Raw genomic sequence first — 131708 nt, forward strand, 5'->3', positions numbered from 1 at the left:
TTAAAAAGTCAGGAAACAACAGATGCTGGAGAGGATGTGGAGAAATAAGAACGCTTTTATACTGTTGGTGGGAGTTTAAATTAGTTCATCCATTGTGGAAGACAGTGTGATTATTCCTCAAGGATCTGGTACCAGAAATATCATTTGACCCAGCAATACCGTTACTGGGTATATACCCAAAGAATTATAAATCATTGCACTATAAAGACACATGCACATGTATGTTTATTTTGGCACCATTTGCAATAGCAAAGACTTGGAACCAACCCAAATGCCCATCAATGATAGACTGGATAAAGAAAATGTGGCACATATACACCATGGAATACTATGTAGTCATAAAAAAGGATGAGTTCATGTCCTTTGCAGGGACATGGATGAAGCTGGAAACCATCATTCTCAGCAAACTAACACAAGAACAGAAAACCAAACACTGCATATTCTCATTCATAAGTGGGAGTTAAACAATGAGAATACATGGACACAGAGAGGGGAACATCACATGCTGGGGCCTGTTCAGTGGGGCGGGGTGGGGGCTGTGGGGGACTAGGAGAGAGATAGCATTAGGAGAAATACCTAATGTAGATGAGGGGTTGATGAGTACAGCAAACCACCATGGCACATATACCTATGTAACAAACCTGCATGTTCTGCACATCTACCCCAGAACTTCAAGTATAATAATAATAATAAATTTAAAAATAAATAAATAAAAAGCAAGCTGCAGGCAGGGTGCGGTGGCTCACGCCTGTAATCCCAGCACTTTTGGAGGCCGAGGTGGGCAGATCACTTGAGGTCAGGAGTTTGAGACCAGCCTGACCAATATGGTGAAGCCTTGTCTTCACTAAAAAATCAAAAATTAGCCAGGCATGGTGGCATCCACCTGTAATCCCAGCTACTGGAGAGGCTGAGGCAGGAGAATCACTTGAACCTGGGAGGTGGAGGTTGCAGTGAGCTAAGATCACATCACTGCACTCCATTCTGGGCAGTAGAGTGAGACTCCATCTCAAAAAAAAGATAATAAAATAAAATAAATAAAATACAAACTGCCATGGAGACTCCTTTCCCAAAATTTTGGTTCACAGCCTTCACTGGATTATCTTTTAGGACAAAGTAAAACTGGCAACTTTGTAATGCTATCTCATGGCTAGGTTTCCAAGCGATTGGATCGTCATCTATGTGTATGTATACGTGTCTAGATATTTATTTGTACACTTATGGTTATATGTTGTGTTTACCAAAATTGGCTTATAAGTAAAATACTGCTCCTACATTAAGTAAATAAGTCTAAGCAACTTTCAAGTTCACGTGACTTAAAGTATTACTTTACTAAACAAGCTAGCTTTAAAATTGTTGGCAGAATAAAAATAGAAAGGCCTTCAAAATTGTCAGCATACATTTTATCTGAATTTTCTGTTTGTCTTTGCTAGATATTTTTAAGTATCAGTGTTAATTCAAGCTGGGAGCTGCTTGGGGCAAGCCTGCCTCGGATTCTATTCAAAGGCTCACTGAGATAAGTGCATATCTGGTTGCTTTCTTTGGAAAGGCTAATTAGAAACTCTAAAGAATGCAATTGTTTGTCTCCCACCTGTGATCTGAAAGCCCCCAAGTCCCCTCCTGCCTTTCTGGATCAAACCAATGTTTATTTTACATATGTTGATTGATATCTTATGTCTCCCTTGTTAAAAGTAAAAAATTAAGTACAGTGAATGGGATATAGGTTTTAGGTAAGCTTTTTGTGTAAATTAAAATCTTAAAGTTATTTTTAATGCTCATTTAATATCTGGGTCATTTCAAGAAAGGGTGATATGTGATATGGGGAAATATGTTTCTAAAATTGTGGAATTGTTCTTATCCATAAATGCCTGTACCTAATAGTTCAGGATTTCCTGCTTCGCAGGGTTTCACTAAGGTTTTAGATTACTAAGGATAAAATTCTAGTTAACATGTAATTCTGTATACAAAATGTGCCAGAAAGAGTTATGTTGTTAGTGGTAAAAAGAATAATTTTGTCTAATTCAGAATTTATCTAAAAGTTAGTTCAAATTACAGATTTGAAAAGGTGTAGATTTGAACAGTGTAGTCAGGAATCATTCAGTAGGGGAGAAAGATGTGGAAAAAGTTTAAATAATAAAATATTTAAAACCTGATAGAGAATGGGAGACATTTGACTAATTAACATTTTCATAGTTAAAGCTGTTAGTCTTGATTAAAGAAAAATAAGTATTGTGAAGAAATGCATAGGCAGTTTGACAATTCTTTTTTTAATATAGCTAAGCATGAAGATGGTTTCAGTGTAAAGCCAAATGTCACATACATGTTTGCATTACTTCACACTATGTTTATTGTTTGCATAGAATGTATAATGATATTGATGAACTTAAGGATATTGAATTGTGTATCAGGAATAAAATATTTCTTATGTGGGTTTTTGGGAGTCCCTGGGTAACACTGTAGCCTCCAGGGTAAACTGAGTAGGAAAATTTAGGGTTGATTTTCTGTTTATTTGTTTTTGCTTCTAGTTTTCATTTGTTTGCTGTTCATTCTCCTCTGCTTTACTTGTGTATCCATATATATAAAACTATGTTTGTTTGTTTGTGTTTTTGTTTTTGTTTTTTAGTTCCTAGTGGAAGGCTTTTATTTAGTTCTATGTTCCTATGCATTTCTAGCAAGTTATTATTTGTTCCATTTATCTGGAATTCCTAAGCTACCTTTGTCAGGCCACAGGAATTAATGGAGCACACCAGCTTTTTATCCTTATAAATTAACGTTTTAGATTTTAGGCTTCCTAATACTTTAAGGGTGTTGAATATACTTTCATAAATAGAATTTGAGTCATATTGCTCCTCTCTGCCTAACTTATCCAACATTTATAAATTATTTGTGAATATTCTTAATTCATGGCAATGTGTTTATTTGCGTACAATCAAGCAGGGTCACCAGGGCTGCTCAAGGAGAACCCAGAAACCTGGCATGCCAGCAAAGGGTAAGAATTTCTTACCAGTCAGTCCCTGGCCTCTTTCTCTCTGTGCAAACTGGTTATATATAAAGTAAAAGTCACTGTATTAAAAGTTTTAAATTACTTGGTTTAATAATAAGAACTTAAATATTTTGTCAGAAAAGTGAAAAATGTAATGCCTTTTATTTAGTTCATGTGACTTGAGTAATCTTCGGGAAACAAAGACAATTTTCAAGATTATTGGTAAAATACAAATGTCTTCAAAATGTAAAAATGTGTAAAAATGTGGTCTAAATTATGTTCAAATACTAGGTTTGCTAAATGCTTTAAGGTCATAAATTTTGAAAATTCTTAACTTGCCTGCTTTCCAGCTAGGTAAGGCTTGGGGACATTTGGAGTTGGCCATGCCTCTAGCTATGCTGGAAACAGTCAAACCTTATCAGAACATAACTTACCAGGTTTTACATTAAAGTTAAATTGCTAAAAGTCACCATTATAACAGGCAATTAAAACTACTAGAAACAGTTTTACATGCAAGATGTGTAAAAACAGTAGAATGTGGGGTTTTTTGTTGTTGTTAAAGGTTATAAAAGATTTTTCCTTCTTTAGAAAATTTCTGAGTCATCATTTTGGCAAAATAAATAATTTATGGTAATCTGGAATTCCAATAGCAAACTTAGGTTTCAAAATTATCTTTCCTCATGCCTGACTTTTTGGATGGATAAGAAGGCCCCTGAAAACATCCAGAAAGGAGATAAACAGGATTATTTGATATGTTTAAGTATATGGGATTGCCAAAATTATGTTCACTCTTCTTTAGGTTATATTTTTGTGAATAATACTAATATGTATTCCAAAATTGTATGGGATTTCTAAAATTCTAATGTCTAAGTATATACTACCAATCACAATTGTAGTTATTCTGTTAAATTATTGTAAATCACAGAAATAACCAGATTTCCTTGTATAAAGCTACTAACCCAGGTAAAACAAAAAAATTAATTAAATATCAATAAAATACTTTTCATGTTAAATCGGCTAATACTGAAATTGTTTAAAATAGTTTACATTTTAAATTGTTTAAAATTGTTTAAAACATTTTATAAAGAGATTTCATTCGATTATTATCTTCAATTCATGTGTTCTGGTTGTATAAAAGCTTTCCCATGCAAGAGGGCTGATGTTATAACAGTAGATTGTTGCAGGAACTCAGGGACCCTGAATGGAGGGACCAGCTAGAGCTGCGGCAGAGGAACATAAATTGTGAAGATTTCATTTTAATATGGAAATTTACCAGTTCCCAAATAATACTTTTTAAATTTCTTATGCCTGTCTTTAATCTCTTAATCCTGTTATCTTCGTAAGCTGAGGATGTACATCACCTCCGGACCACTGTGACAATTGTGTTAACTGTACAAATTGATTGTAAAACATGTGTGTTTGAACAATATGAAATCAGTGCACCTTGAAAAAGTAAAGAATAACAGCAAATTTTAGGGAACAAGGGAAGACAACCATAAGGTCTGACTGCCTGTGAGATTGGGCAAAAAGAGCCATATTTTTCTTCTTGCAGAGAGCCTATAAACAGAAGTGCCAGTAGGAGAGATATCGCTAAATTCTTTTCCTAGCAAGGAATATTAATATTAATACCCTGGGAAAGGAATACATTCCTGGGAGGAGGTCTATAAACAGCTACTCTGGGAGTGTCTGTCTTATGTGGTTGAGATAAGGACTGAGCTACACCCTGCTCTCCTGCAGTACCCTCAGGCTTATTAGGGTGGGGAAAAACTCCACCTTGGTAAATTCATGGTCAGACCAGTTCTCTGCTCTTGAACTCTGTTTTCTGTTAAAATGTTTATCAAGACAATACATGCATAGCTGAACACAGACCCTTATCAGCAGTTCTGTTTTGCCTTTTGTCCTGTTCCCTCAGAAGCATGTGATCTTTGTTCTGCTTTTTGCCCCTTGAAGCACGTGACCTTTGTACCTACTCCCTGTTTTACACCCCCTCCCCTTTTGAAACCCTTAATAAAAACTTGCTGGTCTGAGACTCAGGTGGGCATCACTGTCCTACCAATATGTGATGTCACCCCTGGTGGCCCAGCTGTAAAATTCCTCTCTTTGTACTCTTTCTCTTTATTTCTCAGTTGGCCGACACTTATGGAAAATAGAACTTATGTTGAAATATTGGGGGCAAGTTCCCCCGATAGTAGATTATTATGCTACAGTATATTTTCACCAGGTTAAAAAGGCTTTTTATGGTTTGGATCTTCTGAGAACACTGGAGAAAGACTGTTCTTGCCATCCACAGTACAGCACAACTTTGGGACTTTGGGCTTTGGGTTCATGGTCTCGAAACTGAGAAGGGTCCCCCCACACTTTTGGAACTGTGCACCCATTGGAACCCTTGAAGTAAAGCTAACCAGGGAAATTTCTCCCAAGAAGAAGATGGCTTCTTGAAGTGAACAGCTTTTCCCAAGTTCACAGGGTAAGATTTCTACTATCATGAAACTCTTATCTTTGAATATTCTTTTTCTTGCTTATGCCTCTACAAACAATAGAAGGGGCAAAGGAGTCTGTAACGTGCACTTATGGGATATACTTTTGTTTGTGAAGGAGTTTGCAGCCAGCCTCATACATGAATAATCTTATACTTTGATAGATAAAAGATGAAGGCCCAACATAGGTAAGAAACTTTAATGGTATGTGTGTTGTCTCATAATCAGTCAAAAACAAAACATTGGTTCAATCCTCTTAACCCACATCATGGGCTAAAGAGAACAGTGCCAGCAGGTGTTCACTATTCTAAAAGGACATCATTTGTTAGGTCCTTTTTCATGATTTAAAAAAAAAGCAATGATTAGAAATCATGAGGGATACATGTATCGTGAGGGATACTCAATAGCAAATTCTACTGTAAAGGCTATAGTTACACAATAGACTTTAAATTCTCTTGTGAAAGTTATGCTAAATAATAGAATTGGCTTAACAGAGAAGTATCTGTGCAGCTGCTGGCACTTGTGACCTGCGGGGGAGGAGTGGGCGGGGGGAGAATACATCAAATGAAGATTATAGAAATTCAGTGGTAGGGGACTGATGAAGAAACTGCTTAGTCAAATGAGTAAACTCTTTATCTAGCTCATTCTTTGCTCTATTTGACTTTTGGAGGTTTGGTTTATGGGGACCTTGGGTAAGGAGGATACTCCAAACTCTTGGTATTATCCTCCCAATAGGCATAATAGTTGTCTCCCTGGTGTGTTGTATTCTCTCGATTTTAAATGCTTGCATGCAGCCATTTCCAGAATGTCATATAGTCTCTCTTCAACTGAAATAACAAGAACTGAAAGAAATGTGCAATCATGAGGACACCGTAACCTGTAGGTGACGTGCTGAGACCAGAAGCCCAAAATGATGGTAACTGAGAGTGGCACTACGGCCCTAAGTTTTGGTCACGTTCTCACCTAAGTGAGCCAGAAAGGGGGAAATTTTTAAACAAAATTCTAGGAGGCCATTGTTTTGGACTGAACTCATGCACTAGGCCCCCAACAAACCAAACCAAAATGGAGTCACTCATGCTAAGACTTTAAGGAAACACATAGATTCTAGAACAGACCAGGTTTTGATTTTTTTTTTTCCTGAAAATCTCTATAACAAACATTTCTGACAGCGTAGGTAGCTACCCCTTGAAGTTCCCATTAAATCTTTTAACTAAATTCATTTCCTCCTGCCTGGAGACCATCAAGCTTCAGATAATCATGCAACAAAAGACCCATCCAGTTCCAGGTGAAGACAACACCCCTGCCCCCCGCCCCCCGCCAGCCATCAAGAAGCTACCCTGACTCCACTAGATAGAGCAGGGCTGGTTCTGTGATTCCCAATAGGTAGGGACCATATCCCAAGACGGCGTGAAGCAATTACAGAAAAAAAACCATGGGTCCCTCTGCCTCCCATGAAGATTTATGGGGATCACATCTCTCAGTGGGGAGATGAGGCAGGAAAACAGGGCCTAGAGGCAGGGAACATAAGGCCAATTCATACTTCAGCTATAACAGGACATATACTCTCCATAGAGCCTATGCCATAATTGTCTTAGTAACTTTACTTCATCCTCTCCATTTACATAGGGCATACTGGAAGGAACCAATGGAATCCTTTAGGGGGTAAACTCCCAAAAATTCTGTAATGGGGCATTTTGAGCTCCTATGTTTGGGCCACTCCCACACTGTGGAGTGTACTTTCATTTTCAATAAAATCTTTCATTTCTTCCTTGCTTTGTTTGTGCGTTTTGTTCAAGATGCCAAGAACCTGGACACCCTCTACCGTTAACAGAAGAGTTAGTTTACTTGTAATCCAGGTAGTTTGTCTAAATTACCCAGCTTGTTATTACCGGAAGAGAAAATGCTAGAGTGATCTTTTTTAAATCATAGTCTGATCATGTCACTTCTCAGTTTAAATCTTTTCAGTGCTTCTTAGAATAAAATCTAAATTATGTTTACGGTTCAAATCCCTGTGTGATCTGGCCTCTAACTTCTTCAACCTCATTTACTTTATTTTAGTTTTTCCTGGTGCAGGGAGCTTTTTCTTTCCAGAGCAAGCCAAACTTTCACCTCCCTCTACCTTGAATACTTACCCCTGGCTCATTCCATGGCTTCTTCTAACTCATCTTATAGTTCTCATGAAAGATGACTTCCTTGGAAAGGTTAAGGAAAGACCTGTCCTAACTAAACTAGCTTGTCCAACTCCAGCTTATTGTACTTTACTTCCTTGATAACGCTTACCAAAATCTTTAATTACTTGGTTATTTTTGTTATTTTTATCTATTTAATGTACACTTTGAGAACTGGGGCTGTTTCTCTAGTAGCCAGCACGATGCCTCACACAACACAAAGAAGTTACTCAATAAACAGAGGTACCATGAATGAAGGTTGTATAAGTGCTGAGAATATATGTTTGAAATAGAATTAATGATGATTTTGGTCTTCCCTGTGGTAGTACCAGTAGTAGTAGTGGCTGTGGCAGTTAAAAATAGCAACAAGGCAGTGAAAAGCAGTCAGTCATACTGACTGAACTTGAATTGTACTGTCACCTGCTACTGTGTGACTTTGGACAAGTTAACTTTTCTGTGACTCAGTTTCCTCATCCTTAGACAAGTGATAATCAAGTCTTCATCCTTTATCCAAATCCTGGGGCTGAATATGTTTGGAAAGTCAGAATTATTTTTTCTATTTTAGAAAAGTAAAGTGATATATACCATACATTCTATAGCAATCCTAGTGGTGTCAAGGGCAGCTCCCATAATCAAATACATAAATATGTTTGCAATGAGACGTATACATATTAACCCTAAGTGGAATAACTAGACTATAAAGAGGCTTATGTCAGTTTGGCTGAGACTTTACTATGTAAACTTTAAAACCTGGATTTTCAGAGCTAATCCTTGAGAACTCAAATGCATGTAGAAACATAGAATTTTAGAATTGGGAATAATTCTAATGACCATTTTTATAACTTCTCCAATTTTAATGATAAAAAGAAAGCTAAGACCTAGAGGTATCAAATCATCCTCCCAAGGTTATATTGCTGGTTCCTAGCAGTGTTGGAGACTGACTTTCAGTTGAGTGTCCTGCTGCACTATGACTTAAAAAAATCAGAAGATCATTTTATTTCAGAGTTGAAAACTAGCACTAACCAATCTTTCTTGGGGTATCTTACTGTCTTTAAATTGTTAAATGTGAACTGACATTCCCATGATCAGTGAGTAATTTTTTTGATCAAACACATGTATGAACTTCTTAGTACATGGTGATCATGAGGAGAGGAAACCATGTTGCATCAAAGGTACCTACAATAGAGTGAAGATGACATATACAAAAAAAGATGAGCAACAAACGGGAGTTAGCATGTGATGCTTTGGAATGGGTACTAAATACTACAATATTATTTTGTATTGTAGAAAACATTATAAGCTCATAGGGAAGTTAGAGTTGGTATATAGGATTTTTTTTTTTTTTTAAAGACAGAGTCTCACTCTGTTGTCCAGGCTGGAGTGCAGTGGTGTGATCTCGGCTCACTGCAACTTCTGCCTTCCGGGTTCAAGCGATTCTCCTGTCTCAGCCTCCCGACTAGCTGGGACTACAGGCGCCCGCCACCACGCCCGGCTAATTTTTGTATTTTCAGTAGAGACAGGGTTTCACTATATTGGTCAGGCTAGTCTCAAACTCCTGACCTGGTGATCTGCCCACCTCGGCCTCCCAAAGTGCCGAGATTACAGGCGTGAACCACTGCACCTGGCCTGGTATATAGGATTATCTTTAGGGTTCTATGGACACTCCCCCTTTCAAAAGGAGAAAAGAGTTTCAGTTGTGTTACTCCTTATCTCATAAAACAAATCATCTTCTGATAAACATGACAATTGACTGACATGTATTTTAGCTGTTGAGAATTGAGTCATTAGTAGCATATCAAACACTAGTTCATCTTTATTCCATAAAAATACTAACATTGCCAGTAGAGAAAGTTAGTGTGTGCTTTTGTAAAGATAAGTGCACTTATTAATTTACTTTAAAAAGTTTCAGAGCCCACCATGCTACAGGCGAAGATTTTAAAGTTAAACCTGAAGTAGTATTTAATGGCACAGAGGTGGGATGGTAACCTCTTAAGTAGTAGGGGCAGAGTCATGGAATGATTGAAACACAAATGCCACAGAGAATGCCAAAATGTTATTCTCTTGGATCCTTTACAGGCAGAAAAATTCTCTGAAGGCAGAGTACCACAGACGTAGAGATGGGAAGTGTCTGCAGCAGCTGCTCATGGGAAGCTGTCGGCAAAAAGAAGGGCAGCGGAGTCATAGAATGACGCTGCAATTAGAGACGAAGAGTGGATGCAGATTTCTGTCTGAGGGACACATTTTTCCTCTTGAAATAATTGAAGTGACTTGCCACAGGCCTCTGGAAATGGATGATGTGCATATTTGCTGGCATGGAAGGCTAGTTTCGTAAGACATAAAAGTTCTCATTTTTCTAAGTGTAATGAAGATATATTTTCAGTTTCCCTAATGAGCTACAGGAATAAGAAACTGTGGAAAGGGAGCCTCATCATTTTACAAGCAATTTGGTGCATGCCATACACCTAATCTAAGTTTAACTTCTTTCTTTTCTTGATAGAATTCTATTTTGTTATTACAAGAAAAAAGCCATAAAAGCGTAAGTGGAAGGTAACCATCATGTACATTTTGGTGTACTTCCAGGTTTTCCTGTGCATATGTTTGTGATTTTTAAATAATGTTTCAAATACTAAGCAAAGAGTTTTGAGGCTTCTTTTCCATTCAGAAATATGTGGACCCCCTTCCATGTCTGTACATTTTTTGCATAATGGCTGAAAAAATAATAGAGCGTTTTCTAGAACCAGCCATGTGCTGAGTACTTGACACTCTCTTTTTAAAATTTAATCTTCCAGTAACCTTATAACATTGGTATTATTATTCTCACTTTATAGCTGAAGAAATCAAAGTCTAGCTGAAGTAATATGTCCAAGTACAGTTACACAGGAAGTAGGGGAAACAGAATTTAAATCCAGGCACTCTACGAGTTTATAACGCGAATTGTATTACTCAGTTTTTCTTTTGTATGTGCAACCCACAATAAGGTATATCTAAAAGTTTCACTTTTCATGAAACATAAATTGTTTCATGTTTCCTTCTTTACTGCTTTCCCTCTTTCCTTCCCTCCCTTTCTTTCTTCTTTCCTTTCTGTTATAAACAGGTCTTTGATGAGCATCTGTTTAGCAAAATCTTGGTTCATGGTCCCAAAGATTAAATGGCTGGGCATAGCAAGTGCTCACCAAATTCGGAACCTTTGCAGTTTAGCAGGCTCATGTGACAAGTTCTGGTCAGTGGGCTATGAACAGATATGATCTATGTCACTTGTGGATGAGACATGGAAGACTGGCTGGGTTCCCCATGAGCTCCCTTCCTGCCTGGGGAGTCTTGAGTGTTGAGAGGGCTGCATCACAAAGCATGAAGTTCCCATCAGTGTGAGCCCCTACATAGCTAAATGGCTCCTCATTTCACTTGAATCTGTAGCTTGAATGACAAAGCAAAAGCCTCTTCATGTGAAGTCACTGGGCTATTAGGTTTAAACTGTCACCACATGTCATGGTTATTTAGGGGTGTTATACAATACCTAGCAAAAAATTATATGCATTCATCCTCTGACTCAGTGTTCCATTTCCAGGAATCTTCCCCAGTCGGAAAGAAGGAAGGGAAGGAAGGGAGAAAACAAATAATGCTTGCACAGGACTATCAACTGCAGAGGAAATGGTTTCTGAATATTTGTTACCAGATACACACTAAGGACATTACTTCAGCTTTGTACTTTTTAGGCATCGTTCTTTCCTCTACTTGAAAAATGAAAATAACATCTATTGACTTTAGAGTTATGTTCCGGAAATACTTGTGTATTTACCTTGTCTTTTTGCTCCTCATGCATATTTGCATGCATCTTCCTGTTCAGAGAGTGATGGAAGCATTTTCCTATGTTTACACATTGATGTCTGGGTGGCAGCAGGGCTAGGGGTATAAGAAGCAGATAGTATCCTGAGTTATCTGTGGGAAAAGCAGGTTTTTTTCCTTAGGAATCAAGTTACCGTCCTTAAGAGGACACAAGAGATCGCAGAGGACTATGGGTTTGGCTTTTAATACAAAGTAAGATCCTTTTAGTTTTTATATACACAGCCTATAATATCTTAATTTCCTCAAGGGATTTGGCTTCATCTGCATTTTACACAGTGCAATTTTGCAAGATCCCCTTTCCTTTTTCCCTCTGGGTAAACAGGCAGGGCGAGGGCATTTCTTGCCAACCTTCTGAAAGATAAAGTGCTTTTTACGTTTTCTCCCCAGGTCTCACTAAGTGGAGCATCTGAGGAAATGAGAACCTGTAATGATGCCACCCTCAAATACACGACCGCCTCTGGGAACATTTTTCAGTGAACTACGTCTTTCGGAATGACACTCCCACCTCAGCGCCCACGCCTTGGCCTTGTACCGCGTTCAGAAGGCGACCTGTGACCGGCACACAGAATTGGAAAAGTCGCCGGTGTGATGAGAATGCCTAATGTGCCCGGAGCAGCCGTCTGCGGCAGAAGCCAGCCCTCACAAATCAAAACACCGCTCTGCTGTGCACGGTGACGTGGAAAGTTTTTGAAGAGGGAATCTCTGCCCTACGCAGTTAGCGGCTGGGGCGTGACCACATTGCATAATGAGCAGGCAGTGGCTGAGCTGCAGATGGTGCCTGCTGCTCTGTAGTCCACGCTACTGTTCCTCTTTTCCCGGGTAAAGCTGGCAGCTGAACTGGGAACCCCGGGGCAATCATCAAGATGCAGAATGTGAACGATAATGCTGCAACCATGACGCACTTGTAATAAATAGGCACCACACCATAAAGATATAGAAATGGGGGTGGATGGAAGAGGGGAATCTGTCTCCCTGGAAATGGCTGCAGAAAGAGCCAGCTGCAGAGAATGAGGCAAGGAAGATTCCTAAAGAGAAGCTTCATTGGTGGAGGAGCCTTGGATCATTTAATCACATTTCATTACACTGGAGATAAGTGTTAGGAAATGCTGTGTCTTTTTGCCCCTGCCGTATTTCTGGCGGTGCTAGTCATTTGCACATAGAGGAGGAAGCCACAGAGTTAGTGTTGGTTGACCTGTGGGGTCCTGGGGCCACTCCAAGTTTTGAAGCCCAACAGATGGGAGCATGACCCATGGAGGTAAGGAAAGCAGAAATGAGGAATTAGTAATGAGCATCATTTTGAACATGTCATCCTTAAACTTGTAGTGAGACATTCCAGTGGAGAGGTATGTCAAAGGTATGAAATTAAAGAGAGCAGGGCTGAAAGTTCCAACCCCCTACTCATGGCTTCAACTTTCTGGTGATAGCTCCCAGCCTGGAGCTACCTAGGGGCTCCCGCCAGGAGTCATCTTATCAGCATCCAAAAGAAATTCTTATCACTCTAGAGATTCTGTGCCAGGAACCGGGAACAATATACCATCAGGCACCAGACTCAACATACAGTTGTGCATCACGGAGGAGGTGCCTTCTGAGAAAAGACCATTTTCTCACTGTGCAAACATCACAGTGAACTTACACAAACCTAGATGGTAGAGCCTACTACGTACGTAGGCTAGACGGTATATCATATTGCTCCCAGGCTACACGCATGTCACCGTACTGAATACTATAGGCAACTGTAACACATGGTAAGCATTGTGTATCTAAACATAGAAAAGTTACCATAAAAATATAATATAAAAGTTTTTAACAAGGTACACCACATAGGGCACTTACCATGAATGGAGCTTGCAGGACGGGAAGTGGCTCTAGATGAGTCAGTGAGCGAGTGGTGAGTGAACGTGAAGACTTAGGATGCCTGGGGTGCTACACTACACTACTGTGGACTTTATCAACACTGTACACTTAGGCGACACTCAATTCATGTAAACTCTTCTTTAATAGTAAATTAACCTTAGCTTACTGTAACTTTTTAACTTTATGCATGTTTTAACGTTTTTAACTTTCTGACTTTTTGTAATAAAACAGCTTAAAACAAACACATTGTACAGGTATATAAAAATATTTTTTATATTCTTTTCCATAACTTTTTTCTATTTTTAGATTTTTTTTAAAAAAATTGTGTTAAAAACTAAGATGTAAACACACATACTGCCCTAGGCCTACACAGGGTCAGGATCATCAATATCATTATCTTCCACCTACACATCTTGTCCCACTGCAAGGTCTTCAGGTGGCAATAACACTCATGGAGGTCCAGAATACACTCTAAAATAATGATAGAAAGTATGGCACAAAGAGTCTTCAAAAAGTTCATGGAAAGTGTGTATTATGAAAAAAATTGTGAATGGATTTCAAATATTTTACAATAAACTACTAACTTGTTATAACATGTCTGAACAGGACCTAGTTTGAAAAGTGCCCCTATCAGGGCGATATGAATTTTGCTAAAATTAAAGTGAGAACAAATATCAAATTTATGGTAAAGCTTGGACGGAAGAGTGATAAAATCATTGATGCTTTATGCAAAGTTTGTGAGGACAATGCCCCAAAGAAATCATCTGTTTACAAATGGATAACTTGTTTTAAGATGGGATGAGACGATGTGGAAGATGAGGCTTGCAGTGGCAGACCATCCACATCAATTTTTGACCAAAAAAAACCATCTTGTTCATGTCCTCATTGAAGAGGACTGATGATTAACAGCAGAACAATAATCAACACCATAGATATCTCAACTTGTTCATCTTACAGAATGACTGAAAAATTACAGTCGAGCACATTTTTCACTCCCTGAGTGCCAAAACTGTTGCATCCAGATTAGCTGCAGACAAGAGCAGGGCTTTCAACGGAAACTTTAAACAAGTGGGATCAAGATCCTGAAGCATTTCTTCAAACAATTGTGGCAGGAGATGAAGCACATCTTTACCAGTACAATCCTGAGACAAAGCACAGTCAAAGCAATGGCTCCCAAGAGGTGGAAGTGGTCCAGTCACAGCAAAAGCAGACCACTCAAGAGCAAAGGTCACGGCAACAGTTTCTTGGGATGCTCAAGGCATTTTGCTTGTTGACTTTCTGGAGGGCCACAGAACAGTAACATCTACTTATTATTAATGTTTTCAGAAAGTTAGCCAAAACTTTAGCAGAAAAATGTCTGGGAAAACATCATCAGAGTCCTTCACCATGACAATGCTCTTGCTCATTCCTGTCATCAAGGTCATTTTGTGAGAGTTTCCATGGTAAATCATTAGGCATTCACCTCACAGTATGTATATATGTATTTATTTTTTTTTTTGAGATGGGGTCTCACTCTGTCACCCAGGCTGGAGTTCAGTGGTACAACCTCAGCTCACCGCAACCTCTCCCTCCTGAGTTCAAGTGATTTTTCTGCTTCAGTCTTTCGAGTAGCTGGGATTACAGGCATGTGCAACCATGCCTGGCTAGTTTTTGTATTTTCAGCAGAGACGGGGTTTCACCATGTTGGCCAGGCTGGTCTCAAACTCCTAACCTTAAGGGATACACCTACCTCGGCCTCCCAAAGTGCTGGGATTACAGGCATGAGACACCATGCCCAGCTTCCACCTCACCATCTTGATTTGGTTCTGACTTCTTTTTGTTTCCTAATCTTAAAAAGTGTTTAAAGGGCATCCATTGTTTCTTTACTTAATAGTATAAAAGAAAATGCATTGACATGCTTAAATTCCCAGGACCCTCAGTTCTTTATGGCTGGACTAAATGGCCAGTATTATTGCTTACAAAAGTGTCTTTACCTTGATGGAGTTTATGTTAAAAAATAAAGTTTATATTTTTTAGTTTTATATTTTAATTCTATTTTTCCACAAACTTTCTGAAGTACCCTGTATTAGTCCATTCTCATGCTGCTGTGAAGAAATACCTGAGACTGGGTAATTTATAAAGGAAAGAGGTTTCATTGAGTCACAGTTCTACATTGCTTGGGAGGCCTCAGGAAACTTACAATCATGACAGAAGGCAAAGGAGAAGCAGGCACCTTCTTCACAGGGCAGCAGGATGGAGTGAGTGCAAGCAGGGGAAATGCCAGATGCTTATAAAACCATCAGATCTCGTGAGAACTCACTCACTATCAGGAGAACATCATGGGGGAAACCACCACCATGATCCAATTACCTCCACCTGGTCTTACCCATGACACCTGCGGATTATAGAAATTACAATTCAAGGTGAGATTTGAGTGGAGACACAGGGCCAAACCGTATCATACCCCTTAGTAAATACTAGGCTACAGGAATTTTTCAACTCCATGATCATTTTATGGGACTCCTTTCACATAGGCAGTCCGTTGTTAAATGTTATATGGTACATGACTATATGTATGTATCTTAATTATACCACACAAGGTTACTAGACTTCTACAAGCACATTGTTGAGAAGGGCTTTTCTTAGCTTTCACCCTAAAAATCTTGTCTCCCAGTGTTTGTCAGTGTTCTAGACTTGGTCCTAGTCAGAGAGACTCACTTTCATCTATGACACACCCACTAAAGGATACAAACTAGACCAGCCACATATTAATTTGCAAAAGAGTATTTTCCTTTTCTGTCATTGTGATGCTCATGTCTTCCATCCTGGGGCCATCTTCTAGTATCAGAATACCTGGAAAACCAAAATAGCAATCAAAAGACTTCTTTGTGAGCATGAAGTTGGAGCTAATGAAATAGGCTGAAGGGATATTCCACCTGGCTTTGGTGAGACCCAGAGAATCACCTTTACTCTGTAACAGTGCTATTCTCTCAGTGATAGAAAAAAATTGGTGTATCTAGGGTTTATTGTCTCTCTTGCTAGATGTTACTAAGTAAACACAGCTAGCATCAAGCATTTGAACTCTATTCTTCTATGCTAACTACCCATACCTTCTGTTCATAGGCTATTTCTTCAAACGGGGTAATTTATCATAGGTGTTTCTGATTAAGAAATGGTAATCTTATTTCATCCTACTCAGAGTTCTGAGTGCTTCTAAACTCTTAAAATACATATTTAAACACAGTTTCTTGGAATTCTCCTTCTGCTGCCTAACCATATTCTGTTTCCTTTATTTATGGGTTTTATTGGTTTAACTCACAATAACACATGCACCTCCAAGTTAACAATAATAGCCATGGTTTACGGAGGGTCCTCCATGTACCTGTATTTCAGTTAGGCTCTTTCAGCTGCAAGTAACAGAAATCCACACAACATTAACTCAAGAAAGGAAGCAGGTGGGGAGGAGAAAAACATATTATAGAAAAGCATGGGAGAGCTGCATGGGAAACCAAGAACAGAAACCAGAAAAGTCGAACCCAGCATCATGAAGAGGCTGCACTAGAGAAGTCGTAGCAAAATTCTGTGGATCTTCTCTCAAGTATTGCACCATTAAGGAAACACAAACGCTTTCAAATATTTGCTCTATTCTCTTCTTGCTGGTGTCCTTGACTTCTATTTTGTATATCTTTTCTCATGATCACAGCTTTTGCCTATTTACAATTGAAATTTGTGATGCACCCTCTTGGTCAGGATTGTATTTCATTATCTTTCTCACTTTTGTGTTTCCATTGCCGACAGTTAATTCTCTTGTTTTCCCAATGCTCATTTCCAAAAGTAAGTACAGATGCTTCTTGACTTATGATGAGGTTAGAGCCCAATGAGCTCACTGTAAGCTGAAAAAATCCTAAGTCAAACACACATTTAATACACCTAACCTACCGAACATCATAGCTTAGCCTAGCCTACCTTAAATGTGCTCAGAACACTTATCTTAGCCTACAGTTGGGCAGAATCATCTAACACAAAGTCTATTTTATCATGAGGCACTGAATAGATCATGTAATATATTAAATACTGAAAGTGAAGGAATGATGTATGGGTACTCAAAGTACGGCTTCCATTGAATGTGTATGGATTTTGCACCATCGTAAAGTTAAAAAATTTTGTCAAACCATTACAAATCAGGGACCACCTGTATTTGATTAGTCCAACTCATCTTTTTCAGGGATGTTTCTTTTTACACCAAATTAATTCATGGTTACCTTGAGTCAGATGCGTGCTTACAATCCAATGAGCCACAGCTGATGAGGGCATTGCCGTAATGTGTATATATAACGTGGCTGCTTAAGATCCATTCATCTACAGGGACAGTGAGAAAAACCATTTTCCTCAGCAAGGCAGGAACCATGATTGGATAATTTAAGTATCTTGCTAAATTGCACACATTAGCACACTTAATTCTCCCAAGAAATTTGGTGTAGATATTATTATCCCTAATTTGTGGAAAAAGAAATCTAACCTTAATAAGATTTAGCTCCAAATAATGCAGTTTTTAAGTGGCAGATAAAGTTACCTCAATAGAGATTGTTAAGCTTTAAATGTCCCCAAAGCCCATCATTTAATAGCCCGAGATTTTTGAAGGTAGAGATCTTATGTAAAAAACTAGGGAGAAGGCATTCCTGTGGCCTTTGAGCACACACTAAGAATACATTCTGTACATTCTGTCACAATAGTTAACATTTTCTAACATTTTTAATGTACCAGGCACTGTTCCCAATGTTTAAAATGAATTATCTCCTTGAACCTTCATTACAACCCTATGAAATAGATGCAATTATTGTCCTCTTTCCATAGGTAAAAACTGAGGTACAAAAGGAAACAGAGGTTCAGTCAAGGAGAGTGACTTTGTTAATGGCAGACCTGAAACTCGAATCTGGGTTGACTAAATTCAAACCCTACATACTTGTTAGAGGCAATAGTGACTGAGGAGGATATCTCAAAGTCTGCCCCTTTTCCACTGAAGGTGGGATAGTGGCAACATTTTTCTGATTCAGGAAGGGAAATCTGTACTGCACATTAGTGATAACTTTGTGACCATAAAACTTGGGCTAAATAGAATCTCCAAAGAAATTTGAAAATCTCCTTTCCTATACATATTCTCCCCTATCTTTTCTCTTTGTATCCAAAATCCCTCCTTGCCTTTAAAGGGGTTGCCAATTTCTTTTCTGAACGGATTTTAATGGATTTATCTATGTCTCAGGGTCTGCTTCTGAAATCATAAGAAAATTCTGCTTCCTGGGGGAGAAAAATATCAATCAGAAGTCAGGAAGAGGTTGTGACTTGTACTAGAGTAACCAGGGCTGCCAAAAAACAGAACTGTGACTGCTGTTACCCCTGCGGATCTGCAGCAACCTCCATTCTTCCCTCCTCAGAAGAAAGAATTTGATTCAGGGGCAGGAGATTCTGAGGCAAGTTTTAGAGCAGGAGTGAAAGTTAATCAAAAAACTTTTGAGCAGGAAGGAAAGGGAAGAAAGGAAGGAAAGCACACTTATAAGAGGGCCAAGCAGGCGATTTGAGAGACCAAGCCTGCAACTTGACCTCTTGACTTGAGGTTTTGTACATTGGCATACTTCCAGGACCTTGCATCACTCTTCCCCACTCCTGATGACTTACTGAGAAGCTGCTGATCATTTTCAGGTGTTTTCTATCTATTAGGAGCCTGCCTTTCCCTGGTGCCAGCAGTGACCAATTATTACTTTAGAGAAACAGTTAACAACCGCCTGATCATCACCTGATGGTCACCCAATATTCCTGATGTGTTTGGGAGGAGCCCCCTCCTGCCCTGCTCATAGACTAGCCACCTACTGTAACAGAACTCCCATTAGACTTTGGGGAAAGGGATTCCCACTTTACATTCCCCATGGTTAGTAGTGCTCACCTAATGTCATCTGAATCAGAAATGACAGGCAGTCGATTCTGTCTTTATTGATCGTTAACAGGGTGGTTGGAAATGAAGTATTTGAAAGAAAAAAACAAATGACCAGAATTCTGGAACAGAGACATTTCATTGCAGAAATGCGGCAGATAATGGAGAAAGGTTATCCTGTCCCAGATAGGAAAAAGGGGAAGAGTGTGCTGAGCATCTCTGTCTCCTCTGGCTGCCCAGCTCTTTGCTGCATCCCTGACTCAGCTCATGTTACTGTCTGCAGTTGTGCTTGGTGGTTGGCAGTGTACATGTCTGAAGGCCAGTATCCAGGTGCCTAGGACACAGCAGATACTCAATAAATGTTTTCTGAATTCTTACTATCATCCTTTGCTATGTAGGTGGCAAAATCGAGATGCAGAGAATAGTCTTACCCATAGCTAGTCAAAGAGTCAAGGGAGTCCCGAAGGCTCCCTGTGGAAATCCTCTCTCACACTTCCCAGCTTCAGGGGCCTCATGTAGGTTTACTCTTTTCCTGGAGGAGCTGAGTTCTAAGACATCCGAATTTGCTGGACTCCATCCTGGGCGTCTGTCCTCTGACTCCCTCCCTTTCCTGGTTCTTAGGAAGATGCTGCCTTCCAGCCTGATCTATACATGACTGCACTTGGACCGCCAGAGGCACAAGCCCATGTCTTCTTGGCTTCTGTTTAGCCCCTGCCTTTGAGGAAAACCTACCCCAAAACTATGAGGATAAACATTGCTGGCTGAGTGACACAGCTGCAAGGACCCACATCCTTTAAAACCATAGAGGCCCCCAACTCTCTCTAATTTATCCAAAGAATAAGGGCGCACTGTGAGACAACCTAAGGGTTGATACCTGTTCAAGGCTGTCTGGCCAAGTGTAGCCCCAAAGTACCACAATAAACCATGAGCAATGTGGGAACAATTTCCCTGGTTTCCTTTTCCCACTTCCTACATTTCATTGTGGGCATCTGGTGATGAGGAGGTAATGACTTCTTGGGCATTGTCTTGTTTTTCTTACAGATCTGAATATGGCCTGGGGCTGGATAGAAGGAATGAAATTAAGCCAGCTGTTGTTCCATTTTTTTCTTTTTGTCTTTTCTTTTCTTTTTTTTTTTTTTTCCTTTGGCTGATTTTAGATCTGCCTTAGGCTTCATCTTTTACTTCTTTTCCCCATTCCCCTTTCACAATCTTACAACCTTTCCTGTCCGTAAAATGCAGTGGGGCAGATGCCAAGGAGAAGGTGGTTATTGTTGGCTTAGCCTCACCAGAGTTTGAGAGAGCCCATGTTTCTAGTAGGTAGAGTGATGGGGGAGTTTATCTAATCTAATAAGCTCATTTTACAAATAAAAGAAGCTGCAGTTCAAGGAATTCAAACGATAGGCCCAAGATCGTGGAGAGAATGGGTGGAAGAGAAGAAGACAAATCCATTGTCTTATTTTCAATCAGGCTGTCACAGCTATGGTACAATTGGTGGGGGAAGGAAAATGAATAGTAAATTTATCAGTATTATGACTATTTCAAGATCTACCACAGAGTTGCAGACATGCAGAGCTTAATAATACTTTGCTTGCATAAAGACAATATCCCTCATTTCCTGCTAGAGAGCAAGAAAAAAAAAAGACAAAATCCCTTGTGCATCTGGAGTTTTAGCAAAAAAATGGAGGTTTATTTGCCGTAATTTCTTTGCGTTTCACTTCTTAGTATCTTAAAGAGCAGAACGCAGCAGGATTAATTTTCTTGCATGGTAAGAAGTTTTCATATACAGAACTAATTGGTCAGCATTTTGCTACTGAGGCTTCACAGCATGATTGTTTCCATTTTATAGCTTCTGATACCTTGGGTTCCATAATGACGGTAATAAATGCTCCCCATGACTTTGCAGAGTTATCTACATAGCCCCATAGCTGTACTCAGAGAAAGGAGTTTCATTGCCATAAATTCAAGGAATGGACAGTTGAGCAGTAAAACCAAGTCTCAAACCATAAATGGTGTCATCCAGTGTCATCTAGTGTGGTTAAGTTAGTAGACGTATGGGAGGAATAAAGCTTTAGGAAGTTGTGTTAACTTTGATCTATTATGTAGGCATTTTATTCCCTGGTACTTGACTATTCTGTCTACTATTGTATATAGGTAAAGGTATTTTCACTTCTAGGCTTTCTAGTTTTTTAGATTAAGAAAAATTTATTAGAAATTAAATATTAAAACAAAAATTAAATGGTTTGATTTTTTTGCCATATTCTGAAGTGGGCTCCTGCCCTACGAGAGTTGCTCTGAAGCAATAGTTTTCACACAGTGTACCACTCAGGCTCAGGCTGTTTGGATGGGCCTCAGATAGGAGTTAGTAGGGGAAAGGGGCTTGAGAGGAGCAGAAGGGGCAGGGCTTCAGGGCTCCAACCTGTGCTTCAGTCAGAAAAGATAGAGCTGTTGTTCCCTCCCTTCTTTCCTTCCTTCTTCCCTCCCTTCTTTCCTTCCTTCTTCCCTCCCTTCTTTCCTTCCTTCTTCCCTCCCTTCCCTACTTCCTTTTTTTTTTTTTTCTTTGACGGGGGCTGGTTTGTGTGTGCAACAGGGTCTTGCTCTGTCGCCCAGGCTGGGAGGTAGAGGTGTGATTACAGCTGACTGCAGCCTCAAATTTCTGGGCTCAAGTGATCTTCCAGCCTCAGTCTCTTTCCAGAATAGCTGGGACTAGAGGCACATGCCACAGCACCCAGCTATTTGTGTGTGTGTGTGAAAATGGGGTCTTGCCATGTTGCTCAGGCTGGTCTCAAACTCAGAGGCTGAAGTAATCCTCTCACCTTGGCCTCCCAAAGTCCTGGGATAACAGGCAGGAGCCACCATTCCTGGCCTTTTCTTCCCGCTTTTCCCTCCTGTTTTAGTGCAGCCTGCTTTATCAAACTGTCATAGACTGGATGGCTTATAAACCACAGGAATTTGTTTCTCATGGTTCTAGGGGCTGGAAGTCTGAGATTAGGGTGCCATTATAATCAGATTCTGGTGAGGACTTTCTTCCAGGTAGCTGATTGCTGACTTCTCATTGAAAGCAGAGGAAAGAGAAAAAGCTCCCCCATGATATTTATAAAGCACTAATCACATTCACAAGGTCTCCATCCTCATGACCTCATCTAACTGCAATCACCTCCCAAAGGCCTGACGTAATATAATACCATCATATTGGGGAGTAGGGTTTCAATGTACGGATTCTGTGGGGACGCAAACAAACAAACATTCAATCCATTGTACTTTCCTTCCTTCTTCTTTCCCTCCCTCCTGCCTACTTTCCTTCCCTCCTTTGCCCCATTTTTCTAAATTTCTGACTAAGACAGCCTAAACCAACAAAGACTAAAAGAGACAAAGAAGACCATTACATAATGGTAAAGGGATCAATTCAACAAGAAGAGCTAACTATCCTAAATATATATGCACCCAATACAGGAGCACCCAGATTCATAAAGCAAATCCTTAGTGACCTACAAAGAGACTTAGACTCCCACACAATAATAATGGGAGACTTTAACACCCCACTGTCAACATTAGACAGATCAACGAGACAGAAAGTTAACAAGAATATCCAAGAATTGAGCTCAGCTCTGCACCAAGCGGACCTAACAGACATCTACAGAACTCTCCACCCCAAATCAACAGAATATACATTCTTCTCATCACCACACCACACTTATTGCAAAATTGACCACATAGTTGGAAGTAAAGCACTCCTCAGCAAATGTAAAAGAACAGAAATTATAACAAACTGTCCCTCAGACCACAGTGCAATCAAACTAGAATTCAGGATTAAGAAACTCACTCAAAACCGCACAACTACATGGAAACTGAACAACCTGCTTCTGAATGACTAGTGGGTAAATAACAAAATGAAGACAGAAATAAAGATGTTCTTTGAAACCAATGAGAACAGAGACACAACATACCAGAATCTTGGGACACATTTAAAGCAGTGTGTAGAGGGAAATTTATAGCATTAAATGCCCACAAGAGAAAGCAGGAAAGATCTAAAATAGACACTGTAACATCACAATTAAAAGAACTAGAGAAGCAAGAGCAAACACATTCAAAAGCTAGCAGAAGGCAAGAAATAACTAAGATCAGAGCAGAACTGAAGGATATAGAGACACAAAAAACCCTTCAAAAAATCAATGAATCCAGGAGCTGGTTTTTTGAAAAGATCAACAAAATTGATAAACTGCTAGCAAGACTAATAAAGAAGAAAAGAGAGAAGAATCAAATAGATGCAATAAAACGTGATAAAGGGGATATCACCACCAATCCCACAGAAATACAAACTACCATCAGAGAATACTATAAACACCTCTACACAAATGAACTAGAAAATCTAGGAGAAATGGGTAAATTCCTGGACACGTACACCCTCCCAAGAGTTGAATCCCTGAATAGACCAAAAACAGGCTCTGAAATTGAGGCAATAATTAATAGCCTACCAACCAAAAAAAGTCCAGGACCAGACAGATTCACAGCCGAATTCTACCAGAGGTACAAGGAGGAGCTGGTACCATTCCTTCTGAAACTATTCCAATCAATAGAAAAAAAGAGAATCCTCCCTAACTTATTTTATGAGGCCAGCATCATCCTGATACCAAAGCCTGGAAGAGACACAACCAAAAAAGAGAATTTTGGACCAATATCCCTGATGGACATCGATGCAAAAATCCTCAATAAAATACTGGCAAACCGAATCCAGCAGCACATCAAAAAGCTTATCCACCATGATCAAGTGGGCTTCATCTCTGGGATGCAAGGCTGGTTTAACATTCACAAATCAATAAATGTAATCCAGCATATAAACAGAACCAAAGACAAAAACCATATGATTAGCTCAATAGATGCAAAAAAGGCCTTTAACAAAATTCAGCAGCCCTTCATGCTAAAAACTCTCAATAAATTCGGTACTGATGGGACGTATCTCAAAATAATAAGAGCTATTTATGACAAATCCACAGCCAACATCATACCAAATGGGCAAAAACTGGAAGCATTCCCTTTGAAAACTGGCACAAGACGGATGCCCTCTCTCACCACTCCTATTCAACATAGTGTTGGAAGTTCTGGCCAGGGCAATCAGGCAGGAGAAAGAAATAAAGGGTATTCAATTAGGAAAAGAGGAAGCCAAATTGTCCCTGTTTGCAGATGACATGATTGTATATCTAGAAAACCCCATCGTCTCAGTCCAAAATCTCCTTAAGCTGATAAGCAACTTCAGCAAAGTCTCAGGATACAAAATCAATGCGCAAAAATCATAAGCATTCTTATACACCAATAACAGACTAACAGAGACCCAAATCATGAGTGAACTCCCATTCACAACTGCTTCAAAGAGAATAAAATACCTAGGAATCCAACTTACAAGGGATGTGAAGGACCTCTTCAAGGAGAACTACAAACCACTGCTCAACAAAATAAAAGAGGACACAAACAAATGGAAGAACATTCCATGCTCATGGATAGAAAGAATCTATATCGTGAAAATGGCCATACTGTCCAAGGTAATTTATAGATTCAATGCCATCCCCATCAAGCTACCAATGACTTTCTTCACAGAATTGGAAAAAATTACTTTAAAGTTCATATGGAACCAAAAAAGAGCCCGCATTGCCAAGTCAATCCTAAGCCAAAAGAACAAAGCTGGAGGCATCATGCTACCTGACTTCAAACTATACTACAAGGCTACAGTAACCAAGACAGCATGGTACTGGTACCAAAACAGAGATCTAGACCAATGGAACAGAACAGAGCTCTCAGAAATAATACCACACATCTACAACCATCTGATCTTTGACAAACCTGACAAAAACAAGAAATGGGGAAAGGATTCCCTATTTAATAAATGGTGCTGGGAAAACTGGCTAGACATATGTAGAAAGCTGAAACTGGATCCCTTCCTTACATCTTATACAAAAATTAATTCAAGATGGATTAAAGACTTAAATGTTAGACCTAGTTTACAGTCCCACCAACAGTGTAAAAGTGTTCCTATTTCTCCACATCCTCTCTAGCACCTGTTGTTTCCTGATTTTTTAATGATGGCCATTCTAACTGGTGTGAGATGGTATCTCACTGTGGTTTTTATTTGCATTTCTCTGATGGCCAGTGATGATGAGCATTTCTTCATGTGTTTTTTGGCTGCATAAATGTCTTCTTTTGAGAAGTGTCTGTTCATGTCCTTTGCCCACTTTTTGATGGGGTTGTTTGTTTTTTTTCTTGTAAATTTGTTTGTGTTCATTGTAGATTCTGGATATTAGCCCTTTATCAGATGAGTAGGTTGCAAAAATTTTCTCCCGTTCTGTAGGTTGCCTGTTCACTCTGATGGTAGTTTCTTTTGCTATGCAGAAGCTCTTTAGTTTAATTAGATCCCATTTCTCAATTTTGGCTTTTGTTGCCATTGCTTTTGGTGTTTTAGACATGAAGTCCTTGCCCACGCCTATGTCCTGAATGGTATTGCCTAGGTTTTCTTGTAGGATTTTAATGGTTTTAGGTCTAACATTTAAGTCTTTAATCCATCTTGAATTAATTTTTGTATAAGGTGTAAGGAACTGTTGGTGGGACTGTAAACTAGTTCAACTATTGTGGAAGTCAGTGTGGCGATTCCTCAGGGATCTAGAACTAGAAATACCATTTGACCCAGCCATCCCATTACTGGGTATATACCCAAAGGACTATAAATCATGCTGCTATAAAGACACATGCACACGTATGTTTATTGCGGCACTATTCACAATAGCAAACACTTGGAACCAACCCAAATGTCCAACAATGATAGACTGGATTAAGAAAATGTGGCACATATACACCATGGAATACTATGCAGCCATAAAAAAATGATGAGTTCATGTCCTTTGTAGGGACATGGATGAAACTGGAAAACATCATTCTCAGTAAACTATCGCAAGGACAAAAAACCAAACACCACATGTTCTCACTCATAGGTGGGAATTGAACAATGAGAACTCATGGACACAGGAAGGGGAACATCACACTCCGGGACTGTTGTGGGGTTGGGGGAGGGGGGAGGGACAGCATTAGGAGATATACCTAATGCTAAATGACGCGTTAATGGGTGCAGGAAATCAATATGGCACATGGATACATATGTAACCAACCTGCAGATTGTGCACATGTACCCTAAAACCTAAAGTATAATAATAAAAAAAAAAGACTTAAATGTTAGACCTAAAACCATAAAAATCCTAGAAGAAAACCTAGGCAATACCATTCAGGACATAGGCATGGGCAAGGACTTCATGTCTAAAACACCAAAAGCAATGGCAACAAAAGCCAAAATTGACAAATGGGATCTAATTAAACTGAAGAGCTTCTGCACAGCAAAAGAAACTACCATCAGAGTGAACAGGCAACCTACAGAATGGGAGAAAATTTTTGCCATCTATCCATGTGACAAAGGGCTAATATTCAGAATCTACAAAGAACTCAAACAAATTTACAAGAAAAAAACAACCCCATCAACAAGTGGGCGAAGGATATAAACAGACACTTCTCAAAAGAAGACATTTATGCAGCCAACAGACACATGAAAAAATGCTCATCATCACTGGCCATCAGAAAAATGCAAATCAAAACCACAGTGAGATACCATCTCACACCAGTTAGAATGGCGATCATTAAAAAGTCAGGAAACAACAGGTGCTAGAGAGGATGTGGAGAAATAGGAACACTTTTATAGTGTTGGTGGGACTGTAAACTAGTTCAACCGTTGTGGAAGACAGTGTGGCGATTCCTCAAGGATCTAGAACCAGAAATACCATTTGACCCAGTCATCCCATTACTGAGTATATACCCAAAGGATTATAAACCATGCTGCTATAAACACACATGCACACGTATGTTTATTGTAAATGTAAATGACGAGTTAATGGGTGCAGCACACCAACATGGCACATGTATACATATGTAACAAACCTGCATGTTGTGCACATGTACCCTAGAACTTAAATGATAATTAAAAAAAGAAGTTTCATTAAAAAATAAAATCTAAATACAGTTCAGAGACTATATTTAGGGAGATTATATATTAAGTATTTTTAAATCATTTTAATTGAAATATAATTCCCCAACAATAAGACACATTATTTTAAATGTCCAGTCCAATGAGCTTTGACAAATATATACAATTGTGTAATCACCATCTCAGTCAAGATGTAGAACATTTTCACCCCCCAAAAGTTTCCTCATGACCAACACTCCTTCCGGAGCCTGAGCCCCAGGCAACCACAGCTCTGCTTTCTGTCTTGATAATCTGGCCTTTGCTAGAACGCCATAAAAAGTGGGAGACAGTGTGGCGATTCCTCAAGGATCTAGAATCAGAAATACCATTTGACCCAGCAATCCCATTACTGGGTATATACCCAAAGGACTATAAATCATTCTACTATAAAGACACATGTGCACGTATGTTTATTGCAGCACTATTTACAATAGCAAAGACTTGGAATCAACCCAAATGCCCATCAATGATAGACTGGATAAAGAGAATGCGGCACATATACACCATGGAATATTATGCAGCCATAAATAAGAATGAGTTCATGTCCTTTGCAGGGACATGGATGAAGCTAGAAACCATCATTCTCAGCAAGGTAACACAGTAACAGAAAACCAAACACCAAATGTTCTCACTCATACTTGAGAGTTGAACACATGGACACAGGGAGGGGAACATCACACACCAGGCCTGTGAGTGGGTGGGGGGCAAGGGGAGGGAGAACATTATGACAAATACCTAATGCACGTGAGGCTTAAGACCTAGATGACGGGGTGATAGATGCAGCAAACCACCATGGCACATGTATACCTGTGTAACAAACCTGCACGTTCTTCACATGTACCCCATAACTTAAAGTAAAATTTAAAATATATATAATATATAAATAAAAACCTAACAGTTTAGTCATGCAAAAAAAAAGAGAAAAAAATATTTTAAAAAATGGGAGCAAACAATCTTCTGTTTGCTGGTGTGTTTGGTGTTTTTCAGTTAGCATAACATGCTATTGAGATTCATTCATGTAGTTGGGTGTATTCGTCATTTACTGTGATTGCTGAATAGTGTTACACTGCATGGATATACTACAACGGACTCACTAATCCCTTTTTCTGCGAAAGGGTAGTTAGGTTCTTTCCCATTTTTTAGTCTATTATGAATAAAGATGCTCTGAATACTCTCATGCATACCTTTGTGTGAACATATGTTTTCATTTCTTTTGGATAAGTAGCTAGGAGTAGAATCGCTAGGTCAAATGGTAGGTATATATTTACTTTTAAAGAAACTCTCTGTGTCCCAAAGTAGCTGTTTATATATCTCATTGTGGTTTTAATTTGCACTTTTATCTTGATTAATGATGCTGAGCATCTCTTCATGTGCCTTTTTTTTTTCTGGAAAGTGTCTATTGAGATATCGTGCCCATTTTAATTGGATTATTCAAATTATTATTATTGACCTATAAGGGTTGTCAGATATATGCATTGAGAATATTTTCACCCTCCTGGAGCCTGCCTTTTCATTTTCTTAACAATGTATTTTGAAGAGGAAGAGTTTTTAAATTTATGAAGTTCAATACATCGGTTTTTGTTTGTTTGTTTGTTTGTTTGTTTGTTTGTTTTTGAGACAGAGTCTCACTCTGTTGCCCAGGCTGGAGTGTGGTGGCACCATCTCAGCTTACTGCAACCTCCACCTCCTGGGTTCACGCCATTCTCCTGCCTCAGCCTCCCAAGTAGCTGGGACTACAGGCGCCCGCAACCACGCCCGGCTAATTTTTTGTGTTTTTAGTAGAGATGGGGTTTCACCGTGTTAGCCGGGATGGTCTCAATCTCCTGACCTCGTGATCCGCCCGCCTTCCTCCCGAAGTGCTGGGATTACAGGTGTGAGCCACTGCGCCCGGCCTGTTTCTTTTTTCTTTTATGGTACAGAATTTTTGTGACCTCTCTAGGAAAACTTTACCTAAACTAAAGTAACAAAGACTTCTTGTTTTCCTTTGTTTCCTGATAGATGTTTTATAGTGTTAGCTTAAACAAGTAGGTCTGCAATCTGTTTAATTTTTCTATTTTGTATGAGAAAATGGTTGAGGTTCTCTCTCATATTTCCTGAAATATGTATAATCCATTTTTCCAGCACCGTTGTTTGAAATCCATTCCCAATTGAATTACTTTGAGAGCTTTGTCTGAAATCAATTGACTTTATACATGAGAGTCTTTTTCTTGGTCTTCTAATCTGATCCACTGGTCTGTATGTCTATTCTTAAAGAAGTGAAGACAGTTTTTAGCATCACCCAAGCACCGGATGGGGCTGCCTTTGGCTATAGAAGAGTCAAGCTGATGCTTGAAAGCCACCATTGCCATTGCTGAACCTCCCTCCACATCACCCATGAGGTGGAGCTACTTTTTTTCCCTCCAGGAAAGAGCCTTTCATCAATGGAGGTTTTTGCATGGCAGATGCCCCCCGACAGGCCCTGAGATGTGACTGAGCCTCATCCAAACGGCCCTGCTGTTTCCTTCCCTTTCGATGGCCCAGGATACATGTCAGTCACCCCACAAAAGGGCACAGTGTCCTGCAGGGGGTGCCATTTGAAAAGGACAGCCCCCTATTCACTCTCCTCTCCAGATTAAACAGCCCCAGTTTCTTCAGTGATGCTTACAGGAGACAAAAGTACAAAGTACTTCAAGTGAATTACTCATTTAATCCTGAGAACAATTCCAAGATTAAAGAAATGAAAAAACGTATATATGCATATATTCATATTTGAAACTATGCATACATATGCATGTATATCTTACATGTATGTGTGTTTTATTTCTCTAACCATTTTAGGGAATTGCCTCTAACATGTTTCTATGATATATTCCTTTTTAGTGGGATATGAAAACTTTTATTATGTTTTTGTACCTTAGTGACTATCACAGTGTCTTAAATGTCATAATAATATATTGTTGCTGTCGATGATAATGATGATGACGATGATGGTGATGATGATGATAATGACGACAGTGAAGAAGCCACAGTAGGCCCATCAATTCCTAAGGCATGTACTTCCCAGTTTTAACCCTTTTAACAAGTGCCACTAATGAACATTGATTGCAGTCATCTCTGCAATTATGTCATAACTCTTTAGAACAATCCTAAACAGTAGACAGAGATACTGTGGAAATACTTCTTGCCATCTATACACAAAGTAAAAGCTTGGCTAGAGACTTTCCACACTTGATTCTTCCCATTGCTGTCTGTCCACAGCGCCCACTGTTTTATTCCAAAGGGAACGTGAAGGTTTTGCCTTGAGGAGCAGATTAACTTCAATGGATGGTTAAATTATGCCTTCATTTGGTGGCTATGTTCTCCACCACCCTCAATCACCACCCCTACCTTTACACACACAGAGCTGTATTACAGACTTTTCTCATGGATGGAAGGATGGTGACCATATCTAGCAACCCCACCCACCCCCAGCCACTTATTTTGAGATTATGCACAGGTCCTGCAGCAAAACACAACTCCACGTTAACTAGTTAGATAGACTTGGAAAAGCATTTTCCCCACATTCCTTTTTAACTTGCTGCTAACTGAGTACAGAGCAAGCCAGCATGCATTCTTACAAGCTCTTTATCACTTCACATTAAAATTTGCAGAACTCTGCTCAACATTACTTCACAGGTTGAAAGGTAGTACACATCACAATCTATCTAAATATGGGAAGCGATTGCTTTGGTCCAGCTAACTCCAGAGTAAATAGGTTTACCCACTGCAGATGACATTAAATAGTAAATACATGATTTGAGTGTGTTCTTTTCCAGGTTGTATGTGAATGTGTGTGTGTGTGTGTGTGTGTGTGTGTCTGTGTGTGTGTGTGTGTCTGTGTGTGTCTGTGTGTGGCTGGTTGTTTTGTTTCCAAGGTATATCCCAAGCAACTCCAACACCATATCTAATGAACCAAGCTAGGCTAGAGTTTCAAGGTGAAATAAATACTACACGTAAGTCTTCCTATTTCCCACTTCTTGGTGTTTGGTTTTATGCAACCTCATGGGGCAACAGTTTTCAGGTGGAATGGACTCTAGGCAAAAACTGTGAAGCAGGCTAAATGTCTACAAATTTCCTTCACAGCCCTGTTGTCGCCATCAAAGCTTCTGCATCTGGCTACCCTCTGTTGCTTTACAGTCATAGCCTGCTATTATGGTGCTCTACTGGGCTTATTTATTTAATATGACCCCAGGCTGGAGAGACTCTTGACATTTCCTGCCCCTGGTGCTTCAAATCTTCTCCTAGGGACCTGCTATATTACCAGCTAATTAATTTGATAAAGCAAATGGAACAGAGGTAATAATGGCTGAGATGATCTAAATTAACCTTCTCAGGTAATTTTGTGCATTTTTGTAAGACACTTGTTGCTTTTAGAAGTGGGAATCGTGCACTTCCAAAATGTGACTCTGGTTAGGGAAGAGTGAATTTTTTTCAGGGAAACCTCACATTCCTCAAACCACACCAAGTGGATGTCCTCATGGCAGTCAGGTAAAAGATATCTTGGAGGTCAGCAACTTAATTTTATTCCAAGACCACAGACCAGAGTCTTGAATTAAGCTGTCCTTTTGACAAATGTACTTTGTTCATCACAAGAGGGAGGAATGCATGGTGGCTCACGCTTGTAATCCCAGCACTTCGGGAGGCCGAGGCGGGCGGATCACGAGGGCAGGAGATCGAGACCACGGTGAAACCCCGTTTCTACTAAAAATACAAAAAAAAAAATTAGCCGGGCGTGATGGCGGGCGCCTGTAGTCCCAGCTACTCGGAAAGGCTGAGGCAGGAGAATGGCGTGAACCCGGGAGGCGGAGCTTGCAGTGAGCCGAGATCGCGCCACTGCACTCCAGCCTGGGTGACAGAGCGAGACTCCGTCTCAAAAAAAAAGAGGGAGGAATGATAGAGGTTGATGAAGAGGTGCAAATCCATCACCACTGAGAGAAAACAAAATTGAAGCACACATTCAGCTGTAAACAAGTTAGTGGCATGCACTTCATGTATAAGCATGCCTCTTCACTTAGTATTTGCAAGAAAAGAGGGAAAATGAGAAATATGTCAAAACTTTAGCTCTGGGAAACATGTCAAAATAAGCAATGTTGAAAATAAAAGTCTCATTGTGCTTGCTTTGCCTGGGCAATTTCCTAAAGAGCACCATTTGCACAGGGAATGTGTTACAGCACGATGCAGATGTTCAGACCCTGGGGCCTTCTTCAGGGCACTGGGAAGCAAACCAAAGGGCTCTGTTTGGAGAAAAAAGAACTTTCCTGTCAAGCAAATGAAGAAAAACCACAGAATTAAGATGAAAAGGAAGAGAATTAAGAAGTAACTTTTTTTGTTCCCCACAAATCTAGTTCAAGCCACTTACCTAAAACGCTACTGGGACTGCCAAAATATTTATACTTCATGTTTTATTTTACCAGCTTAGAAAAACTTGTGCAATTTTCAGATGTTTTGTCTCAGTTGTTCAGCAACAATCACCCTAATCTGACAAAGAAGCAGGTCCACCTGCATTTATATTCTCCCCTTAGAGATGGGAAATAGGAATATTGACCCGGGTATAACACATTTGAGGCCTACGATGTGCAGGATGCTGGGCTTTATCATGGGAATCAGAGGCTGTGATTGGATGAGAAATATGAAGAAGACAGTTCTTACTTTGGGGGAGGGATGAACATAAACAAAGAGTTCTAACACAATGAGGTGAGTGTCACGATAAAGATAAGAAGGATACGAACGGAAATACAGAGAAGAACAGGGAGTCTCTGCAGGAAAGTGTACAAGTTGTGTGATTCAGTGAGCAACCAGGCTTGAAGTGCAGTCTCCAGAGAACCATTATGTAATAGCCCAACCTCCTTTTATTCAACTTAAATCAATTTCATTTGGAACATTGAGAGGGAGGCTGAAGCAAATTGGCAGGATATAACCAGCACTTGCCTATTGGTTAACCGGGGAAGAGTTGACTACATTATTTCAGTTATACTGCCTATTTTTTAGAATAGGATAAACATAGATAAAGGAAGCAGGATAATTTCTAAGTCTCCTTTTTCAGGACTAGCGTTTCCAAATGGGTAGTCCTGGGATCATGCTGTTCTTGAACGTCTGACACCCAGGTAAAAGAAGTGAACGCTCGAATTAATGAATGGAATTTACAAAAAACCAAACCAAACCAAAACAAACAACAACAGGTCTTTATCCCAGTATAAGAAAGAAATATTCATACACAGGGTTCTCTGGGCTGGAACGGATGGACTCTCCAGGAAGTTAGTATCCCTTTGTTAGCTATGCCCAAGTATATGAAAGAAAATTTCCTCTGGTGGATGGGAATTTGAACTTGATGGTCTTTAAGACCCTTCCAACTCTAAGTTCTATAAACAAGTCTCCCTTTTGAGTTTCTGACTTAGCCTGGGTTCCATAGAAAACAAAGCTTGAAACAAAATTGATTTACTAAGGCTTTATTGGAAGATATGTTTTCAGGGAAGCTAGAGCAAGGGAAAGAAGGATGTAATAAAAGAAGAAAAAGCAAATTCCAGGTGGTCACAACATTACAAGAAACTCTGCTGGGGCGTGGGCAGGTGGAATGTCTTCCAGACAGGCTGGGCAGAAATCCCCGGCCTCACTGAACTCCGTCTGATGCAGAACAAAAGGAAGAATGATTTATCTGCTGACTTTTTCCCATCTCCTGTTTCTTACTGGTCAAAGTTTGTCCAGAGGAACTTTGATCCTCCTGCACTTCTAGGTGGTGTTGCCTTGAGCTTCAAGATAGTTGCTTAAAAAGCTAGATGCTGTACCTTGCAGTGTGGGTATGGATGTGCATCTAGAAGGTGTTAAGGTAATCATAGTCTGTCTGGTCAAGCAAGGTCATGAGAGATGGAGACCTTGCCCTTCCTGGCCCTTATCCCCATGGGAAGCTGAAAAAGCCTGAGGTGACAGGAGACTGAGCCAGGTGGCAGCAACCAGGGCTCTCCCTGGAGCAAGCAGTAAATCCCTAGGGCCAGTGAAGCTGAGCAAATGAGTTAGATCCAAGAGCATATCCTGGCCTCCTGTTTCCAACATGAACTCTCTCCTGAGTTAGAGCCTTTTTTTTTTTTTTTTTTTTTTTTTTTTTGAGACAGGGTCTTGCTCTGCTGCCCAGGCTAGAGTGCAGTGGTGTGATCATCACTCATTGCAGCCTCAACCCCCTGGTCTCAGTTGATCCTCCCACCACGGCCTCCTGAGTAGCTGGGACTACAGACATGTGCCACCACACCTGGCTAACTTTTTGTAGTTTTTGTAGAGATGGGGTTTTGCCATGTTGCCCAGGCTAGTCCCAAACTCCTGGCCTCAAGCAATCCACTTGCTTGGGTCTCCCAAAGTACCGGGATTACAGGTGTGAGCCACTGTACCTGGCCCATGTTTGAGCTTTTAATTCAACATTAAAACTTAGGCAGTACGCTGTAGAGGTGGGAGAAGAAATGAAAAAACAAAGAGTAAACTCACCAAAGAAAAAACTACTAAATAGAAAGATGTTTATAAGACAGAAACCAAAAAAAAAAAAAAAAAAGATTCAAAGCAAAAGCAGTTTGAAAGGACAGCTTTATCGGAATGCTTTCTCATTGTTCTTGCCTTCTTTCAGGAGTGTCACGTTGACATGATTCCATGGAAAATGCATTTTTCATGAAGAGGGGTGGCTGTGACCTTTAGCTCCTGGAGTTGGAGGGCAGCCCCCCAAGGGAGGCTGACTGTGATTCCAGGATCACAGCGTGGAATCTGCATGCCCACGGTGGGCAGGAACTTCAAGGGCCTTTGCAAGGGCTGTCTGAGCTGCTCTTTGCAGAGTTATGGGTGGGCAAGAAGGCTGGTTAACTGGCTAAGATCTTACTGCATCACGGTTTGTATGTTTCTGGGCTGCCTGTGCCTCACAGTTGGAAGATGCTTCTTCTTTCTGACAGATGCACAATTCACGTCTACAGTCTAAACAAAATGGGCTACAAGGAAGGAATCAAAATAACTTCAAGTATTTAGTATGGAGAAGGAAATACAGGGTAAAAGGCTTGTGTTGCAAGCATCTGGCCTGATCATCTCACCTCCCATTCCCCTCTGAGCCCAATGTCATTTAGCTCTATCCTCACTACAGATGGACATATTCTGTCAAAGTCATCCAGAACTTCCAAACTGACGAATCGATTGCCCTATTCCTAGTACTCAGCCACTTCAACTCTCCGCTGCCCTTAGCATTTGCAATCATTCTCGTCTTCAAATGTAGTATCTCTTATGTGGACATGACCTCTCTCTTCAGATTCTCCCCTTTCCCCTTGGAGCCCTTCAATGATCTCTTCACTTGGTTTCCCATCATCCAATAGCCTCTCAAGGGTTAGTTCTTCAGAGGGCGGCCATGCCCACTTTTCCTCATCCATGGTTATAGATTCAATGACCAATTACATGTTCATGGCTCCCAAATCTGCAATTCTATCCCTGCCCTCTCACCAGGGCTCTGGAATCTTATTTCAAACTATTTACTGGATATTATCTGCTAGATGCCCCATTAGATGTCTCAAGATGTATCAAGGTCAAGTCTGCCTGCATCTTGCCTCCCAGATGTGTTTCCTCTCGTTCATTGTGTAGTTTGGTAGATGATATTGCCCATCCAACTGCCCCCAAAACTTCAGGGTCATCCTAGGCTTTTCTCTCTCCTTCACATACCTTCTGACCCAAGAGATAATGGAGTCACCTCTCCCTCTCCCTGTCCCTGAATTGTTGGTGCTCCCATCCAGGCCCTCATTATCTCTGAAATCTATTGTCCTTGCACCTTCTCCATTTCTAAAATCTGTTCAACTTCTACTACCTTGAGATCTTCTTCTGAAACACAAATCTGATCACCTTATTCCCTAGTGTCATGAGTCATGGTCTCTAGAAACAGAGTCTAAGACAGGAATAGGGGTACTTGTGATTTTCTGAGGGGTGCTCTCAAGAAAAACCTGCAAGGGGAGGAGTGAAGAGTATAGAAAAGAGACAGCAATAGGGGTACTTGTGATTTTCTGAGGGGGTCCTCTCAAGAAAAACCTGCAAGGAAGGAGTGAAGAGGATAGAAAAGAGGAAAGGATGTGCTGTTGAGGGATGTCTAGCCTTGACCCGATCTGCAGAGGGAGGACTCTCAATCAAAACCACAACACAATGTTTTCCCATGAAGGTATAGGGGCTGGCCTTTGTATCCTCAGATAAATCCATCATGGGCTGTGGATTGCCCAAGATATCAGTGGGGAAAGAGGAGTAACTTCCCAGGCAAAGTGACTCCTATCAGCTGAGGACAATTCTCCCAAGAAGAGAAGCATTTGTGAGCCTCTAGCAGCCAACATGTGTACCAGTTGGAGGAAGTGTGCTTTGGTAGTAAGTGGGAGCCAGGCACGGACCCAAAGCAGCTACTACACTACGCTTAAAGTTGCATTTTAGCTCTCCATTCAAGCAGAATAAATTAAAAACCACTAAGCATGGCCCTTCTCTGTGTGACTCTTGCCAGCCTTGTATCTTACCACTGTCTTTTTTACCTGACATCCTTACTAAATGTTCCCTATAGACTGGATCTCCTATGCATGTTTTCACCACTATTCTTTTGGTCCTGGTGTTCCCTCTGCACGGAATTCTCTTTCTTCCTGCTCACCTGAAAAACTCCAGCTCAAACGTCATACTTGTGAGGCCATGATTGAAATATCTAGGCAGAATTAATTACTCCTATGCCTGCCCTTGTCATTGCATTCTATATAAAGCTCCCTTATAACCACTCTTGAAATTGTAAATATTTTCTGGAGTGCTTGTTTCTTCACTAGATCATCTGAGGACACGTATTCTATGTCTCCCAATCTTTGAACCCCAAGACCTAGCAAAAGTCTAGTGCTTTGTAAAGACTCCACAAATGTTAAATTAAATTGTGTATCTGTTCCCTTTATATAAGCAGCAATTGTCACATCTCTGAGGCAAAGAACAACTCATAAGGTCTTCAGCTATTACACAATTGCTGATTTGAATACACTTTAGCTCATCGTTGTGAATACCTTTGATTTTGCAATGTTTACTGCACTTCCTCTCCCCTTTATTCCATCCCTATTTCTTTTGTGGTTTTCACCTCACAGATATTGAAAATAGACAAGGTTCAGGTTTTGTGGCAAGAATTGAGTGCTCCTTAGAATGTTATCTCTGTGAATCCAAAAGACAAATAAAAATTACTGATCAAACCAAAGCAGTGTCTTCTGAAAGTCATATCTATCAGAGGTGATATTGATGCTAACAGAAAAAGATGACAAAACCTCCCTTTGATTCTGCAATTTGGCATGGTCAAGGCATTCGAAAAGTAGCTCTTTTCTTTGTGGTAATTTTCATGTATCTTCTGCCACTTCTTTCCAGCTGATTCAGGCTTACCTTATATACAATAAAATTCATCTTTTCAAAGTGTACAGCTTGTATACAGTCATGTAACCACCATCCCTTTCCACGTCTAATGCCCTCAATCACTCTTTGACCTACTGTCTAGCGTTTCACATAAATGCAATCATACAATATAATCTTTTGTGTTTGACTTATTTCACTTAGCACAATTTTTACATTATTATTATTATTATTAAGATGGAGTTTTGCTCTTGTTGCCCAGGCTGGAGTGCAATGGTGCGATCTCTGCTCACTGCAACCTCCGCCTGTGAAGTTCAAGTGATTTTCCTGCCTCAGCCTCCCGAGTAGCTGGAATTACAGGCATGTGCCACCACACCCAGCTAATTTTGTATTTTTAGTAGAGACGGGGTTCACCATGTTGGTCAGGCTGGTCTTGAACTTCTGATCTCAAGTGAGCCACCCGCCTCAGCTTGCCAAAGTGCTAGGATTACAGGCATGAGCCACTGTGCCTGGCCAGCAAAATTTTTAAAAATTTATTCATGTTACTCTGTTTAATATCTTGTTCCTTTGTTGCATGCACATTCCACAATTTATCATTCGCCAGTTGATAAACGTGATTATTTTCATTTTTGGCTATTATGAACGATGATGAATATTCATGTACGTGTCTTTTTGTGAACATGTTATCTTCACTTCTCTCCAAATGATTTTGCTTGGTTATATTAGTGCATATTTAACTTTCATAAGATATTGCCAAATTGCTTTCTAAAGTGGTTGTACCATTTAACACACCAATAGCAGTGTAGGAGAGTTTCAGTTGCTTCACATCCTCTACAACACTTGGTATAGTCAGTTTTTGTTGTTTTTTTTTTTTAACTTTGGTCATTCTACCAAGTGTATAGTGGCAACTCTTTGTGGTTTTAATTTGCATTTCTTTGATGACTAATATTTTATGTGCTTAATGGCTATGTTTGTCAGGAGAAGACCAATGTCCCAGCTCAGCATTCAGTCAGGCAAAGCTTCCTCTTATTCAGGTCTTCAGTGGATCAGATGAGGCCCATGGACATTAGGGGGACAGTTTTACTCAGCTGCTGATTCAAATGTGAATCTCATCCAGAAACACCTTCACTGACACATCCAGAACGGGATTTGGCCAAATGTCTGGGCACCCTGTGGGTTACTTAGTCACATTGACACATAAAATTAATCATCACAGCAACTACTCACATCTCCTCTTTTGTGAAGCATCTGTTGAAATATTTTATCCAGTTTTTGTTGGAGGTAGGGAGATTGTCTTCTACTTGAGTGATTTTTAAGGTATATTTTGGACAAAAACTCTTTGTCAGGTATCTATTTTGCAAAATTTCTTAATTTTGAGGAAGTCTATGCTTTTTGTTTCATTTGGTGAATGATAATTTTGTGTGTTCCGTTTAAGAGAACTTCGCCTAATCCAATGTCACAAAGATTTTATCTTATGTTTCCTTCTAAAAATTTTGTCAAACACTAGCCCTCTGTTTTGTGGTCATTTTCATTGATCTATTTTTAGTTTTTAAGTGTAGTGTCTTTCAGAAGTGCCTATTATATGATAAAGAACCATATGAGACACAAATGAAGGAAATAATTGACCATTTGTTTTATGGTTATCATCGTTATAAAGTAATATGTAAATTAAGATCAGACTTTTGAAAAGAGTCTAGAAAAAATACACACCAAAATGGAATAGTGTTCATCTCTCAGTGATAATATTATGAATATTTTCTTACTTTTGCTTACCTATGTTTTTCTGATTGTTTTCAAAACAGAAACGTTTATAATTTGTATATTTTTAAATACCCTTAATATGCATAAGTAGTAATAAATAGTAACTTATTTATTTACAGAATTAAGCTCATTTCTTGTTATGTCTTATTTGGTACATTTAAGAAAAGCAAAAAATTGTTTATAAAGCTGGAGCTTTCATCTGAGTACACCCATTTCTTTGACATGTGCAGTTACTACATAGTGTTTTTATTTGTATTTTATTCAAATATCTAGAAGATCTTTTCATTGACTTTGAATGAAAAGCTCCATACTTTTGTTCTAGTCATTATATCAGATAGGAGTAAAATAAGAAGATTCTGTTACCCTCGACACCCTCATTAAACTAACCTTTGCTTGGGTTCACCTTCCTTGAGACTAGGAAAAGTCAATGAGAATAACTGAGATTGTAGGTGGTTACAACTGCAAGAATTCAAGCCATTTAACAAAAAAACCACCATACCAGGGAAATGAGCTTGCCTTTCTGGAGATGTAGAGCTCACTAAGATAGTTGAGGCAATGTGATTCCTTGGACACTGGTATTTGCTTTACAATCACACCTGCAGGAATAACAACACAATTCTAGTACCAGAGAATGTCTTGATCTAGCAGTTCAGTGCAATTCCTTTTATTTACAACTGAAGACAAACCCTACATGATCTCATCCTTTGCTACTGCATACATTTGTTCCAAACCTTCTTCCAATGTCCATCTGGTTAGAACACAGATGTATTATTTTCTTCATTTACAGGTGGCTTTTCTCTTTATAATATTAACATAAGCAGGAGGCCCGAAGCCTGACAACCAACCTTGGCTCTTCCCAAACACAACTTACATTGCTGACGATGGTCCATTTTCAAATCATTCATTCAGTGGCAATGAATATCACTTATTATGAAGGCATCTCAAATTACCCACAACACACATTAAAGTTTACAGCAGGAATTCATCAAATCAAACGAATTACTCTCTTTCTGTTCTGTTCGACTTCTTTAAGTGTTTGTAAGCAGAGCTCATTAAAACTTCTTGAAGCTGTTTATCATCTGCCTTTCCCTTTACTTTGGGAAGTAATGTTTTGGTTTTGTAGATTTAAACTATTTTTTTTTAAGTACACACAGCCTTCCTTGAGCAAATTCAGCTATGTAGGTGTCCTTGTCCTCATGGACAGACTCTGCAGTCGCCGTGTGGCTACCCTGACCAAAGAATGGCCACCCGTTGACATCACCCCACCCCCTGCACTCCTGAGCCCCTTATCAGCTCTGCGTCTATCCTCTCCAGAGAATTTTTACCCTTTAAGCACACTCCACAGTTTATTTATTATAACCATTGCTACTGTCTCCCCTACAACGTAAGTTCCAGAAGGGCAGGCATCTTGCCTTATTCCTTAGCACAGGCCAAGCACCTGGAGAAGTGCCTGGCACATAGCAGGCCCCCAATATATTTTTTTATTTTTGTATTTTATTATTTTTTTATTTTGAGACAGAATCTCACCCTGTTTCCCAGGTTCGAGTGCAGCGGCATGATCTTGGCTCCCTGCTACCTCTGTCCACCAAGCTCAAGCAATTCTCATGCCTCAGCCTCCTGAGTAGCTGGGATTACAGGCATGTGCCACCACACCTGGCTAATTTTTGTATTTTTAGTAGAGATGGGGTTTTGCCATGCTGGTCTCGAACTCCTGACCTCAAGTGATGTCCCCACCTTAGCCTCCAAAAGTGCTGGGATTACATGGGGAGCCACCACATCCAGCGGATATATATTTTTTAAATAAACAAATGAGTGACTCAAAGACCCTCAGAAAGTCTCCTTTGCCCTCCACAGTATCTCTGCCAGGTGATATTGGTATAGTGTCTGAAATTCTACTTTTAGAGATTTCTACTTTGGGGTTTCTTCATGCATTCCTTTAGGTTATGAGAGATGTACATACTTCTGTAAGGAGCACCATTCATCTATCCATTCAATGGCTATTTTTTGGATTATCCACTATGCATAATGCACTGCCCTAGGTATTCTGGGGACACAGAACTGAGTCAGATTCATCCAGCCTCCAAGGCAGGCTCACATTTACTATTGATGTGACATCATGCCCTCAAGAGAGATACACAAAGCACTTCATGGAAGCCCACAACTGATGGCTGTGGTTATTTCTATCCCTGGGGGGCTCAGATCCTTGGCTGCCTGGTGCCTCTGACCCTGACAGTGCACTTCTAACAACAGAGAGTGACAAATGAGGCCTTTCATCCACTTCTTTATTCACCTCTTCACTAATTTAACATATATTAAGTTTCTTCTCTTTGCCAGGCCTTTGCCAAATCCTGGGCATATGGCAATGAATAAGCAAAACAGAGTCCTTGCCTTCATGGAAATCACAGTTAGTTGAGAAGTTAGATATGAAGAGAGAAATTGTTTCTTTCCAATGTGACAAGAGTTCTCACAGGGGATACATAGGGAGCTATGGAAGCTATGCAACTGCAACCTAGCCTGGAGGCAGGGGCTGGTCCTCCTTGGGAATCCCCAGGGAACTGTGGAGGTTTGTATCTGAATCCCAGATTTTACTGGGACGATGCGCAGACAGATGTGTGAACATATGTTTAGTGGGTTTTTTGTGCTGTTGTCTTAGGTTGGTTTTCACGGTCGTAGCTGAGGTGTGTGTTATTGTTATGTTTTGTGTTGTTGCATCTGACTGCACGACGATGGCTGTGAGAACTTAGGGGTCTTCTTCCATGTGGCAGGATGGCCAAGGTGAGGTCTGTGGTTCACCACACTCACTCTTTAAAGTCACTGGTTCTCAACCTTGGCTGTACCTTGGAGTCACTTGGCAGATATAAAATACACCAGTGCCTGGGCACTACCCCAGAGATGTGGGCCTCCGAGTCCATGGTAAACAACCTCCCCTACATCCTGCTCTTTCATGTGGCATTTGTCTTCCACTGCTAGGGCCCAGAGTAAACCTTTTCTCTCTGAGCTTACTGTTCTCCCTCTTAAGACATTGCTGCTTATTCTCCCATGCCTCCAATATCTCAGGGCCCATCGGGTGAAAATCTCAGATTTAAGGCTTTTTCCTTCTTGATGTATCACCCTTCTTCATTACTGGCATCTTTCAGCTTCTTGGCAAATCTTCCAAATGTATAGGCTTTCACCCTAAGTCTTCATTCACTCCTTCATTTGTTCCAACGATATTAACTAACATTGATTGAGTGCTTATATTGTGCCTAGTACTCTTGTAGGTGCTTGGTACACACCAGTGGAAAACACTGGCAGTATTACCTATCCTGGTAACTACCTAATATTCTACGGAGGGGAGGACAAAATGTCCCCTCACTGGACACAGTGCAAAGGGCAGGGGACAGATCTAAAGAGGCAGCAGGTGGAAGAGAGATTAAATGAACCATATGGAGTTTCAAAGGGCAGGCACAAACAAATTGGCGGAAGACAGAAAGAAAGATTTTGGCTCAATCATTCTTACTGCGGATAAAATAGTTGTCATGACTAATGAGGGCCTAGTGCTAGCTCTCTGTCAGGCACCGTGCTGAGGGCCCAACAAACACCACCCTATTTACTGCTCAGAAGAACTCTCTGAACTAGGAACCCCTAGTGAACCTCCTTTCTCTCCCACACAGATAGACGATGCCTAGAGTTATTGGAGACTCAGAGAGAGATTCATTGCCTTGGTCAGGCGCGGTGGCTCACGCCTGTAATCCCAGCACTTTGGGAGGCCGAGGAGAGCGGATCACGAGGTCAGGAGATCGAGACCATCCTGGCTAACACGGTGAAACCCTGTCTCTACTAAAAATACAAAAAATCAGCTGGGCGGGGTGGTGGGCGCCTGTAGTCCCAGCTACTCGGAGAGGCTGAGGCAGGAGAATGGCATGAACCCAGGAGGCGGAGCTTGCAGTGAGCCGAGATCGCGCCACTGCACTCCAGCCTGGGAGACAGAGCGAGACTCCATCTCAAAAAAAAAAAAAAGATTTACTGAGATTTACTGCCTTGTATAAGTGACTGAAAGTGACACTAACAGCCATTATCATCATTTTTCTGTTGGGTGATGTCACTTCCCGGACAATGTGTATCTGTAGAGTCATCAAACTTTTCAAACTACTTTGCATTTCTGTGAGCTCACTAGCAATCGCCCAGATATTAGCTAATTATGAACTTTAGTGAGCTCTTAGGCTCACATAGAACTTGGAATTTACCAAGAGATATCCAATTGCATTACGCCTTCAGAGACAAGGATGTGCTGTCATCCACCTCCGACCGATTAGACTGCAAGAAGAGTATTTATATCTGTGTATTCCACTGTAAAATTTACATAATAATGTAAAACTCCTTTTCAGAAATTACATTATGAAAGATTAGATGAGCCAAGAAATATCATGATCGGGAAAGGTAACAAGTGGTTTCTGACTTGTCAATCTTAAGGCATAATGTAGATTGATGGTATTGTAATTGCATGTTGCAAAATGCAGGTAAAATGCAGAAGACCTTTGAACTAAGCATGGGACCATCAAGAAAGAGAACCTTCCCCATATCATCGTCACCAGGACAAACTGTGGGAGCAGGAGGGGCAGAAGCTGCTTCAGAAAGTTCCCAACCACGAGTTTTAGGATGTTGACTCTTCTGTGTTGAGCAATGAGATGTTCTGACAGTTACTACTATTGAAACAGCCAGAAATAACTAAGCAGACGTGTGTGTGTGTTTATTACGACACACATTCCAAATAAACTCTACCGATCATGTCAAATGCAGAATGTGTGTTTAAAGGATTTGTGATGTAAATAAACAAATTTTTATTCTCCCAATCACATCCATTCTAAAATGCTCTTGCAGAAGCTCCTTGGAGAAAAGGTAGGGATTCAATAACTATTGATAAAGAGTTTTACGTTTTATTTTATTAATGTGACATTTATATTGCATTGCATATTTTTAAAGTTCATGGCTATTGTTACTGGACATTGGCAGTCCTTTGTAAAAGACCTTAGAGAACAGGGCATTTCCCCCTGAGAGCCCAGTGTGGTAGCTGTCACTGCCAAGGCTGGCTGGTCCTGTGTGAAATAGGAAATGCCTTCCTGTTCACAACAGTGGGTCTGGGCCACATGCGGAGCCTCACGTGTACTCTTCCTTTAGAAGCATCCGATACTTTACCTACACTGCAAGAATAATGCAAAGACCTTATTGTCTCTGATGTAAACTGAGCAAAATAATGATTTCAATAAAATAATTAAAGTGTTTCCTATTGATTTTGAAGTAGAACAGTAAGCATTCCTTAGAGGGCAGAGATGATTTTTATTATGGTTAGCTATGATTTTTGTTATGGTTAATTATAAATTGCCAAGTGAGTGGACACAATTGGAAAGTTTCCACATGACTATTTACTGATATTTGTCTCTAGATTTCTTTATGGATTTAAAACATATCCCATTTTCCAAGGAGAAAAACAACAGATGCAGAAAGAAAGAGTGAGTTACATTTCTAAAGTAACACAGTAGCTAAGTATGAAGTCAGACTGGGGTGAAATTGGACTCTGTGGGAAGACTCGATCTGCTTTTCCTAAGTGATCAGGGGCCTGAGTTGCCCAGGAGCACTGGGAATAGCATTTGTTTCACTGCTTTCCATCCTCCACGCTTCCCTGTCAATGCTTTCTTCCCCCAGACTCACGCCTTGATCCCCCAGACTTCCATCTCTTACCTTTACATTAGGTCAGCCCAGCCCAACAACACAGCTAGAAACCAAGACTTGCCTGGTAGAGTGAGGCCTGGAAATCATTTGGGACACTCCTTACAGTCACTAGGGGATTCAGATTTAGATGTCGGCCTTTTAAAAAAAATAAAATCTATAGTCAACCTGCAAATATCACACACATTGTATTTACTTCTGTCAAAACGTTCGTTTGTTAAACATAAACATTTAAAATATATCATTATTTGGTCTTTTCCTCGTTTTTGTAATTTATTGAGACCCTCAAAAAATGGAAGTAGTCCAGGCCTCCCGGAGTATCTGAGACTCTCTGCTGATGCCCAGTATAAATGACTCTCAGGCCCGGCCTCTGTGCACCAAAAGCGTCCCCACCCTCTGTGCTTTTCATCTGCCCTGGTTCTTGGCTCCTCACTCTGCTCTTCTATCATCTTGGTTCTGGATCTTCATTTGATCTCCTACTTCCATGCTCACCTTCTGCCCACAGACTAGACAAAGGGTCAGGCTTTCTGCTTTGGCCTCTCAGGGACCCTTAAGTCACAGACTGAACTTACGTTTAGATCTTTTGCTCCTCCCACCCTCATAGTCCCCACAGCCCAGAAGTCTCTGCAGGGATTTTCCAGCCTTCTCCTCTACCTACATCAGACATAGCTGGACATTCTTATTTCCAACTTAGTAACCAAACTTGCCCATTGCTATGGCAACACAGATGCATGATTATTGCAGCCATCACTTCACCTGAGAAACACAGTGGGGCCTCAGACCACCGTCCACACCAAGGCTCCACCTGCCATCATCTCCATGAACCCCTCTGGAGCACTTTCGCTCCTGCCCATAGGAAATTTGAGAAAACAACAACAACAATATAACTTCTGAACTTTGTGGTGTAGTTTTGAGCCCGCTTAGCTCTTGAAATGTGGTGAGTAGCTAGAAAGATGTTATGTTCTACTAAAGAGACACATTCATTTCTCTATTGATGTGTAACAAATTACTGTTACTGAGCAAAAGGCGCTTCCTGGGCTATGCATTAGGAGTCATAGTATTGCCTATGACACTGGGTTTTGCACAAAAAAAAGGTTTTTATTGCAAGTTCACTAACAGAGAGACAGGACTCCTGCTCAAACCCGTCTTCCTGTGTGCCTTTAAGGCAGAAACTTGATTAGAAAAGGTTTAGGGGTGGATTCTGGGATTAGTGGGTGATTTGTGGAAGGAAAGGAGAAGTCTGGGAAGTCCTCAGGCATGTGCAGTTATCTCTCCATACTACCTCATGGGGCCCATGTGCAAATTCGGGGGGAGTTAGCATGAAACATGCCATAGGAATTTGGGCTGTGACAGCAGCAAGCTCCTTCTCTGCAAACTCTGCTTGGCCATATTGGTTCCAATGATTGCAGCCAGTTTTGTTATCTCACAAGCAGAGGGAATTTCCACTTTTCAGCAACTTGTTTCTTTTCTTGTCTCTCATCATGCAGACTTATGCTCCTTGGTTTTCACCCAACGGAGTTGAAAACTTATGTCCATATTGTAGTTGTATTCACGATTATCAAAACTTGGAAGCCACCAAGATATTATAGGTGGATGAATAAATAAACAGTGATGCTTTCAGACAATGGACTACTATTCAGCACTCAAAAGAAATGAACAAACAAGCCATGAAAAATCATGGAGGAAATTTAAGTGTATGTTACTAAGTGAGACAAAGCAATTTGTAAAGGCTGCATACTCTATGATGCCAGCTACAGGCATATCTTGTTTTGTGTTCTGTGCTTTACTGCACTTCACAAGTTGTTTTACAAATAGAAAGTTTCTGGCAACCCTGCATCAAGCTAGTATATTGGCTCCATTTTTCCAACAGTATGTGCTCACTTCATGTCTTGGTGTGACATTATGGTAACTCTTGCAATGTATCACATTTTTTCTATGATTGTACCTGTTATGGTGATCTATGATCTGTGATCTTTGATGTTGCTATTGTTATTGTTTTGGGGCACCACAAACTGCACCCGATAAGATGGTGAATTTAAGGCCAGGGGTGGTGGCTCACGCCTGTAATCCCAGCACTTTGGGAGGCCCAGGCGGGAGGATCACGAGGTCAGGAGTTCGAGATCAGCCTGACTAACATGATGAAACCCCATCTCTACTAAAAATACAAAAATTAGCCAGGTGTGGTGACGTGCGCCTGTAATCCCAGCTACTCAGGAGGCTGAGGCAAGAGAATTGCTTGAACCAGGGAGGTGGAGGTTGCAGTGAGCTGAGATCATGCTACTGCACTCCAGCCTGGGTGAAAGAGTGAGACTCCATCTCAAAAAATAATAATAATAAAAATTTTAAAATACGGTGAATTTAGCCCAGAAAAGTAAAAGAACTTATGGTAGTAATTGATGTCTTTAACTTTTTGGGATGTGGTTTCACTACCTCAACATTTAGAGTCTTAAAACAACAAAAATATTATCTCTCTGTTTCTGTGGATAAGGAATTTGGGATTGTCTTAGCTGGGTGGTTCTGGCTCAGGGTTTCCCATGATGTTGCAGTCAGGATGTCAGCTGGGGCTGCAGTCATCTGAAAACTGAACTGGAATTGGGATCTGCTTCCAGGATGCTTGCCCCTGTGGCTGGCAAGTTAGTCAGCTGGTGCTGGCTGCTGGGGGGAGGCCTTGGATCTTCACCATGTGAACCTCTCCAGGGGACGCTAAAGTATACTCACAACACACTGGCTGGCTTCCCCAGGTGAGCAATCCCAAACAGAACAAGGCGGACAGTGCAATGCCTCAGAAGTCACACTTTATCATGACTGCAACATCTTACTGGTGCCGCAGGTCAGCCTAGTCATTGTGGGAGGAGACCACGTAGCAGAGGGAACGTGAGGAGAGGGCATCACTGCGGATCACGGTGGAGTCTTGTTACCACAAAGGGAGTGGTATAAAGAAAGATTGTAGCCCAGAGACGCATTTTAAGATTTTTCCAAATGAAACACAGGATATGAAGTTTTGGTAACTGTGACTGTACCATGGCAAAAAGTCCAGAACTCCCCCACGCTCACAGCCTCTGAGAATGCTCTAAGCCATAGTTTTCCAACTGTGTTGTGCAAACTGGCAGCTCATGAATGAGTTAAAGGTGCTCCGAGATACTGCTCTCCTCAGCCCTCAGGGCACTTGAGCAGGGCCTGAGGTAGATGGAACAAGTGAGTAGATACTATTATTTTTTATGTGTCCTGTGACCATACGCAAGCTATATATGCATACTCTATATAAAATATCTACTCTTGAATGTCAGGAAAGTTCCCTAGCCAGGGTGCTGAAAAGAGTGTTAGAACCCAGCTGTGTGGAAAGTCTCTAAGCACAAAGAAGTTGATATGTGCAATGTTTAGCACATATCGCTGAAGTCAGTATATTAATAATGCTGTTCAAATCTTTTATAACTTAGCGGTTTTTTGTCTGCCTATGTTATATGGTACCTGCGGATGTGCACTTTAATCACCTGCTATAATTATAGACTCATCATTTCTTATTTTAGTTGTCAATTTTTAAATTACATTTTGAGGCTATATTACTTGGTGCTTATAAATTAAAAATGGTTGCATCTTAATGGTAAATGGAAATTTTACCCCTACCTAATGGATCTCTTCATCAGGAGGAATGTTCTTTGACTTTAAGTTTCCATCACTAACTCTTTTTTAGTGTTTATGTTGTTCATCCTTTTCTCTATTTTTACATTCAGCCTTCCTGAATATATCTGTATAAAACTGTCTCGTAAACAGCATATTGTTATATTTTATCATGCTATGCTATGTTTTTAAATACTGTCTGAAAATAATAGTGTTTTAACTCAACATTCTGTTTACATATAATTACAAATTCATTTATTTTGCCATTCTATTTCATATTTTTAATTTGTTCCATCTGTTCAGTGGTTCAGTGTTTCTTTAACTGTTCTTTCTTGCCTTTTTTGGTTTGCATAAAATGTTTTATTATGCAATTTTTCTTTCACTGGTCTGGAAGTTTCACACCGTTTCTATTATTTGAGTGCTTACCCTAGAAATTACAGTATGCTTAATTAATCCAAATTCAAAATTAATCTAGATCTTTACCCTTCTCCAAGACAATGCAAGTACATGAGAGCACGTACATTCTTTTTACCACCCTCTCAACTGACATGTTATTTATATCTGATATCCTTGATATATCTTGTTTTTGTTGTTGTCTTTTAACCTCATTAGACAGTATTATTACTGGTTTATGCAACTTGCAAGAGGGCAGAGGTCTGAAGTCACACAACCTCTTAGAAAGTTTCCAACCTTTTTCTTTTTCTTCTGCTTTGCTCAGCCCCAACGCAGCCTCATCCAGAATCCTCTGGCCTTGGTATGGGGATTGCTTTAGATCTGGTTTGCACTTACCCTGAGGGGTTCTAGTCCCTCCATCTTCGGTGAGCCCTGGGCCTTGGCTTCTGCCCTTCCCTGCACAGCCCAGGAGCCAGACCCCACCTTTGCTGCTGCAGCAAATGAATTCAGGTCATATGCAGCTTTGGTGCTCCAATAGTCTGCTCATCTCTCAGCTATAGCCCTCCATCCAAAAATCAATTAGCCTAGGGGTTCTTGTCTTTTAAACTCTTCAAATTAATATGTACTTTAAGATGCTAATGTTTGTCTGTGATATAAACTTACATACAATTGCTTTTAGAAGATGGATTAATCCAAATCGTTCACCATTATTGAATCCGAAACCCCAATAAATATTACATTTAATTTCAAAATTCTCAGTTGGACTTCAAGGACACCTGAATCTGAGGGTGAGAACCTTTGCCGTAAATCTACTCTAAAGACCCTGGGGTTGATGGTCTTTAATTCAGAACCCAGGACAAAGCAATACGGACTGCCTAGATTTCTCTCGACAATAAAAATAGTAATTTAATAATAATAATTAACATATTAAGCATGTACACATACCAAACAATGGCATGTCTTTTATATGTATTAATTTACCTTTCATTATTTAGCGCAATGCCTATCATATATTATATATTTAATAAACATTAGTTATTATAGTCATTTTTACACTCACTTCTCAGTTGAAAATATTTTCACTTCTCCTTCTGCTCTCCAGTGGCATACAGCTGCTGTCTGAGGTCCTGTTCCTCCAGAGCCTGCTAGAGTTCTTTATTAGGTTACTTCTGTCAATAAAATATGCTACAATAAAATACGCTACCTACAGGGTAGGTGCTTAATATGTTACCTCTCAAATTAGAAGTCTTATTTTCACAGGGTCTTTGACATCTTCATGTCTAAAGTGTGATTGGTGGGACTGTGCACCATGTGTCATTAGCCCACAGAACGTCTCACCCTTTTTGATGCCTCCCCAAAGAGGGAACACTCCTGCCCTTGCTGTCAGTCTTCTCTCTTCTCCCTGGGTGGACCAAATCTAATGCATCATTGGATTAGAATGCAGAGTGTCTCACTTCCATTTCTAGCATAAATGCTTGCTGGCTTCTTAAAATTTAATTTTAACAGGTACAAGCAAGAGCATTAACAAACATATCCTTGACTTCGATTCTGTTTGTTTAAGCTAAATCTCAATGTCACTTTAACAGACTTGGACTCTAAATAGTTTAAGTTCTGGTGCCAAGAACCAATTATCTACAGCGAGCAAAAACCAAATGATTTTATGCAGAATGAATCACGCAGAGAGCTTCTGAATCTCAGCAGGCAAACTGGCTCAGAGAAGATGTAATACTGTTGCTTGATTAGAGATGAAGCCACCAACTTAAGGTGGCTGTTTTTAGGGACTGACAGGGATATAAATCAAATACTACTTATGTGAAATTTTTCTAAGTTTCATCCTGATGCAGGGGTACTATGTACCTCACTGCATTGTCTGAGACTAAAGACTAAAAATTATATTCATAAACAAACAGTAGATATTTCTTCTGAATTTATAACTCCAGCAGTCCAGTAAGTTAGGGGCCTTCCCTGTTCCTTTGTTTTCATTAACGTTCTGGATTATGTATGATAAAATTCTACATAATGTGGTTTTTAAACTTATTATAATCATAAAGTTGTTTAGAAGCTGATGAAACCTATAATCTATCTCGTAGGAAATTCTTTCTCATAACATTGCATAAATTTACATATTCGTGCACAAGTTTTCATAAGGCTCTTAGGAGATTCCCAGCTTTCGGTGAAGCTCAGTTGGATGTAAAGGGTACCTCAATATGAGGGTAAGAACTTTCACCATAAATCTACTCTAGAGACCCTAAGGTGGTTTGTCTGTAGTTCCAGGATATAGGATAGTTAAGTGATAGGTTTCAAACGATAGGTATTTAACTGAGATAAGTATTTTAAACCATTGATGATAATCACTGAATTAAGCCAACCACATTGGAAGTTGATGTAGCCAAGGGGTTCTCCACTTTTTCTAGTCCACGATACATCAGAGGACTTGGCAGAATGCATTGCAGTGCATCTTCCTCTTCGCCCGTTCAACCCTCCAGCAGACCAGCCGCTTCTTACTGCATATGTGCTGGCTTCTCTCACTTTGCTTTTCTTGGTTTTTGTATTATGCTTACCTCATCCTGGCTCTCTAGTTGAAACCTAGCTGAGAAAACCAGCCAACTATGATGTGACACTTTCAGAGCCTATTTAAATGGCAAACTGGGGACATGTAGGGATAGGAAACACTGGTCTCAGCATATTCCTTAAGCATGCTCAAGATTACCATTCACAGCTATGTATGATAGCACCTGGACTTAATCAATATATATTTATTATCATATAATACATATTTGTATTATATTTGTATACAAATACATACTTGTATTTGTAAATATGTATCATACAATTCATATTTAATTACCTCGGTCAATTTGTTAACTCTATATTTGCTTATCTTTCCGTTGCTTCAGTCTTATCAATAAACAATTCAAATCACTGATTTTCTGCAAAGAATTATTTCTGATTCCTGAAACCTGTGTCATGTGGCTCAAGTTGTCTACTCAAGAAAAGAACTTTAATTTCACATAGGAAACATTACTCTCTGTGTGTCTGCCCTTTCGTATGGCTCTTAAACATGGGTACATCCAGTTTCCATGCAGAGCTCTTCAGCTCGGAGGTGTGGCTGGTTGTGATCTACCATAGCATCATGGATTGTTTTCTACTAAAGTTTTGCTCAGAAACAAAAGGTCTGCACTGGAATTCTCCACATTAACATGGCTGCTCTCGTTGCAGGTAAGTCTTGTCTTCTATATAGAAGAGCCTCATAGGATTTGCTGACACAACACCTAAGACTTGCTTTCAGGTTATCTAACTGAACATGAACCTCTTGTAACCTAGATCAAACATATTCACACTGAGAACAAAAGGCACTTTTTTTCTCTATTTCTCTTTAAGCTGATTTAGCAGAAGACTGGACAGGCTAACAGGCCTCTGTCATTATTTTAAAGCTGCAACATTCCATTATCCAGGAGACATTTGTTCATATAAGTGAAATGCCCCATGCTCCACCATTGTCAGTATCTCCAAAGGAGGTTGTTGACCAGGACTCAGAAGAGTGATGAAAATAATTGAAAAATGCTGTCCGTCTAATAAGTTGGCCTGCAAAACTGTGTGAAGAAGGGAAACTCTAGATACACAAATGGAAACCTAGAAAGCAAGGCAGACACCAAATCATCTTTAATTATCTGTAGCTTTCATGTGGCCCTAATGGAGCAAATCTTATTTTCTCATGTTGCTAATATTTAATGATTTGAGGTTTCCTTAATGTGGTCCTGGCTGAAGGACCTAAACTAGTATCTAGTTAAATTGAATTTTCTCCAGTCATGAAGATAAATGCCTTAATCAAATGCGTGCTTTGAAGTTAAATAGATCTGGGTTTAATTTTGAGTCTGTTCTTTGCAAGCTACGTGGCATAGGGCAAATCACTTAACACTTGAGCCTCAATTTCCCCATCTGTAAAAATTCACACTTCTGTGAAGACTATGTGAGTTAATGCATACAGGGCCCAAGGCACGACCTCTGGCACATGTAGTATTCAGTAATGGGTATCACCATGGAAGGATTTGAATCTTTTGGCCAAACTGTAGATGAGATCAGCAAATGGGTCTGGGTTGGGAAAATCCTTTAGTTTTGTACTCAGAGATTATGAGAACTCTTCTAATGCCTGAGTACATGCTATTTGAACCCAAGAAAGACTAAAACTTAGTGCAAGTTAATCTATGTTTACATCTGAGACATAAATAATGGAACAGGGAAAAATTATTCACTACAGGACAGTAAGTCTTCATTCTGTCATTTTTTTCCACTTGTGCCACTTGGTGATGAGTAAAGAAACAGAATTTCTTGACTCTCCCCAATACCTCAGGGAGAGTTTTAGCAGAAAGTAAATTGAACCCAAAGGAATGATTATTCTCATTGCCAATTAATATCTTCTGAGCACCCTGTGGTTTGATTTACACATAAAAAGTGAACTGGAGTCATCATTAAGAGAACTCTAATCAAAGAATTTTTTTAGCTCAATAAGATAGTATTTTTGTGCTTGTGATTAATCTAATGTTGAAAGATAAAATGTGAGAGACTCTCACACAGTTCCCCTAATTTAATCCATTTCTTTGCAACACTATTTTAGTTACTTTCAAAATCCTGGCTTGATTCTATAAAAGCTTTAAAGATTCATTAATGAATGTTTACATAGTTACACACACACACACACACACACACACACACACACACACACACACACAACACACACACACACACACACACACACACACACACACACACACACACACAGACTGATGCTATGATAGGAAAGAATAATTAGCAAGCTTATGATTTAGGGTCCTGTGTACCCAGGTGACATTGAGGCAAATCACTTCGTTTTTTTACTAAAAGTAAATGATCATGTATTGGGACTTTCCCCAATCTTGTTTTTATAATAAAACCCCAATACTAAGTAACACTTTTTTTTTTTTTTTTTTTGAGATGGAGTCTCGCTCTGTCACCCAGGCTGGAGTGCAGTGGCACGATCTCGGCTCACTGCAACCTCCACCTCCCAGGTTCAAGCGATTCTCCTGCTTAAGCCACCTAAGTAGCTGAGACTACAGGCCCCCTCACCACACCTGGCTAATTTTTGTACTTTTAGTAGAGACAGGGTTTCGCCATGTTAGCCAGGCTGGTCTTGAACTCCTGACCTCAGGTGATCCACCCGTCTCAGCCTCCCAAAGTGTTGGGATTATAGATGTGAGCCACTGCGCCTGGCCAAATTAACACTTTAGATATTGACATTGGCAATTGAAGCAAATGAATGTGCTTGTTTGTGGGATAAAACACACTCTTGATGGTAGAAATGTGCCATCTTTTTTTAAAGGCACATACAAATTAAAAATAAGAGGCTTATTTCTCTGTGTTGAAAATAAGAAAAGAGATTCCCTTCCCCTCCTTTTTAAAGAGCTTTTGCCTTAGAAAACTTGTATTTTCTCCTCTCTTTGAACCGTGTGTATGTGTATATGTATGTGTGTGTGTGTGTGTGTGTGTGTGTGTGTGTGTGTGTGTGTGTGTTGTGTGTGTGTGTGTGTGTGTGTGTGTGTGTGTGTGTGTGTGTGTGTATATATATATATATACTCTTCTTGAAGACTACCTAGGCCTTTGTCAGCTTTATGACTCAGGAATGTCTTTCTCAAGGACCTGGAAGTCATCTCTTTAGAATGTAAACATCATTGGAACTAGCACCCCCATCTCCCCCTTTCTGTGAGGGAATAGGAGATTAACCTTACTGAGCTCTTTGCAGGTTGCTGCAGTTTTCAAAACTATCTTTCGTCATAAAGATATGAGAAGTTTGCTTTTTCCTCTGGATAAAGCCAATTATCTAACACAGACAGTCACCCCAACTACCAGGTAAATTTAGGATGAGCTATGTGTGACAAATCATGCTGTCAGTAACTTAAGGAATAGTCATAGTTTCCCTTGAAAATATGTATGCCATGGGTTATATCTGTTTGGCTATGTGAAAGGGTGAGATTTATTTCTGTTATTGTGGATCTCTTAGTGGATTGTCTGTGATGAGTATAACATTCTAGTTTAATGCTTACCCAATCATAAGAGTATTTTCTTTCCCCACCATTTCCGTGGGGAGAATTTCTGGGTTGGGAGAAAATATTAGTTTCAACTCTATTTCTCCAACAATTTAACACATGTTTGTTAGGTGCCTACTATTCTTGGGTACTCTTTTAGACATGGGGGATTGGTCAGTAAACAAAATAGACAAAATCCTGCCATTATGAAACTTACATTCTAGTGCTATCTTTTCCACAAATTGGATTTTTTATTAATGTTATTTCCTAGCATATCTAACAGAAGATGTGAGTTTGCTTTTAGCTTTCATTGTCTAAATAATTGAAATCTGTCACCTGTTCTCATGTTTTTGATAATATGAGCTAAACTGTCAAGGAACTTGAATACAATGCTTATCTAAATGAACACTGCCACTTTATATTGGGGGTTAGAGTAATAGCTTTATGTGGTTTCTAGTGACCTGGAATGATGAAAATTAAATAGTTAAAAATTTTCAGGCCAAGCGTAGTGGCTCACACCTGTAATCCCAGCACTTTGGGAGGCAGAGGTGGGTGGATCACTTGAGGTCAGGAGTTTGAGACCAGCCTGGCCAATATGGTAAAACCTCGTCTCTATTAAAAATACAAAAAAAAAAAAAAAAAAAAAGAGCTGGACATAGTGGTGTGCACCTGTAGTTCCAGCTATTTAGGAGGCTGGGGCAGACTCACTTGAACCTGGGAGCTGGAGGTTGCAGTGAGCCGAGATCATGCCATTGCACTCCAGCCTGGGCCTTGAAGCGAGACCCCATCTCAAAAAACAAACAAACAGACAAAAACAAACAAAACAAAACAAAACAAAACAAAAAAATTCATTAGCATTTAGCAATCCATAGTTCATACAGTTCAGGTTTTTCTTTTTAAAAAGTTTTTGTAGTTCTGAGAAATTGAAAACCTAGGGCGCACTCTGAAGATGCCCCAAATTTGAAAGCAATGAAGAAAAAAACTTTGTGAAATTTGAAATAACTTAAGGCCACATACAGAATAGGTACCAAAAGAGCAACATTATTTATAAGAACTCACCTTATAAATCAATTTTTAAAAATATATTCTGTGACATTAAAACAAAAGATTCCTAAAAACAGCAGTAATTTAGGAAACATCTGTCGCATACAGTCCCTCCATACTATCCACTATCACTCTTAGCAATTTATTAAGAATTAGTTTAGATTTAAATAATTAAATAATTACCTCTTCGGAAATATCTTTTTTTTTTTTTTTTTTTTTTCCAAGACAGAAGCTCACTCTGTCTCCCGGGCTGGAGTGCAGTGGCGCCATCTCGGCTCATTGCAAGCTCCGCCTCCCAGGTTCACGCCATTCTCCTGCCTCAGTCTCACGAGTAGCTGGGACTACAGGCGCCCACCACCACGCCCGGCTAATTTTTTGTATTTTTAGTAGAGACAGGGTTTCACCATGTTGGCCAGGATGGTCTTGATCTCTTGACCTCATCATCCACCCGACTCTGCCTCCCAAAGTGCTGGGATTACAGGCTTGAGCCACCATGCCCAGCCAGAAATTTATTATCTTGTACAATGTGGAAATGTACAACTTCATTGAACATTTCTTGACATTTTTCTTCTAAAGTGTTCTCAAGTTCTTGGAAAGTGTTTTCACGTTTATCCCATAAATGTTTGCATGAACTTAATATGACAAATAGAAAATAAATCTTAAGAGTTGTACAATGGAAGACCATTTCATGAATTCTGCTCTAAATTCTAATTTTGAGAATGAATTTGTGCTACTTTTAGAAGATTCTCTTGAAATCTTTCTTGAATCTCTGCCAATATACTGGCCCGTATTATATATTTACATTTTTACGTGAAATGTATCAGCATATAAATGTACCTATCTTTTCACTTACTTTCTGAAAAATGAAGATGAAGGCCAAATTTTACTTGATTTGCTCCCACATTAAATGAGAATGAGCTTAACATCCCAAGAAAATCAGGATGATAACTCTTTGGAAGGTAAGACAGTATGAAACGGTTGTCAGTAAACAGCAATTATAACGAGTAATAATGATAAGCATTTCACATTTAGCATTGTTTTCCACCCACAGCATTACTATGAAGTAGATATTACTATTATTTTCTTCTATAGACAGAAAAACAAGTTATCCAAGGTGGTCTAGCTAGTAGGTATGGACGGAAATGGGAGCTGAATCTAAGCAACCTGTCTCCAAAACCTGTACTCACTGTAGAACGTATGTGTGTATGTGCATTTACCTTATTCCAACGGAATCTTCTTTAAAGCAAGCAGAAAACAATTATAGAGTTGAGGAACCATATTCACCATTAGCTATAAAGACAATATGAACCATGGGGCAAAAGGAAAGTCATAAATAATGCTAGTGAAGTTATAAGAAATGGATGAATGTACATGTTAGGTAACAGGGGTACCTTAATGGCGCCGGTTCCGGGTTCTTCTCCCCTCCTTGACCGGGCACTGTCTGAACCCGCCAAAGGAGGGCCAATCAGAAAGAAGCATCTCCCGCCTTCCCTTGGGCCCACCCTACGTAGGCCCAAGGGATATAAAACCCAGCACACCAGCAGCTCTCTCTCTTCTCTTCTCCTCTCTCTCTTCTCTTCTCTTCTCTCTCTTCCCCGCGCGACCTGACCTCTACCTCTCCAATAAAGATCTCTTGGCTGCCACCGGTGTCGTCTCTGACTAGCCTGTCGCCCTTCAGTACATACAGCATAAATAAGTTATAAAAGGGTCTACAGGGCTTTTGATATCCTCCCAGTCACTACGGAATAAGATTATTGGAAATTATTGGAAGGAAATAAGAAGTACTCTGTAGGCTTGACTTCCTCCATGTTTAAGCCCATCCTCCAGCACGAACTGGTGCTTGGTCTTTCAGGAAAATCTCACAGAGCTGTTTTATCCTGGATACAATGTGAGCAGTTCTTCCCCCTTCCTCCTGTAAAGATTCTCTTAATGTTGTAGACACATGCTGGAGAGACCCTGGGGGTTGTCTTGTTCGGTTCTTCAGTCTGTTTCCATTTAACGCATGTGTTGTAGATACAATGTCAAATTAAGACTTCATTTGCTTTATTACCTCAAAGAGTGAATTATCAGCTGTTTCACACTCACCAAATGTTAGAAGTATCAGAGTTTCTACATTCCTGCACATTCTGAACCTAAACAAAAACTTCCTTATCACCATATTAGAGCTTTGCTTAATTTATCACAGTCATGGTTCCCACATTCATCTGTTTTCATGAGCACATCCCACCCTTTGTTTTAAGCATCTGTGCTCAGAAGCTTAGAATTAAATTGAATTAGCCTGACACAGTAGACCTCATGGTAATCCATTGCCAGAGTGAATTTTTTGTACAGTTGTAGCCAAAAAGACTCCTGTTAGAAGTCACCTCTGTGACTTTACTTTTCTCTAAACTTGAAAAGGTTTATTTGTTTATCATATGCTATATACTACATACCTAGGATCTAAACATCAAAATTTAGTCAACGATTTTTTGAGACAGGGTCTCTCTCCAGCCACCCAGGCTGGAGTGCAAAGACGTGATCACAGCTCACTGCAGCCTCCGCCCCCAACTTCACCTCAGCCTCCCGAGTAGCTGGGACCACAGGCATGTGCCACCATACTGAGCTAACGTTTTTATTCTTTTAAGAGCAGGAGTGAATCTTTATTAAAAAGCTTTAGAACAGTAAGGAAAGGAAGGAAAGGAAAGAGAAGAATGAAAGTACAGCTTGGAAGAGAGCCAAGCAGATGACCCGCGAAACCAAGCGCACCTGGGGTAATTTTTTAAAAATAATTTTGGCAGAGACAGGGTCTCAATTTAGTCAAATTTTTAACATTGAGGAATCTCTCTGGATTTCTCAATTCAATTGTTTTCCTTTAATGTTAATGTTTAGATCCAGAAGTCATCTAAGACTATTCTATCTCACCAGTGGGCTGCACATTTCTTGGGTAGTATAGTAGTGGTCATGGGAGTGGGCTACACAAAGTTTTTTTTTTTTTTTAATAGGTAGTGGGCCAGGTGCAGTGGCTCACACCTGTAATCCCAGCACTTTGGGAGGCTGAGGTAGGTGGATCACCTGAGGTCAGGTGTTTAAGACTAGCCTGGCCAACACGGTGAAACCCCGTCTCTACTAAAAACACAAAAAAATTAGCCAGGCTTGGTGGAGGTTGCAGTGAGCCAAGATCATGTCTTTGCACTCCAACCTGGGTGACAGAGTGAGATTGTGTCTCCAAAAAAAAAAAAAAAAAGTGGGTAATGATGCTTGAGTGCTTCATATGGTGTATATGGTGTATGTCCATGTGACAGAGAGCCAGAAAAAGATTCAGGATACAGCAGCATCTGTAATCAGGGATAATTTGGAAATAACCCACATATCAATGCCATCAGGATTTGCACCATATACTTCAACCATATATAGCAGTGGGAAACAGGTTCCCAATAGAAAATTTTGCAGTCTTAAGTTAGGAAGAAAGGGAGGGAGGCAGAAAATGAAGTACATTTAGAAATCAGCTTCAGTTCATGTGAAGAGAAAAAAACAATGAGATGAACAGGGAGAATAAAATAATCAAGGACAGAGAAAGAGGAATTTATGTCTGTGAATACTAGACTTTAAGTCCCAAATGACTATCACACATATTTAGTGGTATGCAAGAAAGGGAAAGAGACATCTCATAGCTTCCACAGCAGCAGTGTGACCCCTAAGACGGCTCCAAATTTCTTACATCCAATTTCCTGTCCCTACCTTACTGTAGCCTCAGGATTAGAGGCCTCTTTCTGTTTACCTACTGTAAGCCCACAAGACCTTTCCTGCTATCCTGGTTCTAAGTCCTTGCAGAAGAGATTTACAGGGTTGCTGTTGGTTGAAAATGGAGCCACAGGGGGACTTCACAAACCCTCCTTTTGCAAACAGGTCCAACAAACCCCTATAACATGCTCATGTCATCTGACCAGTTGACAGAGAACACTTCCATCTGCGTATTGTTACTGCCTTCCCAGCAAAATAGACAATCTCGTGAGATTTCTGCTTTAAAGAGGTTCTGTTTTGATGTGTTTCCAGGATTTGTTTCAAGACTTAGAGCTCCTTTTAGCAGTTCTTGTAGTGGTGGCCTGGTAATGGTAAATTCTCTCAGCCTTTGGTTTGTCTGAAAATGACTGTCTCTTTCCTTCATATGTGATGCTTAGTTTTGCTGCATACAAAATTCTTGGCTGATCATTGTTTTGTTTGAGGAGGCTGAAGATAGGGCCCCAGTCCCTTCTAGCTTGTGGAGTTTCTGCTGAGAAATCTGCTGTTAATCTGATAGGTTTTCCTTTATAGGTTACCTGGTGCTTCTGTCTCACAGCTCTTAAGATTCTTTCCTTCGTCTTAATTTTGGGTAACCTGATGACAATGTGCCTAGGCAAATAACTTTTTTGTGATGAATTTTCCAGGTGTTCTTTGTGCTTCTTGTATTTGCATGTCTAGGTCTCTAGCAAGGCTGGGGAAGGTTTTCTCAATTATTCCCCCAAATATGTTTTCCAAGCTTTTAGAATTCTCTTCTTCCTCAGGAACACTGATTATTCTTAGCTTTGGTCATTTAACATAATCCCAGACTTCTTGGAAGCTTTGTCCATATTTTCTTATTCTTTTTTTTTGTCTTTGTTGGATTGCGTTAATTCAAAGACCTTGTCTTAGAGTTCTGAATTTCTTTCTTCTACTTGCTCAATTCTATTGCTGAGACTTTCCAGAGCATTTTGCATTTCTAAAAGTGTGTCTGAAGTTTCCTGAATTTTTTATTGTTTTTTCTTTAAGCTATCTATTTCATTGACTATTTCTCCCTTCACTTCTTGTATCATTTTTTGGATTTCCTTGCATTGGGCTTTGCCTTTCTCTGGTCCCTCCCCGATTAGCTTAATAACTAACCTCCTGAATTCTTTTTCAGGTAAATTAGGGATTTCTTCTTGGTTTGGATCCATTGCTGGTGAACTAGTGTGATTTTGGGGGGGAGTTGAAGAGCCTCGTTTTGTCATATTACCAGAGTTGGTTTTCTGGTTCCTTCTCATTTGGGTAGGCTATGTCAGAGGGAAGGTCCAGGGCTGACGGCTGTTGTTCAGATTCTTTTGTCCCACAGGCTGTTCCCTTGATGTAGTACTCTCCCTCTTTTCCTATGGATGTGGCGTCCTGTGAGCTGAACTGCAGTGATTGTTGTCTCTCTTCTGGGTCTAGCCATCCAGCAAGTCTACCCAACTCTGGGCTGGTACTGGGGATTGTCTGCAGAGTCCTGTGATGTGAACTGTCTATGGGTTTCTCAGCTGTGGATACCAGTGTGTATTCCAGGGAGGTGGCAGGGTGGGGTGCAATGGACTCCATGAGGGTTCTTAGCTCTGGTGGTTGAATGCTCTATTTTTGTGCTGGTTGGCCTCCTGCCAGGAGGTGGCACTTTCTAGAAAGCATCAGCTAGAGTAGTGTGGAGAGGGACCAGCGGTAGGTGGGGCCCTGGAACTCAAGATTATATGCCCTTTGTCTTCAGCTAGCAGGGTGGATAGGGAGGGACCATCAGGTGGGGGCAGGGTTTGGCTGACTGAGCTGGAACTCTCCTTGGGTGGGTCCTGCTGCGGCTGTTCTGGGGGATGAGGGTGAGATTCCCAGGTCAACGGAGTTGTGTACCTCGGAGGATTATGGCAGCCGCTGCTGAGACATGCAGGTTGCCAGGGAAGTGGGGGAAGCTGGCAGTCACAGGCCTCACTCAGCTCCCACGCAAACTGAAGGGCTGGTCTCACTCCCACCATGGCCCCTGCAACAGCCCCAATTCTGTTTGCAGGAGGAGGGCAAGGTGGGCTTGAAAACTTACCCTAGGCTACCTGCCTCCCAGTTGCGAAAGAAATGGGCTTGGTTCTTCCCCTGCACGTAGAGTCTGCACACTGGATTTGTGCCCTCCCCTGAGATCTGGCCAGCAGGCTTCTCACCCTGTTCAAACTGTTACAAAGTTCAGCTAGAGATTTCCTTCCCTCTGTGGTTGTTTTACCTCCTGCTCCTCTGGCTGCTCTCCCCATGGATCCCTGTGGTGCCAGACCAGGCAGGAATGGCCTGCTAGGAGATGCAGCAAGTTCCCAGGGCCCTTCTGCTGCTACCTCTACCCCTGTGTTTCGCTTGGCTCCCTGAATTGACTCAGCTCCAGGTAAAGTTGGAAACTTCCCCTGCAAACAGACCTTCAGCTTCTCCAGTGGGGGTGTGTGTCCAAAAGATGATGGTCCCTCTTTCCCACTTCCACAGTTGGGGCACTGACAGTATTTGGGGTGTCTCCTAAGTCCTTCAGGAGCAGTCTGCTTCCTTCAGAGGGTCTGTGAGTCCTCTAGGGATTGCTGCTTTTTTCTTGCACTCAATCTGGAGCTAAAATTCACGATACAAGCCTCCACACACTGCTCTGTCCAGGGTTGGAATCTAGTCCTGCTTCCCATCAGCCATGATGAGCCCATCATCACTTTTATCTTAATTTTTTACAAAATGTCTACATTGGGCTTTTGGCTTTTATCATGGACTTCAGTTCATTTGAGGCTTTGACCTTCATGATGCTTAAAAAATGTGTGTTGTACTGAATTGGCAAAATTTAAAAGTCAGATAATATCAAGGGTTGTCAAAAATGGAAAAACAACATGTACTTTCGCCTACTGTTGGCAAAAGCCCATCAGATTTTAAAAAGTGAAGTTGAACATACACATATCTATGACCTATTAATTTCATCTCCAGGTATATACCCTAGAGAGCTTCTTGAATACATACCAAGAGAGATAGAAAAATGCTCACAGCAGCCTTGTTCCTGAGAACAAAATGCTGAAAACAACTCATCATTACCAGTAAAAAGATAATAAGACTGAGGCATATACATACACTGGAATCCTGTACAACAGTGAACATGAATGAACTACAGCCACATGCATTAACATGAACAAGTGTCAAAGACACAAAGTTCAGTTGAGAGGGCCAAGTCACTGAAGAATACATATAGTATAAATTCAATTTGCTACCATTCAAATCAGGGAAAACTAAACAATGCTTAGAGATACATTCACATGTGATTAAAAAAAAAAACCAACCTATGAAGCAAAGAAGCTAATTATCAACACAATATCCAGGATAGTGGTCACCTAGGGTTCAGGGAAAAGGTCTCCAGAGAGCTTCTAAGTTAGTGGTAATGCTTTATTTCTGAAGCTGGTTGGTAGGTCCGTGAATGTGTGTCTTATCATTCTTTCATTTGCATGTGTACATTTCACACCCTTGTGTATATAATTATATATATGTAAATTTTATACATAACTACTGTACTAATGTATAGGAATTGTAAAACACATAAAAGCTGACATTTTTAGAGGATGATATAAAATAAACTAGATGTTCTTTTAAAAAAAAATTTGTGTTGTCAGCAAAAGAAACTATCATCAGAGTGAACAGGCAACCTACAGAATGGGAGAAAATTTATCCATCTGACAAAGAGCTAATACCCAGATAAATTTACAAGAAACAAACAAACAACCCCATCAAAAAGTGGGTGAAGGATATGAACAGACACTTCTCAAAAGAAGACATTTATGCAGCCATCAAACATGAAAAAATGCTCATCATCACTGGTTATTAGAGAAATGCAAATCAAATCCACTATGAGATACCATCTCATGCCAGTTAGAATGGTGATCATTAAAAAGTCAGGAAACAACAGATGCTGGAGAGGATGTGGAGAAATAGGAACGCTTTTACACTGTTGGTGGGAGTGTAAATTAGTTCCGCCATTGTGGAAGACAGTGTGGAGATTCCTCAAGGATCTAGAACCAGAAATACCATTTGACCCAGCAATCCCATTACTGGGTATATACCCAAAGGATTATAAATCATTCTACTATAAAGACACATGCACACGTGTCTGTTCAGTGTCTGCAGCACTGTTCACTATAGCAAAGACTTGGAACCAACCCAAATGCCCATCAATGATAGACTGGGTAAAGAAAATGTGGCACATGTACACCATGGAATACTCTGCAGCCATAAAAAAGGACGAGTTCATGTCCTTTGCAGGGACACGGATGAAGCTGGAAACCATCATTCTCAGCAAATTAACATAACAAAAAACCAAACACCACATGTTCTCACTCATAAATGGGAGTTGAACAATGAGAACACATGGACACAGGGAGGGGAACATCACACACCAGGGACTGTCAGTGGGTGGGGGGCAGGGGGAGGGACAGCATCAGGAGAAATACCTAATGTAGATGATGAGTTGATGGGTGCAGCAAACCACCAAAGCACATGTCTACCAATGTAACAAACCTGCACGTTCTGCACATGTACTTCAGAACTTAAAGTATAAGAAAAAATAAATAAAATGTGTAATAAATAAACTGTATATCGCCTTTAAAATCAGAGTGTTCCTGTCAGTAGCCAGTATGAATTCTTCTGATGGCCTTTTGATGGTCAGGAGTACATTTTTAAAATAAGACTTCATCTTTTGTGGGCTATGCTTTCAGAAATTTTGTTCATGGAATGAAAACCTTAATTTTTCTAAAGTTTTGATGTCTGCTTCCCTATGTCAATGTATGTCTGGTTATCTGTGTCTAGTGTTCATAAGCCATTGTAGGATAAACTTCAAGAATATTTTGTCTAAATATTTTTCCTTTTAATTTCCAAATTACTAATACTTTTGAATGTAAAAGAAGCTTGAGTTTGGAATGGAAGCTTTCCTGCCATCCTCTGTAATTGAGAGATGAAATTGTGGCCAGGGTCAACCAATAATTTATAACCAGATGTTCTGTTCTCTGCAGAACAGATGTCGACTTAGCTGGAGAAGCCTAATGCTACTGTGTCTTACCTCTCTGTACATTTTTCTTTTCATGTTTGATCATTTGTCCACTTTCTCTGCTTGGTTGGGTGTATTGTGTGTTCTCCGTTCAGTACCTCTTCTCTCTTACTCCCCTTTCATGATCGCTCACATGTTTTCTGTCTTCATTCACTGATTCAACACTTATAATTCAATACAGTACAGACAACACAAACATACAACACAGCAACTACCAGGCACCAGGCAGGTACTGTTCCAGGTGTCATCTTCAAGTCTAGGAGTTTCTCTCTAAAAACTTACTTTCCTTTTGTAAAGGAATCCTTTGTTCAACAAATACTTAGAATCTGTCATAGGTGTCAGGCAATTTGCTAGGTTCTGGGATCATCCGCCTTTTCCCTGTTCGTATGACATACATATCCAGAATGGAAAAAAGGCCTGTCTCCTATTTATATGCTTTAGGCATATATTCTCTCTCAACAACATTTAAGAATATTTATGAGGTCATTTTTATTACATATTCTCTGCAGGTTGCAATGTAAGCATTTGAAATCATGCACATTTACAAGGAAATAAATGATTTTTAAGTCCCTCAGCATTAAGGAATACATTAATGTCTCCCAACATTAAGGAAAACAACTTTCCTGGAATACACGATGCCTTCGTATCTTCTCATATTACAGTTTTGTCTCAGCCTATTTTTCTCTTTTTCCTTAAAATTCTGCCCAAAGGTTTGTTTTTCTTTAAATCATTTTCAATGCTGATTTATTCTTCTTGGTATTTGTTACTTAGACCTCAAGCCCTTATCCAGCGTGACAATGGTCCTTAGCGATGTTCAGCAAGTATTTCTGGCTCTCTGCTTTCAGGGCACCTGTGTGGATGCACCTCTTGGCCACCTTAAGGTTGGGTGGAACTGTGTGATTAGTCCTGACCAATAAGCTATGAGCAGGAAGGGTGATTGTTGTTTTTAGAAGAGAACATTATATTGCCAGTGTAAGGTCCTCCAAAACTCTTTTTTACTCTTATCATAGCAACAATAATATTTGAGATGATAGTTGCTCTGACAATATTATTCCTAGAATGAGGAGACAAAGAACAGAGCACCCTGCAACCCTACGGTGGTCTTGAAGCATGGGAGTCCGCCAAGGGAGGAGGTTGTTATCATAGCCCAACCTCACCTACCCTAACTGACACTCCAAGATCTCATCATTCTAACATATAGTTGTAGACCTGGAAATGAAATTCTGGAATACATAAGGCAAATAAACACAGGCTCTGTCCTGTTTGTATTATAAGCAGAACCATCACTTAAAATAAATGGAAATAAAACTTGGGTGTAATATCTTGCATTTCCAACCTAGAACTTCAAGGTTACTTGAGGCATCTCCTGAGTTTCACCTATCATTGTTTCTTTGTAGAATGGCAAGTACATTACTGGAGGTGATTTTGGGGGCTAATGAATTTTGGCAAGGTTCTGTAACATCTAAAACTTTAATCACATTTCAATTATTTAATGGCGTTTGGGAGGGCCAGAATTGAGGCTGTGTTTCACTCTATGCATTGCCAAATCAGTGGCTGTTTGCACCAAAATGCATAACTTGATAAGATAAATGAGAAATATTCATTGAGAACAGCCCTCCAAAAATTCAGAAGAAAACTCTAGTCTTTTCATTATTTTCCAACTTATTTGTCTATTAAGCCAAAAGCACATTGTGATAATGTGATATAATAAGAAATATGGTACATGTATGATCTTTACCCTCAGTTCCTGGCAGAGTTTCTAAAACCCTTGGAATTTACTCAGTGATGGAATGAAAGGAGCATCTTTTGTTGTTCATAATAAGCCCTTAACATTTTTTAATTTTATTTTCTGGGAGTACATAGTAGATGTATATATTTATAGGATACATGAGATGGTTTGATGCAGACATGCAATGTGAAATAGGCACATCATGGAGAATGGGGTGTCCATCCCCTCACGCATTTATCCTTTGAGTTACAAGCCATCCAATTATAATCTTTATTTTAAAATGCACCATTAAGTTATTATTGACTGCAGTCACCCTGTTGTGCTATCAAATACTAGGTTTTCACAATAAGCCCCTTTCAACCATATCTGAGTTTATGCTAATGAGTGGGTGTCCCTAGATAGCTTCAGGATGGAGGCTGAATGCCAGAGGAACCAACCCTGTGATGAGAGTGCTGGAACTTCGGCCCAACCTCCCTGACCTCCAGGGAGGGGAAAGGTGCTAGAGAGTAAGTCAGTCACTAATAGCTAATGATTTAATCGATAATGCCTGCGTAATGGAACTTCCATAAAAATCCTAAACAGTGGGGTTCAGAGAGATTCTGGGTTGGCGAACACATCTAGGTTCTGGGAGGCTGGCACCCCTAGGAAGCTCCATCCCCTACCTCCCATACCTTGTCTTATGCATCGCCCATTTGCCTGTTTCTGAGAAGTATCCTTTATAATAAATGGTAATAGTAAGTAAACTGTTTTCCTGAATTTTTCTGTAAGGCTTTCTAGCAAAGGCAAGGAGACGGTTGTAGGAACCCTTGATTTATAGTACGGTCGAAAGTACAAGAGGCCTGGAATTGCACCTAGCATTTGAAGTGGGGCAATCTTCAAATTGAAGAGAGAGCTCTTGAACTTGTGGGATCTGATGCACAAGTTAAACCTGCAAGTTGTGAGGTAGTTAGGGTCAGAACTGAAATAAGTTGTTAGGCACCTAGTTTTTGTGTCCGGGGAGATGGAGAATTGTTTGTTCTTGTGGAAAACCCCACACATTCGGTGGTAGAAATGCTGTCAGCAAAAACAGATTCTAGTAGTCGGACACATTGTATTTGTTGGATTTGGAATTCCATTTTTGGAAGTTTTATTTTACTTTATAAGCTTGTGTTTTTAGAGCCATAATACAAGGAGAAATCTTGTTTACCTTTGGCTTCCACACATAAAACCAAATAAACTTTATTCCATGTTCTGTGGTCCCTAAACTCCATCCTCCATAAGCATGAAAAATTTAGGGAGTTTGTTACCTATTTCCATTTAAAAAACAATTTTTCTGTAAGTTAAATCTTCTTTAAATGGTTAATAAAATATTTAACAAAACCTAATTAGACATATTTTAAAGGACTAAACACCTCAGACATATTTAAAACTGTTAATATAAAAAGACACAAAACTGTTGGCTGGGTGCAGTGGCTCACACCTGTAATCCCAGCACTTTGGGAGGCTGAGGCAGGTGGATCATGTGAGGTCAGGAGTTCGAGACCAGCCTAGCCAACATGGTGAAACTCTGTGTCTACTAAAAATACAAAAAAATTAGCCAGACGTGGTGGCGGGCACCTGTAATCCCAGCTACTCGGGAGGCTCATGTAAGAGAATCACTTGAACCCGGGAGGTGGAGGTTGCAGTGAGCCAAGATTGTGCCACTGCACTCTGGCCCTGGCCTTGGTGATAGAGCAAGATTATGTCTCAGAAAAAAAAAAAAAAAAGACATAGAACTGCTAATATAATTGACGAATAGCTGTTTATAATGTTGATTTTTCCCCAACCATGAGGATATAACCATTCCCTAATTCCCTATCTTAAAGGTAGAATCTTTGTTAAAACTGTCCATGTCTCATAAAAACCCTGGCGGACAGTATCTGGCAGCATTTGCAATCTTTTTAGAAGAGGAAATTGCTGAGTACCTCTTGATTTCGAAGAAAATGTTGCCTTTAACGCCTCTGGAATCATCTCCCTGAGAAGTTCTCGGACTGTCCTGTACCGTCGCATTCTTTTACAGAGAGTAAGGATGGAAGAAATGAATTTCCGGGTGATGCTCCTGACATGCATCCTGGATCTCCAGCCAGTTTGGATCCGGCTGATTGCAGTCATGGACTTACCTCCTCAGCCCCTGTTCCCTAGGTGGGGGCTCAGAGTTTTTTTTACTGGAACTGACAAGACACTGTATCTCAGCTGCAATGCCAGGCTGAGCTCCATACACGGTCAGGCAAATGAGGGACATAGGGTTTCCTTCCCGCTTATTACTTTCTGAATGGGGACTCAGAAGCCCCTTGTAGGTTTTGTCAGCCTAAATAACAGAAAGAGGCTCTCTAAAAGAAAGGAAAAGTTTATTTGGAAATACAGCGTTGCAATGGGAATAAGGATGCCATAGTAAACTATGTGCATATTCAGGGAGGTAAAAGAAGACAAAGGTTTTTACAGGAAAAAAATGAAGAGGATTGCATAATTGTTTTGAAGTAATTATCCGTGGCTACAAAGATCAATAACAAGGATGACACTGTTCTGAGGCTGGGCAGGCAGTTGCTGGGCAGATGTCCTTGCAAAAACGTGTGTGTGTGTGTAAGGTTACAATGGCCTTTGTATAATATTGTAGTTTTATAGAATCTTTTTTCTTTATCAGGCATACAAGTGTGAGAACCCTTTCTTCATGGTCTTCCCCAACTCTATTTGTCATAGGTTTCTTAACATTAGTGATGCCATCTTGATTCGGACAGCTTTCACAGTTTGATGGCCAAGATATTAAGTTAGAGGCCTGGTATTCAATTTCTATCCTCTTCCTAAGCTGTGTGAGTAAAATTGGCCTTTAGTTGCTACCAGCCTTCTTCTAGACACAGAGGTGTGCATTAAAAAAAAGAAAGAGGCTGGGTGTGGTGGCTCATGCCTGTAATCCCAGCACTTTGGGAGGCCAAGGCGGATGGATCACCTGAGGTCGGGAATTTGAGACCAGCCTGACCAACATGGAGAAATCCTCTCTCTACTAAAAATCCAAAATTAGCCGGGTGTGGTGGTGCATGCCTATAATCCAAGCTACTCTGGAGGCTGATGCAGAAGAATCACTTGAACCCGGGAGGCAGAGGTTGCAGTGAGCCGAGATCGCATCATTGCACTCCAGCCTGGGCAACAAGAGCAAAACTCCATGTCAAAAAAGAAAAACAAAAACAAAAAAAAAGAAAAGAAAAAAAAAAAGATGTAGTATGTGGGGTGGAGAAAAGTGGAAGCTCTCTTAATGGAATGGGTGTGTGCTCTATTCAGTGGTACCATATCTGCTGCAAAACTTCCATAGTGTCCAATCTGCCTGGTCTGCATGCATGGCCAGACTGGCTTAGTGCTGTTTCTAACAGGAACCCCACCAGCCAGTTAGGAGAAGGTCTGCTTTAGATACTTGAAAGATAGAGATTTTATGATCTCCTAAGGAGAGGTGACCCTACATGTCCAAAAGTTTGAAACAGACTGGGCTTAAGCTGCACAAGTGAATGGACACAGATCTCTATCCATCTGCCAATCACCAAACATCTCTTTAGAATTCCTCTGTGCCCATATGAAGTGTGTAAACATTTTCTGCGAAGGGGATATCAGAAAATAATAGGATTGGTTTACTCATCAGATCAGTTTGATTGTATTTCACAATGACTTTTCCTGACAGTTTCTAAATGGCTTCAGTTTCTCCTCTCTCATTCATTTCTAGTTGTTGGATGTTTACTGATGAAGTCATTGAGCCTACAATTTACATTAAGAGTCCTAAAGCTAAAAGAAGGACACAATTTCTGAAGTTTTCTAATCACTGGTTTGGCAATCTGGAGCAAGTCATTAAAACAACCTAACTTTAATATTTTCACCTGTAAAATATAGAGATAATCAGACTTATCCTCCCAGAGTTGTGGCCTGATGCTGCCAATAACTTTAAAAAATGTATTTTGCTATGGTTTGAACGTTTATCCCCTCTGAAACTCATGTTGAAATTTCAGGCTGGGTGCAGTGGTTCATGCCTGTGATCTCAGCACTTTGGGAGGCCGAGGTGGGCAGATCACTTGAGGCCAGGAGTCCAAGACCAGCCTGACCAACATGGTGAAGTCTGTAGTCCCTGCTGCTCAGGAGGCTGAGGCAGGAGAAATGCTTAAACCCGGGAGGCAGAGGTTGCAGCGAGCCAAGATCCACCACTGCACTCCAGCCTGGGCGACAGAGCCAGACTCCATTTCAAAAAATAAATACATAAAAATAAAAATAAATTTCATCACCATTGTAACAGTATTAAGAGGTAGAACCTTTGAGGGGTGATTAAATCCTGAAGGCTCCACTCTATAAATGGATTAAACCATTGTCTTGGGAGTGAGTTTGCTATAAGAGGGTGCATTCAGCCCCTTTTTCTGTCTCGTGCACTCTCGCTTTCTGCCATGTGATGATGTGGGAGGAAGATCCTCACACGTGCAGGCACCTTGATCTTGGACCTTCCAGCCTCCAGAACTGTGAGCCAATAAATATCTGCTCATTATAAACCACCTGTCTCAGAAATTCTGGTATAACCACAAAAATGGATGAGGGCGTATCTAAACACAACGTAACAATATGATCAGAATAGAAATAATAGCTTCTTTGTGGCCACGCACGGTGGCTCACGCCTGTAATCCCAGCGCTTTGGGAGGATGAGGCGAGCAGATCACGAGGTCAGGAGATTGGGACCATCCCGGCTAACATGGTGAAACCCTGTCTCTACTGAAAAAAATACAACAAAAACATGAGCCGGGCATGGCGGTGTGCACCTGTAGTTCCAGCTACTCGGGAGGCTGAGGCAGGAGAATGGCATGAACCCGGGAGGTGGAGCTTGTAGTGAGCCGAGATCGTGCCACTGCACTCCAGCCTGGGCGACAGAGCGAGACTCCGTCTCAAAAAAAAAAAGAAATAATAGTTTCTTTGTAGATAAATACAGAGTAACTTTACAAAAGCTATCATGGGTACACTGTGGCCAAATTCTTTAACCTTCCAGAGGTTTGCATTTCAGCGACTTATGTATTTTTTAACAAATATTAGAAAAGTATCTATTAGGTGTCAGACTATATATTAGATGCCTGGAGAGATTAAATTATAGAAGACATAGTCTCTCCTATAAAGAAAATTATTTTTAAAATGAAAAAAAAAAACCCACAAGCCAATAGCAGGCTCTGCGTGAGAATCACTTGATTCAGAAAGTTAGGAACAAATAAAATACGGAGGCCAGAATACTGGGCAATCCTATGAAAACACACATACTGACAAATCAATTCTCATTAAACTAGAGTGTAGGCAGCAATGCCGTAGCCACAGCTGCTGCGCCTAATTGAGCTGTATTTGCATTTCAAAAATCAACACCTGAGGCCACATTCAAATTATTCTACCAGAGGTTACTGTAGGGAATTTGAACTTTGGAGATAATTAACAATACAATTTTTTCTATCACTTTATCCACAGGAAAGATTCAGTTTACAGCAAATTAGGTAATATTATTTAATATTATATGTGAATGGGTTGTATAATCATTCTCAATGTAAACATATTTTTGCACTATGAGATACCCCAGAAATAAAGTTTTAATGTTTGAGTTAGGGAAGAATCATGATAAATAAAAATAACCCATCAAATCTCAAACGGATGTTATAAAAATGGTTTTAATAAGTGAGTTCAGTTTACAGTAAATTCAGTTTGTGATGTATACACAAAGGTGACAAGTGATCTATATAAGGTGTTGATTCACATTTATGCCCATGAATGATGTCTAGACATGTATACTAAACTGCTAGGGAAGGCAGCCAGAGTCAGTCCACGCTAAGACTTCTGAGATGCCTAGAAAAGAAATCTTCAAGGAATAATACTAGCTAAAACTGACATAGCCTTCACTATGTGCCAGCACTACTCCTAGGACATTCTCTGTGTTAATCCAGCTCACGGTGACTCCATGAGATGGGCACCATTAAAATTCCCATTTTACAGATGGAGAAACTGAGGTTCAGATAGGTTAAGCAAGTTGCATGAAGTCACACAGCTAATGGTTGGGGCCTCAATACTGGATGGGGCTAGTATGGAATCCCAGCACTTTGGCATCAAAGTTTTGCTCCTAACCACCATGCTATAATGTGCTAGAGCTTGGCTCAGTAACAAAGCCTGGGTCAACAGAAGAAAGAAGACTTCCCCAGGATGAAAGGAAGCTACATCAAAGACAAGAATTTTTGTCCGTTGTGGTCACACAAGGCATAAGATTACACACTGGGTTAGATTGCCAGTTTAGACTCAAGTGGATCAGAACTTATTCAGTATCAAGATTTGCTAGATATTTCAAAGGTACAGTCAACCATGCAGCATAAAGCAAGAGAGATCAGGAACACCCACGTGACTTTCCTGGCTCAGAACTGGACACATTCTCTATTGCTCAGAATAATACACAAAGTTGCCAAGTGAAGTTTTGCAGGGTTCCAAATACAGTAGGCAACACTTTGTTGTTGTTGTTGTTGTCGTTTCTTTTATTTGTTTGTTTGAGACAGAGTTTCATTCTTGTTGCCCAGGCTGGAGTGCAATGGCCCAATCTTGGCTCACTGCAACCTCTGCCTTCCGGTTTCAAGTGATTCTTCTGCCTCAGCCTCCCAAGTAGCTGGGATTACAGGGACCCACCACTACGTCCAGCTAATTTTTGTATTTTTAGTAGGGATGGAGTTTCACCATGTTGGCCAGGCTGGTCTCGAACTCCTGAGCTTGTGATCCACCCGTCTCGGCCTCCCAAAGTGCTGGGATTACAGATGTGAGCCACACGCCTGGCCAGTAGGCAGCACTTTTAAGTTATAGCCCAGAGAGGAATAGGACATGAGAGACATCCTTCAGGTTGTCATAGGTTCCGGGTTTATATACTCTAAGTAATTCATTGGCTAGGGACATCCAGCTAAGGTTATCCAATTGTTAAAATATTTTCTTCCTAGCAAATATCATTCGTCCATTCACACAGATGTTTAGCTGACGAGGAGATCAGAAGGATCATCTGTCTTTTCTTTCCCTTGGAGGTGTTCTTCCAGTAAAGGAGGTAGATGAGCCCCAGCCAGATGTTGAATTCCTTCCTCTCCAATCACTGATGCAACTCAGCTCCTAATACATTACCTGGCACATAGAAGGCACTCAGTATATTTTGTTGAATGACTTAAAACAGTACATGTCCGTCCCTTAGATTTTTCTGTACCATGTTACCCTCACTGTGACCTTGACTCAACACATGATGTCTGTACTAGCCATGCCTGCAGCCTAAGGGTAGTATGAAAGCTGTGGGTAAAAACTAAAAGAGCAATTTCCATTCAAGATTTCATTTCATTTACAACTTTGTAAGGCACGGGGTAGAAAGTGGTATTGCTTTGGTACAATCCTGATAGATTGGAACACAAAAGAGAGGAAAAGTCATGTTCGCCAACTTCACCAAACACTATGCAGTTTGGGAGCCTCCTAGACACCATGGTAGCCATGAAGGTGGCCGGGATTCCTGGCAGATGTGCAGCCCCCAGCAGAGGCTACTATTCCAGCCCCAGTCCTTGGAGTGCCAAGCAGAGAACTGACAATGAATATGGCTGATGCTTATTGAGTACTTACAATGTTCCAGGCACTGTTCCAATTGCTTTCACACGGATTAACCCGTTTCCTCCTCATAAAAATGTGCGAGGTAGGTTATAATATTATTTCATCACAGGATGAGATAAATAATCCTATGTTGAATGAACAGGGATGAACAAATAAATGAAATAAAATATGGTCCAATTGAAAAAGACCCAGGGACCACTTGGATACCCTCGCCCTTTCTGACTTTGCCTTTAGACACTTCCGTTTCACCCATCTAAGCAACAGAGGATGGAGAGAGAAGAGCTCTGACTCACATCTTACACTGGAGACCTGAAGGCTTCTACTAAAAGGATGCTGGGGAAAGCCCTTGCTGGGGATGGGATTAAAAAGACTTGGGCCAGGCACAGTGATCCACACCTGTAATCCCAACACTTTGGGAGGCTGAGGCAGTTGGATCACCTGAGGTTGGGGGCTCGAGACCAGCCTGGCCAACATTCAACATGGTGAAACCCTGTCTCTACTAAAAATACAAAAATTAGCCCAGAGTGGTGGCAGGCACCTGTAATCCTAGCTACTCAGGAGGCTGAGGCAGGAGAATCTCTTGAATCTAGGAAGCAGAGGTTGCAGTAAGCTGAGATCACACCACTGCACTCCAGCCTGGGCAACAGAGCAAGACTCCATCTCAAAAGGAAAAAAAAAAAGAACTTGGGTACCAGGAAAAATGAAAACCAGGGACGGTGGGATGAAGGGTGACTCCCAGGTCTAGGCCGAGAAATTCCAGGCTCATGCTCAGGACAGGGCTGATAGCTAAATATTAGCTGGTTGTCAATAACAGCAACTTTTCACCACCATCACCACTAAAAACAACACTTTGCACTTTCTGAGTAGTTTGTAATCCATTTACTTAGGGAAAGGACTGAAGCTCCTTTGGTGTTTAGAATGTGCATTTTTTGCTTGTTAGTGGGAAGGAAGTAGACAGCACCCAACCTTAAAAAATACATATATATATACACTAGCACCATCAGCAGATGCTGGAGACAAGTCCAGTGTGAGTGGCAGAAGGTGATGTGAATCCATCAGATGAATCTCCCAACCACCTAGTCAATGGTACTGATTTTCCTGTCTCTCTGTTCTTTATTTCCAGAAGCCACTATAGGGCACTGGAGGAAGTGCCTGCGCCTAAGGTGTGTCAGGCAATGGTTCACTCTTACAGCCGATCCAGGCAGGTTCTCAGGCAGAGTGAACAGAAATCCTTATTCATCCATCACACTTCTAGGCTTGGCTGCTCTATAAAACTTTCTGAAGAAGCTTCTACTTTTAGCATTTCTTGGCAAAATTCCATCTTTTCCTCCATTGTATTTATTTTGTTTACTTTTTAAATTTTTGAGACACAGTCTCACTCTATCGCCCAGGCCGGAGTGCAGTGGTGTCATCATAGCTTACTGCAGTGTCAAACTCCAGGGCTCAAGCAATCCTCCCACCTCAGCCTCCTGAAAAGCTCACAACAGGCACATGCCACCATTCCCAGCTAATTTTTGTATCATTTGTAGCGACGGGGTCTCACTACGTTTCCCAGGCTGGTCTCAAACTCCTGGCCTCACGTAATCATTCCTCCTTAGCCTCCCAAAGCACTGGGATTACAGGTGTGAGCCACTGTATCCCACCCCATTGTATTTATTTATGTTTATTATTTATCTCCAAGCAACATAACCAATACATTATAAGCCTTTAGAAAGCTGCTAGGAAATGCAACATCTGGTTGGTCTATTTGTATTCTATCTTGGTTTAATATTCTAAATTAATTTTAGGGAGATATCTGAAATCCCAGTCTCAAGATTGGCCAAGTGACAGATAACAAAGATGTATTATATGGATTTATCTCATACTGTATGAGTGACTCTGTGCCCTCCATGTTAAAGAGATAATCCAGTTTCCTGTATTTGTACATTTCTCTAGCCTTAGGGAGCTATTATTCTCCTCCTTCATACCATTTCCTTCTACCTTCCTGTCATTAACTCTCAGTTCAAGAGTGATCTCTTCAGTCAATATTATCTGATTCTTCCCTTCTTTCCCAGCATTCTGTTCCCTGGCACAGTTAGTGGAAGTTATATGTGATCACAGCATTTGTTTCCTACCTTTGATAACTCATTTCTCAAGTACATGCATTCTAGGATTACACAGCAGTGGGCCAAGTGGTAGCCCAAATCTGTGGATCACATAGAATACCTTACTTCAGTATCAATTTTAATTGAAGATTTACAAAACAGTTTTGTAATTGCCTAAAATTTTTCGATGCACCCATACTTAATATATGTCATTAGATTTCCACTTTTTCCATATTGACCTACCTCAAATTTGGTATGTATATGGTTTTTTGTTTCGTTTTGTTTTTTGGTGTTTTTTGTTTGTTTGTTTTGAGATGGAATCTTGCTCTGTCACCCAGGCTGGAGTGCAATGGTGCAATCTCAACTCACTGCAACCTCCACCTCCCGGGTTCAAGCAACTCTCCTGCCTCAGCCTCCCGAGCAGCTGGGACTACAGGCATGCACCACCATGCCCAGCTAATTTTTGTATTTTTAGTAGAGACGGGGTTTCACTATGTTGGCCAGGCTAGTCTAAACTCCTGACCTTGTGATCCACCTGCCTTGCCCTCTCAAAGTGCTGGGATTACAGGCATGAGCCACCACGCCTGGCTATGTATATATATGTTTAGATGTGAATGTATATGAATGTAGTAGACTCCAAGAATGACTACAAATTTCCTTCTACAACTCTGCAACGTGACTTTGCAGAGCTCTTCCCATCAAGCGCTAGAGATATTCTTTCATCTCTTGAATCTAGGAGGACCTTATTATTTGTAAAATATGATGCTAGTTGAGAATTGAAAGCTTGCTGCTCCCAGAACACTGCCACCTGCTAAGACAGTTGAAGCTAGCCTGCTAGAGAATGAAAGACCATGTAAAAGACTGAGGCTTCCTGACTGATGGTCAGACAGCCCAAAGCAACCTGTCAACTGACTAGGACACATGAGCCTCCCACAAGTAGATCAGCCTAGCCTATAACAGAAGAGCCACCCAGCTGAACCCAGCGCAACTTGCTGACCTACAGAACCATTAACTAAATCAATGATTTGGTTCTAAACCTTTTGGGCGTGGTTTATCACTCAACAAAAACTAACTGATATAGTAAATAAGAAAGGAAGGCTAAAAGCCCAATACGTAAATCATTTTTATTGCGAAGAAATGACTGGGAAGTTTGCTACTTTGGGGTTACCAGGAAATGCAGTGTTCATTCTCATTTCACTAGGTCTCCTCTATATTATAAAACATGCTGAGCCATTGCTGCGTGAAGCAATTGTGAAGATATTTTCAAATCAACCATGGGGAATGTTAAAGATAATTACAAGAATATTTGCAATGCAAAAAAAAATCAGGTCTTGGCCAGGAACAACATGTAAAACACAATTGAACAAGAACATTAAAAATGACTTGAGGCATTCATCAAAGTCAGTTTCAGATAGAGTTTGCAGAGTCAAGAAATGAAAGAGAGGACAAGATGACAAAGCTGTGTAACTTGTTTAAGCTGTTTTAGTCTCAAAACGCAGTAACAAGGTCTAAAGGTGCCCTGGGGAATACCAAATTATCTATTTTGTTGTTCTCCAAAGACATATGTACACATTGGTTGGAAAACAAATTTAACACAGTTGCTTGTATTACATTTGGATGAGCACATAGACGTAATGAACCAGCCCATTTATTCATCTCTTTGTTCCCTAATGTTTATAAAGATGATGTTTATAAAGTGCTTGTGTATGTTCAGTGAGGTGGTCAGAAAAACACATTTCATAAAGGAATCCTGCATTAAATAATCATCATCCCGTAGCCAAGCTGTAAAATAATAGGAAGTTACTCTAAGAGTTACCTATACCACATAGCAGCAACTACTTAAATTAGGCAGTGAGAACCATCTGTCCCGGAGACCTGCAATAAGGGGGTGCATTTTCTATAGAGAATTTAAAAACAATCACAAAGCCTGCTAAAATTAGGCCTGTCTTCTATGATCACCACAAGTTCCAGCAATTCTAGGTAATTTCAATGGTAATACATATACTCCTCCCCACAGGTGTACACAGCTTCCTCCGCACCCTCCCCAGCTACGTCTGTTGCTATACACAGTGCTGTACAAATGCTGCCTTCGCTGAAAGGCACTACTCAGATTTTATATACTCATTTCATTGTTATTTTTCTTCATGAAAATTCCGTTTCTCCTTTCCTATTTGTAGCACAAGCAGAATAGTTCTAGAAGCAGAGAGTTGTTGCTGGGAGCTCAGCCTGAAGCCTGCTTCTCCAGCCCTTTCAATGATATTATAACCCTTTTATTAGTTTATAGTGCATTCCTTTCCCTTTCACATAACTAGAGTGGATTCTGCAAGTATAAGTGTGTGCTTTGTAATCCAACTACAACTCAAAGAGTGTAAGAGAGTGTGTGTGTGTGTGTGTGTGTGTGTGTGTGTGTGTGTGTTGATTGACAATAACTTTGCTGTAAAATCAAGTTAATCAAATTCCAACATACAACAGCAATCCAGTATACTATCTGGAGATCAGGCATCAAATTGAACTATGACCCAAAGAGTATAAGTGTGCATGTGTGTGTGTGTGTGTGTGTGTTGATTGACAGTAATTTTGCTGTAAAATCAAGTTAATAAAATTCTAATATACAATAGCAATCCAGCATACTATCTGGAGATCAGGCCTCAGATAACCTCTTCTCAAATGCAGCTTAGCATAAAGGTAAATGTTAAAAGCTTACAAGCAGGTGGAATGACAGTCCAATTTCATGTACTAAAGCCTATTAACTAAAAATGTGTTTTCCAAGTTCATATTTTTATTTCCATCTAAAAGCTAGTTCTATTTGGGTTATTTGCCCAAAGCAAATTAGAAGAGAATGTGGATGTTAAAAAATAGTGGACTAACAGCAGATATGTTATCTAACTTCCTGACAGTGAAGAATGAGCCAGGAAATTAAGAGCAAATGTAAGAACAAAGAAAGCTGAGGAGTCTGGTCCATTAGTGTAGGTCAAGGGAGCTATGTACCACAACAGCCTCAAAGATGTCTCCAGCTTGCAATACTTAAATGATGTTGCCCATACATTGATGATATGAAATCAAGGGGAAACATTTTAAATTGTGTCGCCTATTCTCTCTTGAATAATACGGAAGTCTGTTGTTCGGCATATGTAGGATTTATCTTCCCAAGAAATCAGCAACTTGTCCTCCAAGTTTAAGGTAGAGGCCAATGGCAGGGACGTGCAGCCTCACCTACTTTATCCGGGGCTTACTGTGTCCTACAGCACTCATGAGGGTGAAGAGTTAGTTCTGGAGACTTCTGCAAGGCCTCTGGGCTCTTGCTGGCAGCCTCATTAGAATACTCTAGTCCCATATTTCATCTGTCACCTTGGCTTTGTCATCTGGGGCCAAGGCATAATGGAGCACAAGAAATAGAGTGAAAAGAGCAGTGTGAACCATGTGAACGATTCCACCCGACATTCTTACCCTAAGCCCAGTAGGTATTAGAGAAGGATAAAACACAACATGAAAATCACATTTCTCTGGAGAGGATCAGAGGAGAGGTTGAAGAAAAGGGGGAAAACACCTTGAGTTTTGTGTGATTTTGATGCCAGCATTTTGCTATGGAGGCAAAATAACTGTAAAAATGTTTACTGTCTCTTTTCCAGTCAAAAGAGGTTGTTTGATTCCAACCTCCTTTCTAAGTGGCAAGGTTTAAATCATGGATCCTTGGGAAAGAGGTGGAATTTACCAATTTTGGAAAGACTTGGGGTGGGGGGGCTTGTAGAACTCTCTGGCAAGCTAAAAGAAGAGCATGAATTGTATGCCATGAATTGAGTAGAATTTGTCCAGTCAGTACCCCCATAAATCTACCATGAGAAACAGCGGAGGAAGCATTGTGCTCTCCATGCCCTAAACAATACCTTCCAGGTCAACCATGCCTTCACCCAGGAAGTGCTATGAAAGATTTTTTCATAAGTTGTCTCTAAACACTATGGTGACATGTCACAGGGGAAACATGCTGGGAAATGCAAATTAAAATGTGAACATTGCTACGGCAGGACCTAAAGCTAAATGCTATAAAGCTGTTACCCTGAAGAAAGGAGCACAAATTGATTGCTTTCACCAGCACCCTGGGTTTTTAGCAAGAAACTTTCCTCCATCTGATTCGGGAATCTCTAGAAACTTTCCTCCAAAAGACAACACTGAATTCATGTTTTTGGAAATAGGAAAGACCAAAAACTAAAACCAATAAAAGCAATTGGAGGTGAAAGTGTGTTCGAATCTTTTTTTTTTTTTTTTGGAGGCAGGGTCTCTCCCTGTCACCCAGGCTGGAGTGCAGTGGCGTGATCTCGGCTTGCTGCAACCTCCGCCTCCTAGGTTCAAGCGATTCTCCTGCCTCAGCCTCCTGAGTAGCTGGGATTATAGGCACACACCACCACACCCGGCTAATTTTTGTATTTTTAGAATAGATGAGGTTTCACCATGTTAGCCAGGCTGGTTTTGAACTCCTGACGTCAGGTGATTCACCTGCCTCGGTCTCCCAAAGTGCTGAGATTACAGGCTTAAGCCACTGAGCCCAGCCATCTTTTAAAAATACCAATTAAGGATCTAGAAGTAGAAATACCATTTGACCCAGCAATCCCACTACTGGGTATATACCCAAAGGATTATAAATCATTCTACTATAAAGACACATGCATACATATGTTTACTGTGGCACTATTCACAATAGCAAAGACTTGGGACCAACCCAAATGCCCATCAATGATAGACTGGATAAAGAAAATGTGGCACATATACACCATGGAATACTATGCAGCCATAAAAAAGGATGAGTTCATGTCCTTTGCAGGACAATGGATGAAGCTGGAAACCATCATTCTCAGCAAACTATCACAAGAACAGAAAACCAAACACCACATGTTCTCACTCATAAGTGGGAGTTGAACAATGAGACTACATGGACACAGGGAGGGGAACAACACACACTGGGGCCTGTCAGCAGGTGGGGTCTAGGGGAGGGATAGCATTAGGAGAAATACCTAATATAGATGACAGGTTAATGGGTGCAGCAAACCACCATGCCAGGTGTATACCTATATAACAAAACCGCACGTTCTGCACATGTACTCCAGAACTTAAAGTATAATAAAAAAAAGAAAAAAATACCAATTATGAATAAAGAACAGTGTTCCTGCTGATGTTACCAAAGCGGTTACATCAACCTTTCTCTTTGCCACAAGCCCTTACCTCTCGTTGGTATTCTGTAGCTTACAATGGGTCTGTCCTTGCCACCTTCCCCAATCATCCTGTATGGTTCATCTTGGATTTGACAGTGCATCAGGATAGCCATGCAGGAGGTCACAGGATGAGCTACCAGCAACATTCATTCCTAAGAACAAGTAAGTGCAAGGCCCTTGGTTATATTGAGCAGCAGAAAAAGAGAACAACTGGTCATAGCCTATTTCCCCCTTCCATGAATAGGCATACTTTAAACTTGACACAACTTCTGCTGAATCAATTGCTGCTGCTATTTGCCTAGTCTCCTCCATGTCAAACCAATGAGCTTAAAGATCACTGCAAAGCCCTGGGAGTGGCTTGAAGGATCCAGAGCACAGGAACGTCCCAGGAAACCACTTTCAAAATTTTAGCAACAGAAGGGAACCCATAAGAAAGAGCATCCCGTGGCAGGGTATTAGTGGACAAATGGGATGAAGAAAGCAGAAAGTGGCATGGCACAAGTTACCAGAGCTTAAGTAGGGTGAGGAGGCATCAGCCTGGGAGAAGCAGTGGTGTTATAGTCAATGGATCACATATGGGAAATTGATCAAATAAGTATGTTGGCCAAGTGTGGTGGTTCACGCCTATAATCCCAGCACTTTAACAGGGGTGAGGCAGGCAGATCGATTGAGCCCAGGAGTTCGAGACTAGCCTGGTTAACATGGTAAAACTCTGTCTCTATTAAAAATACAAAAATTAGCTGGGCATGATGGCATGTGCCTGTAGTCCCAGCTACTCAGGAAGCTGAGGTGGGAGGATCAATTGAGTTTAGGAGGTGGAGCTTGTGGTGAGCAGTGATCACGTCACTGCACTTCAGCCTGGGTGACAGAGTGAGACCCTGCCTCAAAAACAAACAAACAAATAAGTCTATTAAGGACAATGGGAGCCAGGTTTCTCACTGTTAGAGAAGAGAGTTACAAATATGGAAAGGGAGAGAACAAGAATGAATTCTGTAGTGTTAGGTTGACATTGGAGGTACTGATGTAAACTCATAAATTTCTGCATACAAATAGTTAAATATAGAAATAACGATGTAAATGTGTGTGTGCAGGTACAAACATATCCTTGCCCTCTCTTCTGAGAGGGCCTGAGAGCTGCAACACCCCAAAAGCAATAAGCGCCACTAGATAACAATGCTTGGCTTCTAAATACTATTTGGCACTAAAAGGATCCAAGGACCTTTGAATTTCGGAATGAGGGCTGAGGCAGGAAAAACACAACACAAGTGTGAATCATCTTTTTGTTATTGGCACAACTGGCAGATCTTGAATGGGGTCTGTTGATTTCCTAATAATGATGGTTGTATTGTGGCTATATAAAAGAATGTTCTTATTTGTAAGAAATACACACTACAGCAGTGATGGGCATCATGCTGATAACTTACTCTCAGAAGGTTCAAGGGCAAAAGTAATTTGTACTATGCTTGCTACTTTTATGGAAGTTTTAGATTATTTCAAAATAAAATAATTAAAACTGTAGTAATAGAAGAGTATGCCAGTTTCAACCCTTAATGCATTCTCATTCCCCTCCAGTCTTAAGAATGTTCTATGATAAGACAGCAAATGGCATACTTACAAGCAAAGGAATTTTTATTTTTATTTTTATTATTTTTTTGAGATGTCACTCTGTTGCCCAGCCTGGAGTACAGTGGAACAATCTTGGCTCACTGCAACCTCCACCTCCCGGGTTCAAGCGATTCTCCTGCCATAGCCTCCCGAGTAGCTGGGATTTACAGATGCACCCCACCACGCCCAGCTAATTTTTGTATTTTTAGTGAAGACGGGGGTTTCACCATGTTGGCCAGGCTGGTCTAAACTCCTGGGCTCAAGTGAGCTGCCTGCCTTGGCACCCCATAGTTCTGGGATTATAGGTGTGAACCACCACACCCGGCCTGCAAATGAATTTTTAAATGAATCCTTCATCAATTTTTTAATGGTGAGCAATCATAAGTTACACCATGATCAGGAGTAACAAATTTTAGAATAAGACACAACAAAAGGATATGAGTATAGCCAAATCAGGACAGGCATTGGTGGTTTGCTTTCAAAAACTCTCATTTTAGTCTTGTTCCTACTGCTTTAGGTGCATAAGTTGATTCTGCCTCTTCCTGGCTTAGTATTATTGAAAAACTGTCAACAGACCCAAGGGCTAGCCTGTGCTATCTAAGAGGTTGGGACTGTATCTTCTATCACCTATATTGCTTTAGGTGCTCCTGAAAAGAAAAGCAACAGGACAATATTCCCAAGTGACTATCTGGAGAAGAGGAGTCAAAAAAGCAATATTTGTCTATATAAACAAATTCTCATGGTTTGAACAGAGTGAGAAATGGAAAATGCTGTGAAGATAGGTTTCTAGGGGCTCGAGAAATGGTATAAGGCTTTGCCTCATTGCTTGCAACAATGAGAAGAGTCAGCACTCTCAATATGGACAAGGATATGCCTTATGGTATAGAAGCTAGGTTTGTTGAGTCAGGAAATTTATAATTTCATTGAGAATTAAGCTATTTCTTACCTCTTTAAATAGTTGCAGACCGTAAAGTTTCTATTTATTTTATAATTTTCTTAAATTAAAAGATACAACACAGGGGAATTGTATTATCACATGGCCCTATGTATTCACTGAGAACAGTTGGGTCTTGAGAAGGCAGCAGGTGTGATCTGACAGGCGCTTACAGATCAGTGGCTCTGGCAGTTAGGAGAGTTATTCACAATGGCCATACTTCTCTCTAATGAAAAAGCCAGCCAAGAATTGCCTGTGAAGCCGAAGCAAGTTTAATAGCATGAAATTCTGCATTTTCCCCCTATTGATTGGCGTGCTTGTTTACACTAGCACTTTTTTCCTGCATATGTGTCTCCAATCCATCGAGGTATTTTCTATGCTGAATAATGGAGGCCATCCAGAGGCAACGCCATATGCCCTCCTGGGAGAAGGGCCACAGTCTCTCCTGCACCATTTTCTACACCAGTACTTGTGTCACAGAGAGCTCTGTATTCCTGCACACTGGCATTCAGTTATCATCAGCAGTTAGAAGATACAGTCCCAACCTCTTAGATACCACAGGCTAGCCCTTGGGTCTGTTGACAGTTTTTCAATAATACTAAGCCAGGAAGAGGCAGAATCAACTTATGCAATGGCACTGAAGAGGGGTCTATATGCTCATGGTCCCTACGAGTCATTGGAATAATGCAAAGATACTTCACAAACATTCCAAGCTGGTCTCTTTATATCAGAAATGTATATTGATGCCCAAATGCAAAAAAAACTGTCCCTTTAAGGAAGTCTTGGTCAAGTTGTCCATTGAAGGCAAGCTTGGGCTCTCTGCTTCTATTTTTCTTGCCTCGTCTGTGCACCTTTTTTTGAAATTGCACTGGATTGGTTTAACCCAGTTGCATTCTGTTGAACAAAAATTTAGAACGGTAAAACTAACCACGTATAGTTTATTTTGTCTGTGTTCTGTTGTGAAGACTGAAAATGACAAAGTGAACTTGTTCTTTTAAAAAGAAATCAGAGAAAGAAATACTGTTGAATCATAAAGCAAGTTGCAGAACAATACAGGAGGCAGGATAATATATTTTTAAGGCCCACTCAATCATATATATTTTCATGAGCATAGCAAAGTATCTGGAAGGATAGACATCAAACTTCTGACAGCAGTTATCTCTAGGGCATTGAGAAGAAGACAAAAACTAGGCATCGTGGTTAAAGAAAACTTTAGGTTTATCTTTAATGCTTTATTTTATTATAAGAAGAATTTATTAATATATTGGTTACATAATCGATAATTTTTTAAAGGAGTAGGTAATGATAACATTCAAGATTTTCAGGTATCTAAAAATTGCAGTGCTTTAAAGGATATATTTTTAGGCTGTTTGGAAATGCTACCTGTCATGACACTTCCTATTTCTCAACCACAGGAAAATGTGAAGCATAACTAAATCTTAATTCAATTCACCAGTAGGTATTGATGGCCCTTCATGTTTATGCAAAACATAAATAATTCATCACTTCTTTATGGGCTTTGATGACTGGAATTAAAGTGGAAAACAAATGTTAGAGTTGACAACGAAAAATAAAATGGAGCAGGGCAGGGTTAATTTGAGTTGACTTGATGTTTACCTTAGTATTAGCTAATGTCTCTTTACCAGAGACGAAAGTACAAGCACTGTCCCAGCAGTGATGTTCACTGCAAGAGGAGCTTCGACAAGCTTAGGAAGACTCTTATTTTTAGCTCCATTAAGACTTTATGAGCTTCAGTATTTCCTGTTCACTCTTGACAATAATGATGTGGGTAAATCTGTTGTCCACTTAGTATGGTTTTTGGGCCTCTTCTATATTTTCTACAAAATCTCAACATTATGACCTATATGCTCCCAAATAAATGCAGTCACATGTTGCTTATTGATGGGAATATATTCTGAGAAATGCATCGTTAGGCAATTGTATCACTGTGTGAACATCAACAAGTGCACCTACACAAAACTGGACGGTACAGCCTACCACACACCTAGACTATATGGTACAGCCTATTGCTCCTAGGTTACAAACTTGTGCAGCATGTTACTTTACTGAATACTGTAGGTAGCTGTAACACAACAGTGAGTACTTGTGCACCTAAACATATCAAAACATAGAAAAGACACTGCAAAAATACAGTATTATAATCTTGGCCGAGCACAGTGGCTCACGCCTGTAATCCCAGCACTTTGGGAGGACGAGGTGGGTGGATTACCTGAGGTCAGGAGTTTGAGACCAGCCTGACCAACATGGTGAAACCGTCTCTACTAAAAATACAATAAAAATCAGCTGGCCTTGGTGGCACATCCCTGTAATCCCAGCTACTTGGAAGGATGAGGCATGAGAATCGCTTGAACCTGGAGGCAGAGGTTGCAGTGAGCCAAGATGATGCCATTGCACTCCACCTGGGCAACAAGAGTGAAACTCCATCTCAAAATAATAATAATAATAATGATAAGGAACCACCATGGTACATGTGGTCCATCATTGATGAAATGTCATTATGCGACATGTAGTTACAATCCATTCTCACTGTAATTTTGTCCCCCACTCATCCCCCACCAACTCTCCCCATCCTGATCCCAAAAGCATTAGAGAAGATCTTTCCAAGCCAATACAAGCAGATTTAATTCATTATTCTCTTATAATTTGGATTATTTAGAGTTGACTCTTTTCTTAACCCATCTTTCATGAGGTTCAACTGCAAAGTTGCAAGACACTTCATAACGTAATTCTTGAGGTTACTGTTGGAGTCTGCCAGGCTCAACACTCTCTGCAAAGCCATAGTCCATTCAGCTTTTAGGCTTCTGCCCTCAGTCTGTAGTAGAAACGCATTCTTCATACTTCATCATGTGCTAAAACATGTTTCAACCACTTGAAAATAGTTCACCTGGGTAGTAGAATCCAACAGAGTACAGCTGATTTCCAAGCCTGTGCTTCAGCACCAGATGGGCCCAACTTGGAATCTCACCTCTACCACTCAACAGTCCTGTGTGAATTTTTGGGAAATTATCGAGCAGCTCTGACCCTCCATGAATCTATAACATTGAGACGATCACACCCGCTACCTGAGAAACACTTTCCCAGATATCTGCATGGCTCACTTCCTCGCTTCATTTAGGTCTCTGTCCATCTATTTTCCCTCAGATAGCCATGCCCTGCTCACCTTATATAAAATGGCAGTACTCATTATTTTTTGTCCAGTAGGTTGCCTTATTTTTCTTCAGTAATCAGTACCTCCCACACTCAAATACTATGTAAGCTTAATGGTGATATTGGTGATAGAGACGTTCTTATTTTTATTACCATGTTCCCAGCACCCAGCTGAGTGCCTGAAACTTATAGACCCTTGAAAAAAACTTGTCGAATAAATAAATGTATTTCTTCATTACAGTTCTGTGAAGACTTCTGTTCCAGTTAGGATATAGGAAATCACCAGAGACTATAATTTCCTCCATAACAAGGAAAATAAGCTGTATTTTTTTAAATGCAGTTTTAAAACCTGTTAGGGAGCTGAGACCACAGTGTAATTGAAATTAACTAAACTCCAGGGAATATCCTGCCTAGGACAGGAGAGACTTGCAGCTGCTCTTATCCAAACTGAAAGAAATCCCCACAAGACGTTGTGAGCCATCAATGAATGCAAGGCAGTAGTCATTCAAAGGCTGGGAGCAGCAAAGCAGTTGCTGAAAGCTAGCAGGAGAACTGCAGAACAACGAGAACACTCCAGCAACCAGAAGAGTAATTGGAGAGACTTTACTGGTAAAGGGATCCATTCATCAATAAGATATAACAATCCTAAATGTGTACGGGCCTACTAAGACATTCTCAAAACACATTCACAAACACATACAAAGACATTCTCAAAACACAAAAATAGAAACTGACAGGATGGAAAGGAGAAATAGACAAATCCCCAATTAGGTTGGAGATTTCAACAACTCTTTCATGAAATAATTTTTTTAAGTAGAAATAAAGATACAAAAGATTTGCCTACTGCTATCAATCAACTTGACCTTATCGACATTTACAGAACATGCTACCCAAAACAGCAGAATACATATTCTTTTTAATTAACCACAAAACAAGTCCCAATAATTAGAATAGGGCTGATATCAAACAGGGTATGCTATCTGACTAAAATAATTATACATCAAATCAAAAAGATATTAGAAATATACCCAAATACTTAGAAATTTAGTTATACATTACTGAATAACTTGTGCAGGGGACAGGAAAGTCAAAAAATATTGACCTAAATGAAAATGAAAACAACATAACATTTGCAGATGCAGCTAAAGAGGTACTTAAATAACATACATAGCTTTATATGCTTACATAAGAAAAGAATATGGGTCCCAACCATATCTGAGCTTCCACCTTAAAAAAAAAATCCCACATCAATTTCTATGCTTCCAATTTATGAAGTTTGGAGAAAAAGAGCAAATTAAACCTGCAATAAGTAGAAAAAGGAAATAACAAACAAGAGAGGAAAAATCAATGGAATAAAAAACCAAAATGCAATAGAAAAATCAATGAAATAAAAAACCAAAATGCAACAGAAAAATCAATGAACCCAGTGAAATAAAACAATACAGAAACTCCATGATCTCAAAAGAAAATCGATGAAACCCAAGAGCTGAGTGGTTCTTTGTAAAAATTAGTAAAATTGTAAACTTTCAGTTAGACTAGGAAGGAAGGAAGAAAGAAAGGAAGGGAGGGAGGTAGGAAGAAAGAAAAAATTACCAATATCGTGAAGGATCAAAGAGAAGATATTACTACAAATATTACAAAATGGATAATAAATATTAAAAATAACTATATGCTAATAAACTTGACTTTGACGGTTCTAAACTAGGGATGCTCCGCTTTGTCACTGCTGACATTTGAGGCAGTACTCTGCGTTACTGAATGGAACTTGGGTCCACTTGCCTGGCACAGTAAAGCCAAACACTGCCACCGAGGTTTGCAGCAAGAGAAAGGAGGAGGTTTATTTTCAGAGCACCAAGCAAGGAGGGCAGGCGGCTAATGCTTAAGACCTGACCTCCCGGGTGGCTTACAAGTAAGGGTTTTTAAAGTCTGGGCACCTTCCAGGAAAGCAGAAGTTACAGGCAAAATTGTAAGGCTGTAGTACCTGGGGCTTGTACAGTAGTTTGGCCTCAAAAGGCAGGATATGGTGAAGCAGTGGCTTGAAGGTTCAGCAATTGTCTGATTTGCAATTGGCTGCAAATGTGAAGATCTGGCCTGTGGGCGTGACTCCAGGCGCCTCGTGAAGACACTGAGAACAAGAACAGCTGTCAAGAGTTCAATCAGTTCCAGCTCGCTCCCGCTCATCTGAGAGGTGCATGACAGCAGTCAGCATTTTCCATTTGCTGGGGGTCTGTCTTTCTGAAAAACAACTCAAGAACATAGGTTACGAGGTTATCTTTTAATTTCTTTTTTCTTTTCTTTCTTTTGTTTTGAGATGGAGTCTGGCTCTGTTGCCCAGGCTGGAGTGCAGAGGCACGATCTTGGCTCACTGCAAGCGCCACCTCCCGGGTTCAAGCAACTCCCCTGCCTCAGCCTCCCGAGTAGCTGGGATTATAGGCCCCCAACACTGTGCCCGGCTAATTTTTTGTATTTTTAGTAGAGACGGGGTTTCGCCACGTTGGCCAGGCTGGTCTCAAACGCCTGACCTCAGCTGATCCGCCCGCCTCGGCCTCCCAATGTGCTGGGATTGCAGGCGTGAGCCACAGCGCCCGGCCCATCTTTTAATTTCTATAGGGAACCAAAACACCTGGTGACTCTGACTTGCTTGGGAGGCTATTTTTTAAATGATGACTATATTCTTCTTCTCAGATTGTGCCTGTAAATAAACACCCTTCTTTTTCTTGCTGCAAACCTAAGTGTTGGTGTTTGGCTTGACCGTGCCAGGCAAGCGGACCCGAGTTCAGTTCAGTAACACAAAGCACTGCCTGAAATGTCAGCAGCGCCAAAGTGGAGAATTCCTAGCGTAGAATTATTTGTCGCTGCCAATTTTACTGGCGTATGGTTGTTTTCAATATTTATTTGTTATCCTCTCTCCGTACATGGGTAATAGCCTTCTCCAGGGTCTCTCTCCCTTGAAGGGCCTCAGAATTTTTCCTTTATTTCCATGCTTGGTGGGGTCCAGAAGGCCCCCTAAGAGGGGGTTCTGATGCATCTCATTTGGGGGGTGTGTGTGTGTGTGTTTGTGTGTTGGAGGGGATATTTTGTGCATTACGGAATGCTTAGCAGGATCCGTGGTCTCTACCCACTGGATGCCACTATCAGCTCCGCAGCTTGTGACCTAAATGTCTCCAGCCATTGACAAATGTCCTCTTGGGAGCAAAACTATCTCTGCTGAGAACCACTGCCCTAAACTAACAGAAGGAGTTATTTAAATAAAGAATAAATAAAAATTCTTGCCACTAGAAATTTTCAGGTCTACTTGGCTTCACTGGGGAATTCTCTCAAACATTTAAGAAGGAAATACTGTTAATCATATGCAAATTCCTTCTGCTGATATTGACGGTGGAAACATTTGCTGACTCACTTTAGAAAGCTGGCATTGCCGGCCAGGCGCAGTGGCTCACGCTTGTAATCCCAGCACTTTGGGAGGCCGAGGCGGGCGGATCACGAGGTCAGGAGATCGAGACCACGGTGAAATCCCGTCTCTACTAAAAATACAAAAAAATTAGCCGGGCGTGGTGGTGGGCGCCTATAGTCCCAGCTACTCGGAGAGGCTGAGGCAGGAGAATGGCGTGAACCTGGGAGGCAGAGCTTGCAGTGAGCCGAGATCGCGCCACTGCACTCCAGCCGGGGTGACAGAGAGAGACTCTGTCTCAAAAAAAAAAAAAAAAAAAAAAGAAAGTTGGCATTGCCCTGATACCCAAGCCAGGCAAACATATCACAAGAAAAGGAAATTATGGGTTAATATGTCTTATAAAAATATGGGTAAAAACCCTCAATAAAACATTTGCAAAATGTAATATATATGAAAAAGATATATAATCACCAAATGGAGTTTAGTCCACTGATGCAAGCTTGGTTTAACATTAGAAAATTGAGCCTTGCAGTCTATCATATTAATAGACCAGGAAGGCTAATAAACTAAGAGGAGAAGTCAAATGATTATCTCAATGGATACAGAAAATGTGCTTGACAAAATTCAACCACTATTCATGATAAAAAGCTCTCAGCAAACCTGGAATACAAGGAAACTTCCTCAACCGAATGAAGGGCATCTACAAAAACAAAGCAAACAAATGAAAACACGCAGCTCTCATTATATATAACCATATATTAAAACAATGTTTATGAACAAGCATAAGGCAAGAAAAAGAAGTAAAAAGCAGGAAGATGAAAAAAGAAGAAGGAAAACTGTCTTTTTTGCTGCAGACATAATTATGTGTATATAGAAAATCTTAAGCAATCAGTGAAAAAGCTGCTATAGGCAATAAGTGAACTTAGCAAGATCACAAGATAGAAGGTCAAATAGAAAAATCAATTGTATCTCTTATACTAGCAATAAACATTTCAAAAATCAAATTGACATAATACCAATTCCAAAAGCTTAAAAGTAAAAAAAACTTATAATTTTTTAAATAAACTATATACAAAACTACAAAATATTGCTAAAGGAAATTAAAGAAGAGATAAATAAATGGAGTGACATATCATGTTCATGGATGAGAATGCCAAATCTTCCAGAATTTATGTGTAAATTCAAAGTAATCCCAATTATAATCTCAGCTGGCTGTTTTTGTAGCAACTGACAAGCTGCTTCTAAAATTTATGTGGCTATGCAAATAACCTAAAATAAGCAAAACAATTTGGGGAATTAAAAAAAAAGTTGGAGGGTTTTACTATCTGACTTGAAGATTTATTATAAACGACAGTAATTAAAACAGGTTAGTAATGATATAACAATAGAAATCAATGCAATAGAAGAAAGATTCCAAAACTGTGCTGTTCAGTATAGCAGCTTCTAGCCTTATGTGGCTATGTAAATGTAAATGTAAATTTATCAAATGCAAATAAAATTAAAACTTTAGTTCCTGCTATACTTTAAGTGAACACATTTCAATTGTCTAGTGGCACTGTATTAGACAGCACAGATACAGAATATATCCACCATTGCAGAAAGCTCTATTGGACAGTGCTGAGACGGAAATGGATTTTTGACAATGGGGCTAAGATAATTCGGTGGTAAGAAAGAATGGAGACCAACTTGGGAGGATTACTTGAGCCCAGGAGTTTGAGACCAGCCTGGGCAACATAGCAAGACCCTGTATCTACAAAAAATAAAAAAAGTTAGCTAGGAGTAGTGGTGTACACCTGTAGTCCCAGCTACTTGGGAGGCTGAGATGGGAGGATCACTTGAACCCAGGATGATGAGGCTGCAGCGACCCATGATAGAGCCACTACACTCTAGCCTGGGCAATACAGTGAGAGCTTATCTCAAAATAAAAAAAAATTATAAAGAAAAGAAAAAAAGAAAGAATAGGATTTTCCAGAAATTGGACTGGAATAATTGGACATTTGTATGCAAAAATACAATAAATCTTTGCCCCATAACTCACACGATAAACATAAATTTACTTTTACATAAATTTACCTTACATAAATATAAATGTTGAGGATAAAATTGTGAAACTTCTAGAAGAGAAAAATCTTTATAATCTTGACCATGATTTTGGCAAGAATGCTTTTCTATAAGGGTTTTTTAATACAGAAAAAAATTCCCTGTATATAATCTAATCTAATCTATATTTGGATTTCATCAAAATAAAATGCTGCTTCTCCTTAAAAATTATTATTTAAATAATGAAAGGAGCCTTGCATGGTGGCTCACACCTGTAATGCCAGCGCTTTGGGAGGCCGAGGTGGGAGGATCACCTGAGGCCAGGAGTTCGAGGCCAGCCTGGCTAACCTGGTGAAACCCCATCTCTACTAAAAATACAAAAATGAGCCGAGCATGGTGGTGCATGTCTTTAATCCCAGTTACTCAGGAGGCTGAGGCAGGAGAATCACTTGAACCCGAGAGGCAGAGGTTGCAGTGAGCTGAGATCATACCACTGCACTCCAGCATGGGCAACAGAGGAAGACCCTGTCTCAAAAAAAAAAAAAAAAAAGAAAAAGAAAAGAAAAGAAAGGGCAAGCACAGGCTGGAGAAAATATTTGCAATACATATGTCTGACAGAGATTTGTATCAGGATGATGTAAAGAAGTTCTACCACTCAATAGTAAGATTATCTAACCAATGAAAATGGAAAAAAAAATTGAACACTTTACCAAAGAACATATACAAATGGCCAACAAGTGCATGCAAAGATGCTCAGCAATTAGCACTCATCAACAAAATATAATTAAAAGCACAATAAACTGTTGATGACCCATGAAGTCTTCTCTCAAAAAAGTGACATTTGAGCTGAGATCTACATAATTTGAAGGTAAACACACACTCTAATTGGGAATAATTTGGGAATAAAGAATTCCACATGCCAGGACCACAAAAGCCTTGAGACAGATATGAGTATGGCATGTTCATTGAAGTTATGTGTAAAGGAGCCATTGGAAGTTTTTAGGCAAATGATATTTATATTGCTTTTTAGTTTATATTAAAGATTATATATATACATATATTATACATACATATATATACACATATATATACATATATTATACATACATATATATATATACACATACATATATACATATATATACATATTCCAGAAAACTATGTGGGGAATGGACTATAAGAGGATCAAGTGTGTGTCAGAAAATTGAGTTTAGGGCTATTGTCCTGGTTCAGGCAAGAGAGGATAGTGGTTCGAACCTGGGCTGGGATACTAGAGATGGTGAGCTCTTAGGATCAGGCTATATTTCAAGACAGAGCTGATAGGACTTATTCACACATCAGATGAAGGTATGGGTAAAAGAAGGAGTGGGGTCACGGCTGATTCCTAGTGTTGAGCTTGAGCAACTGGATGGAAGATGTTGCCATTCACAAAAAGGATCTAGTTTGTAGGAAAACACTAAAATATATTTTATTTAACTATTAGCTTTGAAGTATCTATTAAACATACAGTTGGAGTTTTTTTTTAAAGCTTAGTTGGAGATCACGACTTATACATATTTGGGATCAACTGCCTATGGAAGGTGTTCAAGGCCACAGAGCATGGTGTGATTACTTACGGAGAAAGTGTAGATAGGGAAGAAGGGCCAGTCCTGAACATTGTCCCCTTAGAGGGGACAGACAGCAATGAACACTCAGAAGGGGCAGCACCAAGGTAGGAAGAAATCCAAAAAGGTGTGGCATTTAGAAAATCTACAGGAAAACAGAACTAAAAAAGATGAATGAAAAAAAAAACTTTAAAGAAAGATGTTCTGAGATGATAGTGCTTATAACTACGTCAAGTGCTATTGAGAAGTCAAATAAAATGAGAAAAAAAATTGGACTATTGAATTTGGGAAGAAGAAAGTGATCTCACTGTCTTACCGAGATCTTACAGGTAATCTTAGCAGGAGCTGTTTCAGCAGATATGTGGAAACAGATATTAAAGGGGTGAGTTGAGAAGATGATGAAAGATGAGAAGATAAAAATGTGTAGGGTTAGTTATTCTTCCCTTAATGGAAACAGGGAAATGGCTTCAGCTGAAGGGGCTGAAAGGAGGAGCATTTGTTTATACATTTGTTAGTACTGGAATGTTAGGAATTAGCCAGTAGAAAGGGAAAAAATGATGAAACAACAGAGAAGAAAAAAAAAAATTGCAGGACGAAAGAAAAGATGGAATCCTAGCAAAAGTATAAGGGTTACCCCTCATGGGAACAAAGATGCAATTTGCATTGCAACAAGAGAGAAGACAGAGTTAGCTATAGAGCTGTTTGGTTTTGCAGTTAGATGATGACATTATTGACCCATGGTTGCATCTATTTTTCTTCAATGAATTCTTAGTCATCAACTGGCAGTGGGCGGAAAATGGGTTTTAGAGACTGGAAGATAAGGTAGAAGTGTGCAATGGGCTTCTGAAACAGTAAAAGAGTGAAGCTACAAGAGAACTGGATGGAAATATAAATACCCATTTGAGATATGTAAGAAGAGTGAGAAAAGTTATGTGATTGTCTTCGGCAACTTTTAGGTACCCAGGTAGAAATATGCAGTTGTTGGGCTCATCCAAGGTTGGGGTTTTGCCAAGTGAATATGATGGTGGGCAAAAGAACTGACAATATTTCCCAAGGAAGAGTTGTAATGCTGGATGATGAAATCTAAGCTGGTTTAGCAGAAGCTGCTAACTATTCAACAAAATCAGTGTTCACCTCTTTCCCATTCCCAAAAACCCAATTAGGCCTGGAGTGACTGAGCATTTCCACTGGTCAGAGGTAGAGGAGTTCCCCTGGATGCAGGGATTTCCATGCTGAAACAAAAGAAGGTGGTTAAGTCTGATCACATCCAATTCATGGCACTTCCAAGGAAGTATATCATCGTCTGATTTAATTCCAGACAAAGCAGCCAGAGTCCTTTGACCTGATCCTGAATTGTCATGATCTTGGAGGACAATTTAGAAAGTTGGATGCAAAATTTCACCTGCAGAAGTTCAAGTCTCCTAGAGAGGCTCGGCTCTTCAGGTTCGTACTGAAACTTATATTGTAGATTAACTGTATCTCTACTGAAACATTAATAGAATACTCCAAGTACCTAACCTGATATAAGAAACATTTGCTAGTTTGGTGTCTTGCAGTAGATACCCAATAAATATTGTGGTTTTTTTGTTATGCTTCCCAGAAGCACACTTCATTTTCTACCAATACAACTAATCACATCTACAATGAATGCACCCACTTCTACTCCAAAGTGTATGAATCTAAGCCAAGGCAAATTGTTATTATTGATATTGTTATTATCATACTTTGCTATTGTTATTAAACTCTTTTCCTGCCAGAACCTAAGGAGAATTCATGTTAGCAGCTGTGATAATTCTATGCATTCTAATAATTGCAATTTCAATGTATAAATATTAAATGTCAAATCAATGATATGCAAAGTCAATAATAATGGGTTTGAATTTATTGAAATGCTACGCTGCATGAGAAACACAGATTAAACTGTTTCAAATCTAGGAATGCATGAAAGTTGCTGAGAATGCTAAGTGAAAGAAGATCATAGGTTTCCCATGCTCTTCAGTAAATATTTTCAGCAAATAATTATAACATTAACTTACAATGCATTAAATATTTATATTGAGAATATAGAGAAACTAATGCAAGCATTCAAGTTAATTATGAACTGGTACATCTTAGCTCAGGGAGAGTCAGAATTTAGTCAGATTCTTTTGTGTTGTTGTTTTTCTCCTTGTTAGTTATACTGTTTTTAGTCAGTCTTAAAGACAGAAGAGGCCTTTGAAATATAGTTTGATCCTTTTTACAGATGAGAAAACTTAGACTCACAAAATTGTGTGACTTATGCTCCCAGTTAGAAAGGAATGTGAAGAGTAAATGAAAGTTTGGGAAGCTATTTCCAAAGCATTGAGATCTTGAGAACCTCAGTAGAATTGGGGGCTGGGGGGCAAGGCGCAGGGAAGGGGAAGGGATAGGATGGGAGTAAGTGTGGTAAAAAGGTACGAAGGAAATGACCTCATTGTGGACTGGAGTTTGGGTGTTTCAGTGACAGGTGAGATAAACGCAGGCTGGAGAGACAAGGTTGAGTACTCATCATCTTTCGTGACATACTTTCCTCATCAAAGGAAGAAGAGAGGCTCCAAACCTGGCCATTGCATGCCATCTTATTCATAGAAATTTCCTGGCTTCCCAACAGGTAGGGAAAGTTGCACTTTTCTGAACTATTAGAGGGGTGGCTGTAAAATAGTCTGTGCACAAATACAATTCATTAGAGCACAGGAAGAAATGATGGAACTTTTATATATTTAGGTAATATCCAAAAATTACCCAAAATTAAGCCTTGCTAACATTTTATATATGAATTGACATATTTTTCTTCCACCAAAAACCAAGAATATTAAATATTTGACCATTTTGTAATGACAAGTTTAGTGTTCTAAAATTGTTGTCTGAGAAAAACTTGTACAAAACAAATGCAGTTAAATTGTTCCTTCATGATAAAGATGATTTTTGAGAAATGAGAGGGAAAAACTAATTTTCAAGAGAAAAAACTTGTGTTAGGATTTTAAAAAATTTGAAAAACCAATATTTGAAAACATTTCTGTTGTTAAAGTTTTATTACCAAAACAATGCATGTCTATTACAATGCCTCTCATTTCCACACACTTAAACTTGAAATCCAAATTTTCTGAATTGTTAAAAGCAATATTCCAAATGAGGCCATTTAGTGAGTTTTAAATTCATTTGTTAAAATATTGGAATGTAACACTTTATGATTTGTTCATTTGAACAACTGAGTGACATCAGGAAGTTGGAAATATACTAAGATAATTTCAAGAGAAACATAGGTTCAATTAGAGAATTTGATTGAAAATAAGTATTACAATTTAGTACATTCATCCAACAATATTTGGCTTCCATTTGAATCTAGAAATTTGTGAGATGCCTTCTCCTAATGTTAATACTGAACAATGAAATAAAGTGAACTTACAAAACATCTTCAGATTGCTATATAACAAAATGTTCTAAACAAGATGTTAATAGCAAAACAAAATCACATTCCTTTCCTTAAAAGTGTAATTAGGCCAGGGGCAGTGGTTCATGCCGGTAATCCCAAGGTAGGCAGATCACTTGAGGTCAGGAGTTCAAGACCAGGCCGGCCAACATGGTGAAATCCCATCTCTACTAAAAATACAAAAATTAGCCGGGAGTGGTGGCGCATGCCTGTAGTCCCAGATACTTGGGAGGCTGAGGCAGGAGAATTGCTTGAACTCAGGAGGTGGAGGTTGCAGTAAGCCAAGAGTGCACCATTGTACTCCAGCCTGGGTGACAGAGTGAGACTGTCTCAAAAAAAAAAAAATGTAATTAATAATAAGTAAATTAAGTAATCAATAAATTAAATATTTAAATATTTTATTTTCTTTATCTCATCCTTTATAATAGTGTTTTATAATGCATATCACATATCAGTAGAACAGTAATGTCAATAATTTAGAAATAAATGTGCATATATATATATATATATATATTTTACCATTAGAGGTTTGCAATCACAAAAGTTTGGAGACTTCAGCTGGAACACTTTTCCTTTCCCACTCAGTGCTCAACCCTATAAAAGACAATAAGAATTATACTCTTCTTAAAAAAGAATTTATTGTAGTAAAATATAAATAACATAAAATTTACCATTTTAATTATTTTTAAGTGTTCAGCTCTGTGGCATTCCATATATTCACATTATTAGGTATAATAATTGCACTTTTGTATGCCTCTTTACAGTTTACAAGGCACTATGAAATAGATCATTTCATTTTGATCTCATTACTGGTTATGAGAGACACAGTATATGAAGCTCATTTTACAGACGGTAAGAAGCACACTGGGAAATTAAATGCTAGTAATTATCAGAGCCAGGATTTAACTTCTGATCTCCTGAAACACTATTTTCTTCATATTTTTGAGAGGTGACAGTGTGCTGGCAGCCCTTGCTCGCTCTCGGCACCTCCTCGGCCTTGGCGCCCACTCTGGCCGTGCTTGAGGATCCCTTCAGCCCCCCGCTGCATTGTGGGAGCCCCTCTCTGGGCTGGCCAAGGCTGGAGCTGGCTCCCTCTGCTTGCCGGGAGGTGTGGAGGGAGAGGCGCAGGCGGGAACCGGGGCCGTGCCACACTGGCACCCACAGGCCAGCGCACGTTCCGGGTAGGCATGGGCTCAGAGGGCCCCACACTCGGAGCAGCCAGCCAGTGCTGCTGGCCTGGGCAGTCAGGGGCTTAGGACCCAGGCCAGCAGCTGCAGAGAGTGCGCAGGATCCCCCAGCAGTGCGGCCCACCAGCACTGCGCTCGAATTCTCGCTGGGTCTCAGCTGCCTCCCTGCTGGGCAGGGCTGGGGACCTGCAGCCTGCCATGCCTGAGCCTCACCCCCACCATGGGCTCCTGCACGGCCCGAGCCTCCCTGACGAGCACCACCCCCTGCTCCACAGTGCCTGGTCCCATCGACAGCCCAAGGGCTGAGGAGTGCGGCTGCATGCCGCAGGACTGGCGGGCAGCTCTGCCTGCGGTCTCGGTGCAGGATCCACTAGGTGAAGCCAGCTGGACTCCTGAGGCTAGTAGGGACTTGGAGAACCTTTATGTCTAGCTAAGGGATTGTAAATACACCATCAGCACTCTGTGTCTAGCTCAAGGTTTGTAAACACACCAGTCAGCACCCTGTGTCTAGCTCAAGGTTTGTAAATGCACCAATCAGCACTCTGTATCTAGCTAATCTAGTGGGGACTTGGAGAACCTTTATGTCTAGCTCAAGGATTGTAAATACACCAATCAGCACTCTGTGACTAGCTCAAGGTTTGTTAATGCACCAGTCAGCACTCTGTATCTAGCCAATCTAGTGGGGACTTGAAGAACATTTATGTCTAGCTAAAGGATTGTAAATACACCAATCAGCACTCTGTGTCTAGTTCAAGGTTTGTAAATGCACCAATCAGTGCTCTGTGTCTAGCTAATCCAGTGGGGACGTGGAGAACCTGTATGTCTATCTCAGGGATTGTAAACGCACCAATCAGCACCCTGTCAAAATGGACCAATCAGCTCTCTGTAAAACAGACCAATCAGCTCTCTGTAAAATGGACCAATCAGCAGGATGTGGGTGGGGCCAGATGAGGGAATAAAAACAGGCTGCCCAAGACAGCAGCGGCAATTCTCTGGGGTCCTCTTCCACGCTGTGGAGCTTTTGTTCTTTTGCTTTTTGCAGTAAATCTTGCTGCTGCTCACTTTTTCGGTCCACACTGCCTTTATGGGCTGTAACACTCGCCACAAAGGTCTGCAGCTTCACTCCTGAAGCCAGGGAGACCATGAACCCACCAGAAGGAAGAAACTCCGAACACATCCGAACATGTCAAAGAACGAACTCCAGACACACCGTGTTTAAGAACTGTAACACTCACCACGAGGGTACGCAGCTTCATTCTTAAAGTCAGTGAGACCAAGAACCCACCAATTCCGGACACATTTTCACCCAAACCAGGAATGTCTAATAGCCCAAGACTTTCTTCTAAGTTCCCTGGACACGGAGAGTTACCTGGCACAGAAAATAAATATCTGTAGCATTTATGTCTGAGATGCGGAAATACTCAAGGTTGCAATAGAATCACAAGACTAAAGAGACTCTGCCTTATGGGCAAAACTGTACCCCTAAAACTAACCCACTACATGTCTCTCATACTGTAAATGCATGTCAGCAGCCTTCAGAGGCAATGGAATGAGGGAAAGGAAGAAGTATACTCTTAGCATGAGGCAAGCTTAGGATTGGTTTGCGAGTCAAAGCCTTCTAGCCCTGAGCATGTGCATGGCGTTATCCCTCTGCTCTCTCTCTCCCCTCCGCCTGGCTCTTATCTTCTTCCAGCCGCAGTGCACAGGTCTCATCTTTTGGGAAGGCTTGTTTCAAGGCCATCTTAGACTAAAGGCCATTCCTCTGAACTTCCTGAGACAGTCCCGCTGTTTACCTAGTCAAAGCACAGGCTGCCTTGCTTCATAATTCTGCAACTTCTGTGTTGTCAGCACAGTCCTGGAGGATCCCAGAGCACAGAGCCTGGCACGCAGCCGTGCTCAGTGTCCTTGCTGAGTGAATGATGGGATCCATTCGTCTGTATTCACCAGTGGGGTTAATCTTCCCACTTCTGTGGTAGCTAAAGCACTTCAATTTGTTCAGACCCAACTGAGGGTATTCTCAGAGCCCAGTGAGAGATGGACCTAATTATGAAACTGAAAGCTTATTCAGAAATAACAGCTGCGGGTCCAGTTATTCAATTCAGACTCTATGGGCTCCGTTGAACCCCTTAAAATAGCCTGTAAATCTTCTCTCAAGCCGGAGGCCAGCAGAATATTCTCCCTGGAGTTACCAAAAGCCCAATTCTCTTTTTGTTCTCTTTTGTGTCCCAGCACGAAGCCCAGCAGGCTGCGCCTGCAGGTAGGACTCACAGCCAGCAGTTGCTGAGCTCACTCGTCTTAGCATCTGACAGAGAGGCCCTGGCACCAAGCATTTTGGGCAAAAAAACAGAGCTGATTCAGGTGCTGGGCTTGGTTCTTCAGAAGCTGCCATCTGGACACACTCTGCCTCAGAAAAAAATGCCAAGCTTAGGGGTTCATCAGGCAGGAGGGCCTCCAGGTGCGCCGGTGAGCAGCATCACTCATTAATTTATACTCGCTGGACCACAGCAATAGGACATCTTCAGGCGCAATCCACCTGCCATAAACACCTTAGCTGGGCAAAGAGTGACATTGTTTGGCATGAACCTGGTAGCTACCTGCAAGGGGTAACGTGAAAGTGAATAGGGTCCTGGAGGGGCAGGCCAAGTTCAAGGTCAAGATCAGTGGATTCAAAGTGAGTACCAGAGTGTTCATTTCCTCACATGCCTGCTGAATGCTATAGGCCTGCTCATTTCCCCACTGGCAAGTCATTTCTGCTCTGTTTAGACACACACATAGACACACACACACACCCTAAAAACAGACTCATGGGCAAAGGGTAAGCACCAAACAAGAACAATAAAAGGAAGACATTACTGAATTAATGGAAATTTTAAAATAGAAAAATTTTCTTTACCTCAAGCCATACACACTTAGAATTATTTACATTTTGGCTTAAATCAATGCATTAATAAATGAGCTATTACTTTTGCAAAAAAATTTCAAAGTGTATTTGCTTCCTCCGAACTTAATTGCCAAGATGTGTTGGCTCTCATACAAAAACTGGGTTTCTGTCAACCAATCTTATTTCAGATTTTGAATGGTTCAGCTGCTGAGTAAATGCAATCTAAGTAACAGCCCCATGTGATTCGTATTAGACCTTAGTTTCTTTTCTTTTTCTTTTTTTTTTTTTTTTTTTGTGAGACGGAGTTTCACTCTGTCGCCCAGGCTGGAGTGCAATGGCACCATCTCAGCTCACCACAAGCTCCACCTCCCGGGTTCACGCCATTCTCCCTCCTGCCTCGGCCTCCCGAGTAGCTGGGACTACAGGTGCCCACCACCACGCCCAGCTAATTTTTTGTATTTTTAGTAGAGATGGGGTTTCACCGTGTTAGCCAGGATGGTCTGGATCTCCTGACCTTGTGATCCGAGGTCAGAGTTGATTTTAGCTTATTGCCAAACTTTCTTCATTTTCAGCTCCTTCTGGAACCCTGGCTGTGATGCAGGAGCAGAAACAGAACACATTCAGCTCTTCCTCTGCATTTCCCCCTCAACTTGCTGATGCTTAAAAAATAGCAGGAATACAGTCTCATTCATGGATTTACAACTATATTAAGCTTAGCCTATAGGAAGGGAGAATAAATAAAAGAGTGCACTCATTAATACACTCTGAAATATAGCCCTGGCAACTAACAGCTTAGGATTCCACCATGATTTATTACACTGACTCATCTCCCTAAGAGGTTAAGAGTTTCTCATAACGCAGGAGGCGGGATCTCATTCAGTTCTTCCATATGACCATTCACTCCAAACCCTCTCTCCACCAACTTCTCCTGCTTTATCTCAGGGCTGTAGACAATAAGGTCTTTCACTGAAAACCAGGTCCCTTGCCAAGATTTCATTTTCCACTTTCCACTGGTGAGGCAGGCACCCACCAGGTGTGGCATAGAAAACTCACAGAGGCATTCTCTTTCATAGCCTCCAGGGTGGCAGTGAAGCTACCAGCGCAGTTATTTATTATCAGGCATTTATTTTGAGATATCTTCTCTCTCTACGCAGTAACATGAAGAGATAGAAGGAATCCAGTGATGAAGAAGTTTTAATTCCTAGCATTTTTCTATACTGTCAGGTTGTCTTTTCTTTGAGGAATGCAATTACTGGAAGTGGGAAACAGAGCAAAGAAAATCCAACTAGTGTAGACGGAGAAAACATTTTAAATTGTTTCAAAATGAGATGATGCCACTGAGGTGATGAGATGAATAAAATCCTCTTTTGGGCAAAATCCACAGATAGGATAGCACGCTTGCAGCAGAAGAGTATGGTTGTGACGGCCTGAGAAAGAAAGCCTTCTGGAAAAGTTCAAGAGAGAGTCTGTGATGTTTGCATAGATGAGACAAAACAGGGAAGATCAGAAGGAAGATTAGAGTAAAGGTTAATATTCCTAAGATATGACCCAGTTGCTACAACCAAGGACTAAGCTTTGGGGTTGACTTTTATCCCATTTCTGTCCCTAGCCTGGTGCTTTTCTGCTTTTGCCTAATCATTATCAAAATCGTGCCACTCATCTCTCAAGGCCCAGCAAGGGCCCCGCTTCCTTTCCCCAACCTTCCTGGACCACCCAGACATCACTCTTAACACCTTCATCAGCACTCCCTAAGCATGCCTTGTTTCTCTAGCCACCATCACGGTCCTCTCTCAATATTGCATGTTCTTGATACGTGTGTGTCTATGTCTATGCGTGCATGTATATGTATATACACACACATATATATATCCCATTCATTCATTTCATCCATAAATATTTTTGAAAACTTATTATTATTTTGAGATGGAGTTTCGCTGTTGTCACCCAGGCTGCAGTGCAGTGGTGAGATCTCGGCTAACTGCAACCTCCATCTCCCAGGTTCAAGCGATTCTCCTGCCTCAGCCTCCCAAGTAGCTGGGATTACAGATGCCTGCCACCATGCCCAGCTAATTTTTGTATTTTTAGTAGAGAAGGGGTTTTGCCATGTTGGCCAGGCTAGTCGCGAGCTCCTGACCTCAGGTGATCTGCCCACCTTGGCCTCCCAAAGTGCTGGAATTACAGGTGTGAGCCACCGCGCCCAGCCTGAATACTTATTATATACAATGCTGAAGACACGATACAAAATAAGAGTCAATATTTACCCTCAATAGGCAAGTCAGGAAAGACAATAAATAATTTCAATATAGTATGACAAGTAGTTTGAAGAGATAAAGACAAAATTCTATGGGAAGCACAAGCTTCAAAAAGGCTCTAGTCTAAAAGGATCAGAAACCTTTTTCTAGGAAAAGTGAAAGTTAGGCTGAAATATGAATTTTTCCAGAGGAAAAGAATGTCTCCATACTATTAATAACACGATGGGTGATCTTGACACGTTGTTGACTTGCTGACCACCACGGAACAAGCATCTCTTTCATGTCTCATCTAGTCTCTTCCTGAGCCCAGCCATCAGTATGTAGTCAAGATTTTCTACATAAATGATAGATTACTGCTAGAAAACTCTAGTAAACTTTAATTCTCCATTGTCAATTTGTTATATTACATAGTTTTATATATTATATGTTGTATATAGTTATATATAACAAATATATTAAAAAATAAACATAAAACTTTTTTTGCTTCTGTCCATGTTTATTAAGATGGAAGCTTTGGCTATATGTCCACTTATTTGTTTCCTTGTAGTTTTAAACTAAAGATTCTGATACATAAAAAGTGAGACCCAATCAACAGGCTCTTGGATTCCTTCCAATAGAACAGTTTTCAACAACCTCTCTCCCTGCAGGGTTTCATATCAAAAGGACAGGAGAGATCACCAGTATTTTAAAATTCTGTTTCCAGATTCATAAATTTGGAATGGAATGCCTATACAGAATTCCTCGTTTTTCAAAATGCATTCATTTTTACTAAAATCTGATTTTTGAATAGAATTCTGATACAAGTATACAGTGACTACAAATGGATGAATCAAGAAGACATTTATGTTTTAGTCTCCTAAAGTATATATGAGCCACTGTCAAACCCAAGAGGGAAATGTCTTAAATGACTTTATTTCCAGAAGCTCCCACGGCTCAATCACGTGCTATATTAATCCTTGGCAAGTCTCTGAAGCATGTCGTTAATCCGAAAACTCCCTCTCTTGAATCTCTACCTATCATGAGGTCAAATTCATTCGCACATATATGGCCCTTCACATGTAGATTGATTCTTTCTCTAGGAATGGATTCTAAAGAATCAATAGTCATTTACAAAGTGACAACATGACAACACATTCTGTACAAATTCACCTGATTAGATGTGTCAAAAAAAAAGACACAGGCCAGGTTCTGCAGTCCAGGACATATGAATGACTCCACATGTCAACACTGCAGTCCAGAAATTAAAAACAAAATCTGGTTGTCATCTTGGTTGTACCACTAACTAGTTGTGACCTTGGAAAATTACTTAATCACTCTGAACCTTGATTACTTATCTATAACAGAGGCATTAGAGCTAGAGCTCCATAATACTTAAGAGGTCTTTGGACAAAAAACTAAGCTATTGTGTTATGGGCTTTTTTCCTTGTTTACCACCCTTCTTAGCTCCTTGCTCCATTTCTTTCATAAAAGGAAAAATGAGGGGAAAAAATGCTATTAAGACATCAATAATTTTGAAATTAAACAGAAATATCCTTGTACCTGTTGTTTTCCTGGTTCTTTGCCTTGAGTGTACAAACATGGTCAAATCTTACAGCCTTCAGGCTATGACATGCTGAAGAGCAGGTGATACGACTTGGGATGTTCACACAACAAATTTTTATTACATGTCTGCTACGTTAGACGCTCTTCAAGCAAGGCACAAAACCAAAGCCTCTTGAGATCAAGAAGTAAGATCTAGAGAATGTTAGATAGTTACAGGTGATGAATCAAATGTGAGAAGTAAGGAAAAGGGAGAAATAAAGGATGATTCCATCTGTTGGTATGTTTAGGGCTTGAGCCATTGGTTAGGTAATAGTGACATTTGGTGAGATCAGGGAAAATAGGTGGGGGAAGAGGGAATACAAGTTGGTGGAGGCCAGGCTGAATGAATTACTCTGTTTAGGAAATAGTAAGTTTGAGATGCCTAGTAAACATCCAAATGCTGATATCACATAGGCAGTTAGACATGTGAGTCTGGAGCTTTGGACAGAAATTAGGGAAAGAACTTCAATTTGGGAATCATGCCTCATAGGTGGTTTTTAAAGCACTGGGTCTAGAGAGAAAGTATAGGTAGCCAAGATTATCCAGGATTGAGCTGTGAGAGGATCCAGTAGTTAGAGGTCAGGTAGAGGAGGCAGAGTCAGCATAAAAGACAGATTCAGCCACAACAGCAAGAAGAAAATTAAGAGAGTGTGGTGGCTCAAAACCAAAATAGTTTTTCAAAAATAAGCAAACACTTAACTATGTAAAATACTGCTGAGGGGGGTGGGTAGATAAGGTGACCACTGGATTCAGCAACGTGAGAATCACTGGAAACTTTCCAAAGCACAATTTTAGTTGAGTAGTGGGAACAGAAAAGAGACTGGAATGAGTTGAAGAAAGAATGGGAAGTAAACAGACGGGGACTCATAGTCTAGTCAACTACCTCAGGAAGTTCTGTTCAGAAGGCCAGCAGGGAAAAATGATGTGAAACCACAAGATTACTGGCTGGTATTTATATCCTAAAAGAGATGACCAGTACAAGGACTGTTTGATGCAGAGACATTTGGAATCACTGATCAAAGACTCTTTGAAGGCAATCAGGGATAAGTTCCAGAATCCAAGAGGAAGACTCTTCTTCTACAGTATCAGGAGGAGATATAAAGGTGTATATATGAGTGAATACCTTTTATAATTAGTGGTAGAAAGGTAGTTTAAACATCTTCTGGCTGGGCTCGGTGACTCATGCCTGTAATCCCACCACTTTGGGAGGCTGAGGTGGGTGATTACCTGAGGTTGGGAGTTCGAGACCAGCCTGGCCAACAAGGTGAAACCCTGTTTCTACTAAGAATACAAAATTAGCCAGGCGTGGTGGTGGGTGCCTGTAATTCAAGCTACTTGGGAGGCTGAAGAACGTAAGTGAAGTAAAGAGGAAAGTACAGAAAAGGAGAGATGGGCGGGTGAAAAACGGAGAAGTGATTAGAAGCATGAGCTCAGTGGTGTGAAACAATTGTTGCAGAAGGAATTACAAAGGACTGTGTTGGACAAAGAGGGGGAAGGCTCAGAAAATGGGATGCTCAGGACAGAGTTAGTGCACTTAACGATGATGACACAGTCCGAGGGAGTAGGTGCTGAGTTGGGAAACGGAGAGAAAAAAGTAAATGGAGGTGGGAAAATCAAGGGGCTGGTAGACACCCTGTGTGGGTGTCAAGTTCACCAGGATTGACAGCAGACATAGGGATGGAGAGGGCCACTGTGAGCCAAGAGCTCAAGTCATTCTCTTCAGATGAAAAAGAATGACCAGGAAGTCAGAAGATGATCTTAACAAGAGGCTGAATGAGTCACAAGGGAACTGAGGGTTTTGGAGAAAGGAGGTATATTAGTCCGGGTTCTCTAGAGGAACAGAACTAACAGGATAGATGTATATATGAAGGGGAGTCTATTAAGGAGTATTGACTTGCACAATCTCAAGGTAAAGTCCCACAATAGGCCATCTGCAAGCTGAGGAGCAAGGAAGCCAGTCCAAGTCCCAAAATCTCAAAAGCAGGGAAGCTGACAGTGCACCCTTCAGCCTGTGGCCAAAGGCGCCAGAGCCCCTGGCAAACTAGGTAAGTCCAAGAGTCCAAAAGCTGAAGAATTTGGAGTCTGATGTTTGAGGGCAGGAAGCATCCAGCATGGGAGAAAGATGGAGGTCAGAAGACTCAGCAAGTCTAGTCCTTCCGTGTTCTTCTGCCTGCTGTATTCTAGCCGCACTGGCAGCTGATTAGGTGGTGCCTACCCAGATTGAGTCTACTGACTCAAATGTTAATCTCCTTTGGCAACACCCTCACAGATGCACCCATGAATAAGACTTTGCATCCTTCAATCCAATCAAGTTGACACTCAATATTAACCATCACAGGAGGACTAAAACTTAGAAAAATGTTTAAGATATTAAAATAAAAACAGCCTCCAGTGGGGAAAACCATAGGCAAAATGGTGTTATTGGAGGTTCCAGTTAGCAAGAAGTTCAGAAGAATGTTCCAATTACACACTGTAAACGGCGAATCAGGTCCAGACTCCAAATACAGGGCTTTTTCTACTTTATCACATTTGCCATATGGTAAATGTATGTTTTCTTTTTGGTCTTTAGATTTGTTTTGAGACTTTTGTGATTATTTCTGGAGATAAGTGGAAAATCACAGAGGAAGGCCCTGAAATCTCTCTAAGGTATATATGAGATTTAGATCTTAATTGCTTTCTGATAATATATACATTTATGCTCTCTTTTTAGCATTATAAATAGAAATAACCTAAAATATGAATAATTAAATTATTTTTGATTAACCTTATTTTAATTAAAAAAGGAGTGTAGACGTTCAAACATTTGCACCTTTCCTTTTTGTCTCTTTCCTCCTGTGACTGCATGTTAACCCTCTGCTTAGACACTGATATGAGAAGCCTTCCTGATACCATCAGCTGCTCCTTGTCGTTTTACTTCTTATTTTTCTTGAGCCCATATCTTACTCTCTTTGAGAACATCCCAGGTGAATTCTCCCAATTTGATATGATGTTAAGGATTTAAGAGACCAAAATGTTGGAAATGTATGTTCACACACACACACACACACATACACAATCCAAATGTTGCCACTTTCTAGCTGTGTGACATTGACCTTATTTCCTAACTGCTTAACTGTACTGTAAAATGAAGGTAATAAAAGTAGCTATACCATACGGCAGTCACGGGAACTAAATAGGAAAACACATACATAGAGGTGAACAGAGCCTGAGGCATAGTGAGTACTGAATGAATGTTAATTCTGATGCATGTTACATATGCACTGTGCTTGTACATTTACACAGACATGCACACCTGAGGAGAAGAATAGGCTCCCCCTGAATTTCACATGTATGAGTGAATGCTCTTCCTATGAACTTCTGTGTCTTCCTTTAAAACACTATTGACAAGCTCCCAATCTGTAGATCTTGAGCATCTAATCGTGACTGGTTTCCTAACCTCAGAACAGTCTATCAGCTCCTTGATTTCCCATTTTCTCTCAAATTTCATTCAAAAGCTCTTTTTTCTTATTTTCCACTAGTCCTTAGGATTATTGCCCTTTGATTTTGAACCATTTGAATTCAGAAATAAAATGGTGTTAGAAGTCATGTGATCCAAAAGATAAGTGTTTAGTTAGCAAACATTATTTAAAATTTTTCTTTTAAAGAAAGAAAAAATGGAGGGTGGGAGGGAGGAAGGGAGGGAAAGGAAGGAAGGAAGGAAGGAAGGAAGGAAGGAAGGAAGGAAGGAAGGAAGGAAAGAAAGAAAGAGAAAGAAAGAAAGAAAGAAAGAAAGAAAGAAAGAAAGAAAGAAAGAAAGAAAGAAAGTCGGATGTGATGATATGCACCTGTAGTCCTAGCTACTTGGGAGGCTGAGGCAGAAGGCTCCCTTGAGTCCAGGAGTTCAAGGTTACAGGGAGCTGTGATTGCACCATTGCACTTCAGCCTAGGCAACAGAATAAGACTCTGTCCCTTAAAAATAAACAGATAAATTAAAAAACCATTAAAATGCAAAAAAAAAAAATATTTTAAATGAGCAATTTTATGCCTCATCCAATATTTAAAGTTAATTTCTCTGTTGGTGTTTCCCCTGACAGTCCTTTGTGAAAACAGTCATCTAATTAAGTGTATGCCTTTTACTCATGCACCTTGCATTGCAGGTCAGAAAGGAAATGAATAAATTCTGGGTGGAAACAAAACTTAAGCTGTAAGATCCCCTCAAAGGTAATATGACCATATGAGAGATCTCCTCATATGAATTTGCCAACCTAAAATCAAACTTCAAATTTACTGTTCTAACATTTGCTTCTATGAAAACAGCATAATCTTACCTGGATTCTATCAGTAATGCCCAGATACATGCAAATTCCTTAAATTATAGGCATCCATAATAACTGTCATCTGAAAAGCAAAGTGAAGAGATCTATTCAGTACATGACACTTAGCTCAATTTTAAATTGGTCAAAATGAGGTAACTTAAAATTTAGTTGTTTCAGAAGAGACGTGGAACTCTTCTCACTCTTACTTCTCCTTAGGATTATTGTCAAAACTAAGTAGATTGCTTGCCATAGTCAACAAAAGTCTGCAGCCACCTCACGCCCTATTGAATGAGAGGCTATTGGATGGCTATGATCAAAAAGATAAGAGGTTAACAAATGTTGATGAGGTTGTGGAGGAAAGGGAAGCCTCGTACTCTCTTGGTGGGAATGCAGACTGGTACAGCCTTTACAAAAGACACTATGAAGGTTCCCACAGAAATTAAAAACAGAACTACCATATGACCCAGCAATCCCTTTTCTGCATATACCCCCAAGACAGATGAAATCAACACCTCCTAAAAGTATCTGAACTCTCATGCTCATTGCAGCATTATTCACAATAGCCAAGATATGTAAACAACCTAAGTGCCTTTTAATGAAGGAAAGGATAAAGGAAAGGTGGTATATGTACACAATGGAATATTACTCAGCCTTTAAAAAGGGGGATGCTGACATTTGCCACCACATTGTGGGCACAGAGGACATCATGCTAAGTGATATAAGCTAGACACAGAAAGAAAAAAGTTGCATGATCTCACATATATTTAGAATCTTTTTTAAAAAGGTTAAATATACAGAAATAGAGAATGAAACCATGGTTACAACGGGGGGAATAGGAAGATGGAGATCAAAGCATACAAGGTAGCAGGTATGTAGGATGAACAAGTCTAGAGAACTGATGTACAACATGAGGACTAAAGTTAATACAATTGGATTGTATTAGGGATTTTTTTTTTTGAGACAGAGTCTCACTCTGTGCCCAAAGCTGGAGGGCAGTGGTGCCATCTCAGCTCACTGCAACCTCCGCCCCTCAGGTTCAAGCGGTTCTACTGCCTCAGCTTCCCGAGTAGCTGGGATTACAGGCACCTGCCACCGTGCCCGGCCAATTTTTTGTATTTTTAGTAGAGACAGAGTTTCACCATCTTGGCCAGGCTGGTCTTCAACTACTGACCCTGTGATTCACCCGCCTTGGTCTCCCAAAGTAGTGGGATTACAGGTGTGAGCCACCACGCCTGGCTGTATTAGGGATTTTTATGAAATAAGTAGATCTTAGCTGCTTTTGCCACAAAAAAAAGGAACTATGTGAGATGAAAATATGTTCATCTTCTTCACTATAGCAATCATTTTACATCTACGTGTATCCTGTAACATCATGCTGCAAACCCCAAATATGCACAATAAAATCTACTTCTGAAGTCTTCAGATGAAGTGTTCCTAGAAACCGAGCTAGATGGTAAGAAGTACACTGAACTGGGGACCGGAGTTTCTGATTCAGATAAAATGAGGGGAGGAAGAGTGAAGGGGAAAGACTAAAATGTTTGACCTCCCAGACACTTTTATCCTCTACATCCAAATCAGGTCATAGGAAATTTGACTATCCAAATTCAAACTCAAAATAAAAATAAACTAGATTATTTCTGTTTCAGCATTGTTCTATTTGTTATGCTAAAAAATAGACAGCATAAGAGTATGTTTCATCTGAAATCAATTAGTATCTGGATTTACTTCCATCAGTACTATTAACTTTATGACTATGAAAATGTTACTTAAATTCAGTTTTATTGTCTGTAAAACTAGTAGGGAGAATTCAATATCATTAAGAGTTCTAAAAAAAACCTTCTTCTTTATGAAATAATTGATATAGTAAGACCTGTCCTGACAACTTAACTACATGTTGCGGGAAGTCAGGGACCCCAAACGGAGGGACCGGCTGAAGCCATGGCAGAAGAACGTGGATTGTGAAGATTTTATGGACATTTATTAGTTCCTCAAATTAATACTTTTGTAATTTCTTATGCCTGTCTTTACTGCAGTCTCTAAACACAAATTGTAAAGATTTCATGGACACTTACCACTTCCCCAATCAATACCCTTGTGATTTCCCATGCCTGTCTTTAATCTCTTAATCCTGTCAGCTGAGGAGGATGAATATTACAGGGTCTCAGGACCCTGTAATAATTGTGTTAACTACACAAATTGTATAGCATGTGTGTTGGAGCAATATGAAATGTGGGCACCCTGAAAAAAGAACAGGATAACAGCAATTGTTCAGGGAATAAGAGAGATAACCTTAAACTCTGACCGCCGGTGAGCCGGGCAGAACAGAGCCATATTTCTCTTCTTTCAAAAGCAAATGGGAGAAATATTGCTGAATTCTTTTTCTCAGCATGGGATATCCCTGAGAAAGAGAATGCTCACCTAGGGGTAGGTCTCTGAACTGGCCCCCCCCAGGGCGTACCTGTCTCTTATGGTCAAGGCTGTAGGGGTGAAATAGACTCCAGTCTCCCATAGTGCTCCCAGGCTTATTAGGAAGAAGAAATTCCCGCCTAATAAATTTTGGTCAGATGGGTTGATCTCAAAACCCTGTCTCCTGATAAGATGTTATCAATGACAATGGTGCCCGAAACTTCATTAGCAATTTTAATTTCGCCTCAGTCCTGTGGTCCCGTGATCTTGCCCTGCCTCCACTTGCCTTGTGATATTCTATTACCCTGTTAAGTACTTGATGTCTGTCACCCACACCTATTCGCACACTCCCTCCCATTTTGAAACTCCCTAATAAAAACTTGCTTGTTTTTGCGGCTTATGGGGCATCACGGATCCTACCAACGTGTAATGTCTCCCCCGGACGCCCAGCTTTAAAATTTCTCTCTTTTGTACTCTGTCCCTTTATTTCTCAAGCCAGCCGACGCTTAGGAAAATAGAAAAGAACCTACGTGATTATCGGGGCAGGTCCCCCGATAACTACATTCTAAGGATCAAATGATGTAAGATATATGAAATTACAAACTATAAACCATGAGTCAAATTTAAACTTCTCTTGCTATTGTTCTAACTGAGCCACATAAAGATTGGGTTAATTGTCTAAGATAATCCCACTAATAGGTCACACTGCTTCAAAAGCAGAATGCAACTCATCACAGAAACTAAAAAAAAAAAAACTTAAGGAATAAACACATGAGCTGGGGTTCGAACCTAAACTGTCTGTCCCAGGGCCTGGGTGCTGAATCACTATTTCATGCTGCGCTACATTTGCCAACAAGGATAAATTAAAGTCAGCAGTGGAGAAGCTATGGAGTAATTCCATAATACTAGAACCAATTTAATTTAGAATAATGGGAGCAGAGAGCACCAGAATACTAAGCCACGAGGCACTATTCTACTAGGGGAATACTTCAGAATGAGAATAATTTTTGTGAATTGAATACTTTTGAGATGTTGGACAATTCCAGAAAGTTCTCATCCTTCAGATATTGTGGTAATAGTCCTTCTTTTCCCTGGAAAAGAGAAAAAATATACAGATTAGGCTACAGTTATTTCCTCAAATACGCCAACCCATCCCTGAGGGTGTAGTACATTTACAGGAGGGAAAACTATGCTAGGGTCTGTGCCCCAGACAAGGGAAGCCAAGAGAACAGCATGGCTCAATGAAGCCCAATTAAAGGAAGTTCCATTTCATCTGACTCCCAAAGCTCACACTAAACTTGCTGAAAAGGCCAATATGATCCTTGTTATCCTTCCACACTGCTTACACAGACAGTCTGCGCCTGTGCCAGTGGCATAAGATACTGAAAGCTGACCTCTCCCTTAGGAGTCAGCCAATTGTCTTTAGCCCAATCCAAACTAAACCTTCTCTGGCCCTAGGCCTTCTTCTGAGAATAAAAATGTCTAGCAACTTAACTTTCTCTTAAGCTATTAAATAGACTTTACTAAAGCATTTATTTTTAAAATAATAGGTCTTTTTTATACTGCTAAAGTAAAGCATTGTGAAAATTTGGAAAATACTAAAAACTATTAAGGAACAGTATAATCTCGTTTCCTAGAATCAACCACTGTAGTATATATCTTTCATATGTTTGTGTGTGTATAATTCCAACTTTATACTATATATATAATGTCTATACAATTTGTTTCCTATGTTTAGGAATCAAAATTGTTACTACATTATTTAATGCAATTTTTTTAAATTTAATATTACATTGGGAGTACATTTCTATATGATGAAACTTTGAAAACATTAATTTTTAGGAACTTTTTCAGACTGTAATAGAGTAGTAATAAAATTAATCTTTGGCAGACAGTAATTATAGAAGTAAAATATCAGAAATATATCTATAAGAAGGCATTGGAGAACAACCAAAGCAACCAGGCTTTGAGGGGCCAGTATCCCAGAGAGAAGGGAAATACATTGCTGTGAGATCAATATTTCCCCTATATTTCCCCTTAAGGTATTTATTAATCCATAAGCACTTCACAGCATACAGACCGAGCAGGGAGATAAAAATCTTCAGGGGTTAAGAAAAAAGAAAGGGGCCGGTTGCGGTGGCCTAAAGGAAGCCAGACCAAGGTGCTTTATAGCAACACTACTGAAACTGAATAATAAAAGAAAATTTAAAATCAGCCAGAAAAAAAAAACAACATAATTGTACAAGCAACAACAATAATATTGAGACTGGATTCTTTAAAAAATAGAATCAAGAAGAAATCAAGATATTGCTCCATGCATGGAGTAATGTCTTTATGGTACTGACAGAAAGACTGCCTTCTTCAAAATTAGTATTTACAGAAAATATTCTTGATAAATTTAGGTGCAATTAAAACATTTTCAGACAAACAAAAACTAAATAAAAATGGGTTGTGAGCCTGTATTTTAGCCTTCGATAAAATTCAACATCCCTTCATGTTAAAAACTCTCAGTAAACTAAGTATTGAAGGAATATATCTCAAAATAGTAAGAGCCATATATGACAAACTCAGAGCCAGTATCATCCTCAATGGGCAAAACTGGCACAAGACAAGGATGCCGTCTCTCACTATTCCTGTTCAACACAGTATTGGAAGTTCTGGCCAGGGCAATCAGGCAAGAGAAAGAAATAAAGCGTGTTCAAATAGGAAGAGAGGAAACATGATTTTTCAGAACTATGTAGTATTTAACCCTATGGATATTCAGTTCATTTAATTTGTTTCTTCTTATTCACTAAAGATGTTTGTTATATTTTGCTCTTATAAAATATTTAAATATTTCTAAACTCTCATGTTTTACTTTTCTAAATTAAGTCTTTGGCTGTTTTCTAAAGATAAGTTCCTAGAAGTAGAAATGCTGGGTCAAAGGATAGAAACATTTTAAAGACAGTAAAACATGTTGCCGAACTGCTCTCCAGAGAGATCATCTCACTATTACCACACAAAGGTCAATCTTATTCAAGGCAGATTTGAATGTTTATAGCCCTTATCCCATTTGACCTTTAGGATATTTGATACTGTCAGCCACCTCTTCTTTCACAAAATTCTATTCTGCTTCGTCTTTCTGGGCATTGCCCTGCTCAGCCCATCCTCCTCTGTCTTTTCCCTGTGCTCAACTACACGCTTTTTCCAAAGGTTACTTCCTGGCCTTTTTTGCCTCTATCCTTTAGAGGAATTTGTCTTTGGTATTTTTTCTTCCCCCTCTCTGTTTATGATTTCCTATTCTGTCTTTCCAGTTTCAACCTCATCTCTTGTTCTGCATTTTCATTAGCTGGTTGTCTACTTTCATGCCCTATCATTATTTCAAAGGGAACTAAGTATTGGGAACAGTGGTTAATGAGTTAATACATATTTGAAAAGGCAGAAAGAATGAGTCCTGGTATTCAAAAGCAAGCCCTCTAGCTAACACGCCCTTCAACACCTAATGCATCTCTCTTTTCTTCTTTTCCCCTGTCCTTTCCACCTTCTTGCTGCCTTACTGAACTCTCTTCCCTTTCTTTGCTCATGCTCTCATCAGTTTTTGTTTGTTTGTTTGTTTGTTTTATTATTTATCCCAGCCACCTTCCTTTCAGAGCAAACTTAAGCCAAATCCATTCCTCCCCAGGGATCGGTTGCATTTGAAGCCTTCAATCTTATTGAGAATTACAACTGCCCTCTTCATAAAGGGATTTAAAGTGCCAGGGAGAAGCTGAGGGAGATACTGAGGTGCCGTCTTCCCCAGCCCAGGTAGGCAATGGCTCATTCTGCTAGAGCTAATGCAAGGTTGTCTTCAAAGGACAAATTCATCCTTTCTCACGTGTATCCTGACATGCCCTTTAGGACAAGCCGCTTCACTGTATTTTTATAAAACTGCATTATTAGGTTCCAACTATTTAAAACAATATATACAAGTCAAATACTCTTTGAATCATCTGTGAGTATATTGTCGTAAGTTGTTCACCAAACTCTATGAGAAAAACATTTCATTGATTGATTGCTGTGATAAGAATTTACAGAGGGCATTAACTATGTGCCAGGTACTGGGCTAGATGATGGAAACGAATACTTGCCATCACCTGGCAAATGCTCAGATTTTAGTGTTACTTCACTTCTGTGTAGACTAAAATGAATTTAATATGGATTCAGTACTCTGAATTACCTGGTTCATTCTTAAACTGTCATCTTGCTTTATTTATTCATTCAAGCATTTAATAAGTTTCTGCCATGTGTCAGACACATAGAAACTGATTGAATAGCCCACACAACCTAACTCCAGAATTCACCAAAAGTTCACTTTGCTTAAGTCTGACTCAACCACTTACTAGCTATCATTTAAATCTCCTAACCCTCAGTTTCCCCACCTTTCAATCAGGTAGAATAATAGCATCTATTTCATAAGGCTGTATTAAGTACTTAATGAGAAAATCTAAGTAGAATGCTTAGCACATAATAAGTGCTCAGTAAATGAGCTATTTAGCTGGAGATAAGGAATAATGCCTGCAGTCATTTGGAAGAACAACTTTGGCAGTCAATTTATAATATCAGCTCTAGAGAGCTGTTTTTCAGGAAAAGGTGAAGTCATTAGAGGTCCAGGTACCTAGAGAAACAGAAGCTGAGCTACAGTGGATGTTATGCACTCTTTCTCATCAGGTCTAATGGATCTCCAGGGAAACTAAGCAATAGCAGCAATGCCATTGCACCCGAAAACGATCATTGCCGTCTCTGCTACCACAGCCATCATCACCACCACTACCACCAACACCACTATTACTGCTCTTACTATCTGCAACCAATGCCTTCATTCCTACTACCACCAGCACCATCAATACCAATACAGCCACTATCACCATCACCACTACGGTATACCGTTGGCATCACCACTGCTATGACCACCTCCACTTCTACTATCTGTAAGCACTAGCATTATCATCACTGCTGCCACCACCTACGCCACCCCAACATTACGCTAATTACAATTACAACATTACAATGATTACCACCATGCATCCCGGTGTTTCTCAAACAATGGCCCATCTCTATCTGACTCAGGATTTTCTGGGGCCCTTATTAAAATGATAGCATCCTGTGCCTCAGCCCAAACGTATTGAATCCAAAATCTGTGGATGTTTTCTAGAAGTCTGCATTTAAGCAAGCTCTCAGGTGATCTGTAGGGAGCTAAAACAGGAAATCATGGATTTGAGGACGTGTGTTTCTAGTGAAACCAAGCGCCTCATCCACAAACTGGGATTCTTTAAGTTTCCACGGAAGCCTCTACTGGGCATTTCCTTGACTGGAATGTCAAAGACCATGCACGTCAACACAGAGAACCAGAGTGAGACTAAAGGTATGAGTACAGTCAAAACTGTGTTGAGACTGGGTGCTTATGCATTCTAGGAAGCTCAGGCTGAACTTCCTCTCCCTGGTCCTCAGATCCCTCACTCACACAATGAGGACATGCCCCAAGCCACATGCTTGCCATTGGCAGAGCCGGGGCTAGAAACCACATGTTCTGACTCTCAGTCCAGTTTAGTTGGTTTTCCAAGAAGGTGGCCCAGAAGAAGGAGGCAAGGAAAACATTAGCAAAAGCAGATGGATTTGGGGCCAGCTGTGAGTCAGTCCAAGGGCAAGGTTGAGTGTGTAACATTAAGGGAAATCATGACGCACGGTGAGGGACCAGTCCTCAACAGAAAAATATGAGAGAGGATAAAGTGGTGCTCGGGCACTGTGATTTCTGTCTTCCAGTTTTGCTTTTCCTTTTCATTTGCCCACCTCTCTCATGTCTTCTATCTAGTGCCCACCGGCTAGTTGCACCAGGGTCTACCCTCCTGTCCGTATCTACTGGTGTATTTTCCTACGTGATCTCCCCTATGCTACCTCTCAAACTTCCTCTGCTGCTATGACTCCCTGGACCACCCCGCTCCAGCCACACGGGACTCCTTAACATATTCCTGGGTCACACCAAGAGCCCCTCCTCCTCACAGCCTTGGCACTCCCTGGCTCTTCTGCTTAGATGCTTGACTCTCTCCCTCACTTCCTTTCAGTCTGTCCAAATGCTACTTTCTTTAAGAGCTCTTGCCTGAAAACCCAACGTAGAAGTAGTCATGCCCCAGCCTCATCTCTCTCCCTATTCCTTTACCCAGCTTATGTTTCACTATCTGACACACCATCTAAATATGTATTTGGCTGGGTGTGGTGGCTCATGCCTGTAATCCCAGCACTTTGGGAGGCTGAGGAAGGAAGATCGCTTTAGCCCAGGAGTTTGAGACCAGCCTGGGCAACAGAGACAGACCCTATCTCTACAAAAAGATTAAGAAATTAACCAGGTATGGTGATCCATGCCTGTAGTTCTAGTTAATTGGGAGTCTGAGGTGGGAGGATTGCTTGAGCCCAGGAGTTGAAGGCTGCAGTAAGTTACAATTGCTCCACCCACTGCACTCCAGCCTGGGCAATGGAGCAAGACCCTGACTCCAAAAATAAATAAATAAGTATTAAGTATGTGTTCATCTGTTCTTCTCTTTTCATCAAATTTGTGAATTTTTGAGAGCAGGAATTTAATGTCTGCTTCACTCAAACCGTGCCTGCCTCATAGTAGGCACTCAATAAGTATTCTCTAAATAAGTGAGTCACCCATTCTGTGGGTAGTCTAAGCTCTGCCAACACACATAATGGTTAATGCCTTACCCCTTTCCAGGCAATACATTTGCATTAGACAAGGACTTTCAGGAGAAAATATCCTAGTACAAAGAAATGATCCCAGTGGTGGATAGGTGTCATTCTTGTCAGTCCACCTAAGTCAACATTTTGACTCAATTATAGGGTGGCTTAGTCACCCTATAATTACCCTACCATCACTATGCATCACTGCAAACTCAGCACCTTGTCCAAAGCCTGGCACACGGCAGTTGTTCAATAAGAGCCTGTTGAACTGGAGTGTGTGGGAGGCTCTGTTTTGCCCACACGCAATGCCTGCTCTGTGTAATAATTCAACCGTCAAGTTCATGAGGCTTACTAATTGATTGCTGCTACACTTGTTGCTTACAAAACTAACTTCACAGCCAGCCTAACAGTCAGGTGCAAATTCGGTCTTCCTTCTCTTTTGCTGAAGACTTTGTGGTCTGTTACTGTGGTTTTATTACAGGTGACTTGCAGACAACAACTAGGTCTCACAAAAAGCCTAGACTTTTTTAGAGAGCAATCAATTGCCTAAGTTAATGGGCAATTAGGAAGTTTGAGATCAAATTGTATGTTTTGCACCAGGCTTCCCTAGTAAGCTATTTCCCTAAGAGGAAAAGAAAACAGTTACGCTAAGCAATTATACCTTAACCCATCTTATAGCTCAAGGATTCAGTTTTTAATCAGTGCTAAATTTATCAGATCTCGCCTGGATTTGCAATAGAACAGCTGCCAAGCAAACTGTGAAGGAACAGAATGCACCAACGTTCAGATGAAATCAACAAGGAAATCCTTCCTCATCAAACCAGCAGTCACCGTCAAAACAAGCACACCCTGAGTGATTGCTGCTGACAAAGGGAATGCCCGACGTCCACAGCTTCTGCAAAACACCCTGAGCACATGTCCGTGGGTAATTTTTCTCCCATAGCAAAGAATTTCTATTCTCTAGACAAAGAAGCCAGATATGGGGAATACATTTTTTAATGCATCTTAAGACGTACTAATGGTTAATGTAACTATTGCCTATCAGTTTGACCTGCTGAAAGGCTTTTAAAGACTGTGTTCACTTTACCATTTACCTAGTATTATTGAATAAGTTTTGATTTAACGGTATCTTTCTTTGTTTGACCCAAGGTTGTTTTGCTTTTCAAAGTTAGCTAAAATGACATACTGCTCACCTTAATGAGGCCTCTGATGCCTCTACTTATATTTTTAAACCTACCCAGTATTCTCTATTATCCTTTTCTACCTTATTGTCCTTCAGAGCACTTATCGCTATCTAACATACTTTTTCTTTTTCTTTTTTTTTTTTTTTTTTTGAGATGGAGTCTCACTCTGTCACCCAGGCTGGAGTGCAATGGTGCAATCTCAGCTCACTGCAGCCTCCACCTCCAGGATTCAAGTGATTCTCCCATCTCAGCCACCTGAGTAGCTGGGATTACAGGCACCCACCACCACACCCAGGTAATTTTTGTATTTTTAGTAAAGACGGGGTTGCACCATGTTAGTCAGGCTGGTCTCGAACTTCTGACCTCAGGTGATACGCCTGCCTCAGCCTCCCAAAGTGCTGGGATTACAGGCATGAGCCACTGCGCCTGGCTTAACACACTATTTCTTCCTTACTTGTTTGATTTATTGTCTATACCCTACCCATTCACTTTCCCAAACTAAACTGTCAGCTCCACAAAGGCAGAAATTTGTGCTTGTTTTGTCTACACAGGGCATGTTCAACCTATAGACAGTACCCAGTAAATATTTGTTGAATGAATGGATAAACAAATGATGGTTAAGAATGATGGCTTCAGAGTCAAACAAATTAGAGTTAAATTCAGGCTCTACCACCTAAGGAAGACGTTTAAACTTTTTCACCCTTCGTGTACTCTTCTGCAGAAGGGGGATGATAATGCTGATACCAATACTGAAACTAATAATAACAATAATAAATCTTATAATGAGTGTCAAGATGATGATGCATATGAAAACAACATTCTGTTATGCAGAGAATTCCCTTGGTAGAGGTGGCTGCTACTAATTGTTTTTTTGATCCACAGAATATCCCAAAATCTCTCAGGACCTGTGAGAATGTTCCTGGAGGTCGTGGGGGTTGGAGATCCAGGCTGTACTCACAAACCCCTTCGACCAGAATAGCATCTCTGCTTTGCTAAAATTTTAATTTCATTATTTATTTATTGACAAAAAGTGTGCTATACTTTTAAAAAGTTTGAGATCCATTGTGATCAGCAATTAGAAGAGAAAAAGTCCTTTAAGCAAATATTTAACTTCCACTTGTCTAGGACGGATCTCTTGTGCTTTACATTATGTTTCTGCATCTGACTCACAGGTCTCGTTGTCTCCTACAGCCTGGAGGACGGGAGAGGACTTGAAAAGTTGACTACGTGAAGAAAGAGGAGAAGCAAGGGAACGAGTTAAGTTACTTGCCAACTAACTACAATACTTGGAACACAGCAGGTACCCAGGAAACATTAGTTCCTACCTTTTTCTTTGTGGATGGAGAAGACAGACAACAAAGCCACATCCAAAAGAGCAGCAAACTTATTTCAAGTCCCAATGCCGATGATGTGAGGATTGCCTGTCATTTGGATCATGTATATCATAGCTCTCATGCAGAGTGGGAGCTTAAAAAAGATGGTGATATCGGCCAGGCGCAGTGGCTCATGCCTGTAATCCCAGCACTTTGGGAGGCCGAGGCGGGCAGATCACCTGAGGTCATCAGTTCGAGACCAGCCTAGCCAACATAGTGAAACCCCCCCCCACCCCACTAAAAATACAAAAATTAGTTGGACTTGGTGGCGGGCACCTGTAATCCCAGCTGCTCGGGAGGCTGAGGCAGGAGAAATGCTTGAACCTGGGAGGCAGAGGTTGCAGAGAGCCGAGATCGTGCCATTGCACTCCAGCATGGGCGACAGAGCAAGACTCCATCTCAAGGGGGAAAAAAAAAAAGATAGTGATATCTTGAAAAGATTTCAGGAACTTCAGCTTGGTCTTTATTTCCTTTTATTTTTTCTGCATTCACTACCAGAGATGTGGCTGCCTGTTTACAGCCTTAGCGCCAGAGCCAGCTCAGCCACTGTCCCAGGAAGAGCCCACCCATTAGCATTCTTGACCAGGGTCAGGCACTTCATTCACCTAAAAGACAACACCTGGGATTCCCTCCTAAATAAGTGCTGCATCAAAAGAACAAATCCTGAGTACAAACATGCTTGCTGTAAAAAGCCCCTCTCTTGGAATCACCAGGCATGGCCATCTGTGTGTAAATTTTATAATGATATGAGTGGCAAAGGAACGATGCACATGAAAAGTTGACAACATTCTGTTGTGCAGAGGATTCTCTTGGTAGTGGTGGGAATATGTGGCTGTGCTCCGCTACCTTGGAAAGGATGTCTGTCTGCCGGCTTCCGGGGCTGAACTCTCCCCCTGCTGGCCTGCCATACTTTGACATTCTAGTGAAAGACCTCCCTTGGCCAACAAAAGATGGGGAGGGAGGGATTGGCACAGGGCTGGCACACTAAGACAGGAAGCAGGACTCAGAATGACCTGGGGAAACGTGACCCTGGGCTTTAGGAAATGGGTCCTGTAACTGACAAATAATGGGATTCAGGAAATAACTGAAGACTTTTTCCCACCTTGGGGCCTAACTGAGAATTGGCTTGATGAGAGAGAGGCACTGAGAAGGAGTCAACAAATGAGGGTATCGCGGAGAGGAAAGGGATGGGAGAGAGGGTCATATGGAGAGAAGCCACCAGGTACCTCTAGGACAAGGTATGGTCAGAAGTGACAAGGCAGAACCTGAGTCCTGACACTCAAATCATGGCTTTGTCTTCGTCGAGGCAAACGTGAATCTCTGAGCCCTCAATCTAGCTTGATTCGAACTTTGACTTCACCCTCAGTGCTCACTTTAAACACTGCTCAGCCCATCTGCTTCTACTGAGCCCCCTCAGTCAACACCAACATGATCTTCACGCTTAGTCCCGAAGCCTCTGGAAATAGTGCTTGCCTGGGCTGGGCTCACTGGCAAAGCTCCCGGTCCTGTGACCCCTGCTGGCAGCCTGCCTGCCGTCCCCTGGCCTTCATCCTGCCTCCCTCACCCTGCCCACCTCAACATGAATTTACTCAGGTCAATGGCTCATACATTGTGTTAGTGCTGCCACCATTGTTGTACTAGAGATACAAGCCATGAATATGCCTCTGTCCCGACGTTCCAGAAATTTTAGCCCAATGCAATGTTTTTAAAAGCCTTTTAGAATCCCAATTCACAATAATAAATAATTCTACATTATGACTGCATGCACACACGCAAATATATTTGTATGTATTTATGTGTGTAAAAATGAAACAATTATGATTTCACGAAACAATCAAGGAACCATAAAATGAATTGATATCTTCCATTCTATTTTACTCATTTTTTTTAATGCTAATCACAACCCTCTAAGTTGATTTTATGATTTGCAGTCTAATAATCCCTAGGTTAGTGGAGGAGACAGAAAAGAAACAGGTTACTACAATGTAATTTGGAGGAGTTATTAAAAGGTCACAGCCAGTGTACCACCAGAGCACAAAGGAAAAACCACCAGACCTGGTGGAAGGTAGATGATAGTAATGGGCTTACCGCCATCTCACTGCAGAGCCTGTGCTCTGAACCACTGTGCTCCACAATCTCCCAGGGCCCCAGGAAAGTGACAGCAGGTGTGGCTTCTACACTGCTATGGGAGGACAGGTGTTGGAGCTTTACAGAGAAGGATGGGGAACATCACACACCGGGGCCTGTCGTGGGATGGAGAAGGATAGCACTAGGAGATATATCTAATGTAAACGACAAGTTAATGGGTGCAGCACACCAACATGGCACATGTATACATATGTAACAAACCTGCACGTTGTGCACATGTATCCTAGAACTTAAATTATAATAATAAAAAAAGAATATAAAAAAAAAGAGAAGGATGGAAAGAGTAGTAAGAAGTGTCCCAGGCTAGGGGGTCAGCATGTGGACCACCAAGAGGCCAGAAAGTGGATCCTTGCTGGGAAGCAGACAGGTGGTGATATGGTTTGGCTATGTCCCCAGCCAAATCTCATCTGGAATTGTAGCTGCCATAATTCCCACACATTGTGGGAGGGACCTCGTGGGAGATAACTGAATCATGGGGGCACTTTCCCCAATATTGTTCTCATGGTAGTGAATAAGTCTCAGGAGATCTGATGGTTTTATAAGGGGTTTTCCTTCTTGCTTGGCTCTCAGTCTCTGGTGGGCCACCACCATATAAGATGTGCCTTTCACCTTCTGCCATGACTGTGAGGCCTCCTCAGCCACATGGAACTATAAGTCCATTAAACCTCTTTTTCTTTATAAATTACCCAGTCTCAGAACATGCACGGTTGCTCATGCCTGTAATCCCAGCACTTTGGGAGGCCAAGATGGGTGGATCACCTGAGGTCAGGAGTTCGAGACCAGCCTGGCCAACATGGTGAAACCCCGTCTCTACTAAAATTACAAAAATTAGCCTGGCATGGTGGCTCCTGCCTGTAATCCCAGCTACTCAGGAGGCTGAGGCAGAAGAATCACTTGAACCAAGAGGCAGAGGTTGCAGCGAGTCGAGAGTGCACCACTGAACTTCAGCCTGGGTGACAGAGTGAGACTCCATCTCAAAAAAAAAAAAAGAAAGAAAGAAAGAAAGAAAGAAAAAGACGAGATGCAACAAAATTTGTCAAATTTTTCTTCTCCAGTCTTCAGCCTTCTACTCTGCTTTTAGGATTCTGGAATTGAATGGGTTTCAGACTAGATGTCCTCTTACAGTCCACCTGAGAAAGTGGAGGGCAGATGGAAACTGCAAGTTCACCTAGCTGGATAAGGGCAAGGAGGCCTCAACTAGCAGCACTTTCAGTACCTACACGTGTCCCTTTTCCTTTTTGCTGTTTTATACGGTAGTCACTAGATCCCTGTGGCCATTTGGATTTAAACTTCAGTTAACATAACCTAAATTTTTGAAACTTCCATACTTCAGTCATACTAGCCGCATCTGCAGAGCTCAGTAGCCACATCTGGCTGGCGGTTACTGTAGGAGATGTTTCGGTCCTCCCAGAACGTTCTACCAGACAGCGCTACTTTGGATGGCAGTCAGATGTTAAACACACATCCCATCTCTCTACTTGTATATTTGGAGACAAATCAGCAAGTACGGAACCATCCTTAGACAGCAGCCTGCCCTCTGCTTTACTCCAAATTGTTTCTAGTGATTTCTGGAAATCTTTTGTTTGAATCCAGGCCAGAGAGAGGGCTCTACCAAGACTTGCTCATTTTTTCTCTTTTTCTCTCTCTTGTCTCTCTCTCTTTGTGACACATGCACACACATGCACACACAAGCACACACACTCAGACACATACACTCACAAACACAAGACTCTTTTCTTTTTACTTGAAAATTTACTCCGGAAAATATACATACACATAGACACACACACACACACATACACACTCAGTTATAATCCCAGTGATATCTGTGATACCTGGTAGAATTTGAACCTTTCTTTCCTTCCCCAACAATTAGTAAAAATACAATCACAAAAATTCAGGGCAACTTTGATCAAACTGGATCTCCAGAGAATTACTAATAGGAACACTTATCATCAGGCAGATACATTACACAGAGGAATTATCATACCAGGAGCCGAATGGAACAGAATGCTGCTTCTAATGATGCTTTACATGGCTCTAGTTATAAGCATTGCCCTAAAGTTTGCTCAGAGAACAGCCTGATTTTAGCCAGCAGAGAAGGCCCACGTGCATCTGAAAGGCCTTCCTGAAACAGGCTGCATCCCGCAAACTCATGGGACCCCCAGCACGGGCCCTGCTCCGGCCTCGGCTCCTCATCCACACCTGGAGATGCTGACCTGGGGGGTTTGTTCACTGGACTCCACTTACTGCCCTCATTTTACAACAAGGAAGTTACAGAAGAAGAATCGGTTGTTAAAAGTTGCATGTTAGGTGACAGCAAGGCAGGCCCAGAACCTGAGTCCCCAGATACCTAGCATGGGGCTTTTCCCAGTGGACATCACCGTATTCCATTATTTGGTAAGATTCTGCAAAACTATTAATTTTGGAGGAAATATTTCTTGCTTCAGGGTCAAAAGAGAATGAGTAAAGCACCACTGGAAATATACACATGTGGTCACAACTGAACCATGACCACTACTGTGTCATTGCACTGAAAAAAAATTTTTTAAAACTGGACCTATAAAAGGCGATTTACCACGTTTTACAGACGCTCTGGTAAATGGCTGTGTACATGGAGATTAAGGCCATTCTTTCCTTGGTGACCATGTTCTGGAATTGAGAGAGGGTTTTCTATTTAGACAGATCTGGATTCAGGTCCTAAGCTTGTTCATTTTTTAGCTAGGGGCCTTTGAGCAAAACAAATTCTAGCGAGATATGGGGGTGGTGTAAAAGTGCCTATGGGCAAATTTATATGAAATAATGTATGTCCAGAAAGTGAGCAGATTAGATTAGTTCTGTCTTCCGCTTTGACAAACACCTATTCATCATTGGTATCTCCAGTGAGTGATCAAATATGAAAGCATATCTATTCTGCACATAAAAGCTACACCAAAGCATCGCTAATCTGCCAGGAGCAGTGCTATTATAAGTAATACATAAAAATGTCCACTGATATCTCTCTCTGTTGTTCTCTCATTCCTTCCACATGACCATTGTGTGAGCATTGTGCATTTGTCAGATTTGTCACCTTGCAGAGAGCACAATTTATCCTACATTAGCCTCGTGGTGCTTATAATAATTAGAAGCTTTCAATGTGTCAAATAGGTTGCAAGAGGATAAAATGTGCACAGCCTGAATGCTGTAACTGCAGATCCAACCTCCTTCTACAGCAGAATCTCCTGAGTGTCTTTCACCCAAGTCATGAAATGAAATTGTATTCTGCTACTGAGCACTGTTTGGTTTCCAGGCAGCAGAGCTTTGCACTTTTGTCTTCATCCAGAGGGGACGCCACGCTGATGAACACACAACGGTAAGTGAGGTTTGCCTCTCCAGAGCGTTTCATGTGTGCAAAGCCCTTTACAGGCATGTCCGTAACTTCTTTTCTCGCAGAAAATATCAGGGCCATCTGATAAGGTTATACAAATTGCCAGCCGATGGCCCCTGGTGCTTTGTGATCTTCTGTAAAACAAAGACCCCACCTTTGCCACTTGACAACAACACCGCGTTGCAGTGGCTCCTAATGTGAATAAAATAAGATCTTCTGATCTTAAAAGGCAAGACATTAAGAAGCACAATCATTTTGGGTTTTTTTTTTTCCAATATGCATTTAAAGTGGCAGTTATCACACTATATTTTCACTGCGGATCGAGTTTTCTAGTTTCTCATTAAAGTCTTCTTACTCTGCTCTAATATTTCCATTTATTGTGCAGGCTTTTATTTCCAAAGCAGATAGGGTTTTCTGTCATCTCTGAGACATGAAAAGGATTTTGCTTTTTTCCTTTGCAGTTGCTGTTTGAAGTCAAGGAATAAAATCACTGCATTATTTAGCATTTGGATGGATACACATCAAGCCAAAGAAGAGCCCCGTGCCTGTGGCTTCAGCCTGCTCCTGCCAAACAAGCGAGGGCAGTCAAAGCCTCCCTTCTTCCTTCTCTGTCCCCCAGCACCAGGACTAACTGCAGCAAGGCCTTCACCCATGTCTTCCCGAGACTTCTACATTCTGCACTTCTTTGAATATGGAAAATTAAATCCACGAAAGCTCAAGCACTTCACTGCATCTTCTCAGAACTTTTGAGCTCATTGCTGATGTTGGCATGAGAGCAGATTAAATATTCCCCACTCATTAAAGTCTTCAGGAAGCCTTGAATGCTGTTGAGGGAGTCATGTTTTAATACAACAATCTATAGGCTTTTATGTGCCCACTGTTTATGATTTGCAAAGACATAAATCTAAGGCGACTTCCATTTCAGTATGGCCTGAGGTTTTCCCCGGACTTCTCAGAATTTAAATCCCTGCGTTGAAGGAATAAAATCAATCACATAAGTTTTAACAGTGCTGACTTTCCCTGTCTAAACGTAAGGCGCTCATTGCTCTGCAGAGATAGTGTGGACAGAGGGTCAGAGAAACCAAGCTTCTAAAGGGCAAGAAGAGCTACCTCAAGTGCTTGTCTGGTCCACAAAGAACTTGATGATCAAACAAGGTCATCAAGAACCTCAGTATATGAACTCCATGACGGCAGAACTGCTGCAGGGCGGAGTCCAGTGGAGGGGGAATTGGGGTGCTGGGGCAGCAGAAGCCTCTGCCCATTATGCCTCTACCTTGAGCAAAAATGAATCTTTCAGGTGCTCCATAAGAAATCAATCACTACACTGATCAGAAACCATTATGGCATGGAATTTTCAATCATTCCTTCCTGTAATTCTTCTTTTAAGGGTAAGAACTCTTTGCAAACGATTTTATGTGGCTTCTTTTGCAGAGCTTACTCCATTATCTAGCCCTGGCAGAGTCTCCAACAGTCTCTGGTTTGCTCTTCCAGAGTCAGTCTTCAGTCCAGTGTCAGTTTTTCTGAAGGAATCACAGGATAGGACCAGAAGGCACTGTGGGAGAGAGGAATTTCTGAACTGTGTTTTCCATGGGAGAGCCAGAGGAAGGCAAGTTAGGGTCTAGAAACCTGCGGTCTCCACAGCCCAGAGAAGGAGAGAAGCGTGGCTGTATCTGAGCAGGTCGGGGCATCGGGTGCACGTGACTAGAGGAGGTAGTAAAGGAGGAGGCGTGGCCGGGTGCGGTGGCTCACACCTGTAACTCTAGCACTTTGGGAGGCCGAGGCGGGTGGATCACCTGAGGTCAAAAGTTTGAGACCAGCCTGGCCAACATGGTGAAACCCCGTCTCTACTAAAAACACAAAAATAAGCCAGGTATGGTGACACACACCTGTAATCCCAGCTTCTTGGGAGGCTGAGGCAGGAGAATCACTTGAACTCAGGAGGCAGAGATTGCAGTGAGCCGAGATCATGGCACTGCACTCCAGCCTGGACAACAGAGTGAGACTCTGTCTCAAACAAACAAACAAACAAACACACAAACAGAGGAGGGGGAATGGACACGTTATGTGTTGCTCTCATTTATGGCTGTCAGATTTAGCAGAAGGAGGAGAAGGAGGAATAGGGAAAAGAAAAAACAAAGGATATCATGGGACACAAGTGTACTAGAAAATTATTCATTGTCTGAAATCCAAATTCAACTGGGCATCCTATATTTTGCCTGACTACCCTATCACCAACTCCTCCGTCTCTTGGCCCTTCCACCGGTACAGCTCCACCATTATTCATTTCATAAGTCGTGGTCTACATAAAATTGTTTTAAAACAAGGTTCTGGTGCTTTAGAAAGTAAAAAGGATGGAATAGTTAAAAACTACTACTCCACCATAGCTAGTAGATTTTATCACTGCATGAAGGACAAGAGGGTGTGCACGTGCTATATCTTCGTGATAAGCAATTTTAATTTATTTGATTATCACTGGATGCATTCCAAGGGAAGCTGCATGTGGTCGATGGAATTTTTCACTCCAATTCTTTGCCCTTTCTACTATCCATACATTTTGTCCTGTGGCTTTTGCAGTTCCTCCCACTATAGGCAGAATTTGGCTAACCTTTGGGTTTAGCCACATGTCTGCTTTGGCCAATGGGGTATTATATAATGCACTGGCATGATTAGGCTTGTCCTCTTACACCCTGACATTAACGTGAGAAGAACATGCCTTGCAGAGTTGCTTACTTGACTCAGAAAAATAAGATGCTTGAAACAGATCTAAATTGAACTCAAGGCCTGGAGCCAAATCTAGCTGAGCCCAGACAAGCTGATTCACATATACATAAGCTAGAAATAAATGCTTTCTTTGTATGGTCCAGACTTTGGGGGTGGTTTGTTATGCAGCATTACTGTGGTAAACACTGACTGATACATACCGCCTCATCACTCTCAGGGTGTCTATCCAGGCTGCCAGTTCCTTCAAGAGCCCACATTCACACTAGCATGCATGACACAGACTTTCCCATTTAGGAAGGATATTTTTATCAAAAAGTTTAGCGACAATGAATTTTGAGAATTTCCCAAGATTCACAGAGCAGGCACCCACTAAATGAAAATTACCATCTAGATTGCTAATGAGATTATCACTAATCTTCTCAATTTAAAAACTAAATGTTCTTTCCAGGATTTTTAAAAAGCATTTGAAAGATGGAAATGAGGAACTAGCCACCATGAGAAATTATAAAATTGAACAGCTGTGCAGGCAACTCATTTATTAGAGTCAACATTTAACCAGGCAGGAGCTGGTGATTGTTATTTCCCCTTCAATGTATTCAAGATGTATGTTTCATTAAACTTGATATTTACAAGAAAAATCCAGTATGTAACAGATGGGAAACTTGGAGAACAATTTTTTTTAATTTTTGTCAGTGGTATTCTCCAGAGATGCCTGCCACTACACCTCCTCCTTCGAGCCCCTTCCTTGAAAAATGTCAAAACCCTAATTTCTATGTTGTTTGCCTCCTACAACACCTTTCAATGCATTAAAGCCAAATATTTGTACTCATATTTCCAAGCACTATTAGAAGGATTGGAATTCTTCAAAATTCACACGTAAACTGCATTATGTGATTGACTCACATATAGAAACCAAAATAAACTCTTCAATGAGACCTTTGTGCTAGAGATTATATCAGGAACTACAATCAAATGGCCATAGCAAATGAGACAACTTGCTTTTTTTTTTTTTTTTTTTTTAACAAGAACCTTAAAAATTACTCACTGAGAAAGAACATCAAGTTAAATCAAGCAAAAACACGGCGCGGTTCCAAAAATACAATGGCGTTTTCAGGAATTAGTGTACAGGAGCTTAACATCTTGCTAACACATTATAACACTCAGCTTCAGCTACGGTGTCAAGCTAGGGGTGGTAGGTTATTGAATTAGGACCCTACTTGTCAAATAGTTTTACCAAAAATATATTTTCAAGCCAAGAGGAAATGACCTTAACAGGTCTAGAGTCAGTTTAGACTAAAATGGCTTACTGCAATTTAGGTGTTCTATCTTCAAAATTCACAATTTTTGCACTCTATTTCATAATATATCTATGTTGCTTCACACGATAATAGTATTTTCAATCACCAGTAGGGAAAAAAAGTAAGTTTCTTCAAGGCTCATTGGTTAGTAGCAAAACATTCTGAGATACTGGATCAATCAAACTTGGGCAATGGGGCTGCATTCAAGAGCCCGACATCTGCGTAATGGTAAAAATATCTCTCACTTGATGTCAAAAGGTTTTGAGAATTTGGCACAAGTCACAGCAGTTTCTTCACTCCTTTAAAAGCCCCTTAGAATGAAGAGTTAATAACAGATTGGGTCTGATATGCTTTGAGCATTCACTCCTTCACCTATTCTCCTTGACACCCCCAGAGTTCAACCTAGGGAGACTACCCTTGCAATGCACAGCTCATTTGGACTTTAAAGATGAAGTTCTGGCCCTGGGTG

The 131708-nt window shown here is 40.6% G+C and overlaps 2 long non-coding RNA genes across 2 annotated transcripts; one reads left to right on the forward strand and one right to left on the reverse strand.

Annotated features, from left to right (window-relative positions):
- Nucleotides 1-45191: 45191 nt before the first annotated feature.
- LOC131381891 (uncharacterized) lies at nt 45192-57491 on the reverse strand. Its single transcript, XR_009210924.1, has 3 exons — nt 57444-57491; nt 50184-50292; nt 45192-45250 (listed from the first exon to the last, which is right to left on the reverse strand). It is a non-coding gene; the product is annotated as an uncharacterized LOC131381891 (long non-coding RNA).
- On the forward strand, nt 46008-120588 carry LOC131381892 (uncharacterized). The gene is made up of 3 exons (XR_009210925.1): nt 46008-46049; nt 119866-120073; nt 120486-120588. It is a non-coding gene; the product is annotated as an uncharacterized LOC131381892 (long non-coding RNA).
- The last annotated feature ends 11120 nt before the right edge of the window (nt 120589-131708 follow it).

The sequence above is a fragment of the Hylobates moloch genome, unplaced genomic scaffold (assembly GCF_009828535.3).
Source record: "Hylobates moloch isolate HMO894 unplaced genomic scaffold, HMol_V3 SCAFFOLD_18, whole genome shotgun sequence".
Lineage (NCBI taxonomy): Eukaryota > Metazoa > Chordata > Mammalia > Primates > Hylobatidae > Hylobates > Hylobates moloch.